The sequence below is a fragment of the Rhinichthys klamathensis genome, unplaced genomic scaffold (genome assembly GCF_029890125.1).
Source record: "Rhinichthys klamathensis goyatoka isolate OS25496 unplaced genomic scaffold, OSU_Roscu_1.1 h1tg000291l_1, whole genome shotgun sequence".
NCBI lineage: Eukaryota > Metazoa > Chordata > Actinopteri > Cypriniformes > Leuciscidae > Rhinichthys > Rhinichthys klamathensis.
Genome location: NW_026606810.1, coordinates 294,740 through 438,918, shown reverse-complemented (window position 1 = coordinate 438,918; position 144,179 = coordinate 294,740). Strand labels below are relative to the sequence as shown.

Below are 144,179 nucleotides of genomic sequence, written 5' to 3'. Positions count from 1 at the left end.
TCAGACACAGATGAGTTCATCAACATAAGTCTTAACGTTGAGGGATGGATGTACCTCTGCCCCGTCCCGTAGAGAAGCAGCGGAAGATGACCATCCTCATATCAAGTCCCTCCTGGATCCAGATCTTATTCATGATCCGAATGATCTGCAGTGTCAGCATGTCTTGCCGCAGGTCATCTCCAGCCTGAGTGAGAACACAACCATAAACGACCAAGACAACACCTGAAAAAGTGTTGCAATGCAGAACCGCTGATCCGTAATGCACACAGACACGTGAAGGTGGTACCTTAAAGATGACGTTAATGTGGTCTCCCAGAGGATCCTGGTTCTGGAACGAGAGCTTGAGGGGCACTGCATTAGAGTTGAAGTAGGAGCAAGACTACATGAAGAGAATGAAAGACATGTTTTGTTTCTTACATCTTGACAAGAACAATACAATGACTTAAAAATGCTTGATATAAAGACACATTCTGTAATTACCTGTATGTTGATGCCCTTGACGAGCAGGCCTGGGTTCAGAGGAAGTCGACAACTGTTGTTCAAACAGAAGAACTGTTTGACCTCATCTAGCCCCTCACGAAGGATAGTCTGAAAACCAGACAAACCGCGATTAGTGTGCTGACCAGACGATCTGGAGAATGTTAAAATGCCCCTTAGGGATCAAATATCACTCTTTGGCACAGACTTGTTCTTTAAAGCTAAAAATAGTGAATAACTAAATTGAGAAATTTAGAAGACGGCTCTTTTTAGCAAATTATTTTTGTAGGTCATAATTGTTCTCATTAGAAGAAGGCACTGATTGGACCTTGTGAAATAGATGTAAATACCAGGAGTAAATGAGGAACAGTGAAGCTAACCTGTCTGGATGAAGGGGAGGCGTCTCTGACCCGCTGGGCTAGTTTAGCCAGAATGTTGACCAGCCAGCCTTGTCGATCAAACTCTTCCCTTAAACCTCTACCGGAGCAGCAGAGAAGAGCCGCCAGCAAATACTGATACCTCACGCTAAACTGAGAGTCCTGAAGAGTATCTTTCAGCAACCTACAAAGAGAGACAAAAGAAGAGTAGTGTATTTTAACTGATGCTCCAAACACCCTTAGAGCAATTCATTTCCTTTTGAAGGCATTTTATATAGATTGCACAAACAGAGCAATTTCTGTCTAATGAAATGTTTAGATTTGAGCACAAAATATGATTTTCTTTAGCATAAAGAAATTTAAATTGACTATTAGGAAGCTTTAGAACATTTTACATTGTAACACTTTTTTAGAGCACTTAAGCACACAATTCTCTTTACAGTAATGCATTTGGTATTGTCCTAATATTTAAATGATGATTCTTTATTACTTTAATAAAAGAATCTTTTACTTTTTATTAGTAAAACTAGTAGTTTTTAAAAAATAATTTGACTATAAATTAAGTTATTATGATTAATATTTATATCATTGTAGCATGTTTCTGCTGCCTTTTAATTATTTATTTTAAAAAATTGTAATAAAAAAAGATAAGTAATGTTTTCCCCCTATTAGTAAAAAAAAATAATATATAAAATTTAATAAAAACACAATTATTTGAATTAAAAGGCAGTGCAACAAAATCTAAAATGTATACATATTTTATAAAGGGTTTATAAAATATATAAATTTTTAGATGTAAGGTAAGCTTATTCTGTAATAAAGCAACATACACATTCTTAGTTTAATTGTTCTGAAAAGAAGTCACATTGCAAAAGCCTTTTTTTATTAAACAAAAATATTTTATTTTAATTAAATTTATGGAGAAAAGTAATTTTTCCTTTTCATTTTAGGAGTAAAATTTTAACCGCATTCATAAAGGCTTTGACTGCTCCAAGAAAGAAAATGATTGCATTTGTACAGCAGGTGGAGCTGTTAGCTAATTTTATACACACTCATGCAATCAGTGTAATACAGTGATAATCTACATGTGCATGACTTTAGTGTATACAAAGTATCAAGCATTCAAGCTGCTGACAGGTCAAAGATTCAAATCTCATCACACAAGAGCATCAGTTTAAAGGGATAGTTCACCCAAAAATGAAATTTATATTATTAATTACTCACCCTCAGGTCGTTCCAAACCCGTAAGACCTTCGTTCATCTTCGGAACACAAATTAAGATATTTTGATGAAATCCGAGGTGTTCCTGACCCCCCATAGACTGCAACGTCATTACCAATTTCAAGGCCAAGAAAGGTAGTAAAGACATCATTGAAATATTACATTTATGAATACAGTGGTTCAACCTTAAATGTTATAAAGCGACAAGAATACTTTGTGTGCAAAAAAACAAAAAACAATTACGACTTGCGATCACACGCACACATAGTGGTGTTCACGTGAACAGCCTCGGGGACTGACATGGAAGAACGTTAAAGGGTTAGTTCACCCAAAAATGAAAATTCTGTCAGTATTTACTCACCCTCATGTTGTTCCAACCCCGTAAGACCTTCGTTCATCTTCGGAACACGAATTAAGATATTTTTTATTAAATCTGAGAGCTGGATCACTCCTCCATACTAGTCCATAGGCTTCTTCAGGGATTGAACTTTCCGGCCTCAAAGTTAGTAAAGACATTGTTAAAATAGTCCAAGTGACTACAGTGGCTCAATCTTAAGTTCATCAAGCGACGAGAATACTTTTTGTGCGCAAAAAAAACAAAAATAACGACTTTATTTCAACTATTCATGTCCTTCTCTTTGGGCCTCGAGTCAGTTCACTAGTTTAATAGCGTAAGCTTCTGTTGTTGTACGTCACACACATCACGCACATGACCAGCGTCGGCCAATAGTGAGCCTACGTGTGACGTAGCTCTACGGAATCACACTACGTTAACTGACTAGAGGCCCAAAGAGAAGGACATGAATAGTTGAAATAAAGTCATTATTTTTGTTTGTTTTTGCGCACAAAAAGTATTCTCGTCGCTTGATAAACTTAAGATTGAGCCACTGTAATCACTTGGACTATTTTAACGATGTCTTCAATAACTTTTCGAGGCCGGCAAGTTCAATCCCTGAAGAAGCCTATGGACTAGTATGGAGGAGTGATCCAGCTCTCAGATTTAATAAAAAATATCTTAATTCGTGTTCAGAAGATGAACGAAGGTCTTACGGGGTTGGAACAACATGAGGGTGAGTAAATACTGACAGAATTTTCATTTTTGGGTGAACTAACCCTTTAAAATTGTTGAATAAAGTCACTATTTTAGTTTTTTGAAAAAAGAAAAAGAAAAAAAAAATTAAAAATAATAATATATTATATATATACATATATATACACGTATGTATTCTTGTCGTTTCACAATATTAAGCTTCAATCACTGTAGTCACAGGCTATTTCAACAATCTTTACTACAATTCTGGGCCTTGAAAGTGATAACATTGCAGACTATGGGGGGTCAGAAAGCTCTCGGGATTAATCAAAAATATCTTCATTTAGGTTCCAAAGATGAACGAAGATCTTGTGCGTTTGGAACGACATGAGGCCGAGTAATTAATGACAGAAATTTCATTTTTGGGTGAACTAACCTTTTAATACTGACAAACCTGAATATGACAGAATGAAGCAGCATGACCCGATTTCTCAGTATATGTGCTCTATAATACATGCGCACCGAGTTTCTAAGTATAATCTGAGAGTAGAGGACACACCAGAAGAGGTAGTGAGCTATGCGCACATCCCCGATGGCCCTCCTCAGCAGAAAACGCACAAGGTGACTGTCCAGATAACACTCGTACTTTAGCGCCTGCACAAAGAGAAAGAGTTAGAGAGCAATTTGTTGGACAGGGAGGGAGAAATCAGAGGGTGAGAGAACAAAAAGAACGGAAGGTAAAAAGAACAACAGGTAGGATATAAACAGATCAAGGTCAATGGGAAAGGAGGGAATACAGCATGAAAGGAGGAAGTTGGATACAAAGCCTTTGTTACCTGCACTAACTGAGGAAGGAAGTCCAAAAGCTCAGGATCAGAGATGGAGTCCATCCACTGTACAGCCGTCCGCCTGCACTCCTGATCTGGAAACCTAGTTTAAAGGGGATGTTAAACCAAAAATGAAAATAAACTGCACTATAAAGCACTACAAAAGAACAAACTATGTATTAACATGAATAAAATAAACTGGATAATAACTATAATATGACTGATACATATATTGGATAAAATAATATATAGAGGTGCAGTCATTTACAGTCATTATCCAGACCAAGCTGGTTTAGGTGGTTGATCAGTTGGGCTACCAGCCGATTAGGTTAAAGTTAACCTGGTGAACCATCTTGGTCAACCTAGTTAGAGATGGTAGATCAAACCTGGTGGCTCTTGGTTGAGCCGATTTGATTTAACACTAATAAAGCCTTTAAATCATGTCAGTAAATGTCGAAAGATATCTGCGCTCCACATGTGCTCTGCTGGACAAATCTCAAAGGTCAATTCTTCATGGTCTACTCAAATCAGCCCGACTGCCAGCCGCTGAAGGACAGTCAAGCTCTGCTTAGCCTCCAGCTAAACAACGGAGCAAGCAGTTGCCATGGTTACCATAACACTCACGTGGCATTCAGCAGGCCTAGGGCGTCCAGGTGGTTCATGCATTCCCACTGGCGGAGCAGGGCGTAGATGTCAGGCAGGCATGCCCACTCCCAGCTGGGCGCGCTGGCCAGGACCAGGGGCAGACGACTGGCTTCCGCATGGCAGAAATAACGCTTCTCCCACAACAGCCGCCGGTCCTCCGGAGACAACCTAGATAAAAGAACCAAACAAGAGATTTAGCATGACTTTTTATGAAAACATCATTAAAATGTATTTGTTGATTTATTCCATGTCACCACAAACAGTAGACAAACTTGCACAGCACCTACAAACTTGTGTTACGTAAATATTTATAGATCATATAATACCACACATCATCCAAACCATCCATCCATATAAGAGCTTAAGTATACTCTAAAGTCTTCAAGCATAGCACTGTAATTTTTGATGTTGTTTCCAGACAAGCAGCCATAGTTTACACTTCACTTCTACACCTAATCTCAAAAAGGTTTGCAAACTGTCATCATACATGCTATGTCCAAAAACACGATAACTCAATCTGATAAAGATTAACAGTGAGCAAATAAATCACACTGCAGGGGCTTAATGCTCAATTCCGATTTTTGGAAAAAATTAGATTTTTTTGCAAGGCCGTTCACATTTCCAATTAAATGCGACTTTTTGTGATCTCCTGTGTGAACGTGAAATGACCCGCATGCGCAGAAGAGTACTCAACGTCAATTCCTGCCTACTTCAATCTGAACGGCCAGGTCACATGTATCATTGATATGCGACAAACGTCATAATTCTGCGTTGAAGTCGCATTTCAAAAGATCGGATACATATCGGATTCGGATACATATCGGATTTGGACCACCTACCCAAGTGGCCTGGGTCGCATTTGAAAAGATCGGAGTCGTTCAGACTGTCATGAAAAGATCAGATACAGGTCGCATAGGGGCAAAAAAATTGGGAATTGGGACGCTTCAGCCTGCAGTGTGAACGTAGCCTAGTGACTGAGCATAAAAGACTTTCGAAAACATTTGAAAAAAATTCTGACAACATGCCTTTGAAAGGTAGTTTAATTATGAGGGATTGGTTTTTTTCTTTTTGCCCCTTTCATAAAAATCAGAAGCACCTCAAAAAAGGTTTGCAACCCACCATCTACATGCTATCAGTCAAAACATGATTCGCCAGTCTGGTAGTGCAAATATGTGCAAACTTCCCATCTAGACAAAATTAAGATGCTGCTAATACAGCAATAAAGAGTAAAGCATCTCTGTGTGGGCTCTCACTGCAGTAAAGGATAGAAAATAACCACACTGAATCTCTTGGTAATTTATGATGCAGGCTTACTTCTACACTGATGTACCAAACCCTGAAGTCTAAGTCTGGAGGTAAACACTCCAAAAGGCTCTAGTTAAAGGTAAACAGAACTATTTTCATGAATAATATTTAAATACATAGAAGGGACTGACAACAACTAGCTATAGCCTGTACAAATAATAATCAGCACACAATCCATGCTTAAAAACACCTTTATAATGATCTGTCAAGGTCCTTCATGCTGCTTAGCTCATCTCTTGTTGGATGTAACATACCCACTTAATCGGCAATGTTTAGCTACCATGTTTTCCTGCTGGCTTATGAATTCATGTTGGGGAGTGGCTTCTCCCTCTAGGGATGACAGCCGTAGGGCAGGAACCCCGGATCAAATTACCTCTGCGCCTGCTGGGCCAGTCATCAGACAACTCAATATACTGGGGGAAGGGTTGTGAATGCTTCATACAGTCACACCCACGCTCTTCAACATGCAAGCATGACTGTCATTAGAAGACTACATAAACCACAATTCACAAGAGGCTTGAGGAGTATTGATTCCTGGCTGCAGCTGCCCAAAGCAACCCTGAGGGCCTTCTGCAAATCAATCGGTAAAGAAAAGGACAACCAAATGGCTGTGAACTAATGCTAAATTTAATAAACAGTCTTCCTCTGCTGGGACAAAACATTGTGCAGATCTAGATGCATAAGTCTTGTTGCACAGTTTCTGAAGAAACTGTGGGTTGTGCTTGCCTATTTCAGACATTCCACTATGAGGTTGTTTTGTTGTGAGTGGTTGTCAGGGTGTTCTGAATGTTCGAATGTAGCACGTTACTATGCAGTTGCTAAGCTGTTCTGGGTGGTTGTTTACAGAGAGCTGGTTGCTTACAAGATTCAATATATGCTCCCTATAGAAGTCTCAAGTCAGTCCTTCAAAGTACGTTCAAAAGTGTTTGTTTTTTTAAGAAATTAACCATTTTAAAACAGCAAGGATGCATTCAATTGATAAAGAGTGACAGAAATATTTTGTAACAATTTAAAAGTCTTTACAATTTCAAATAAATGCTGCTTTTTTATATTTCGATCCATCAAAGAATCCTGAAAAATCAGTTTCCACAAAAATGTTAAGTAGCACAACTGTTTTCAACATTGTTTCTTGAGCAGCAAATCAGTATTAGTATCAGTGTAACACGATCCTTCAGGAATCCTTAATCATAACAGTTAAGCTGAACTTTCAGCATCATTTCTCTATCACAGGAATAAATTACATTTTAAAATAGGTAACATTTATTGTAATATTTCACAATATTATGTTTTTTACTGTATTTTCGATCAAATAAATGCAGCCTTGGTGAGCATAAGAGACCTTTAAACATTTTTTGAATGTCTTACTGACCCCAAACATTTGAATGGTAGTTTAAGTTTCTGGGCGAGAAAGATGAACAATTTGAGGTATAATTCATATCTGTATAATAAAGGGTATTTTGAAAAACCCCAACCCAAAAAGGAGCATTAGTAATTGGAGCAAACACTTCTTTTTTCGGTTTCATGCAGTTTTATCAATTTTAGAAAAGTTGAAACATTAACTCTCTGCTAACAAGCCAGATCATAGAGAGTTTACACCCCGCTCAAACACACCTTTGAACCGAGAGCTGGAGACAGTTTATGACTGAATATTTCCAGGCTGGTGTGGCTCCATGTTTTAAACTGAAACATTTGCTGCAGAGACAGACTCTTCTCAACAGAGCTCCACAGAGGAAAAACAGCTGAGAGAGAAGGAGAGGAGGAACAGGGCCAACTGGGGAGGAGATCCACATCAGCGGTCTAAAGCTGACAGTAACAAAGTGAACACTGTAGAGCACCAAGCCCTGCTGAGCACCAGATATGTCCTCATATTCAATCATAGACAACAGAAATAAACAATGCCCGATCCATTAAAACAACTTTTACATGCATATTATAGACAATTTATATATATATTTTTTTTTATTAATAATTTTTATATTTTATAATTTTAATATATATTTTTTAAATTAAACAAACTATATAATATGATTTAAATACACTACCATTAAAAGGTTTGGAGTGGTAAAATCTTTCAATGTTTCTGGAAGATATCTCTTGCTGCATTAGGACTGCGTTACTTTATTAAAAAATACAGAAAAACTAATATTGTGAAATGTTACAATTGAAAATAACAGTTTCCCATTTTAATATTTAAAAAGGTCATTTATTCATATGATGGCATAGCTATATGATGCTGATTTGCAAAGGTTCTTGCAAACAGTTGTGCTGCTTAATATTTTTGTGGAAACTATGATCATTTTCAGGATTCTTTCAGCATTTATTTGAAAACTTTTGTAACATTGATCAAAAGTGACCGTAAATACATTTTTATAATTTGATGCATAAAACTATGAACAAAAGTATAAATTACTTAAAATGTATTTGCCCCAAACATTTGAACTGTATATTATATTATAAACTCATAATAAAATAGAAATTAAACTATATTTTAAACATGATCAGATTTATGCAAATAAATATTTAAAATACATTTAATTCTCCAGTCTTAACAGTGTGTGCTTGTTCCATTTCCTGTTCTCCTCACCCTCCCCACCCCCAGGCAACCGTTCTCACATCCAGATCTTTGAACTCCACATGAACGCCGCTATTCCTCCCACGGTCATTTGAACGAAGGGAAGAATGGGGGGGGGGGGGAATCAGACAGGGGCAAAAGGAACTAGGCAATGTTGTGTTTCATCCCTCCCAGAAACAAGGAACGATCTGACACTGACTGTTAACAGCAGTCTGCTTCATCCTTTCTCTTATGTCTGATCATCTCCTCAACATCCCTCTGAGCTTGTGTAACCTCGGTTCCAATGCAGACATGCCGCATAAAATCCCTTTTCTGCTCTCAAATGAGCGTGTCGCTAAAATATGAATGAGTAACGACAGCTGAATCTGAATTTGCATAAGTTGGTTACCGTATTTTCCGCACTATACGGCGCACCGGATTATAAGGCGCACCTTCAATGAATTACCTATTTTAGAACATTTTTCATATATAGGGCGCACCGGATTATAAGGCGCATAAGATACTGCATTCAAACGTTTGACTGGGTTTGCGTTATGCATCCACTAGATGTCAACAAAAAAGTCAGATAAAGTCAAACTTTATTAAGCTTTCTGACAACTCCGTTCACTCCCATGGTAACGTTGTTCAAACGTTAAAGGAAAACTCTGGTCAATTTTAACATTGAGCTCATTTTTTGTAAATTTGGAGTGCTGTCAGTACAGATAACAACGACAAAAACCGGTGTTGCCTACACCGTGTTATCCTCTTTTTAAAATTTGCACCCTGTTGACTTAAGAGGCTAAAAGCAGGTTTTAAACTTTTCCCGTTTAACAACCATAATGTGTCATTACAAGTGCACAGCCATGTGAGTGAACACGGTGAATCTGACTCCAGTAAATGTGAAAGATATGAATAAAAATTATGTTTATTCAGCCAGCTCACATACCCGTATTTTCTTCCTGTTTTCGGTCGAAGTCCATAGTAGGCGATTGTCGAGTGTGCGCGCGATCATTGGTAAGTAAGCAACAGTGGAGACTCAGCCTGTCAGCTGATGACGGTGCTGTGTGGTGTTCTGAGAATATCAGCTCAAATGGATAGTTCATCCGAATCAGATGTTGAACACACGGAGGAGGTTTGATCGCGCGCGAACTCGACAATCAACTACTGTGGACTTCGGCCAAAAACAGGAAGTAAATACGGGTATGTGAGCTGGCTGAATAAAGAGATTATTCCTGCCTTCGTGAAAGCTCGGATCACAGTTGAGACTGATATATCAGCCCAGGCATCCACGATCCATTGGCAGATAGTGGCGTAAGTCGCCCCGCCCCGTCTCCCCGTCTTGGTGAACGTGTGTTCACCATCCATATATAAGGCGCTCCGCATTATAAGGCGCACTGTCGTTTTTTGAGAAAATTAAAGGCTTTTAAGTGCACCTTATAGTGCTGAAAATACGGTATTTGTGGTTGCAGCTACACTTAAACCATCCTTGTCCTGTACCTTTATACATGTACATCAATCCACTGCATTCTCTTTTGTGGTTACCAACCTAAGCAGTTTAAATGTGTAAATGTGTTGCAGTCACATTACAAGACTGAGCTAGAATGATTAAATGAGATGTAAATGATGTTTAACTCACAGGCTCACAAAAACCTAAGAACCATGAAGCTTTCTAACGTCCTCTTTCACCAAAAATGTTGCTGGTTTTCAGGGAATGCCAAATCAGAACCAGCCCTATGCGAATAAAAGCCTCAACTCAATCTGTTCGTCACAAAGCAGAAACTATGGACTAAACTGCTTAATATGGATTAGTTTTACAATCTTTTTGAAGCATTAAAGTGGAAATCTCTCAGATTTCATTAAAAATGTCTCCATTTGTGTTCCGAAGACGAACGAAAGCCTTACAGGTTTGGAACGACATCAGGGTGAGTAAATGACAATTTTTGGGTGAACTGCCCCTTTAATTTAATAAATATTAAGTAGCTGGAGTAAATAACGTGGTGTCCGTCAAACAAATGTGTTGATCTGAGAACATTAGAGGTTTCCTTTTGGTTTCCGAGAGTGGTTTACGCTGGCGCAGAGTTTAGGTTTCCAGCCCAGAATTTATGGAACGTTACAAATTGGCTCGGACACCAGCATAGTGTTGGTAGAAAAGGGGCAATATTGTCAATCCAATAAGAGATACACAGTGCTAGTTAAGGTAAGTATTACAAGGTATATAGAGCCTTTGGGTGCTGAGAGAAATGGGGAAACAAAAAATAATTTTCCCTTAAAGGAAAAATCTGGAACAATGCAGTAAAACAAATAATTAGATCAGGATGCAGCATTTGCTTTAGGATTTTCAGAGAGCCATCTCACCAGAAAAGGGACTTCTTGTGCAAGACATCCTGTAGCTGCCTCTGGCTGACCTGGTCCAGGCGCGAGAACTCGTACTGGGGGCTGAACTCTGCAGGAGCGGGGGTGCTGAAGCGTACTTCGAAAGAAGAAGTGGGAAAGTCCACCTGAATAGACAAAGAGAGTTTTGTTGAAAATGAGCCAGTTTAACAATGGAGGGTGTAAAAGCACCCAGTAGAACGGTCAAAAGTAAAAATAAGTTATTAGCCTGACATGATGTAATAGCAAAACTACCTCTTCATTTGACTCTATACAGTATTCCTCAGACAAAACACATTAGGACTGGGCAAAAAACCTAAAACAAATATTTTTCAGCACTTTGGTAAAACAAAACAAAAAAACACAACTTTGGCAATATTCGGCATATCTTCATATTTAAGAGAAACCATCAAAAAATGGCCAATAAGATTCAAAAGTTTAGATTTGATTATTTTATTTCATGCATTTAAAGTAACATAGTAAAAATAAAGTTAAAACACTGTCTTAAAGTTACTAACAAAACAATATTTATTTTTTATTTAAATACACTAATACAAGTACTTATATATTTTTAGAAAACATTATTAGCATGCACTGTTTTATGAAAAATATCATGCAGGGACCGTGAACATTTTTGAACGGTGGCACAAATTTATTATTGAAATGAATCATGGAAACAGTCAGCATGAAGGGATTCACAGAAATGTGTTGGACTAACATATTTTTGCTTCTGGATCTATAGAAACAACTTCAAACTTGCAAGACAAAAGGTCTAAACGGTCTATTCTGACACAATTTTAGAAAGGCCCATTAAGATTATCACGATTTATCACAGAAAATTGATGCAAGTATTTCATAAATATTTGATATATAACAGCCCTAATAGATACCCATTATAATGTTCATGGAAGGGTTAGGGACAAAGAAAACAAACCGCAAATCACAGGTAAAATTCTCTCCAGCTGATGGTTATAAAGATGGGACAAGAGTGAAAGGTTTATGATCCAAAGCAAACGCTTAAATTCACAGTCACGGCTGGCATCAGTTAACAGGAGTGCTGAAAGCAATGATAACCGCACCATGAACAGCTGAGGCCTTCACCTTAAACATGCCAAGTTAAATACCACTAACACTAAATGTTAACAGAATAGATCCAACATACACTGGGTACATGTGGTTGTAGTTTCATTATGTCTTAAGCTCAGTGACCAAACCCGATTCGAAATCAAGAAAACCATAACAATGAAGAAAAAAAAAAAAAGAAAAAAAAAATTGTGGGCCCGTTTTCACACTTCTTCTATCACTCCGGGTTGAAATCAGTCCAATTATTATTGCCATATGCTTCTCAGCATCACACTGCAGAACAGAAAACAGCACAATAATGAATACCGAAGGTCTATTTCATGACCTTCACACCAAATGTTCCCCCCATAAGGCAAGTCAGTTCACTCGGCAGCCATCTTGGTCTTTATGCCATCTTGGTCTTGTTATATTAATTTAGCTAACTTAATACAACATCCTAAAAAAGTTAATAATTTAAATAATCATGTAAAATAAAAATAGTATATTACAATAAAAGTACCAGAGGTACTATCAGCTTCAAAATATCAGGCCTTCGATTATTGTCTTGGACAAAAGGGATCTTGACTTGGAGTCAAAAACCAATAGCATAAATAAATTTAAAAAAGCAAAACACTAAAAACCTGCCGATTATTATATAAACAAACGATTTTATCAGCAATTTTCCTCGTTGATATTACCACAAGTGGTCTGTCTCTTCCCCCTTATACTGTATAAATGGGCATAAACTGCAATACACATATTACAAACTCTTACAAGTAATTCATTATTGCAAGCTACTGACAAAGTCTTGTTCAATATATTTATGTCGAACCACTTCCTACTTTGTTCTTTGAAATTCTTAGAGGTTGTCAATGAATGGTGTGAATTGAATAGAAAGAATGTGAAAAATGGGGTCAGAGAAGAGAGCGAGTGAAAAGCATCAGCGGATAGGAAAGGAGAGAAGCTAAGGGGAGCGAGCGCACGTTAGGCAGTTTTAACGAGCCCCAGATGTGTCATCAGCTCCAGATGCATCTTGGCTGTGGGGCAGTTTAACGGGGCAGAATGCAGGGACTTACTGAGGGAAACCTGCCACCTCAAATGCACTGAATAACCCCAGCACCTTAATGAGGGGCAGAACCTACTGAATAGGCCCAGGACCAGGCTTCGCTCCCAGTTTAAACTGCACAGCCCACTGCCCTTACACAAAGCCATGCCATTCGGGCACAAAAGAGCCCTATTGGCACTGCTAAGGGCTGGCTTGGCACCCTGAGATTGCAGAAAGAAGAACAGGGATTGTATAGTTGGAGGCCTGTGCGGAGGGTGGGAATTTCACAGAGGCCCGGACAGAGTGAAGAGAAAAACTATGCGCACATGTGATTTACCACACAGATTCAGAACAATACCAGCGGGGAGTGCTGTTTACAGAGAGCGGTGGTGAAATGTCACGTCTGAACGTGTTAGAGGATATTAATGCATGTGGAGGAAGTGGTGACTCGAGGGCCGAGGGTTGTCTGGGATTGACACGTCTCAGGGTGTTTGTGATGATTGTCTGTATGTGTGTGCTTAATAAATTGTTTCCTGTACTGCTGCTTAAGCTACATTGCCATGTTGTATTGTCTACCCATCATTCAAAAGTCTGGGATTCGTGTGTTTTTTTTTTGGTGGAAAGAAATTAATCTTTTTATTCAGCAAATATGCATTCAATTGACAGAAATATTTTGTAACAATTTAATTGTCTTTCCATTTAAACAATATGAGGCAAGCCACCGGTTTTCAATATTGATTAAAAAAAGGTTTTGAGCACCAAATCATCATATTATAATGATTTCTAAGAAATTATGTTGAAAATTCAGCTTTGCCAAAGGAATAAGTTGCATTCTAAAATATATTCAAATAGAAAACCGTTACTTTAAATTGTAATATTTCACAATATTATGGTTTTTACTGTATTTTTGATCAAATGTAGACTTTCAAAAACATAAAAAAATGAGTACTGTGAATTTTGACATACTATTGTCAGCAATTTTCACCTACTAAATAGTAGGAAAGTATGCGATTTCAGATGTAGGAATTAAGTACTACGAACCGTAAAATTGGCTGCATTTCCACTAGCAGACTGGCCCAACCCTATTACTGCCAAAGTTATGGATCCTCCAAACAAAGTCTAATTCTTGGGAAGGTTCACATGTTTGCTTTAGGATATGTCAATAACTTATGTAACTTCCTGAAGATGGAAGTCAATAGCGTGAATGACATTAGTATGCATGACATTATCAATATTTAAGTTATTTGCATGTGACCATTAAATGTGTGTTCAATGAGTCTTGATTCATTCTACTTCTGCATTTACTCAGCTTTAGATAGTTATCTACTTTTCAATGCACCAATTCCGCTCAGGGACCACAATACACTTTTAAAAAAAAAGCACTTGTTTGAGTGTGTGTGGGGTTTATAGGCCATATTAGACTTGTAGAAATTGGCCTGTTCCAAACACCACATATGGTTTACTGTAGGAGGTGAGTATCAACAGAACTCTAGTGCTTAAAGAGCCTGTTTTCATGCCCTCCAATATTACATGGACTAATAAGTTTGAAGAAAAAAAAAAGTAATATGTAAATGGTTATTAACTGTGATATCTTGAATCTAGATCCATGTTATTTTGCAACAACAAAAATCATAAATGTCTAGTTGTGTTGTCAGACTATTTCCTGAGCATTTCATTTAGTCTGGGGCCATTTAGATGCATATAAAACATCTGTATCCATCTTTCCCTCCCTCTCTCTCTCTCTCTCTCTGCAGAGCTACCTGACCTACTTTTAAGACATTTTGCAAGGAGCGGGACAGTTCCTCTGTACATTTCCACAAGCACACTGGCCTGACCCTATTACTGCCAAAGTTATGAGCCAAGCACAGAATTGACCTTTATTATACCAATTTACATATAATCTAAGCTTACCTTCAAAAATGTACTGCTTGTCAATTATAAACATCTTAAACCTTAAAGTTGTCCATGAATGTGTCCTCAATAGTTAGCTTTTGAGAGTGTGCATGCATAAATGACCTTTGAAAAAAGCTGAAAATTAGATGGCGGGTTTGTTTTAAATAGGAAGCCTCATCCTTAAGGTCTGATTAAAGCCTATTAGGCACACTGCAACCTCCTGGATAAAAGGACAGATCAATAAAAACATAGGGGGAGAAAAACTATTGTATGGAAAGGGAGAGTGTTGGGAGTTTACCGAGAACGTGGGTGAGAGAGTCATCTGTAATGAAGCAGGACAAGCAGGAAACCGTTTACACATTGAATTGAGAATAAGGCCAAACCTGAAGGATGACACTGTCTGGCTGGCTGAAGTTGGGCGTACTGGAACGAGCATTTCCACTGCCGGGGGTTGAAGGCCAGAGACCCAGCAGCTTCCTCCCACACGTCAGAACACTGAGGAAGAGGGAAAATAGGGTGCAGGGTCAGAAAACACCTAACATCCGCTTATAGATGCACAAAACAAGCAACAACAGGATATGGACAAAGATGGAGTATATAAATACATACATACTTGACCTACCAAGTACATTCTTGTGTTTATATCTTAGAGGCAATGATAAAGATTTGTTTGCAGGGTCCATAGAACATTTACTAGCAAAAATCTTTAAGCAAACATGTGAACCTTCCTAAAAAAATTTTAGGCAACGTCAATAACTTCAAAGGTCCTGAAGATGGAAGTCAAAAGCACGAAAATGTTCAAGCATGACATGTAGATTTTAAGTTATTTAGTTGGACTTGCATGTGACCGTATAATGTGTGTTCAATGTGTCTTCAAATTAATTCTACTTCTGTTAAGGGTGTGTGCATTATCGATTTTTGATAGTGAACTAATTGCAGATCGTGGATTTTAATGGTTCACATTTTATTAAAGAAATCTCATAATATCGTGCTACAGTGCATTCTATCAGTTGCAGTTCTGGCGCCTCCATCCCAACATACATTTACCTCACGTTAACTCCGCGACAGGGATGCCAGTTAAAGCGCTGCCGGTTAAACCTTTTAGTCGCACGCTGTTCTGACATCTTTTCTTAGCGCATACACCCGAAGAGCGCACACTAAAACCTTGTCAAACAGTGCGGGAGTACTAAACAGATTTATCTTTCGCGTCTTATTGCATTTAAACAGTCAAATACATACGGTTTACACAAACACAGTCGGTTAGGTCTTAAATGAACGTAAACACTTGGGAGAAAACCTCATGCACGGATCTAATAAACAGACATGCATCCGGTCTTAAAGTGACAGCAGCCTAATAAACCTGCTGCCGTTTGCAATCAATGTAAACCACAAAAGACCAAGACAATAACTTTAATAAGAATGTATGTATGTATGTATGTATGTATGCATGTATGCATGTATGTATGTATGCATGTATGCATGCATATAAATAAATAAATGTATTCAGTGAAGTCTATGTAGCGTTACATTTTTTACGTTTGTTTATTCTATTTCTTACTTGAATGTTAGTGTTAAATACACCTACTGGAATGAAATAATCAGTGCTTTATTTTTTTTACATTGGCAAAAATATATCACTTCTTTTGGGGGATAGCGCCCACCCCTAACTGCATACTGTTATCTACTTCTAAATACACCATTTCTCAAGAACTGGAATACACACAAAAAAACACACAAAAAAAAAACACTTGTTTTAGTGTGTGTGGTGTTTGTAGGCCGCGTTAGACTTGCAGAAGTCGGTCTGTTCTGAACACCACAGCTGGATTGATGTAGGAGGTGAGTATCAACAGAACTCTAGTGCTTAAAGAGCCCGTTTTCATGCCCTCCAGTATAAAATGCAATCATTATTAATGACAAAAGCAAAAAAAAAAATTGACAGTCAGCCAGCAATAAAAATAAAGACAGGTTCATGCTTACTGTCTAAAGTTAAATAGAGGCATGGTAACCCAGCCCAGAGCTTCAATGCTGCGTTTCTGCTTGCTCTTCTCCTCCGCACTTCCAGGGGGCGGTAGAGGGGTGGCATATAGCATCACAGTCAGCTGTGACTCCCTTGGCAACTGGTTGATCTGGACGGGGAAGCAAACTCTATATATTGAAAAAGATAAATTAATAAATAATGCCAGTCACAACCATGTTTTTGAAATGGCAATACATTTTCGTAAAAACAATTAGAAATGTCTTAGTTTGCTCTTAAAACTAACAACAAGAACATAAATGCAACCTTTTATTTTAAACACCTACACCTGGAGTTATAATAGTACATGCACACCTACATACGTGTACCTAAATATATTTACTAGGATGGAGAAAATAAAATAACTGTCTACTGAAACATAACAGAACAATAACAAAATGAAGGGGGCAGAGTACAAAAACAGCCACAGGAAGCGGAGATGGACGAGCTATTTTCAAATTTTACATCTGAAGTACTAGGTAAACAAACTAAGATCTAACGTGTTCAAACATTAGGCCACTTGCTTTTTTTAACCTCAAAGAGATTGTATTCATGGGACTGTGTAGCATGTGTGGATTGGCGTCAGGCTCACCTCTGGTCCCACACTACCAGGTGGAAGAGATATTTGCTGACAGACTGTTTACTGGTGTGCTGGGGGGCACATAGTTCCACCCCACCGTGGGTGAGAGAACAGGACAGGAAGAAATTTTCATAGCTGTGGATGTTTGTGAAAGAAAGAGAAAGAGGGTGAGATCAGCAAATGGCAGCAAAAATCTAAAAGAAGCTAAAAAAAGTGGGCCATTAAATCACCCTTTCCAGAGAGCTGCTAACTTAACCACTGTGACCAAATTCAGCTGAACTCGGAAACCAGATCAGTGTGTATGATTCATTCAGCCTGGTTTTATGAACTAGATCAATAGATTCCTCATTCTTTTAAGTCCAATCTTTTTTAATTCACAAATCAGAAATTGCTACTACTCGGTTTTCCCAGAAAATCTTGACAATTCATCATTCAGACTAAAATTTCATTCTGTTGTAATATACCTTAGAATTCATGTGGACTATGGTCATTTTTGGCATGAGTTTTACTTTACGTAGGTAGTTAAGATATTAATGCCATGTCTCATGACAAGAGATTGTACGGAGTCGGTTTTATACCAATTATTTAAGAGTAAAACAAAAACAGGTGTTATACATGTACATATGACAAAAATTCAAAAACTTTTGCTGGTAAGATTTTATTAAACAAGTCCTTAATAGAGATTAAGGCAAGTAGATGACAATTTTGTTTAGTAAAGGTTTAGTTCACCTAAAAATGAAAATTGCCATGTACCCTCAAGTTGTTCCAAACCTGTATGAGTTTCTTACTTTGGAACACAAAAGGTGATATTTTGAAGAATATGATTAACCAAAAAGTTGATGGACCCAATTGCCTTCCATAGTATTTTAATTTTTTTCCATACTATGGAAGTCAATGGTGCCCTGTCAACTGTTTGGTTTCCGACATTCTTCAGTTCAAAATATCTTGTGTTCAGCAAAAGAAAGAAATTCATACAGGTTCAAAACAACTTGAGGGTGACGGACAGCTCTCAAAAATGAAAAATTCTCTTGAAAAGCAGAGAAGTCCAACAAGATATGGTTAATAGAATACACAAAAGTTGGATCTATGCATTTCTGCTGAATGTCCTAAACACTGAAGTCTGATTGATGCTTTAGTAAACAAGCCTTTACCAACAGACAGCTTTTATATGTGGGTTCTCAAGCGCAGTTAATGGTTGTGGAAACCTTGCCACCTTTTTCCAACTCCTCTCTCCTAATCCCAACATTATACAATGTTCTCCCATATCATTCAACTTCAATTTAAGCACATAGACTCCAAAATGGGAAATGAACTCTCCTGAGACAGATTTAAATAGAAGAAAAAAAAACATTCCCAAGCTAAATGGAATACCAAAGAGGGAAGAAAAACACATGAGTGAAACATTAATGTTACCAATCCTAAAACTGATTAGAGGATCCAGAAAAAAAACATTCCAGAGGAAAACCCACCATGGTTATTGCCTCCTAAAAATTATATTAACGATCTTCATGATAAAGTTTGGAATGAACATTTAACACTGATCTGAGATCAGATTTGAGCCCTGAAGGAACCATCTGATTGACTCGAATTGCCAAAAGCAGATGGGATGCAGGGGAATGTCAGCCCTCCATCACCACTGCACAGGTGCCTGGTGCCCAGCCTGCCCTCCGCCTGGCCTCAAAAGGTCAAAGTTTATGCCGAGTTCCCATACGTGCTTCTTTGTGATGGCTCGTTCCAGTCAGCATCAGTTTCAGAGGGAGACAAAGAGCACTAGTCCAGGTCAATGGGCGGGAGAGACCATTCCTGTGCTGTGAGGGGGAGGGGAAAGGGCTGTATTACTTTATCACTGAACGACTGGGCGAGGTGTAGTGACATTTAGGGTTGGCCAGCATCTGTCTCCATACTGGTGGGAGCGGTTGTCACGGTTCTAGGTTAGGACAGAGGGTGGAGAAGACCGAGAACTTTTAGAATTTCTTTTCTCAGTGCACCATAACGCCAAATAATCCTGCTGGATTACCAAAGGGGATCAGCAACGTGGACAGCTGGTGTCCAGCTGCGTCTCTGAATTCTGAGGACTCTGGAAATTAGACCACGGGAAAAGTTGACTATTGTGGAAGTAGAGGCATCAAATGCAACATTCAGGGGGTTTTTTTTTGTCACAAATGAGACCATGAATGTGATCAACAGATGGCGGTCATGCAATCTGGAAAGCTATTTGCTGGGGAAAAAAAAAGAAAAGAAAAAAAACTTCCTGTACAAATACAAACATGTGTATTTGAAAATGTTTAAAATGTCAATTATGTGAATAGTGAAACTTAACCAATAGGCCATGAGACGGGACCCCAAATTTGGGCTACCGGTACCATTTTGAGGGATTAAATTTATTTTTGATTTTCATGAAGGTACACATCTCTAGTGTTGGAAAATGTGTGATAGCATGCGATCCATGGTAGCGTTCATTAGAAATCAACACTTATATCATCCTACCTCAAGGTGAGGTGTTCAGTGACTACAAAAGAGAATTTATCCTTTTATCATTTTAAAAAATGTATAATTTTTTTTATTATAAAAATTTATAAAATTGTATAACATTTTTATAAAATTTAAAATTTATTTAAAGACAAATTCATTTATCCTTTTTCTTGACATATGTTTGAAAATCGTCCTCCGTAACCATAAACTACCTTGAATCTAATGCTATCACACGTTTTTCAAATACAGGGTCATATACCTACACAAATCACCATGCGGTTTAATCCCTCAAAATGGTACCAATCAACCCTCTGTCTCACGGCCTACAAGGCAAGAATTAGTTATTTTTCCTGATTAATCCATAAGGTCCATGTTATTTGCCTTAAATGTTTTGAATATTTCTACTTTCAGTTTTTGGTTCATAGAAATGGGGCGAATCGCAGCACGTAAAATGATACCATGGAAAGTCTTTTGCAAACGCCAACAGATTAGCAATCCGGAATGACAGGTTTTAATAACAAACAAGAACTTTCAAAACTGCAAATCTGAACTCGTTCAAACCGACAATCCAACCCACTTTCATATTCAACAACTACCCATTTTATAAAAGTGTTGTAGGGAAAGAGTCAGATATAATCTTTTCGCATTCCAATTTTTAGCAAAACCCACATTGTCACTTGTGCACTTGTTCATGTTACATAATGTAAACACAGAGGTGTTACAGTGTACACTAGCGTTTAAGTTTGGGGTAAGTAATCTATTTTTTTTTTTTTAAAGAAATCTCTTATGCTCGCCAAGACTTCATTCATTTGATCCACATAAAATGAAGAAGAAACAAAAAAACAGGTATTTAAAATTTTTACATTTCACAATAGTACTGTGTTGTAATTGAATACATTTTAAAATGTCAATTATTCCTGTGATGGCAAACTGAATTTTCAGCAGCTATTATTTCAGATCACTTACTAAAGGGATCCTTTAGAAATCATTCTAACATACTTATTTGGCGCTCCAGAAACATTTTGTATTATTATCCATGTTAAAAACAGTTGTGCTGCTTTATACTTTTGTATTATTATAATTTTGTACCAGTGTATAATGCATGCTAGGTTCACAGGCTGATATATACAAACCAAGAAAAGATAGCACTACCTGGCAGCCCATGTAATGGGAACGCGATGAGCCGCGTAAACACTGAAGGAAAGGACGTTGGTGACCATGCCAGCTTCCTGTATGGGGGCTGTGGATCTGCTGCTGTGTGGCATGGTGTGGAAATTAGCATTGAAAGTGCTACAGTACAACTCCACAAGATCCAAGATAGCTGCAGTCAACTTCTCCACAATTGCCACTGTAAAGGAAAAAAAGGTTCTGCTGTTTATATACAGATTATGATGCTAAAAATTATTCATAATTACACCACTCTGAAACATTTCATTTTTTTGCATGTTATGCTCCTAGAATGTTGGATGAAGCAGCAGCAGGAACGCACACCAAATGTTAAAGTTAAACATGTCATGCACAAGGGTGCATCCTTCCTGTTTATCCCTATCTGGGATCACAGACATCATTGTAGCAGGATGCTACATAAACACTCTTCCAACAAACATGAAACGCTTGCATACATCCTCAACCACGTCACCCCAAGAAGAGGCAAACACTACTTGTCCAGTATGGACACACTTGAGGTGACCGAACCTACAGTACATCTTTGGATATTTTAAATAAACTTTTTTTATAATATTTTTAGTTATGGATTGTTTTATCCTTGTTCCAGACCCAACTTACTACTTTAAACAATCAAATATATGTATAGAATGCATTTGTAAAGTAGCTAAATAAATTTAGGCACGGTGAAACAGTCACTAAATCTTAATATAAAAAAACAAAAACATTTTTTTTTTTGTCCCCAAAAATATACCTTTACTTTTATTCTAAAATGTCATATATATATATATATATATATATATATATATATATATACGTGTGTGTGTGTGTGTGTGTGTGTGTGTGTGTGTGTGTGTGTGTGTGTGTGTGTGTGTGTGTGTGTGTGTGTGTGTGTGTGTGTGTGTGTGTGTGTGTGTGTGTGTGTGTGTGTGTGTTTTGTAAAGGTTGGGTTTAAAAAAGCTAAATGCTTCAGTTTGACAAAGATCGAAGACCGCAGTATGACCCAGAAGCACAGTACCTCTGTTTTCTTTCTTCGCCAAGACACTGACATCCTATAAAAACAAACAGAAAAAGACATACATAAGCATGCATACCAGATAGAGCCACACTATTTCTGTAGTGAAAATGAAACTTGTAAAACACAAGAAGAAACACATGCATGGCATTTCTAGCTGTTTTAAAGGTTAGTGGTTTAAGCAATGCAGAGAATGGTCTAGTCATTTGAGGAACTAGAAGCAGCAAAAGCTGCAAGTTTGCAGCATGCATATCTGTGCTCAGTCTGCTCACATGAAAGTAGTCAGCAAAAAAAAGGCAGAATCCATATTATATGCTCATCAGATTTCTAAAATATTTCCCATGTAATGATTTGTGACTAACAGTTCAAAGGTACTACCTTCTGCACTTTAGGCTGTAGTCTGCAGGGGCAAGCTGGCAGCTGGTTTAGGGCAGCGGTGATGTCAGGTGTTTCAACAGCTGCTAGAGAAGTGCACAGGGCCTTCACCGACTGCACTAAACGCTCCACATGCAATGGTAACTCCACCTGCAAGTGAGAAAAAACAAAAACTCTGAAACATAGATGGATGAAGGCATTTCAAAAACCATATTGAGCATATGCGTTTAAAGGTAATTTGACATTCAAATACTTTAAAGTCATGAAATAAAAATGGACGATTCTTATTTTATGGAATATTGCAATATTATGAATGATTTTATTTGTTTTTTTAAATCATGTGCGCTCGTAACTTTAATCAAAATAACTTCCTCTTGCACTGACATCTCTTCTCTTGACTCTAGGCAGGAGGGCAGAACAACTCGTCACTCATATGAGCGACAGCAAGAGAAAAACCACAACGATCCAATCAGTTCCGATGGACAAAATTAATTCCAGTCCTGCATTTTATTCTTGTTTGAGAAGCAGTTTCACTCGTATATACATTGCAATTGGACAATTTTTTTTTTGCCAATTAGCCTTTTCTTCCCTATGACAGATGAAGGGAATGGTTAGGAAACGGTTTGGAAACCACAAATATCTTTGTGATTTGGATTGGCCATATATCACACCTCTCCACTTTAAAAGGAACTTAAAAAAAAAAAAAACAGCATGCATTGAGTAAGAACATCGTTTTTGTTTTGCTTTGGCTCTACGTGACTGTGCGGATGAATATGGTAAAAAAAACACAAATTAGAGATTACCCTTCTGCTCATTAAACATTCACGACTATGCTTAAGAGGTATAACAAACTAGTCAGCTTGAGATGCTTTCCATCTAAACTAAGACGTTACTGTAGCTTTACCCATTTATAGATACAATACTTCCTCAAATAAATTCCAGCACTGCATTACAACCATAATGAAATGACCCTTCACAATAATTAATGCTTTACTATGAACGCGGTTAGAGAGCTACACATGGCAATTTATCGGTTCAATAAAGTATGATCTTGCTCGCCTGTTAAGTACTAATGATTCCTTCTCCACATCGCTTTAGCAACATCTCAAATCCCTAAATTCTCACCATCTCCAAAAAGCCAAGCCAATGTCTTTTCTTGTTTTATTACGAGCTCGGTCGCATTCCCTTTCTCCCAGCAGACTCTCCTCTGTTAGTAGTTTTTGAAAGGGTGATTTAGAGTGCTCATGTCAACCTCTTGCTCGTTTGGACAGCTAGCCTATGCCTCAACATACACACGTCAATTTAGCTAGATCAACTTTTCTCTGTTTTCAGATGTGACGACAGAAGCACAGGCGAATGTACGTAATTTCCCGGGAAAACCATCCTGGTAAGTCTAAAATATAAACACTTGTAATAGGCTTACCATAGTGAATCAGGGTAAGAAAAAAAAAAACGTGTTTTGGACAAAGAACTAATGTGTTCCGACTCATTTAAATTTCATGATCAAACAATTTTCACATAAGCAATGTTTGTAACAAGCTTACCTCCGATAAAAGGAAAGACTCAGCCTCGTTGTGAAAGGTATCCAGGAGGAGAGTCAGTGCTTCCCTGTCACACAAATAAAAGAGTATGATTCAAACAGTGTGGAAGTTAAATCACTCATGCATACAACAGCCTAAACCTCCTCTTCATCACCATTACCTGGTCACAGTCTGTTTGATTGGCCTCTCTTGCAGTAGAATATTGTGGTTCATGGTGGATGGAGTATCATCATCCTCAAGCTGTTAACAACAACCACATTCATTAAATAATGCAAACATTTAAGAATTCAAACACCATTATCTTATACACTTATGAATAAAGATTCATAAATGGTGTTGGTTAAACAAAAGGTTCTTTAGAATATTAAAATATTCTTCACACTAAGCAAACAGTTCTTCAATGTCATTGCTGTGAAAATTGATACCTTTATTTGTAAGTGCAAGTGCATCATCTAGGTGTAAGGACACATACCAGATATGCATTCTACTCTAAAGGCAACATAAATGTAATCAGATGTAAAAAATGTTTTTTGAAATTTTCCAAATAAGCTTGAGGAATTGCATGGACAAACATGCCTGGCGCTATGTGGATTGCTTTTTTTAGTGTTCAACATTCAGTAGGGTTAATATTGATTGCACTCATTCAAACCTGTAACTCAAGGTTTTATACTTTCAAGAATTGAGTACACAAGGAGTGCAGAGTTGGTGTTAATCGGTCTAAAAAAAGGTTTCCTAAAAGGTGTTTCCTGCGGTTTCAACAGTTTAAACAAGACGTAAACATTTTGTTGGGTCACTAATCCATCTGCTGTCAGCTTTGGTCTTACCATTCGGGTGAGCTCCATGCTGACAGAGCTCCGTTTGGTAAGGAGGAGTCGAATGTCCCAGTCAAACTTCAGACATTGCTGGATGTACTCAAAGCTCGCCAGAGTCTCAGTGCTTAGCAGAAAGGAAAGAGGCAAAAGCAAAATTGAGATCTATTGGTCCATAATGTCTTTATAAACACATACAATATCGTTTTCAAGTTTGGGTCAGTAAGGGTGTATTCACACCAGGAAAGTCCGATAGTTCACTTGCTTTGGTCCGGACCAATTAAAAAAAACATTTTTTGGTACGGTTCGCTTTCACACTGCTCTTTTTGCAAGTGAACCAAAATTTGTAAACAAAACCACAAGTGTGCTAAGGTCGTCCATTCATTGGACAAGGATTCTCAAGTAGGGAAATCAGGAAGTGCAAAAAGGCTCAGCATGGAGATATTTCGTACTGCAATATTTGTTATTTGACTAATTTTGTGTTATTCTGTACAAACGCAATATGAAGAAACTGCGCAGAAGACGGATAAGGTATAAAGTTTTCATTCATAGAGAGGGGCTATGTTCACACATTCAAATAATGAGATTCTTATTGTATATACTGCTAACAAGTGCTGTCAATGTTAACGCTTGCGATTAAGTTTGTCCAGTTTAACGCATCATCCTTGTATTGTAACCATCGTTACATTAATCGCGCATAGATGCAAAAAAAGCTTTTGCAGTTCATATAGACTAAAGAGAACGCTCTGTATGTGAATGTCCTGATGCACACACTCATTCCATTCCAATGACGCACACACGACGCGCAGAAAGACGCGCAACAGTATCGTGTGGCCAGACACCGCGCCGGAATGGAATTCTCTTTCGCACTTGAACAACAAGAACACAAACCATTATGCCAAAATCTCCGACTACGGAAGCCTTTTAACTAAAAGGCGCAGTGCTTTCTTGCAATTGGGTCGGTTCATGTTCACACCGTAAACGAACCGTACCAGAGTTCGTTTGGAACCGTACCGAGACCACCTCTTCAGCTGGGTCTCGGTTCGGTTGTTTGGTCCGCACCCGAGTTCGATTGCTGTATTCACACCTGCCCAAAAGGTCCGCACCAAGGGGGGAAACGAACTAGAGTTCGATTCAATCGAACCAAACAAGGCAGATAAACAAGATAAGATTATTATCATTCTTTTTTTTTTAACTTCCACAAGGATGTATTAAATTGAGCACAGGTGAGAGTAAAAGACATTCATGTTAATAAAAAAAAAAAACCTATATAAATAAATGCTGTTCTTTTAACCTTTTCTATCCAGAGAATCCAATTTTTTATATATATATATATATAAAGCATTAGAAAGTCTTCAGTGTCACATGATCCTTCAGAAATCAGTCATGGCTGCTGAAAATTCAGCTTTGCCAAAGGAATAAAATCACATTTTAAAATAGCACAAGAGATTTTTCAAAAACACCCCTTTTGTCTCGTGATACAGCGCACAAACCATTTTGTGGCCGTTTTGTACATTTTATTTTAAAATAACCTTGGTCTAACAATTCAGTATGAAAATCCTACAAACTGCTCTTCTAAATGTCAATGAAACACTGTAACAAAAATAAGTGTGAGGACCCAGAAAAAGGCCTCCATGAGTGAAGTACGTTATTGTTCTGAAACTGATGCTTATTATTTTACAACAGTCATACACACAAAACGGCGCCTCCTCACGGCCCTGCACAAGCACATGGTTATCAGGAAAAGACACACTTCCTATCACACAGCTGCACCCACAGCAAAAACAACCAACACATTCAACCGAATCACACCTGCTGTTCTTGTCGCACATACACACTCAGTCTCAGCTCTGTCTTTTTTGCCTTTTAAAAGAAATACAACCAACTGGAACATCAAAAATGTCAAGTGGCCTTTAAAAAAAAAAGAAAAACAGGAAGAGCACATGTACAAGTGGTTATGTCTGCCTCAAAAGGTGGTCGTGTCATGGGGAAACCAAATGTGGTTACAGCAGTCCACAGACATAAGCACAGCTAGTTTTTATGAAACCACAATTGAGGGCCACATTTATACGACGAGGAACTTTTCAGACCACAAACCGCAGATCTTCAGTTCAGCTCATTTTTTTGGGAATCACCCCATTTCCACCCACAACTCAAATGTAGTTACAACAGAAATGCTTGTAACATGTAGTTCATTATGCTATTAGACGAGAATGTTTTAGCAACACAATGCCAACTAACAAGCAGCAGGGGGACGTTTTTTGGCCGTAATGCTTTGCACATATGAGTGAGCGGTTGGATTTTCTCCCCAATGTGAGGTGGACATGAATCCCCTGGAAGAAAAATGCAGATCTCCAAAAAAATCCTGTTGTCAACAGTATTTGCAAGAAGCCTGGAATATGAATTATTGCCAGACATGAACATCATAAAGACTAGTGATGCACCAATCATGATTTTTCATGGCAGATTCCAATCGTTACAAGCAAATTGACCGATTTCGATATTTTAAGCAAACTTATTTTTTTAGCAGACTTTATTTGCTCTGGCAAACTGGCCTTAAAAATATCTGTAGCCATTTAAAATTAGAGGCAAGTTAGGCAACCTCTAAATTATAATCACAATCCAAACAAAGATGCTACACACATGTAGCATGAGACGTTGTTTTTGAACTGGATAGTAAAATTTCAAGATTTAAAGTAAAACAGAATGGTCTGACTTTAGATTTGTGACATTATGCTACATAGACACCCTCAAAACAAAAACAGCAGATGGACTGAAAGAAAATGAAAATTCACTCTGACAGTAGGTGGCGCTTATGGAACAGCAGCGGTTTCTCTGGAGGTAAGAGGAAAATAAAACGTCATCAAAACTTTTCTGAAGACAGTCGGTTCTCTTCAGATACATTCATTAAACCCTCCCCCCAATTCAAGATTTATATTTTTCTTCCTATATTTCGAGCATCGCGTTAACGTCCTGTTTTCAAACTTTGTAATATTTCAATACAAATGAAATTTTGGGAAATGATTGCAATGCAGTTTGTGTGCAAATCCGGAATAAAGATCAGCCAAAATAAAATCAAAAATCTGTGTTTACAGCAAAAACCATCCGGTTCTGAGTTATGGTCGGTCGACCAGTGTATCTCTAATAAAGATTGTGGGAGAATGTGTTTGGAACACAATTAAAATGCAGTGGTTGCCTCTAATTTTACCTTAGAAAAAGCCAATAAAATGCTCAGAGTGAGTAGAAGTTTCAGAGTAAGCTTTCATCCCAAGGCTGCTAATTGCTCTGTTTTATGTAGGGTCATTTGGCAGGCTAAAGATGAAGGGTAAACTACTGTATGTAACTTTTGATTTATGTCTTTGTAAGTTCTATGCATTTAGATCGCAAGCAAACAAACAAAGCATCAAGAAGTGAGGTCAAGTCACTTTTTGGTGAAAACCCTTAGTTCTTACTTTTTGAGGAACTCTGCCTGGCCACAGATTTTCAGCAGGTAGTCGTCCACATCAATCATATCCAGGTCATCATGGGAATAGCAGAGGGTCTGATAGATCAACAGGTCTATGGTTGAAGATCCTTTGTGAAGAGAAGAAAAATACTAACATTACTTAACTTTACTTGCATGATGAGAAATAACTATCCAACAGTGTAAATAAGTCACTAAAATGTTTAGTAGTATATAGAGTGTAATTGCCATCTGGATTACATACGTTGTATGTATTGTATAGGCAATAACTTATTTTCCTAGAATGTCCTCTGTCATATACACTAGTACACTAAGAAAATCTGTCCCTAAACTTTTGAAAAGTAATGTTTTTGTAAGTCTCTTAAGCTTCCCAAGGTTGCATTTATTTGATCAAAAATACAGTACATTCAGATACATAAAACAGGTATATTGTGAAATATTACAATTTAAATAAAATGTTCCATTTTAATATATTTTGAAATGTAATTTTTAGCAGTCATTACTCCAGTATTCAGTGTCACATCTAATGCTCAAGAAACATTTCTTATTAATGTTAAAACAGCTGTGCTGCTTAATATTTTAGTGAAAACAATGATACAAAAGATTGATTTCAAAATAAATGCTGTTCTTTTAAACTTTCTATTTGATCAAAAATCCTGAAAAAAAAAGTTACGTTACAAATGTCTTTTACTCTCCCTATTTTTTGTATGGTTTATAGTTTTATTAGCTGCATTTTGTTGTAAATTAATCTTTTCAAATATAATACTGTCTGTCACACTGATACTCGTTTTTGCGCAGGAAAAATGTTGCGGACTGTAAAAATCAATTAAATATGGTAGTTATCTCTTAGATACTAATGCCTTAAAAAGCTTCAATAAATTTAGCTAATAAACTGCATTGTTTTTACATGGTTAGCTTGACTTAGTCAGAAACTGTTTAACTACTTTAAATCATGAAATCGCTTGAAGCTTGAGAAACTAGTTTCCAGGTAACTAAGCAAATGCTAGCTAACAAAAGACAGTGAGCACACAAAGAAAAAGAAAATAAGTGCCCAGTATGCCTCAAAAGGTATTGGTTTGTCTTGTAGCGAGATCAATAAGAGGTCATCAATTAGTGACAAGTCTGTGCATCCCTTCCTGGAAATGGACATGTGGCCAGATGCTCCCGATACAGTAAATTAGCACCTACTGATCTGAATACATTCAGTGGACAACAGACAAAGAAGATGGGAATTTTCCCTTGGTTCATAGCAATGTTCGTCACTTCAATGGGAGGATGTGGAAGAAAAGAATAAGAGCAGAGGTATGGATGAACCAGAAAAAGGTTAATCCACCCTTCCCACAAATTACACCCTAACTGGGCAGATGTACTGCACTGCGGTCACAGTGGGAGCACATTTTGGAGAAACGCCCCTGTCTCTCTCTCACACACACACACCTCAATTTCCTCCGTACTTTCTCAATAATGAATTGGTCACTTCTGTTTGAACATGAGTCTTGAGGCTACGCTTTTAATACATTTTTTTTTATGTGAATGGACCGGGATACACATTCCAATTAGACACTTGTAACCCACATTTGTTCTGCAAGGCACAATTTCCACATTTCTTGTTCTTACTGGTGATGCAATTCTTTATGTTAAAACCTTTCATTCCAGTTTACTATGCTGAGACAAGTAAACCCTTTTGTCAGTTGATTTCCACCTAAAAGTGTAAACATTGCCATTCTGTGTTTTTTTCTAACATTGCTCTGTTTGTTTGAGCACCTTGACATAGCAACGCTGACTCATGAATTGACCAATGGCGTGAGTTTGAGAGCAAGACTATACGTTTACATTCACTATAATCATTTTCATATTAAACTTCTGAATTTTGATATTTTATTTCATGACTTTTGGAAGGTCAGGCTTAGAAACTTTTACATTGCTAGTCATTTCCAGGTTTTCCATGAATGTGAGAATCTTGTCAAATCAAAGGGCAGATCATTCATTATTCAAACCCAATGACTATTTTTCGATGGTCCACTTTAGACATTCACTAACTGGGCAGTTGTGGCCTAATGGTTATAGTCAGACTTGTAACCCAAAGGTCGCAGGTTTGAGTCTCGAGTCTCTGTACAGGCAGGAAATGTAGGTGGGGGGGGTAAATGAACAGCACTCTCTTCTACTCTCATGCGTTCACTGTGTGTATGTGCTCAATACTCACTGCTGTGTGTATGTGCTCAATACTCACTGCTGTGTGTATGTGCTCAATACTCACTGCTGTGTGTATGTGCTCAATACTCACTGCTGTGTGTATGTGCTCAATACTCACTGCTGTGTGTATGTGCTCAATACTCACTGCTGTGTGTATGTGCTCAATACTCACTGCTGTGTGTATGTGCTCAATACTCACTGCTGTGTGTATGTGCTCAATACTCACTGCTGTGTGTATGTGCTCAATACTCACTGCTGTGTGTATGTGCTCAATACTCACTGCTGTGTGTATGTGCTCAATACTCACTGCTGTGTGTATGTGCTCAATACTCACTGCTGTGTGTATGTGCTCAATACTCACTGCTGTGTGTATGTGCTCAATACTCACTGCTGTGTGTATGTGCTCAATACTCACTGCTGTGTGTATGTGCTCAATACTCACTGCTGTGTGTATGTGCTCAATACTCACTGCTGTGTGTATGTGCTCAATACTCACTGCTGTGTGTATGTGCTCAATACTCACTGCTGTGTGTATGTGCTCAATACTCACTGCTGTGTGTATGTGCTCAATACTCACTGCTGTGTGTATGTGCTCAATACTCACTGCTGTGTGTATGTGCTCAATACTCACTGCTGTGTGTATGTGCTCAATACTCACTGCTGTGTGTATGTGCTCAATACTCACTGCTGTGTGTATGTGCTCAATACTCACTGCTGTGTGTATGTGCTCAATACTCACTGCTGTGTGTATGTGCTCAATACTCACTGCTGTGTGTATGTGCTCAATACTCACTGCTGTGTGTATGTGCTCAATACTCACTGCTGTGTGTATGTGCTCAATACTCACTGCTGTGTGTATGTGCTCAATACTCACTGCTGTGTGTATGTGCTCAATACTCACTGCTGTGTGTATGTGCTCAATACTCACTGCTGTGTGTATGTGCTCAATACTCACTGCTGTGTGTATGTGCTCAATACTCACTGCTGTGTGTATGTGCTCAATACTCACTGCTGTGTGTATGTGCTCAATACTCACTGCTGTGTGTATGTGCTCAATACTCACTGCTGTGTGTATGTGCTCAATACTCACTGCTGTGTGTATGTGCTCAATACTCACTGCTGTGTGTATGTGCTCAATACTCACTGCTGTGTGTATGTGCTCAATACTCACTGCTGTGTGTATGTGCTCAATACTCACTGCTGTGTGTATGTGCTCAATACTCACTGCTGTGTGTATGTGCTCAATACTCACTGCTGTGTGTATGTGCTCAATACTCACTGCTGTGTGTATGTGCTCAATACTCACTGCTGTGTGTATGTGCTCAATACTCACTGCTGTGTGTATGTGCTCAATACTCACTGCTGTGTGTATGTGCTCAATACTCACTGCTGTGTGTATGTGCTCAATACTCACTGCTGTGTGTATGTGCTCAATACTCACTGCTGTGTGTATGTGCTCAATACTCACTGCTGTGTGTATGTGCTCAATACTCACTGCTGTGTGTATGTGCTCAATACTCACTGCTGTGTGTATGTGCTCAATACTCACTGCTGTGTGTATGTGCTCAATACTCACTGCTGTGTGTATGTGCTCAATACTCACTGCTGTGTGTATGTGCTCAATACTCACTGCTGTGTGTATGTGCTCAATACTCACTGCTGTGTGTATGTGCTCAATACTCACTGCTGTGTGTATGTGCTCAATACTCACTGCTGTGTGTATGTGCTCAATACTCACTGCTGTGTGTATGTGCTCAATACTCACTGCTGTGTGTATGTGCTCAATACTCACTGCTGTGTGTATGTGCTCAATACTCACTGCTGTGTGTATGTGCTCAATACTCACTGCTGTGTGTATGTGCTCAATACTCACTGCTGTGTGTATGTGCTCAATACTCACTGCTGTGTGTATGTGCTCAATACTCACTGCTGTGTGTATGTGCTCAATACTCACTGCTGTGTGTATGTGCTCAATACTCACTGCTGTGTGTATGTGCTCAATACTCACTGCTGTGTGTATGTGCTCAATACTCACTGCTGTGTGTATGTGCTCAATACTCACTGCTGTGTGTATGTGCTCAATACTCACTGCTGTGTGTATGTGCTCAATACTCACTGCTGTGTGTATGTGCTCAATACTCACTGCTGTGTGTATGTGCTCAATACTCACTGCTGTGTGTATGTGCTCAATACTCACTGCTGTGTGTATGTGCTCAATACTCACTGCTGTGTGTATGTGCTCAATACTCACTGCTGTGTGTATGTGCTCAATACTCACTGCTGTGTGTATGTGCTCAATACTCACTGCTGTGTGTATGTGCTCAATACTCACTGCTGTGTGTATGTGCTCAATACTCACTGCTGTGTGTATGTGCTCAATACTCACTGCTGTGTGTATGTGCTCAATACTCACTGCTGTGTGTATGTGCTCAATACTCACTGCTGTGTGTATGTGCTCAATACTCACTGCTGTGTGTATGTGCTCAATACTCACTGCTGTGTGTATGTGCTCAATACTCACTGCTGTGTGTATGTGCTCAATACTCACTGCTGTGTGTATGTGCTCAATACTCACTGCTGTGTGTATGTGCTCAATACTCACTGCTGTGTGTATGTGCTCAATACTCACTGCTGTGTGTATGTGCTCAATACTCACTGCTGTGTGTATGTGCTCAATACTCACTGCTGTGTGTATGTGCTCAATACTCACTGCTGTGTGTATGTGCTCAATACTCACTGCTGTGTGTATGTGCTCAATACTCACTGCTGTGTGTATGTGCTCAATACTCACTGCTGTGTGTATGTGCTCAATACTCACTGCTGTGTGTATGTGCTCAATACTCACTGCTGTGTGTATGTGCTCAATACTCACTGCTGTGTGTATGTGCTCAATACTCACTGCTGTGTGTATGTGCTCAATACTCACTGCTGTGTGTATGTGCTCAATACTCACTGCTGTGTGTATGTGCTCAATACTCACTGCTGTGTGTATGTGCTCAATACTCACTGCTGTGTGTATGTGCTCAATACTCACTGCTGTGTGTATGTGCTCAATACTCACTGCTGTGTGTATGTGCTCAATACTCACTGCTGTGTGTATGTGCTCAATACTCACTGCTGTGTGTATGTGCTCAATACTCACTGCTGTGTGTATGTGCTCAATACTCACTGCTGTGTGTATGTGCTCAATACTCACTGCTGTGTGTATGTGCTCAATACTCACTGCTGTGTGTATGTGCTCAATACTCACTGCTGTGTGTATGTGCTCAATACTCACTGCTGTGTGTATGTGCTCAATACTCACTGCTGTGTGTATGTGCTCAATACTCACTGCTGTGTGTATGTGCTCAATACTCACTGCTGTGTGTATGTGCTCAATACTCACTGCTGTGTGTATGTGCTCAATACTCACTGCTGTGTGTGTGCACTTGGATGGGTGAAATGCAGAGCACAAACTCAAAGGATGGGACACCATACTTGGCTACACGTCACTTCACTATAAGTAACTTTGCAACTACATGTCAACTAACTCGGAGTTTGTAGTAGACTTAGGTTAGGTGTTAGGGTTTGTGTAAGTAGAATAAGTCAACATGTAGTTGTAAAATTACTTCTAGTCAGTCTGTACATTGGTAGCAGACACTTTATTTTGACAGTCTACTAATACTCAACTTAGAGTTACTTGACGTGGTTGCAAGGTTACTTATAGTAGTAGAATGTCTAAAGTGTTACACTTAATACGTGATTTAGATATATTTTATGATTCACTACGTTTTATTTTAATATTAAATTTGTATTAATTATTTTAATGACATAATTTAATAATAAAATTGTTCTACATTACTTTGCATTCATGTTTTTGTTGTATGCATCTTTTCTTCAAGCACCAAGGGAAGCATGTCCTAATTTTGTTGTACATGGTATAACGACAATAAAGGCAGTCTACTTTATTCAGCTTGTGGGCTGAGTAGTGATATTTACTCTATGCTTTCCAGACCCTATGCTTTACAGTAAACATTTCCATGCCCTATGAACCATTTTGAGTTGACCTGCATAATTTCAGTAACATTTAGCAGATTTCACAGCTGCTTATGACACAAAGGAAGACCCATGTGTAAATAGCACCACAGACAGCATTCATCACAAACTGGCAGGAAGCCATGATAAAGGGCATCTGTAAAGCAAATCATGCAAGATAAACAAGTGCAGTGAATAAGTGAGAGTGAAATAATGTTCGCGTCATATTTCTCGGGCCAGTCTCTAATCTCGCCACATGAGGCCATATTTGTTTGTCTCTCCCTCTCGGTGTGTGTGTGAGAGAGAAAGAGTTTGAGAGTGTTCCTCCAAGGCGGGGGAATGAAAAGCTGCCTCTTAATTGAGTACACAAAACAGATGGCTGGCAGAACACCCATTCAGTGTAATGCCATTAAGAGAATTTCGAGTTTAGAGCAGTCTTTCCAATGAGATCCTGTGGCCCTGTTCAAAAGTATCAGGACGCGGAAGAGAAAATACAGCTTTACTATTTTAACCAAGCTCAACAGAGTAGATGCAGAATATTTCAAAATTATGATCTGTATTGCTAGAATATAAATGAGGCCAAGAGTGACAACAACCTAAGTTCCCTTAAATTATTGTTCAGACAGAGTGTACGAAACCCGACTCCCAAACATTTCCGAAACTGCTATGGTTACCACGATGTCAAATCACAATGTTCTGGAATCTCACATGTTTGGTATCCACTTTTCTGACCAAAGAAATAGTGACATAAGTCTCATTGTGTTCAGCAATTTTAACTAAAGCACAGCTGAAGGAGGCGTTGTGTTTTGCTTATGATTGGAATATGTCATTAACAACTAGTTGTTCAGTTCGATTCCATACACACCAGAGGTGTAGTGGTAAAAAAAGAGGTGGGTAAACTATAAATTCTGGGTCACCCGGTAAGGTGGGGCACTGCCTACCGGTGTATGTGTATCCTGATGACATTGCTATAGGGAGGGCTCGACATTAAGCCTTTTCATACACTTGTCCTTAGGACAAGTAAATCTGTCATTCACTTGTCCGAGTAAAAAAGTTGCTCGTCCGGATTTTTTTTTTTTGTTAATTTATTCTGAAACAATATTCTCAGTGTTCAATCAGCTTTGATATTTAAATCGGCATATTGTAATATCTGCACCTTTAAAGGGCATCCCCTCCCCCAATATTATTAAATGTATGCTTCATCTTTCATTTTAAATTCCTAAATTTGATCAATAAATTCAATTATTTCGAATAATAAGACACTATAGGGCTGTTACCCTAGGGGCTGATCAAATTAAATCATTTACACTGAAAAATTACAATTGCATAAAATAATGTTATGAAATTGATTTAAATTTACATATAAGAAACATTGGAAAGAATGATACTACTTTTAAACATAACACTAAACCGCCAGTAGGTGGCAGCAGGCGGCCGTATTAATGAGTGAGTCATTGATTCATTCATTCAAACGATTTATTCAAACGGCTGATTCATTCAAGAACGACACAGATGTTCATGAATGGGTCATTGAATCTTTGACTCAACCGATTCGTTCAAAATGCTGAATCATTCAAAATGAAAACCGGTTGAGTGTTCCTGTGAGATGCGCCGTGGTTCTGCTGTGATTTTTGCTTGGAATTATTTTCGCTGCTGAAACAGAACATAAACAGGCAATATTGCTTCTAAAATGTAAGTGAGTTAATTTGAAGTGTTTGTTGAACTGTTGTAGAAAATCAATGTCACATTTTCAATCGGGGTTGCTTAACAATGTTAAAAATATAAAAACTCCACATTTAGATATTTTATAGGCAGTATGTTGTTAACTGAGTGTGTGTGTGCGCTCATTTGTGTAGATTTCTCCTCGAGAGGCTGCGCGAGCGTCAACAGCGCAACCTTAGCGTCCGTCAGTAATAGTCAACAACACTGACAGCAATGCAGCGCAATATGAAAGAGTTCGTCTTAGGTTTAACAACCTATGAAACTAATAATGAACAATATAAAACTAAAACGACATAAGCTTAAATTAAAATGTCTACAGGCTATTTAGAGGTGGATAAACGCACTTTGGAGGTGGGTAAACGCTATTTCCGAATATTGGGAGGTGCGTAAATGGCGTTTACGTGCGTTTAGCCTCCACTACATCCCTGATACACACTGCATAGAGTTTCTGTAAATGCAGTTATCACTACCTGCATTTTTCAGGAGTTAATGTGGTTGTAGAGTGCAGTTGTCACTCCCGTAAATGACTGAACTGTGTGTGAACAGAACAGGATTAAGCACTAAAAGGTGAACTGACAACCAAATTTAGTTGCAAATAAGGTTCTTACCATCACAAGAGAAAGTGTGCGGTTCTCTGAAGTGGTCACTGTAAACTGTGACCTTTATGCTGACCCCTAGGCCCTGCTGCAGTTCATCTTGAGCCACGCATGGGCTCCAAACAAAGCCAGCATTTTTTGAGTAGTCGTTGCACGGATATGCCAATCGTAGCCTGATGAAAAGAGTAAAGGATGTACATACAATTGAATTAATATCCTAAACAAACACTTATTAAACAAAATGATTGTATACAAAGCATTTTTTAAATAAAATTAATCTTTTTTTTAAAAATAGTTACAAAAGACAAATAGACCACGTAGTAACTCACAAGTCAAGTACATGACAGAAGCCCGCCACTTCTTCATCCCTCTCTTCAGACACCTGAAAGAGCTCGTAACCAAAGCCATTTGGTCTGGAACCCAGAGATACCTAAAAGGATTTAAAGTGGGTTTTTAAAAAAAATATTTAATCTGACAGTAAAGAATTACAACAAAACTGTAAAAAAAAAAAAAAAAAAAAAAAAAAGTGCATGAAAAAGATTCTATGAATGCTTACCGGATCGACTGATACTCTGCGCTGGCTTCTAGTGCTCTTCTGTCCCGGAAGATAGGTGCGGGGAGGAACTTGTGGAGGAAGGGTGTTACTGCGAGCTACTGCCTTCCCTGATTTGTCCCCGTTTACTCTCAGGCTTCTATTAGGTGACAGCCAATCCCCATTTAGCTTGCTCAGGGAGTCGTTGAGGTTGTCATAGTTCAGAGTGTCTCTGGAGGAAAGCTTGGGCTGGTCCACCTCAGGAATGAACAAGTTGACATCCCGTGGGGCTGAGCTTCGATGGACAATAAACGGATCGTTCTGGGGAAGAGGATTCCTGGGCGGTACCGGTGGCGGAGGCTCATCTAGGGATGGAAGCCCTTTCGACAGCGATTGCGATGTTCCTTCAAAGTCACTTTCCCATTCATCCAGGATGTAACGAGACGGAGGCTCCTTACTGAATCCGTGAGTCTCACCGCTGGACCGTGATAGGTTCGACACTCCGGGTTGAACGTGGTTGAGCATGGGGTCAGATCCGGACACACTTTGCTGCATATTATTCCAAGGGGGACTGGGAACGCGTCTAGGCAGGGTGGGCTCGCTCCTTGAGGGCGAGGACTTGGTGTCAGGGGGTAGTGTATTTGCTGGGCCCTTGTCCTGTCGATGGCGGGCGAGGGCATCATACTCCATCTGCAGGGCCTCTGCTAAGACCAGCTCCTTTTGGCTGAGGCCAAGAGATTCCAGACAACCCCAACGTTGTTCCTGGTCATTCTGAGTCTGCGCTGCAGACATGTTCCTGCAGTGCACACAAGGAACGCAGAAAGGAGCTTGACGGGACTACGAGTTGCACAACCAGTTCATTAGGCCCTGTTAGGAGATAAGAATGAAAGCAGCATGTTATTGATATTTGCCAATCATAAATATTGCATTATCTGGAGCCAGAATAAAATTTCTCATCAACCTTCCACGTAGAGATGTTGACATTCGTCAGAAAAAGGCTAGCAACTTAAACCTCCTGTAGACTCTCAAAAAACAATGATTATAAATGGCTGGGTATATAACCAGCAATATCACTCAAATGTCAGCCAAACAGAAAAACTTCCACACTGAACTAGAGGGGGAAAAAGCCAAATATCAGCCGTTATATCAGCCTAGGTGGTATATACTACAGTAGGTCAACCCCTAACCATAGAAAACATCAACTACAAGAACGAATTGAGATCATTTAGGGATGCACAAATATTAAAATTTAATTTAATTCTATACCGTTATGTCAAAGAGATTTCAAAGATACCGTTCATTTTGAGATTTGCTAAAGATTACATACGACTTTCAGTAAAAATCTATATGAACTTTAATATCGGCCAATATGTTACAGATATACTGTAGAAAACACCTGTAATATCTAAAGTAAATAATTAATTACATAAAGACAGAACCATTTAACTAACGAACCTCTTGAACCACATATGGATCAAAGTGCCACATGTTCAGTCACAGATGGGAGCTGTTTTTAGAGAAGCGCACATGTGTGACTCTGACTTTGATTGTCCTTGGCACTGATCATCTGGCTCTTATTGTCTTTGCTTGCTCAGCAAAAAACAGAGCCAAGCGGATCTCTCTCTTTCAGCAGAGTCATCAGTGTCGGTTGTTCTGCAGCACAACAGTTCCTCAAACTGGGGGAAGCCGTTCTCTCTCCTGCACAGAGACTGATGTGCCATATTAAGAGACCTGTTCCTGTGGAGTCACAGCTGGACAGATGCTAAGCTTTGAATTTAAATCGACCTGAAGACCTGCTGAGTGCCTCTAAAATGGATTTAGCGTTCACTCAGCCTTACAACATGTAGCGTGACACAGCTGCCGCCCCATAGAAACGCAGGACCATTGGGTTTAATGGTCATCTAGTCCTGCACAATGGTAAATGGGTTCAGCTGGGAAACTCTAAGGTCGAATGACTTTCCAAAAGGATGATAGTAACAACAACAAAATTGTAGAGTGATCCTAGACCCCAAAGTGATCAAAAGTATACCACTTTGTGTAAAGTGATATATGGGTTATGATGGCTCAACAAAAATGCCTAAAATTATGGTTCCCACAAAAATTAAACTTGTCATTTATGCTCCCAAATGTCAATCCAAACCTGTATGACTTTTTCTTTGGCAGAACACAAAAGATAATTTGAAGAATTCTCACGGTTGTGGTCCAAATGAAGTCCAAAACACCATTGGACCCCATTCATTTTCATAGACAAAAAAGGCTCCCCTGAAAGTGAGCAAATGAAGACAGAATTTTAATTTTTAGGTGAACTATCCCTTTAAGTGCATGACCATTTGTGACCTGTTGTTTCCTCCATAACATGACAACAGTGGCAGGGGGTCTGTTTCTCCGCCCACAAACACAACTGTAGGAAATTCACACCCTACACCAGAAGAGTGGCACCAGAACAAAAGACTGAAGAGGAAGCAGAAAGGCATCTGTTTGACAGAAATTCCTGGACCCTTCAATTGCTGCACATTTTGCATCCCGAAAAAGTAAAAAACCTGTGCCTCTGGTCACCTCTGGGGACGTTCATTTGAATGAATAAGGTAAAACAAACAAAATGATTTTCCAGATCAACAGAGGAGAGGGAAGCAGCAGCATGACTGTGGCGTGTTCTTCCATCAGCAAATCATCCAGTCACACGCTTAATTTCTGCTGAACTAAATCAGGGTAAACAGAGGACTCAGCTCATTACACCGTTTCAAACCAGGTGTGATGTGACAAGTTCTGTCCACAGTGAAAGTGAAACTTCTGCTTGACGCCGCACTTGATGCCGCAGAAATACAAACTAAGCGGACAACAAAACGGCCAGGACAAACCTTCAGATTAACATGGAAAACAAGTTCGGTTAGGACACCGTGTCAGTTAAGCACTTGTGCAAAATCACTTCCGAAATACCAGATGTGTTTGTAAACAGCATTCTCAGGCACCAACAGATGGACTGCACAAATATAAATATATCTCCTTCTAGATGGCCTTTATGGGGCTCTGCCTCATTCCCAGAAGCTCCGGCCTCCCGTGGGCTTCCTATGCAGTCTCATAACTGAGCTTTGGCCGGAGGGGTGCAGCCAAGACAGGAGGGGTGGCAAGGAGGGTGGATCTGCATTGTTCCACAGGGACCCCAGGCCAGCCAGATACAGGCCCCCGGAATCAATCCCCTGCTGGGATATAATCCCATTCAATCAGGGGTGGCTCCCAGATTGGTCGAACAAAGGACAGGGAGGAGTGAGGGCAGCCGCGTCACGTGAGGCAGGGCCAACTCAGACACGTTCACACGGCTCGGAGAGCCAAAGACAAAGAGACCGCTGTCATCGCTGTCCCCCCATATACACCCCTCCCCCAACACACCCACCCATCAACAAATATCACACGGCTCCCTTCATGCCTAGGGTGTTCGCTTATGGTAGTTCCAGCTGATCAGGGCTTGTGCGCCGTATGCCGAGGCCTTCTATCATCAATACGCCTCTCTTCCTGTGGCGTTCCCACCCTAATATTGGTTCAAAGACCTCTAGGGTAGCCGACTCGACTCTGATCTGACAGGCAGATGGTGGAGAGCTTGCCAATATTCAGCCAATGAAGTAACATTCAGCCTCTTTGGAAGTCAGAAGAAAAGCAGCATTGACGTTTGGCAAATACAAAACAAACTTACTTTATTTGAAAACTAACTCCCAATTTAGAAAAATAGAAACAGTGTTGATAAAAAGGCCAAACTCACAAACCGCAAATCCCACAGGAAGGTGATTCAACCAAACGCATGGCACGTGTAACCTGTTGCGTAGACGAAGCCTGGCCACGAACATCTTTAGCTCAGACATCACAGTTCTACATAGTTTAAACAGATTTTTGAGCTGATAAAATATGAATTGTTGCCTTTTTTATTTTAACCCCCGTCTGACAGGTTTTAGGTGCACGGGTGGTTTCAGAGATACAACACGTGATATTTTGCACACTGATAGCCTTGAAACAAGTAAATGTCTGAGACCAATTTCAGATTTCCATGTTCCAAGAATGCGATCAAGCAGAGGATATAGCCTAAACCTGGAAGAAAACATAAGTTCTTAATCAAAGATGAAGAACATCTCTCTTAGCCAAAAAGTATTACAAAACATCAATGCAATTCTTGTTCGGCCAACGTGCCATGGTGATTCAGAAACATGAGGAATCTTGAATCAGTTTTGCAGACTAAACCCAAATCGTGGTTACGGTGTCATCATATACATGTTCTTTTATGCATCTAAACACTGAAAGTCAGTGTAAACACCTTTCCTGTGTGCAGTTGCATAAACCTCCTTGTAAACATTTTGCATGAATCACTATAATTAACACAAATCTTTTGATGTAAAATACAGTTAAGACTTGAATAAATTAAAGCCTGAGCAGATACATCATAAAGCTTGTGAAGCTGACTGTATGCATTAAAAAAAAAAAGTATGCGAGTGCAAACGCACAGTCCCTTTTGGGAGATTGGAGTTCTTATTTTTCCTAACTTTTATAAATAATAGTTATTGAATGATAACCTATTACATCACTTACATAAATGTCAAAAATCTAATGCATTGACTTTAAATTACATGCATTCTAAATAAAATAAAAATTGTAAAATAATTGTTTTAGATTTTAAATTAGCCTACCTTTATTATATTTTATCTTTTTTTAATGACACTTTAACGATAACTTGATGTCATATGGAGTCAGGAGATTTTCTAGTTAAAAAAAAAGGCATTTATAAAATAAAAAACAGACATCATACTCTTTTCTGTTTAGAGCACCCTCATCCAATAGTTTACAAATTATTAAATCAATATTAAAAGATTTCCTTATAAGATAAAACAAACAATACAATAGTAATACCCAACTACACAGCGTTTCCTCTGTTTTGATACACATTTTATACATTAATGGCTCAGAGCGTTCTACTAAATAAACGTCTATTTCAAATATAGATCTATTTGAGGCTCAGACCCAAACTTGTCAAGTTGATAGTCATTTTTAAAACAGAAACAAGCGATAATAGGGGTAAAAACGCGGCGGTCATACGCCTCTGAAATTTTACATTTAAAGCAGCGTAAGAGTGTTTCGTTCTCAGGTCGGGAGAAGCTCATACCAACAAAGATTTTAGGAAAATTTACAACCACTGCGCAAAAACAGCTGGGTCGTATATAAATAAGAAGCGTTTGTAACAGCGCTCTCCGTGATAGTGAAGGAAAGAGCACATCACATACCGTGTGCTTGGCCTCTTGAGCGCCAGTGTCATAGTCCTCCTCGTCTATTATCAGGCTCAATCGTTGTTCTTTGATAGATCGTGATCAGGCGGTCGTTTCCGGTGTCCAGTGGCAAAAGATCGTGTATTGATCAGGGGCAAATCACGGGCTCGTCTCTGTTAATCCATATGAGACGCATGCTCTTTCCTTCCTCGCTCTCTCGGTTTGTCCGACCGGGTTATTTGATTGGAGACTTCGCACTGAGGATTCCAGAAGCTCACATCGCCCAGTGCTTGAGTGTAGAGACAGGAGATCTAGACTGAGAGGAACAATAGCAGACTCTAGTGGACAACAGGGGAACTGTGTGATGCCCGACTTCAAACACTGCAGTAGAACGTAAGAACTTTTTCTTTCTTCTGCTAATACCGAAAAGGTTGTAACAATACTTCAATGAAGAAATAAGTAGGCCTATTTCTATTATATAATATAAACATATATTCAATATAGTGCAAACCATTATCAAACCATACATACATACCGGCATACCGTATAGGCTAAATGGAAGCAATATGAGGTCTAGAGTTGCTTTTCCCCCATTTTGTTTATTATTGCGATAAATAATCCCTAAATGAATTTTTTTGTTGCAGGTAGGCTATATCTACAAACATCTCAAGTCAAGCACAAACGGAACTCTTTGATTGACAACACTACGAATAAAAGAAATAATCCTTCAAAACGCCTTAGCTATCTGATCAGCAAACTGCATTAAATAGCCTACCTAAATCAGGGGTTCTCAAGTCTGGCCATTGAGATCCACTTTCCAGAGTTTAACTCTGCCTATAACTTTATAGAAATCCCGAAGAACTTGATTAGCTTGCTCAGGTGTGCTTGATTAGAGTTGGAGCAAAACACTGCAGGAAAGTGGACCTTGAGGGCCAATGTTAAGTTACTTACAGAAATGCACTTTCTTGTAAAAATATAAAAATATCGAAAGACAAATGCAAGTCGTATTTTCTTTAGCAATGTAATTGTGTACGTTTTCTCAAATGAAGCTGTGGCGCCATCTTGTGGTAAGAGCCCTTTGTCAACACAAGATATTGCTGAGGTCACCATGAAATCAAAATTGAAAACTCTTTTTTTTAAATGGAATATTGCAGTATTTATAATAAAAGATTTATCCGTGCACATCATTATTTTTTTTAAATTCATGTACCATCATATTCTTTAGTCAAAATAGCTTCCCCTCCCTCTTGCAAACAGCTGTGTCCCAATTAAAAGGCTGCATCCCCGAGCGTTGTTAAATGGGACGGTCTAGCCTACAAAGGAATGTTTTTGTCGCCTAACAACTGTGACACTGACAGCTGCGGTTAATGAGTGGCAGGAACGTTTCTACTAGACTTTTTTGAAAGTTATATTAAACTCAAACTGTCTGAAAACAATACAGGGTTCACAAACTGTCTAAATATGTTCACCATGGTCCATTCCTGTATATAATAAAGAGTATAAACTATATGATTGCATCTTAGAAAGATATGTCAACATTTTAAGTGCTTTAAAGTTTTTTTTTTTTTTTTTTTTTACATTTGTATCATTAGATATTTGACTAAGTAGAACTCAATACTTACGTTTAAACATCTAAAAACTCTGACGTGCAATGAATTCTGGGGAAGGCAAGGCCGCGAAGGATCCATTTGTTGTATCCTTCATTTCATGGAAAACGAAGGATGTATTTGGAGGCCGCATTTGAAGGAGCCTTCGAATTGGGACAGCCTTCGTTGCGCTGCGGTGATGCAATCGGCCTTCGAGTGGCGTGAGGGGGAGATGACCTGTCACTCACATGAGATCTCAGCAGTAGCAAACTGCAACAATCCAATCAATTCCCGATGAACAACATCATATCCAAACAGGGAAGAAAAGACTATCGCAACTTCCATTTAAGTGTTTCAGTGCATCTTTCGAGTCATTATTGTTAACTAAAACTATTAGAAATTGTTTTTCCTAATTTAAATCAAAGTGGCATAAAATAAGTCGAAATAGGCTACTAAAACTAAAACTGGAATAAAAATAAAGCTAAAAAAAGAAATATTTGTAAAAAAAAAAAAAAAAAAAGGACAAATGCACTAAAATTTTAACTTAATTTAAAATAAAAACTGAAAACATTAAAATAAAAGGTAATTCATAATATTATTAGCCTAATACTATATCAATATCCTAAGATAACACAAAATATGTTTAGGCTGAAACAGCTGTATCAACATATTGATAATAGAGAAAATGATAATCCCCCCCCCCCCCCCCCAATACCAATAGTAATATGCCAATACCATGGTAAGTGTCCACAAAACATGGCATTGTACCAGGCCATACCATGATACCATGGTAGGCTACTAAACAAAATAAACATTACGTAATCAATTTTAGTCGTGCTGTAATGTTCTTTGTGACCACTAGAGGCAGCATATGCGCGCACACAAGAGCACTAGTGTGCAGTGCATGCACACCAGCAACTGCAGGGAAGTTGGACCTGTACATTGCGTGACCTTGGCATAAACTATGTCAAAACATTGACAGTCAGGGTACTGAGAGCTTTTACTTTGTATTCCGAACATCACAGTGAAGTTTGTCAGTGCCTGGCAGTATGTAATGTGAGAATAGCAGTGCAGGCCTTTGTCTTCAAGGTTTAGTATGCAGAATTGACTTTTGCAAGCTGAAGAGAACAAACTGCTGGCTGCATACGAGATTAGATTTACCAGCTTTCAGTATATTTGTCCACTGGACTTTAAACTCATCAGAGACATTTTGTGCATATTCTTTAAACAATATTGTTCTGTAAGCTGCATGTTTTTTTTTTGTTTTGTTTTTAAGTAGCCTAACGTTATACTGTTGTATTGTATTGCCTTTGAAATCTCCTCATCATGTAGCTGTATCTTAACATTTAAACTTGACATGAAACTGAAGTTGTGACAGTGTTTTCTTCCCTATTATGACGTAGCCTATATCCAAATGAAACGGCTTCTTAAACAATACTAGAGCCGCGTTTGTCCATCGTTCGTTGGATCGTTGTTATTTGCTATTGCTGTGATGTCATGTGAGTGACAGGTTGTCCCGCCCTCACGCCAGTCGACACCTCATCAGAGGCAAGGCAAGGCAAGTTTATTTGTATAGCACATTTCATACACAATGGTAATTCAAAGTGCTTTACATAGGAGAAAATAAAATAATCAAAACAAATAAGAATAATTTAAACAGAGAAGAGAAGAGATGTCGCTGCAACACTCAAAAAAAATGAACTAGGAAGGTTGTGCACTTTACATAATATATTTATATTTAGTTTACTTATAATAATTGTGTTTTTTGACTTGAAATGTTTTTTTTCTAGTAAGGTCCACGTAATTATGTCTCAACTTAACAGTACAAAATCCTAATGCGTTGCCTAAACACAAACCATTTATGTTAAGTGAAAAAATCTTACATCCAGAGGGTGGGAGTATAGTGCGAGCCAACTGCTATTTTGCCCGAACTTAATTTGATTGTGTTCAATCTGCTTAAATATATGTAACATTTAAGTTTACTTAATCCACTTGTGTTGGATTACATGATTGATTTGTGTTGCATTAACTAAAACTGGGCGGTGCTTGTTAGTGCCCAGCATGCTTTGCATATGGTTGAATTAAGAGAGAATAAATGTTAAAATTAAGTGTTATTTTATGTTTTTTTGAGAAAATGACAAAAGGGGAAGACTTGATAGTGTGTAATTGTGTTTAATCTTCAATTACATTTGAATTATTAGCACCATTTAAATTACAGTGGGTTACCATTGTGGAGAAGAGTGGAGCATTTTGTTTGGCTGTGGACTGATTTAATTATCTCAACTGTTTGGTTGACTGAGCATGTTAATCTTAGCATTTAAGATGCTAATATGTGCTACTGCTAGCAAATAGCTAGCTATAGTCTAACAATTTAATTATGTGTTACTAAAATAAATGAAATATTAATGAATGAATGAATATAAAAAATACCAAAATCATGTCATGAAGCCTTTAAAAAATCACATTGAGACTACTTTAATAGGGTTGCTTAAAATGACTTAATTCCATGATGTTGAAGTTACATGAACAAATTATGTTGAAGTTAAATGAACAAATTATGTTGAAGTTACATAACAAATTATGTTTGTTTAACATAACCTAGTTATGTGGAACCTGTTGACGAAATAAAATTAATTAAAGCCAACATATCATTTTTTTGAGTGAGAGGGAGGGGAAGCTATTTTGATTAAAGATTAGGGCACATGAATTTAAGGACAAAATGATGTGCACAGATAAATAATGTTACTATAAATAGGCTACTCCAATATTCCATAAAAAGGGATTGTCAATTTTGACTCTTTTTAATCATCTCTGTAACTAAAGCGTTTGTGTAAAAGTCCTAAGCAGATCATGTCTTGTCTGTTTATATTTGTACATTTATGATGCTTATAATACTCATAAATGGGGATATGCATTCAAGGGGATATTCTGTATGGCTCTGTTCATGTAGATTACATGTGTGTTGTTGAACTGGGCCAGTGTGACTATTGTAATGGATGATGTAAAGTTCCCAGTCAAAGAGCTGTGTGTTTGGAACAGAAGGCCATTGATGAAGAATGAGTGTGTCACAGCCTATAATGATACATTTTTCAGTGCACTAATGTCCAATATATAGGCTATTTCTTTCATTAAACAACAATAAAGTACACTATACCATTCAGACGTTTGGTGAGATGGTTTTGAAAGAAGTTTCTATTTTCACCACTGAAGGCTGCATTTGATTAAAAAAAAACATACACTAAAACAGTAATATTGTGACATTTTATTACAGTTTTCTAATTTAATATATTTTAAAATGTCATTTATTGCTGCAATGGCAAAGCTGAATTTTCAGCAGCCAGTCCAGACTTCAGTGTCATATGATCCTTCAGAAATGTTTGCTGATTTGAAACATCTGTTATTATTATTATTATCAATGTGGAAAACAGTTTAAAAACTATGTGATTAATCCTGTCAAAATATTGATATAAAAATAGAGCGGCCAGTTCACTACATTTTATATTGTTGTGATTAATATATGCATTAATCACGTGATATTAAACTGACTCTTCATCTGTATGAAGTTATTGTAGTGCAGCACGAATGCAGATGATCGGAACACCTGTCCGGCTGGAATCGGAGGCGCGCCCTCAGGAGCGAGCGTGGGAAGTGAGCGCGCGCTCTGCTGAAAGGGTCGCACAGACAGCGAGAAGCAAGGGAGGATATTACCCGCCTTTACCGCATTACAGTGCGTATGGGAGAAACACTACATCGAATGTGGCCAAACCGACAGCGATACAGGTAAGAAGGGCGATGTTATCACAGCGCGGTCAGGGTTAATGAATTACAAGCAACTGGCCTTGTTCAACAGAGGATAAAAGCAGACTGGATTTGTGTTTAATCCTCGCGCATCCCGCGTGCTTCAGCCTCTCTGCGCATCTCTGAGTGATGCGGTCTTATTTCTGCTGCTCTGCGCAAATGTTCACAGCCGCTGTGTTATGAAGTATCCGGCTATATTTTACGAAGCGTCAGATAAATATAAACACAGCTTCATTTAAAGTCATCAACAGCCATATTTAGAGTAATAAACTCGGGCGTTTCGTGGCTGCCAAGTTATGTAGTTGTTTTGAGGCCGAATGTTGGGCAAGGATGCTGTAGGGAGTGAAAGTGTCATCGCCCCATCCAGGGCGCTTCTTGGCTCAAGGATATTGTGCGAACAGGACAAACATTTGCTGCTCTGTTTCATTACATGAGGAGCCTTAAGGACAGTTTTGTTGGTAAATAACTTTGTAATATAATTTACTTTCTCTTAGGATGTTAGGTTGGCCTGTGTGGATAAAATAACTTTTGAAATAGGCCTACATATAACGTTTAGATTGTAAATCATCTTGATATCGTCAATAAACATTATAGCCTTGCTTACTTTTTTCTTTTTTTTCTTTTAATAAATTGTGTTTTATATTGGCATTGATGGCAGGATGAAAAGTTGTAGGCCTTAAATACATGTTGTCAGAACATCTTTCTGTCTGTCTGTCTGTCTGTCTGTCTGTCTGTCTGTCTGTCTATCTATCTATCTATAGATATTAACAGTAAGTTTCCTACTATACTGACATTCCCAAAATTCCATGCAGGCTCCATGACACTTAATTCACATTTGATGTATTTTCGTTAAAATAACTGTTTCTTTTAATTTTTTTCTTATCATTTATGTACATTAGGTTTTTATGTTACATTTTATGTTGTTAAATAATTGTTTAATGCAGTATTTTAGTGTCATGTGTGTTACCATGATGGTGTTTAGTATTTTAGTTAGTTTAGTTTAGTAGAATGAGACTGTGCGCCTTTTTATATTTTAGCATCTACCTTCTCAGTTTGTGAAGAGCTTTGATTTATGTGACTTTCTCATCACCACCTGTGTTTTTGGTGGTTGTCAGTGTATTACAATGGTACAAAACAGATATTAGTACTTTAATAGGTTGGTATATTAACGTTACCATATAAGTTAATGAAAGGTTTTTTTTTTTACTGTAACTATTTACTGTTCTGTCTGTCTGTCTGTCTGTCTGTCTATGATCTAAAGTATCAAGTATTCTGATATATCTGACTGAGTATCAATCTAGGACTCCTCTTGCATCTGTGATTGTTAACTATTCTGTTTGATCTTAGACTCTACAATTCTGTATATATGCAATCCAGCAGGGACAAAGTTTCCATTTATAATCTTTGATTGCAGCGTGGGGAAACTCAGAGCTGCTGAATTAGCCCACTAACCAAACTCATTTTTTTTTCCATCATGAATTAAAGATGCAAAGCTGTCCACATCAGATGATATCTCTGGCCATGTGACCCGGCCTGGGCTCATATACCCAGTGAGTTGGACCATGGTCTGAATGATCCAGAGATGTGCATGTCATCCCCCATTCAGCAGTCTTTGCCATATTGTTTTGCAATCATTCATGGAGGTATTTCATTGAGCTTTAGAAGTTAGAAGTGAAACACAACCATTGACAACCTGACAAAGTTAGTCTATCCTCATTAGGAATGTCTAAAGAGTAATTTAATGAGAACAGTGTCAGATTAAATCTTAGATTTTTAAGAGGAAATGGTACAGCCTGCATTTTAAATGGTAACATAATATAGTAGCCTACATATAAAAAAAGTGAATAGAGGTTGAATCAAAGTTGCATGCAAAATGTAACATAACAGCATGTAATATAAAAGTGTTTTAGAGTAAATATTAAAATGAATGGCTGTGCTATTTTTGCACTCTTTATAACAAACACATCAAACACAATTTCTCAAGTTGCAGTGACTTCAGCACACCACTAGATGCTGATATTCTACTCGATTTATATTGCTAGCTTTGATTCTAATGCAGTTTTACCTCCAGGAAACTGATATTTATAGTTTAACATGACACATTTTGAGATTTATTAAGCTATTTTTGTAAAATGTTGCTGTATTCAATTTTTTTGTATAGGAATAGCTTTGAGGATCATCCACAAAGGACCACATGCTTTTACCTGCACACCCCCATCCCCCCACCACCTATAGAGGTATTTTCTGCCATATGGCAAATTTTGAAGAAATCCCTTTACTTGGCAACATGTTAGTTGTGGCTCAAACCCTGTGGATATTCCCACTGAGCCTGCAATTAAAACAGCATTAGAGAAACCTGCTATTCTCAGCACCTTATGCCACTTAAAGATAACTTTACTCACATTTTTTGGTCAAATGCATGTAAATAACTCAACTTTGCTTTCAAATATGAATTAAAGATTAGTTAACAAAAGATTAATTAGGTTATTTGGAAAGATTGATTGACCTGCTGCATAATATGCAATGCATCTTTAATGACTGCATTGAAATAAGGTCAAGAGATGACGTACACTCTAAAAAATGATGTGTTGGATTTACTTAAAATATATATGCACCATTTTTGCATCATACTTTTTAAGTAATCCCAACTTGGAATAATTTTACTTAAAATTAACAAGAAAACCGTTGTTATATGTACTTAAATATTTGAGTTCACGCAACATTCTTTACTTAAAAATATATGCATCACGTTACATATATTTTTAAGTAAAGAATGTTATGTGAACTCAAATATTTAAGTACATATAACAAAGGTTTTCTTGTTTATTTTATGTAAAATAATTCCAAGTTGGGATTACTTAAAAAGTATGATGCAAAAATGGTGCATATATATTTTAAGTAAATCCAACACAGTGCAGGCCATGTGAGATCAAAACAAATCTTAGTTCTGTTAACTTAACATTTAAGCCCATTTGTATATAAAAATAAGACAATTAAATGAGTTGAACCAACCATTTTAACTTATTTTAGATCTTCAGCTATTGGTCTGCTAACTGCACTGCTCCAACCATTTTAACTTATTTTAGATCTTCAGCTATTGGTCTGCTAACTGCACTGCTCCAGTACATTCAATGTCTTAAAATAAATTAAACATGCAAATCACACACAATAAAGCATTTAACTTTATTATTTTTTATTTTTTGCCAAAGGCTTGAAAGCCTGAAACCACACATGAAATGTAACAAAATGTGGCAAATCGACAAATGGAAAATCACTTTTAAAAGGTCACTTTTTCACCTTTGCAACACTTCTCAAAAGATTTACATTTTTCCAATATTTACTTTTGGAACATACAAAAAACCTCTTAAAGGACAATTCCGGTGAAAAATGAACCTAGGGGTAATTAACACATGGTTACCGAGTTGATCGTTCTCTGGGATGCGTTTTCATGATAATCGAATGTACGTAGAGTTTTATCTCTAAAACTGTTTAGCTTATAACGCTAGTATATGGGGCATAGAATAAGCAAAAGTAAATCGCTAGTTTATACCACTAACAAGGCTCAAAATAGCCCCACACTAACATGGTAGCATAATGAGGGTCCCTACATGCAAACCGAAGCATTGAGGACTTTGCAAGTGTACAGACAGTTTAATAAGAAGATACTTTATAAAGACAGTACATTACACTTATACAGGCAGGAGCCATCTTGGAAAACAGTCTCGACCAGTAGAGCCACGAACGCCGTGCTAAGTGAGATGAACTGTGACTTGGAATCTCATAATATGGTCCGTTGTTTCCGGAAGAAACTATTTTAATAAACAGATATAATTCATGCATTTCCATGTAATTAGTTTCACAAACGTAATTCCTATCGACCAGCTCACTTAGCACAGCGTTCGTGACTCATCACCTCTATGCCTTCCAGCGTTACCCCAGTCTGTAAAGGATCATCTGCTGAGCCACCTTTCGTGATGATCCTCAATGTGAGATGTTCCAGTTCCTCTTCGTTCCTATGAGTATAAAAAAAATACATTAAAAAAAATAGGAAATCTGCATTTACTTGCAACATCACTTGTTATTGTTCAGACTGTTGCAAAAAATCAATTGCATTGAAACACAGAATGAGAAAGAAATGTACCTTTATATTTTAAAATAAAATAAAACTCTTACAGCCTCTTACATTTGCAACATTATAAATGTCTATACTGTCACGTTTTAATCAATTTAATGCATACTTGCTGAATAAAAGTATTAACTTATTTTATTTCTTTAAAAAAAAAAGTTCTAATTGACCCAAAACTTTTAAATTGCATCTTAAAATATATTCAAATAGAAAACAGTTGTTTTAAATTGTAAAAATAATAATAATAATAATAACAATATTACAGTTTTTGCTGTATTTTGGATCAAATAAATGAAGGCTTGGTGGACAGAAGAGACTTCTTTTAAAAACATTAAACAATCTTACTGGTTGTGTGTGTGTGTATATATATATATATACAAATTTTTTTCTGGTTATCAAAAATATATCTAAAAAGAAAAAAACAATAATTAAATGTTACAAATTAGTCCATTATTAAATGCCTATAAATATAAAAATGAGTCTATTAAATAATATCTATTAATTTAAACAAAACAAGTTAATTAATGAAGACTTTTGTCCAGAGGTTTTGAACGAATCTCTTCAAAACATTTTAACAGTCAGTCACTACTGGAATAGCCAAACAGTAAATAAAGATTTACAATCTTTGTTTGAAGCCAAACTTTTGCTTAAAAGGTATTTACTTATTTTGATAATAATTTTGAAGTTTTAATAGACAGGGTTGTAGCTGTCATTTAGGAATAATATTGTGTTTGAATCAAGATCGCCATTATTTAATGATAAATCGTGAACACGGAGCTGTAGCCAATGTGTTTTCGAATTTAATATTTGTATGTTAATGTTACAAATATTATGTTGTATCCGAAAACTCATAGCCTGCATATAATAAATGACAACTACATTTCGTTAATAAAGTAGGCCTACGAATTTATCCGTGGGGGAAAGCGCCGTCCGAATTGTCCTCTTATGGTGTGTTCAAACCGAACGCGAATAGAGCGTCAAGCGTCTATCGCGTCTAGTTAGACGCTTGAATCTGCTCGAGTTCAAATTTTTCAACTTGCGTGGAAGACGTTCGCGTCAAACGCGTCACCCAATTCGCGTCATTCGCGCCGATGCGTCTATTCGTGTCTTTGCATTGACTTTGTAATCTACTCGCGCAAATGATTAAATTCGCGTTCGGTGTGAACACACCATTAATGCATACGTGCCAACGTCATGGTCATATATTTCGAAAAACACAATAAATACTCTGACTACTATAAACACTTGACACTTGATAGCCTATTCAATGGAAGCACACTCGCTTAATAATTCAAATATACTCTCGTGCAAAGTCACTCATTTCATACATTAACTTGTAGACTACATAGGTGTTCGTAACACGTTTCTAATTGTTGATGCAAAATTCGTAGCAATTCTGAAATTCAGTTTAAAAGTTAGTTTCTTGACCAAAAATGCAATAATCGATTGAGTGTACCTTAAGTTAAAAAAAGTTAAGCTTACCTCTTTTCAGCGTCTTCACATATGTGCTTCACAAAATGGCTCCAATTTTTGGCTGGAAAGGCATCATGGGAAATTGCATATCACGTGGCTTGTATAGTTACTTAAAATGTTATGCTCGATTTACTTAATTTTGAAGCAATTGTTATAGTAGTTGACATGACTTATGTTTTTTCATTTTATTTATGCATACATTTAAGTTCACCTAGTTACTTATATTTTTGTGTTACACACACTAAATATGTTAAGTAGAGGTTGAAAAGTTATGAATACTTAATTTTTTGTGTTTAATCTAATTACTTTTATAAGTAATGGTTGTTCAGCCAACGAATCGTTTTTTAGAGTGTAGAGTACGTAATTTAATTTCTTCCTCCAGCATTCCCATCTTTCCTCTCCTCTGCAGCTCAGATTCACCTACTCTCAGGTTTCCCACACTGCAATGGGATGCTCACCTTTTACTTCTCAGGGTTTTGTTTCCAGAGGTGCTATTTTTAGCTGTGCAACAGCAGCTTTCTCCAGAGGGGGGTGAGAGAGGTGCGTCTGGAAGTGGAGTCTGGCGCGCCACCGATTTGAACTGTTGAAAAGAATCTCAATCTCTGTCCGTCTCTGTTTCTTCCTCAGAGAGGACAAGAAAATGCGAAAGACCGAAACAATGGGGTCAGCTGAAGCATTTGGTTGTTTTTTTAGAGCAGTATGTTTTAGGAGACGGCTCCAGGGCCTGTGCGCTTGGCTGGAGTGCTAATGGAAGATTGTTATAGCCCATAAAGTGCTCTTCATCTGGATTCAGCTGAGTCAAGGCAGTTGATAGTTATGGATTGCAGACTGGCCTAAAAGGAGGACAGATTACTAGCTGCATTTAAATTGGTTTTTATTTTATTTTTATTTTTTGCAGAGATGTACAAGAATAACTTTCAGCAATGAGTAAAGAGACTTTTCTGGGCACATTAGAGTACATTAAAGTCAGCATGACACGGAAGTTGCAATAGTCTTTTCTTTCCTATTTGTGACGTATATCAGAGTGGAATGGGTTCTGGAAAATGTAGGGCAGCAGCATTTGGTTTTGTACTTTGAGAATTGATTGGATTGTAGGAAGTTGGGCGTTCCTAACTAATGATGTTCATAGATAAATAACTTATAAGCACTGAAACATTTTGTAGAAAAAATCAGAATTGTCAAATTTGATTTGATGGTGACTTTAAACCTGGACTCATTTACACAAATTAGGGATATGAATTAATTGATGAAATGAATTGGTATTGGATATTATATATTGATTAATTAATTCAGTTAATAACAACAATATTTGCTGATCCCTAATATTAAGATAATTTAAGACATTACTTTGTCAGATGAAATCATTAAACTTTATGCTAAAGAGCTTTAGAAATCAACACGTTGTTTGTTTTATTTCCATGTCATTGAACATAAGCATCTCCAGGCTACAGTTCACAGTGAATCATTTTGGGATCAATTTGTCTGTTCAAGGTCCCATTATGCCACAGCAGAAATTCTCAGTTAATATCATTATAGAGAACATGAAGTAGCCCATGCATCTCACTGCATGACTCACTCTTGTTTCCATTTTAAAGCCCTTCCTGTCTGATGCACTCAGAATATTTTATCATGGCTCAGTAGGTAAATATCCAACAAAATCATTGAACGTGAGACATTGTCCATATTGTATTTGCCACACCTTCACAAGTGTTGTCTCAGACATACTCTTATGTTCTGTTTGATCTATAGTAGTGCTCACCTCTGCCTTTTCAAATGACCTCTGTGACTGTGACTTATGACTGTGTTTTTGATGTACAACATCAAAGCTTTTGCAGTGCATTGTATATCTGCATCCTTATTGTTCTTGTTTCAAAGCATTATAGGCACTTAGTGAACTATCTGTAACAGTCCTCCACTGGCTTTTTACTTCTCTCAGTGTCTGCGCTATATCTCTCTCTGTGACTTTTAGCAGGGCGCACATGGTGCCCTAGACCCGCAGGGAGCCCACTGGCTCTGTGAAGCCAGCAGCCCTGCACCTGCACAGGCTTCTGAAGCAATGGTTCATTCGTATGCATCAGGGTCAGAATTTTCCCAAAGGAACTGCTACTAATAGATTAAGCACATGAGTCAAGCATGGGAAATACAGAAAATATTGTCCATGTCAAAATTAGTGAGCACACTGTGATGAGACTAATGATGGTGTGTGTGTGTGTGTGTGTGTGGTGTGGGGCCTGTTAAACACTACATCATGGGTCAAAATGTCCTCCCGAATATGGTAATATCCGTAATTCTTGTCTTTTTTGGGATATTTTTTGGTCTCCATGAGGAAAACAGCTTATAAATCATACTAAATGATGTTTTTTGAAAATGTGAAAATGCAGAAAGTTTTCTGTGATGCATAGATTTAGTGTAAGGGCATAGAATATACAGTTTGTGCAGTATAAAAATCATTATGTCTATGGAAAGTCCTCATAAAACATGAAAACACAACATGTGCGTGCTTGTCTTTAGCTATAAGTGTAGTTATTATTATTATTATTATTATTATTATTAGGATTGTAGCCCTTCAGGTGTAACATATGTTGACATCAGGATTGATGCAGTTGACCTGTTTATTTTTTAATTAGTTTCATGTGTTTTTTTTTTTTCTCGTGTTTTTTTTTTTAAAATTAGTTGTGTGGACTAATTTAAAATAAAGTAGTTGGACCAATGCGGCAAAGTCTCCATTCATCACAAATATCAAAGCTGCACAATGAACCATAACCTGCTTCTTGAATCCTTAAAGAGTCAAAAGTCAATGCAGTCAAACCCTTTAAGCTGAGTTAAGTATAGTTCAGATGAACAGATTTGTTGAACAGAAGATTTGTGAAGTATAATGAATACAAAAAGAAAGAAGCCGTCCATTGATAAACATTCAAAATAAATCTTTTCAGTATAGAGTCGGATGCTGATTTCTTTAGCTATCAAACAAAACAGACATCAGAGAGGCTTTTTATTCACGTGTTGACACAGGTTTTACATTGTACATAATAAGTATGATGTTGAAAAGGGCTACAATATACCTTTTATGTGGCTTCTGGTTTGATTTACATTGTTTATGGCTGAAAGGAGGAAATCTTTTAACAGAAGACTTCTTCTCTTTAGTGCAGAACCATTGAACTCTTTGGGGATTTGTTTTGTTAAAAGTCATTGAATGACAGATGTTTGAGCTCCTGAAGTCAAATAATGCTGGAGATTGGATGGTGCACATTAGCTAAAAAAAAGGCTAACCATTAACTAGACCATGAGAGCAGTAGTAGGTATTTGTGAACCTTTGTTGATGACACTCATACAATGAAATAAAGCTGTTCTGTACTTGATTGGCTGGTAATAAATAAAATAGGTTAGTTAATTAGACAATAAACCTGTGAAAAAGAAGCCGTTAATGGTAGTCAGGGGCCTCTACACGTGTTTCTGTTTGATATGTCATTTTCTTCTAGCCAGTATGTTATTAAATATTTTTTAAAAGCATATTTAAATGCATTAAAGCATTTTGCTGTCATCAACAAAACCTCAGATCCCATAACCTTTAACGTTAATATTTCATCAGGATTGCTGCCGTTATGAGTGAAATTTGAGTCCATATTTGAATTAAATTGTGTTTGATTAAAACAAAAACTACACATGCCAAATTTAAAGCCATATGGTCGAGTCATTCTTTACCAGATTACAATCAGTTAAGTTAGCCTAGAAAATCAATAACCCCTCTGATCAAATTAGCAATGGAGTGATCTGATATGACACATTTTCACATTTCAGCTTGTTTAAGGGTGGTTGGGGGAGGGGGGTCTTCATTAGCTCCGTATATCCCTTGGGATCACAGACAGTCAGCAAGCCCTGGAATTTCCCCAACAAAACCTGCCCATGTGGAAACACCTGTCGCCGTAAACAATGAAGAAAACATGACACATGCCTTGTCTTGTTCTCTTGTGTGAATGGAAGTATGGACAATAACAAGCATCTTAGATGGCGATGGGATCGGAGGTCAAGGTGTGGGGCTTTGTTATTACTTCCAGGTGCACTTGATGTTGTTAGGAATGGAAAACCACATTTAGCCTAACTGACTGGCAGCTTCAAATTGGCCTCTGTGTTCTTATTAGTGTGGTCTCAGATGTGTTAAGACTGACGTTGAGTCACTTGGGACATATAGCTCAGGGATATTACAGATGATTCTTCATTTATGTCAGCGGTCTTGTACTGCCACCCTGCAATTACCGTGAGATTGGGCTTTCTGTATCTGTGTCATGCAGTCAGTCACAGAATAGGATGATGTGAAAAAATGAAGACTCATTCCTGTCAGGAAACCTGAGCCTCGGGCTTGAGGGGAGGGAGGTTTCGAGAGAGAGAAGAGAGGACTGTTTGTGTCCTCACATTGTTTGGGGTAGGGTGGACGCACAGTGCACTGTAAAAAAAAAAAGTTAATTTACAGGTAACGCCCTGTATTTTTTTACAGAATTTTGCCGTTTTTTCATTATACAGTGAATACCTGTTAATTTACAGATTTTTGTTGTAAATTAAAGGTCCACTATTATATTTACAGGTAATTGTTTGTATTTTGGTTTTACATCAATTTTACCGTTTTTTTTAAGGAAATTGTCTGTATTTTTACAGGGTTATGTGTAATTTTACATTAAATATTCAGTAATATTTTACAGATTATTTCTGTGAAATTAGAAAACAAAGAAAAGAAGGTATAACTGCAGAAATCAGCAGTCATTTAACATGTCCTTGAAGATCATTAAGCATGTGGATGTCAAAGTGAGTTTTAAGGTTAAATAATTGTATTTGTATACAGTAGGTATACAAACAGTCTTTTAAATGTTGTCTTGCAAATATAAAATCTTTATAGTCGTAAGCAATAAAGTCTTGCAAATCTTTCAGACCGTATTTTAATCTTGTCTGGCAAATGTGCTCATTTTGATAATCATTTGTATTATTCTCCCCTAATTTCATGTTATGTGTTTTATGAATATTTTTCCAAATCTGCGTTGCTGCACACATTGCGTGGCTTTGTGTGCGTGCGACTGTGTGTGTGTGTGTGCTCGCGCGGGCGCGCGCAATGACGCAGATTCAAATTATCGAGATTATCCGCCAATACTTTTCCGATGCTTAGTCCCGCCCACCACAACGGTTAGCTGTTTGGACCTGTGTCAACTAAGGGCAAGCAAGCGGGAGATTTGAATTTAGTCTACGGTTGTGAAGTGGATTGTTTGCGATCACAGTGGTTCAAAGCTATAATCGTATTCGTCAGGAGCAGCCGTAAGCAGGAGCACTGAACACATGAGTTATGTTAACGTTACAGTCCGGGTGTCAGTCAGTCCGTTCGGAAATAACGCGGCCTTTTTCAGTGAGCCTGGATCGTCACAGCGGACATCATCATGCCAAGCAACCGATCACCGGCTGAGGTAAGAGTCTCATACTATAATATGTAAACGATATTTTATATTACATTTGTGTTAATTGACAGTTTCCAAGGTAACGTTAGCATTAATGTTCAGTCATAACTGTTGCCGAGACCTGGAGGGCAAAACACTGCAGCATGCCTTTCAATTTGCCATCTGTTTTAAGAAAGATCAGTTAAACATCTCTAAAGACCTAAAACAAGCTTTAGTAGACTTGTTATGCGTATCAAAGTCCGTCCAATTTTGTATAAAATCTTCGTTATGATAACTTAGTCAATCAATCTCTTAAACGGCGGGACATTTTGAAACACTGTCTGGAAGCTGAAAACTCTTCTCTTAAAAAACATCCTTGATTTTATTATAGTAAAATTGTAGTAACCACGTTTTTGACAGATTTATTACCAATTTAATAACCACAGTTTTACTAAAAATGGACCTACCTTTTTTGTTTTTGTTTTCTCAGTAACGTTAGTTAAACCATGGCTAATTTTGAAATGGTTAACGTGACTAAGTTAACTCTATCAAGAATGTTAAGAAATCGAATTCAGTTCTGTAACGTTACTTGTTAATAATACAGCGAAGACTAGAGTATGAATATAACATAATGAACCCCTATGTATAACTGATGCAGCTAGGTCACGGTAAATCATATTCATTTTTAATTTATATGCCGCTAAAATCAGCTCAAAACATACTGGTAACCTTTCCTGCTCAGCTTCCAGATCATAGTCAGTTGAGTTTTTGCACTGTCCCAATGCAACTCATTCTGACATGTGTAAATGTAATACTGATTTTTAAAATAACTTATTTTTTTTGTGATTTCAGGTCCCGTGGAAAGCAGATGATCATGGCAAACAAGGTATGGGAAGAATTAACTTTAAAAAAATAGTAATGATGGGTCTTCTGATTTCATGTGATTGCACTAAAAGTGTGCACAAGTTTTGGTTTTGCTACAGTAAGACCACGATTGTGTTAGATTCCACCCATCTATTGTTTTTTTGTTTTGTTTTTTTGTAACTAGGCTCTGTCATTTAGATTTAGAAACATGGCTTTTCCTATCACTGCTATCTTAATGACACACATCTCTACCTTTCATTCCAGCCATATGATCTGACGGTTGCTGCTCGCATCTCGGCCTAGCTGATGGAACATCCTTGCTGGATGAATGACCTTCACCTTCAACTCAACCTTGCCAGGACAGAACTGCTTATGGTTTCAACCAAACCATACTTGCTGCGATCCTGCTGATTTTCCTTACACCATTAGGAGGATCAGGCCCTTCCTATCGGAGCTACACACCTCCTGGTCTAAGCTCTTGCTCTATCCAGACTGGATATTGTAATGCTCTCTGGACAGGCCTTCCAGCATCAGTCAAACCTCTGCAACTGATCCAGATGCTGCAGCAAGAGTGCTCTTTAAAGGTTGCCCTATACATAAACTTTAGATCTATGTGTCCTCCAGAAGCTTGTGTTCTGCAAATGAACGGCGCCTTGTGGTGCCATCATCCCAAAGAGACACAAAACCACTTTCACTGACCTTTACCTGGACTGTTTCCAGCTGGTGGAATGACCGGCGCAACTCAACACATTTTCAAGAAACTGCTAAAGATCCACCTTTTTCATAAACACTTGCCCCAATAATACTAAATCTTTGTTTAAAAAAAAATAAAAAAAAATTGCTATGTGTACTGTGCTAGACTAACTGGGACTTGTCTCTGCACTTGTTGCTTCTATCGTTATCTTAATTGGTAAATCACTTTGGATTATATGTAATTGTAAATGTTTAAAAAAAGTTATATTAGACTATAAAGGTATACAGCAATTGCCTTTTAATGTGGATAATTTTACATGTTCTAAATGATATACTAAGCTTCTATTTCCAATTAATCACTTATCTTGATGTTCAGTGTTTGTTAAATTGCTAATAGTGTAAATGTGCAGGTATTCTGTACTCATACATTTAGTTAATTAACAGAAAGTGACTGTAAATTTCCTATTATTAAGTACTTAAATAGAGATTGGTCAAAGTTGTGAAATTGGATCTGTACAAATAAAAAATAAAACTAAATTTACAAACATTTGTATTTTAATTTATTCATTTTTATACATCATTTCATTGTTATTTAACACAGAAAAACTATATATTAAAAGATAATTACTGTAGATAGACAGACAGCATTATTATATAAAATAACTTTATAAAACCCTAAATTTACAGTTTAACCTGAAAGTTAAATGTCTTTTTAATGTAATTTGACATCATTTATCCGTTTTTCCACGGTTTAATAAGCCATTATCAACAGTAATATACTGTAATTTAATCAATTTTGACTGTAAAGTAAATTCTGTATTTTTACGGTTTTTCCATGTAATTTTGTGAAACGGTTATTTGCTGTAATTTAACAGAAACCGTCTGGAAACTTTGCTGCCAGAGATTTGCCGTTTTTTTACGGGATTTTTTTTTACAGTGTGGATGAGGTGTCATTCTGTGAAACCGTTGCCTTTTACAGTTTGATAAGGGAATTTCTGTTGGATTTTAAACTTTCTAAAAGACAAATAATGTGTTTAAGTGTTAAATTGCATTGCGCCATTTTTGTGAAACCTTTTTTCAGGATTCTTGGATGAATAGAAAGTTCAAAATAACATTTATTTGAAACATTAATAGATGTCTTTACTGTCACTTTTGATCAATTGAATGTGTCCTTGCTGAATAGAATGAATATTTCACACAAAAAAATCTTCCCTCAAAATATTGAATGGTTGTGTACCTTCAGTAAGGAAACATGAATAATGCACAGGTTTGACAATTTTATAGTTTAATTTCACATTGTAAGCCTTGGTCTAAAGGTTGTGAAACTACGAGTTTCATCTATTCTTTATATGTTAATACATATATATATATATATATATATATATATATATATATATATGTGAACAATATTTTTAATATACTGTTTTTATTATATATATATATATTTTTTTATGTATTATTTATTATATTACTTTTTACTATATTATTTCTTAATATTTACTTACTACATAACATCATGGTAACAGGTTGGACCTTTTAAGATAGTCCTGTACTGACAATTGTAACGAAACATAAAATGAAATTATATTAAATAGAATTTTAACTTGTAGAGTTGGTCATAAGGACAAAGTTTCTCAGATGTATACTTTGAAAGGGAAACATTTGATGGTATGAGGAACTGCATAACCTAGGGACATGTAAACTAAATGTAAACTAAAATTTGTACTGTATTGAAATAGAAATCTGTTCATATTAATGATCCATTTTATAAGTTGCATCATCATCATTCAAGTAATTTTTTCCCAAAATATTCCCATTACCCAAATGGCGTAATTTAACTGCTGACAGCAGGCCCGGTTCTAGGCACCTATAGAAGGGTGGGCTGGCAGATATCCTGGGTGGGCTTGGGGGGGGGGGGGGGGGTATTTATATACAATGTTTTATTTTATATAAATATACAATGTTTATTTATAAAATTGTAGCCTATAACACACGTCTCCATGACATGACCATTTTTTTAATCTTATTTTCACTTTAAAGGCACACTGTGGAACTTTTCAACCTTTATAATATATTACCAAAACCCATTGAGATGGTACATCGACTTACAATAGGTTGAATGACACGTCTGCCGAAGCCTGAAGGTGTCTGTATCGCTTTTACTAGCACTATGTAACTTCGGGTTTCGGGTAGGAACCCGAGCACAAAAAGAACTACAAAATTCGACCGCTTTACGGCATACATCACTTCCCCCACCACCCTAACTTCCTCAAATTCTAACGTGAGAGCTCAACTCGCGTTTGATTGCCGGCGTCTGTATGTTGTCGTCATGGCTGAATCAACAACTACTCGGAAGAAAGCGAAGAAAGCAAAGATTTTGTCAGAGGAGACCAAAAAAAGAAAAAGGGAGAGTTTAAAATAAACATCGGCATAAAAGTGTATATATAATGTAATATTTACTGCGAATTCGTGTAACAAAACTGATATAAGTCACAACATACTGCCGTATACAAATGTAAATGTAATTTTTTTTTTTCCTTTCAGCTCATATATGTTTGTATTTGTGTAAAATGAAAAACAAACTGAAGACTACAAATAACGGAAATATGTAGTGAGTTATATCAGTTTTGTTACACGATTTCCCGACTACTCGATTTCATCTCCAACCCATTGCAAAGAGATCATGAAGACGTTGTTTGCTTCAGGTGTGTTTGATTAGGGTTGGAGATGAACTGTGCAGGACAGACGATCGGCAGGAGCAGGATTGGGCAACCCTTGTCAATGCGACTTACCTGATCAGACATTGTTTTCTGCGTATGCTACTTTTATTTACTTTATTACTTTTTATTTGTTTTCTTTATAGGATTTATATTATTAATCTTATATTTATATTATTATTTTGGTCAGTAGTGAATCGATTAACTTTCTCCAACATACAAATCAAATGCCGTCTGCACACACATAAAGACACGGGAGGTTGACCGGTTGACTGTTTGTTGACTTTTGCGACAATGCTGCGGCGCTTGTGGCCTCTAGGGGCACTAGACGTGAAAATTACAGGTCGAGCGCACCCTAGTGGCCAAAAATTCCACAGTGTGCCTTTAAAGGATAATTCCGGTATTTAACACCTTGAGTCTATTTTCTAGTTTGTTTTGGATGAACTAGAGTGGTGGACACAGAAATGTTGACGATGGGTCCTGTCTCGACTTTTTTAATATTTTAGAATCGCCTCTGAGCGCTTCAGAGTGGATGTCTATGGGCATGCTCAAACATGTCCTTAAAACAACCCTTAACGTTCGTTTTCAAAACTGTGCAACTCACCGAGTGGTTAGTGGTGTTCGTTGATGTTCCAAAACAAGTAGCGTAGCGAAATACAGTTTCTGTCGTGTTTTATTTGCCATTTTTTAAAATCGCATTGATGTCTGCTGGAGGACTCAGTGCTCGTTGATATTACTGCGCTACCGGAAAGGAAAGGGGTCTGTTTACATTTGGTTGTAGTCTTTTCACTCGGTTCTCCGTCTCTCAGAAGGCTAGCGTGAGCTGAGCAACTGCGGCAAAGTGGTTGTCGCCATCAAGTGGCCGGGAGTGTGCTAACGCTTCAGACTCAAATATCGAGCGGAAGTTTATACGTGGTTGTGAGGTATCTGAAAAAATAGTTCCACTATAGCAAATAACACGGATTGAAAGCATACATTGCGCCGATATATTTGTTTTTAATCATCAACGAACACCACTAATCACTCGGTGAGTTGCACAGTTTTGAAAACGAACGTTAAGGGTTGTTTTAAGGACATGTTTGAGCATGCCCATAGACATCCACTCTGAAGCGCTCAGAGGCGATTCTAAAATATTAAAAAAGTCGAGACAGGACCCATCGTCAAAATTTCTAAGTCCACCACTCTAGTTCATCCAAAACAAACTAAAAAATAGACTCAAAGTGTTAAATACCGGAATTATCCTTTAAGTATAATGCTAACATTTTCACTTTTCTACTGTACAGTGATAATTTGGAAAGAAAATGATCAATTATAGCAACTTTGATTGTATGGAAAGGGGCAATTCAATAACACACAGAATGTGTTTTTTTTTTTTTATTCCATTGCGCTACTTAAAGGGATAGTTCACCCAAAAATGAAAATTATGTCATTAATGACTCACCCTCATGTCGTTCCAAGCCAGTAAGACCTCTGTTCATCTTCGGAACACGGCTTAAGATATTTTAGATTTAGTCCGAGAGTTTTCTGTCCCTCCATTGAAAATGTATGTACGGTATACTGTCCTTGTCCAGAAAGGAAATAAAGACATTTATTCAGTTCAGTGACGCTGATGACGTGTTATCTGGTGCGTCCGACGTCCGTGTATTCGGGTTCAAATAAATATGGCTGGGCAAAAAAATGCACGTCTTCCTCTGTGTGGAAATCCTTAGACATGTTTGCGAAGATTGTTTTGTTTACAGCGTGTCTCCCTCAGACTGTAAACGAAGCTCGGGCGCACTGATAACACGTCAGCAGCGTCTTACGTCATCAGCGTCACTGAACACGGATTGACAACAGAACCGGAAGAGAATACAATGCTGGATAAAGTCGTAGTTTTTGTTATTTTTGGACCAAAATGTATTTTCGATGCTTCAAAAAATTCTAACTAACCTACTGATGTCACATGGACTACTTTGATGATGTCTTTATTATGGCTTGGAACGACATGAGGGTGAGTCATTAATGACATAATTTTCATTTTTGGGTGAACTAACCCTTTAATGTAAACATCACCCTAGACTTGATTGACAGTTGCACTCGCATCTTGCTTCCATAATTTTGCAGAGTAGTCTATCGTGCATGATCCAGTTTTCTAGAACGCAGCACTAAACTGCGTCTCGCGTTTTAACTGCGTTTCGCGTTTTAACCGCAAAAACGCGTCCTATGTATTGGCCCCATAACTGATTTAAAGATATTACAGTGCATGCACGCTTATTTCAGTGCTGCTATTTAAGATGACAGTTTGCCAGTTCGCTTTTCTGCTACAGGTTGAAGCGCATGCCGCACCGTTACTTTCAAGGAAAAATAGGCTACTGCAAATTTCTGGTGTTATTTTTGTGATTGTTTGTGGTATTCTACAGCCCTTCATCAAACCTTTCAACACAGAATCCATCTCAGTTTGCTTTTTATCAATGCACAAATCGTAAAAACAGATGAATCCTATCTGTTCCTAAATTCTGATTGGGTGGGCAAGGCAGACGTTTGGGTGGGCTTAGCCCAGCCCTGCCCATGCCTAGGACCGGCCCCGGCTGACAGGGAGAAGCACTACGGAGTTGTTTGAAACAATGAGAAAAAGGCGAGAAAGGAGCGAGAGACGAAAGTCTGTCACTGTGTCTCCTTTCTCACTATCTATCCTTCTTCCCTCATTTCTCCCGTTATAAGCAGATGGACAGTGGGGGCCAGGGAATGGAGCTCCTTGGAGTCTGGCGTGATGTCCATTGTGGGCTTTTGATATTTAAACTCGCTCTTCTCTGCCCTCAGGGGACGCCCGATTGTCTCCATTGTTCAGTAAAAAGTGGGCCAAGAAAGAGAGAAATAAAAGGGGGGGATCCGATTGACATAAAAGGGGAGGGGATGATTGGTAAGATAAAAACAGAAGAAAACAATCTTTGACTGACAGTTTTTTCTGGTTCGACCAGATTTGTACCGAAGTGTGTTTTGTGGAGTGCACCAAATATGTGACGTGATGGACAGGAGCACAGAGAAAGCACAGCAAGGGAGTTTTCCCCCATTGTGAGAGGATTTTTTTTTTTTTTTTGATGTCAGCAAATAAGGAAGATGAAAACAAGTGTGTGGGGCGAGTGGTCTGTCAGGTACTCAAATAACAAGCAAAGTAGACGAGCTGCTAGACAATAAATAAATATGCATCCAAGTAATCCTGTTTTATAAAAGAACAAATAGGTATTAATTTCCCGACACTTTGCTGATTTGCTTTTACCGTTTCGGGGATATAAATGCTCAGTTTGTACAAATCATTTCACATCTCACCTCACCTCACTGCTCCGTGACATGAACAGACAGCGCAGATGCATGGGAGAGAGAACGATTTTCTGTGCCAGATGTATGCTGTGGGGTTTTTAGGGAAAGACCAGCCAAATTGCACACGCTCCCATCTGTACCTCTTGCCGCTAACAAAATAGAGAGGGAACGCAGGCCACACAAAGGAGTATCAAATGCTATATTAGCCTCCTAACAGCTCCTGCTAAATTGGCTTCTAAAGGCTCAATAAATCTGCAGAGCCTGCATTTGTAATGAGTTTGTTTAATATAAACATGCCATTTTGGTTTGAAATAGTCAAAATGAGATTATGATGAATAAGAAATCTTATCTTAAAATGAATCAGCACTTTTAGGAAATTTGAATTCATAGGCCTACGGGTCTTATGAGATATTGAGAACCAGAATGGAGCAGCAACGAAATTATATATATATATATATACTGTGTATGTGTGTGTGTGTATATATATATATACACTCACCGGCCACTTTATTAGGTACCCCATGCTAGTAACGGGTTGGACCCCCTTTTGCCTTCAGAACTGCCTCAATTCTTCGTGGCATAGATTCAACAAGGTGCTGGAAGCATTCCTCAGGGAGTTTGGTCCATATTGACATGATGGCATCACACAGTTGCCGCAGATTTGTCGGCTGCACATCCATGATGCGAATCTCCCGTTCCACCACATCCCAAAGATGCTCTATTGGGTTGAGATCTGGTGACTGTGGAGGCCATTTTAGTACAGTGAACTCATTGTCATGTTCAAGAAACCAATTTGAAATGATTAGAGCTTTGTGACATGGTGGAAGTAGCCATCAGAGGATGGGTCCATGGTGGCCATAAAGGGATGGACATGGTCAGAAACAATGCTCAGGTAGGCCGTGGCATTTAAACGATTCCCAATTGGCACTAAGGGGCCTAAAGTGTGCCAGGAAAACATCCCCCACACCATTACACCACCACCACCAGCCTGCACAGTGGTAACAAGGCATGATGGTTCCATGTTCTCATTCTGTTTACGCCAAATTCTGACTCTAACATCTGAATGTCTCAACAGAAATCGAGACTCATCAGACCAGGCAACATTTTTCCAGTCTTCAACTGTTCAATTTTGGTGAGCTCTTGCAAATTGTAGCCTCTTTTTCCTATTTGTAGTGGAGATGAGTGGTACCCGGTGGAGTCTTCTGCTGTTGTAGCCCATCCGCCTCAAGGTTGTGCGTGTTGTGGCTTCACAAATGCTTTGCTGCATACCTCGGTTGTAACGAGTGGTTATTTCAGTCACTGTTGCCCTTCTATCAGCTCGAACCAGTCTGGCCATTCTCCTCTGACCTCTGGCATCAACAAGGCATTTCCGCCCACAGAACTGCCGCTCACTGGATGTTTTTTCTTTTTCGGACCATTCTCTGTAAACCCTAGAGATGGTTGTGCGTGAAAATCCCAGTAGATTAGCAGTTTCTGAAATACTCAGACCAGCCCTTCTGGCACCAACAATCATGCCACGTTCAAAGTCACTCAAATCACCTTTCTTCCCCATACTGATGCTCGGTTTGAACTGCAGGAGATTGTCTTGACCATGTCTACATGCCTAAATGCACTGAGTTGCCGCCATGTGATTGGCTGCTTAGAAATTAAGTGTTAACGAGCAGTTGGACAGGTGTACCTAATAAAGTGGCCGGTGAGTGTATATATATATATATATATATACATGGTTTAGGGGAACCTGGTTTGCTTTTTATATTTTTGCTTTTCATTTTTAATCAACCAGGGATTTGTTGCCATACACATACAAACCATTAGAGTGTAACCTGCATTGACATGAACTGAGATAAATGAAAACAGCAAGTCTTTAATTATTAATTTGTACATTTGCTGAATGAAATCATAGACCCGTTACCTTAGAATGAATAGGTGGTTGTAAGTATTTGGTGTCAAAATAGTGCCAGATATTACAAGAATAATATATTTTAAAGTGTGTGTGTGTGCAATTTAAACAGCTGTATTTTTTTGCAACTCACTAATAATGGTTGTTTGAAGGAATGAAATCATATTCATTTGTCCAGAATTGATGTCTTGGCAATTATTCAAATATTTCAGCAGCCTTCATTCTACATTGTAAATGACTCTAGCTCCATTGTTCCCCACAAAATACAGGTCATATTGACCTCAGGCAAAATAAGGTCTATTCAGTCATGTCATTTAAGTTGTTTAGACTCCTAGTTACATGCTGCAGCTCCTCATTTATGGTGTTTTAATTGGGTCACCATGGGCTAGTGGCTAATGTGTTCAGACAGTCCTATCCTGAGCATTGCTAAATGGCTAATCTCAGCAAAGGTCAGGAAATGAGGGTTTGTTAATGTTGGGATCTCCATCAACTATCAGTCTCAGCTTCTTCTTCATTGTATCACTCTTCCTCATCTCCAGCATCGCTGTTAATTAGACTAGCATCTCCTTTTAAGGCATGCGAATCGATCTGTTTGTCATTGTGACTGCTCGCAGATGACACAGATTGCTCTTTATCTCAGTGAGGTTACGACATGCAGTTTATTTTTCCTTCTCCAGGGCCGTAACCCAAAGGTCAGTGTCACCAATGCTGTTTTGAAGGTCATGACGGGCAGAAGTGTTTTGTCTTTTGGCTTTCATGTGGGTGAGTCATCCAGAAGGTGACTGTGTTTATAACTTAATGCATTGTTGCAGATCTGCTTCAAATGTCAGGGTTTAATTAAGATTGCAGAACATTAAATTAAGATTAGTTTCAATAGTTGCTTGCTGAGATGTAATAACCGAAGATGAAGGTGGTAGACGAGGGCAAACTAACATGGGGGAGGGGGATGCCATACAAGTTTTATTACAGAAGACATTAAAATGTATTTGTGTCAAATAGAGAGTAATTTTTCATTAATGGTGTTTTTAGGGGTCTATTTAAATTTCTGTTCTGCAAGTCTCTCCATCAAGCTCATTGTACCTGAAGTGTAGATGAAAATAGCTTCAACTCCAATAGTAGATGTATTGACTTTATGATTCTAACCAATTGCAGCATTAAGCATTATTAAATCACCTTTTTAAAGAAAATATGTGTTTATATTGACATGAGGGTCAGTAAATAATGACCAACATTTCTTTTTTGGGTGAACACGCACTGATTCTAGAAATAAAACTGCCACAAGGATTCTCGGCTGCTACATGTAGGTCAGATTCAGAGCTTCACGTAATGTTCACAAAAACACAGTGGCCTTCTTGTTGTATCAGATAGTCGCAACTAATTTCATTAATTACTGCTTCTGTAAATTAGCTAAAAATCTGTGTTCGTAAGTGTTACGGAAATATTTTTAAGATTCATGGGTATCTTTTCCCGTATTCGTTCCATCTAATTAGCTGAGATGTGATAACCTTGGTTTGGCACAAGCGTTTTGTCCCTGGAAATAATAACCATGCCTGCAGGTGTTTCTCAGAGGGGGGTGTCTGTAATTTGATGCATCTAAAATAACCTTATGGTAAGCAGTGACACTTTTGTCCCTGTCTTTTCCCACGGCTCTAAGGAGGATGAGACTGCAGTCGTGATGGCACTCTTTTTGTCTTTTTGTAATATTTTGTTAGCATTAAAAACTGGATGGATGGATGAATATGAATGCTAAAATGTAATTTGTCTGTTTGTTTGTTTTTTATGCTCCAAAAAAGGTGCTACCACTGGGGTCATTAAGATTTTTTTAAAAGAAATTAATACTTTTATTAAGCAAGGGTGCATTAAATTGATCGAAAGTGACAGTAAAGACATTAATGTTACAAACGTTTTTTTTTTAATTCTAAATAAATGCTGTTATTTTGAACTTTTATAGTCATCATATAATCCGGAAAGAAATCGATCAAGGTTTCGACAAAAATATTAAGCAGCACAGTTGTTTTCAACATTGATGATAATAATAAGAAATGTTTCTTTAGCATAAAATCAGCATAATAGAATGATTTCTGAACTGAAGACTGGATTAATGGCTGCTGAAAATTCAGCTTTGCCATCACAGGAATAAATTACAATTAAAAAAAAAAAAAAAAAAATCTAAAATTAAAACAGTTGAAATTATAGTCCTGATCAAATAAAAAAAAACATTAAATTGACCTGACCTTTCTTGGTCTGTTCTCAGTCCGAAGGATAATACAATTAGTTAATTTCCTGTAATTAGTGTCATGAATCTGTATAGTATCTATAGACGCACGTCCTTGCAGTTGTATTGTCTTTTCTTGATCCTTTAAAGATGCTGAATTTGTTTTGCAACCGGCTTCAAATCTGAATAAAACCATGAACATTTATTTAGTCTTTTTGAAGGCCCCTCAGCAGACCTTCTGAGACCTGTATAGGGTTACAAGTCGCTATCAATGTTTTCATACAGAACAGGTGTCCATTTTGTCCCCCTGGGAAATTACATCATTTTCAAGGCCTATTGTATTAATTCATAGGCTTAAACTGTGTGTTATGTCATACTGTAGAAAGGAAGCTTTGAATTGATGTAGGATATCTTTTGAATGAAAAGAAATCCACTTCCTTTATCTGTGCAAGTTATTGATCTAAAGCAGATGTTATGATCTCTTTGGCACAGATGGCTTGTCTTGGTTTTGTAATTAAGTATGCAGGACTGTCTTGTGGTTCTGCAGTCCAGCTGCTTTGCCCTATTGTATTCTTAGACATTGGTGTGTGTGCGTTTGGGGGATACGCACGCGCTCTGGCAGGAGACCAAAGCTTTCCCTCCCTTGTCCAGACTTCTTGAGGGCAGATCGGGGCTCCGCCAGCAATTAACTGAAGAAATGACAACACCTCCTGTTGATATAGGCTCCTGAAGAACCGAGGGGGAAGGGTCAACGTGCCTACACGCGACAGTTTGACCGACAAGCAAGGAAGGGCTTTTTGTTAACACTCTCTGATTCAGCCTTCTGTCAGTGTAGATGTAAAGTAGGTCTGGAGACTAAACTGAACCGCGACCCCAGGGCTTAACACACTGGATGTCAGACCCGGGGTTGACTCTTCAACTGACACAGTTAAACGCTCAGAGCCCTGATCGGTGGCGCGTTTCGTCCTGGTCCATATGTTTTCCATGCATCTAGCCCACAAAAGTTTGCTTTATAGGTCACATGTACGTATGCACATGTGCTTTTTCTCAAACTGCTTTACTTGATTAAAACGGATCTGGAATCTCACATCAATCTCACACTTATACGCTGCAAATTTAGCAGAATTATTTTTTTCCTGACAGGAGAAATTGTGTGGAAGTCATTTATATTCATGCAGACATCCCACACTTCGCTTTATTTATTTATTTAATAGTAGCCTATTCATGCGTTTCTTTTTAGTTTTGACCCTGACAGGAATTCGCCATTGGCCAATCAGCATCCAGGAACGGTTTCATAATCATGGATAGATAGCATAATTTATATTGAGGTAATTTCCTTTCTTGACCAGCTGCTTCCTTAGTCCTTCCTTATCCTTTCCTCTCACTCTGTGATTCGCTCTCTCTATCTTTATGTGATCTGTTGATTCGCACTTCTGAGAAACCATCTACATCACCTAGAACATTCTGATCCAAACACTCTGAAATTGTACACCTCTAATAGCCCTGTTCAGGGTCTTTATTGAATCACAGTCTGCCCATGTTCCTGCTTCATCTAACCCCTGTGCTAGCGCCTTATTGGGTGAAACTCACACAGCCGATCGGGGTCCCCTGCTGTTAGAGATATTGTGTTTGTGTCAAGGCTGTGGCCTACCTGACATCTGCTCTGTGGTTGAAGAAGGGACATGTGCTTAACCTGCAGTATGACCCTTCAACTATTCAATGGTTTGCATAGCTGATGATGTCACAAGCCTGTTCATGAGACACTTTCTATTAATGAAGACACTGAATCAAGCTGGATTGTAGCTGTTTTAGCTGTATCTAGTGTGGTCACATTTACCATTGCTCAGTAAAATTTTGCGGATGAAATTCATTTCGGTAGAAAGCTGCACATTCACAAATTCGAAAAAGTGCAGATTTCGCTAATGGTCAGGTTGCTCATGTGAATTCACTGACCAACAAACGCTGCTTGGTTTGAAAGTGACTTCTGTGAGCTGTGCTTCATACATTCCTACACTATTGTGGACAGTGGACAATGGGCCTTTTGTCAGCAATACTTTGCTGAAATATCACTAATGTAACCACACCTTGAATGTAAATCTTTCCATTTTTGTGTTAAAAATATTTGGATCTGAGTTAAAGCAAGGAACATAGGAACTGTTACTGAAGGAGAGATTTTCACTTTGAATTGCCCAAAGGAAGAGCTTCAGGATATATGGAAGCAAATCAATATAATTGATCCGAATAGAATTTATGTTGTTTCGGGTCATAAAAAGTCTTTTTTCTTTCTTTTGATTTTTTTTTGCTCTTTGTGTGGCTGTTAAATAAATGTAAGAAGAGAGTGAATTGCATTATGGAAGAAAGGAAGGACTGTCTCAAGAGTCACAAGGCTAATGCGGATGTATCTTTTTCGCCTTCGGCAGCAGCTGTTCTGAAGGACCGCCATTAATATGACCCACTGACCGGCTCTGTACACAGCAGGCTGAGTGAAGTGAAGGGTCTTCAGATCAATGGAGTGTGGGACAGAGAAGGACAGAATGTGTGTGAAGAGGTATGGACCTGATAAACGAAAGACCAGCTGTCCCCAAAGTGCTCCCAGACCTCATCAAGAGGATCAGAGAGAACTTGAAACACACTTTTCATCATATTTGTACTTCTTACATGTCTTTTGGGGTTTGCATTAGGTATCAATCTTAAAGGGGTCGTTTTAAGTCATTTACTCGCTCTCGTCATTCCAAATCTGTATGACTTTCTGTATGACGTCCAAACAACGTGTCAATGGAGTCTAAAACAATATTTAAAAACTAAATAAATAAAACATTTCAAAAAAGAAATACAGTCGTACTGGTTCTGAACAACATGAGGGTGAGTTAATAATGACCATCACTTTAAAAAAATGTTTAGCAGGCCTTAAATGGACAAATCAGAATGGGTAACATTTATTCAAAGTGATCTCATTCTAGATTATGGGGTTAGTATAGCAAAGGTATAACATTTATTTTGTATGGTGTTGATGTAGAGAAAATTGGCTCATTTGTGATGTATAATGCCTCTCATTGGCTGAGGAAGTGATATATCACATAAACAGATGGGAGGCGTGACAACTACATACACTATACACCTGGAAACTACGTACTTCATCAAGATGACTTTAACACTTTGTTGACCTGACCAACCACTGAGATCAAGATCATTGCCAAGTGCCATTAGCTAACGTGCAGCACGCATCTTACTTGGGCGTACTGTCTTTGAACAAGACAAAGGATGTCCTTAAAGTGTTGTTCATCATAAAATCTCGGTAACGCTTCCTTTTACAGTCATGTTACCCATGTACATACTATGTACTTATTATAGTAATTATAATTACTGGGTAATAACTAGGTACTAACCCTGAACCTACCCCTAAACCTACCCCTAACCCATGTACTTACCTTATATTAGCCAGTACTTTCTAGGTAAGTACACTGTAAGTACAAGTAAGTACTGTACTGTAAAAGGAAGCGTTACCATGTCATTGTATACTGTTCAAAAGTTTAGGGTCGGTAATATAAGGGAGGGAAATGTATCGCTGTTTCCAGGAAAATAGTAATTGTTTTCAACATTGATAATAATAAGAAATGTTTCCTGAGCATCAAATCAGCATATTAGAATGATTTTTGAAGGATCTTTGCATCGAAGGAACAAATTACAGTTTGTTTTTTTTCATTCTGCTTTTACAGTATTTTTTGGGAGGAAAAAGATGTAGCCTTGGTGAGCATTAGATAAATCTTACCTACCCCAAACAAATGGTAGTGAACTATTCCTTTAACTGAGAATAAATATCAGTAAAACTGCCATTATGTTGATCTGGCTATGCAAGTTGTTTTATGGTGTTTTGATGCACAAACAAGTGCTCAAAAGCCACTGGTTTACACAACCGAACATGTCAGAGTGGGATTCACTCCAGTGGGACTCACATGGACCCGTTTCAGCTCATTACTGACAGCTTTTGTACATGGCCTCTCTCATAAACTTGGCAGCTCCCTGCCTTCCCAAGTGTGCTCTTCAGACCTCTCGTTAGTCTCTAATGAGCCGCCCCGTTGATTGCTGGGAAAGGAGAAAAACAAAAAAGCAGAGGAACATCCAGTTTGTCTCATTCCACCTTTTATTTCCCCCCTGACACAGACAAAGGAGGCCTCACTTTGCTCAAACAGCCATAATGCTCCACTGTTGTTTCCCTTTGTTTTGTTCATGTCCTGTCCTGGAGTTCCACAAACAACAAGAGCCTTTCTATCTTTCGCAAATACATCCATATTCCTCTCCCCTTTCTTCTCCTGTCATCTCTTTCTCTTCTTCCACCCCCTCTCCCGCTCTTGCTCTTTTTTTTAACCCGTGCCCCTCCCTATCCCTCTCCTTTTGTGTCCCTCAAGCTGGTTTAAATATTTAAACAATGCAATTAGCGTTACACCTGATGCAATTGAAAGACGGGCCCTCTGTGACCGTATGCTTTGGCACGGCAACACAGCAGGAATGTCTTTGCTCATAGCCTTTAATGTCAGCGTCAGATGAATACAGGTTTCTTAACCTCAGAACTAGTCATTGAATTCAAATCTCTGGAAGTGACTGCAGATCTGTTATAGAATGTTCATTTGCTGTACATGTTGTTTAGCACCCAGTTTAATTTCTGATTTGTTAGAATAGAATAGATCAAATTTAGTTATGCGCTGAAATATGTTTTTTCTTCCATTAAAGTCCCCGTGAACCGGAAGTTGCAAACGACTTTTTTCCAGTGTTGTGACGTATTTCCGAGAGAAACGGAATACTAAATGAGGCAAAATGGTGGGCGTGGCTTTTTTCCCAACTAGCACCTGATTGGATCTAGAAAAGTAGGTGTTTTCATTCAGCCTGTCTACTGTCAGTTGGAGGGGCGTGATTACGGATGTTAAGAAGACGCCCAAACCGTGAAACCTACGTCATCAGGCAAGGTCCTCCAACGCAGAGGGGAGGGGAAATTTCAGATTTTGATTAAAGATTACGAAGCCAAAAAATTTTTTTGTGTGGATTGACTTGCATGGATGAATTGTTCACCACAAAACGATCAATTTAGGCAAACAAAGTAAGTATGGTCAATTTTGAATTCATGGGGACTTTAAGCCGAAAATCTAAATCTTAAATAAAGTAATTAAACTATCCTGTTCATGCTGTCATGACATTGACATAATCAAAACATGTTATCGGAGACGTGCTGATAATTGAAACATCACTGTTTCGGCCAAATATTTCCTGTTGCAGAAATTTTTATTCAACAATAACTCAATTATATGTATTGCCACACAACTGGGCAGTTAATAAATGTTGTAGGTACAACTTTAAGACATACATAGGCTGTAATGTTGCAATCACATTATCAGTCAAATAATATACTTTTATCTTGTTAACCCCCATATTATTGGACTTTCCAGTTGTGAAATAAATTTGTCAGGGGTAGTGTTGGGAAACATATTTTGTCTTGTTGCTTTTTAAAAAAAATACCAGAACTGAATGATTTGCATTTTGTTAATGGTTTTCAAACATTTACCTCTTCCCAGCGGTGCCACAATGGCACTACTGAATCTATAGCTCTACCACTGATGTACGAAAAAATTACTCGTATGCGCTTGTTCTTCTTAGTGAATCAGAAACATACAGTGCAACCAGTGTAGACCAATTGTCGAAAAAAATTAGCCTTATGAGCTAGTCTGAATCAGAAAAAATGCAGCACAACCAGTGTACGGTAGTCTGATTACCGTATGACTCTTTTTAGCTGGCTCTTTGTAGTGAATCAGAAACATCCAGTGTGAGACAATTGAATGAATGAATCAATTAAAGAGTGAATCAATACATTAATTAAATATGTTAACACATTTTGTTAGTTTAGTATTTTTCTTTGATATGTAGTTAGGAGAAGGTAATATGGCGCTTTTCCACTACACAGTACCAGCTCGCCTCGGCTCGGCTCGGCTCGACTCGACTCGCCTTTGTTTGGTTTTCCACTGTGTAAAAGTTGTACCTGTACCTGCTTTCGGGTACTTTTTTTCGTACCACCTCCGGCGAGGTTCCAAGCGAGCTGAGGCGAGCTAAGCCGATACTAAAATGTGACGTGAAAACAATGCCGACTGCTGATTGGTCACAGAGAATCTGCGTCATCATTGCACGCGCCAGATGGAGTATTTTAAATAGTTTGGCCAGAGATAGTTACTAAACTTACTACTATTATTATGGCAACTCGGAAGAATACGCCGTGGTCAAACGAGGAGGTGCAGACATTCCTTTGTTTGGTTGCCGAAGAGAGGATCCAGCGAGAGCTTGATGGGGCAACGAGGAACGAAATGCGTCGCTATGACGACCGGGTACTATTTGTGGCGGTACTTTCTGCAATGGAAAACGGAGCGAAAAGCGAGCCGAGTCGAGGCGAGCCAAGGCGAGTCGAGTCGAGTCGAGCTGGTACTGGTAATGGAAAAGCGCCATAAGATTACATTTGTTATCTTTTGTAAAGTATGTGAAAAGTCTGTTTTTGAAAGAATTATACATTTATTTCTGATTTGTTTTACAGATTCTATTGTCAACATATTGCTGATGAAAAAAAAGAGAGAATCAAAAGTACTAAAATAATTTTTCATATAACCATTGATTGTTCAAGTCATTAAGAGGAGTCCGAATCAGAACCAGAATTGTTCAGTTCATCATGATTCCCATCCCTATCACATGCATGAAGTTGTGTCAGGGAGTTTTGGCTCTGATTTAAAGTTCTTTTCTCCGTCTCACTGCTTCCCCAGAGGGATCTAGATCAGCTCCTTGTAATTTCTGTGCCAATCCTGAAGAACTGAAACAAACCTTTTATTTAGTCTTACTCCCTCTGTTTTGCATCTGCCAACACAACAGACGTCAGTGGAAAGGAAAAAATGTGAAATATTTCTCATAATAAGGGAAACCCATTCTGTGCTTGGACTGTACATGATTGAGGTCACAAGCACATACAACAAACTGTTTAATCTTAATATTTCTTGATTTTTGTTGCAAACTGGGGAATAGATAAGTTGCTGCAGTGTATAATCTCGCTTTGCATTGAAATGAGGGATTGAGCTGTTATCTTTGCATTTGTGCTCGCTGTTAAACTCCTGCTGATAGATACGCAGTCACAGAGGAAACCCCTTATCATAATGCTTACCATAGAACTAAATACCTCCAAATTGCAAATCCACCTTGGAGACACAGGATCAAGGGTCCTACTTGGAGTTAAACTGTCAATCACTTGCAGTCCTTGGCTTGAAGATGGTCTATGGTAAGCTATAGTAATTTGACTCGACCTGTCCTTCATTTAGACAGTAAGGTTGAAAACTTTCTGATTCACTTCTGCTTCCATCCATATACTTGTGCAAAACGATGATAAAAATGGTGGCAAATACCTTGTAAATATACCGTTTGGAGCAATGTTTTATCAGGTCCTGTGACAAGGGAATCTCAAAAAGGTTCTTTATGCTTTAGCATTATCATTTTGGCCCATAATTTCCGACATTTCTGTCCCAAGCCCCCCGTAAATTTGAGCGACTACCCTGTATGATAGTACAAAATGGTACAAAACTGGTACCTTGTGACATATGCCATGGTACTGCATGATTACCATTAGTGTTGTCAAAAAACTCTGTACTTCGGTACCAAGTCGGTACTAAAAAAAAAAGAACGGTTACGGTACCAGCTTTTCTAGGTACCGAGTACCGGGTTAATCCGGTTCTTGTCCGAAAGGTGCAGAGTTGCGTCCTCTTCATAAAAACACTGAGACATGGTGACCGGCGGCGCTGCTAATGCGTTGGCTCTGAATCCAATTGTTGACAAGAAAGGAGGAAAGAGCCACATATGGAAATATGTTGAATTAGGCTATTGTCACGTTGCCATAAAGGGCCGTTCACACGTTCACATAGCACGTTTTTTGCGCGTGCAAATTTCAAATGTAGGCGCGCGGGAAGCGCGCTCATAATAGAAGCGACGTGCGAGCTTGTTTTTCCAGGCGCGTCACTGTTTATGGTTGCATAGCGGGGACACGCGAGAGCGAGTGCTTGTGGAGAGAAGGAGAAAGCGGTGCAAACTGCTCTCTCCGTGATGACGAGGAAGTATCAGCAAATAATTAATTGATTTCTAGCCCTTGCATTAGACATCAGCTACAGCGTTCTCAAGTTTTGAAGACAGGCAAGAGTGACATTTATGGCAGTTTTGGATTAAATAAAAGTAGGCTACAGTTAAGTCAAATAAAACATGTTTTATCTCCTGTATAGTTTGGTAACACTACAATAAGATACCATTCATTAACATTACTTGATGTGTTAACATCAACACATTGAGTGAACAATATATTTTTACAACATTAATTAATGTTTGTGAATGTTATTTAATACAAACACTTGATTGTTCATTCATGTTTGTTCACTTCATTCATTGTGCATTAAATAATGTTAACAGATACAACTTTTGATTTAAAAAATGTATTTAGTATATTTTTAAATTAACCCCAAGGAGAATAATTGCTATGTATATAACTATGGTTTATTGTTAGGTCATTTTATCTAATGTTATCTAACAAATATAATCTTATTGTAAAGTGTTTTTAATACTACAGTTTCCATCTTTGTAACTGTGATATACACTTTAATATATGTAAATTTGATCTAAATTAAGCTTTGGTACCGAAATTGGTACCGAGAACCGTGGATTTTCACTAGTATTGGTACCGAATACTAACATTTTGGTACCGTGACAACACTAATTACCATATTCATATACCATGGTATACATTAAAAAGTTTGGAGTCTGTAAGATTTTTTTTTTTTAAATAAATGAATACAATCAAATTGATCAAAAGTGAAGTAAGACATAATAAATGTTACAAACGTTTTTTTTTTAAATAAATGCTGTTCTTTTAAACTTTGTTTTCATCAAGTAATCCTGAAAAAAATATTAAGCAGCACAGCTGTTTTCAACATTGATAGTAAGTAAAGTTTCTTTAGCACCAAACCAGCATATTAGAATGAAAATGCAGCTTTGCCATCACAGGAATATATTACATTTTAAAAATCTATCAATGCAACTCTAAATACTTTTCTTTTTAAATATATTTAAATATTACGGTTTTTACTGTTTTTTTTTTTTTTATCAAATAAATGGAGCCTTCTTGGTAAGCAAGCATAAGAGACTTCTTTCATAAATATAAAAACGTTCCAATCCCAAGCTTTTGAACCGTGCCATTATCATGGTATTGCCATGACAAAAAACAACAACAACACCCACGTTTTAGAAAAAATGGTATTCCATTGTACTTTTTGGTATACTTTTGTCAGTGTACATTTATAATGCAGTAATTTTTCTTTGCAATCCTATTTGATTATAATAATGACAAACCACTAGATTGGAATAACATTCATGGCATACTGGCAATTATTGCTGTTGTCAGATTTCCCATCACCTCATTTTAATTAGACTAACCTCAGAAGGCGTTTACATTATTAGATTGTTCTTAATGATGTTACTATGAAAGTGTTTGACCTTGCTAGTAGTATGTCCCACACTGGTGCAGTAGATGTCAACATGCACTGAGCAATTATTATCTTAAATGAAGGTAGAATTAGTTTTTATTCTTTTAATTAACCCTTTGTTTGAGTTGACTAGAAGCAAGGGGTTAAATATCTTTATCATTCAACTCTCACTGTCGCTGCCCGGCTGGCACTGGCATCTATCGATCTCTATCCATATTAGGCTTCTCTAATCATATACAGCGAGCATTTGCATGTTGTTGGCATCGTATTGATTTGTCAGTAGGTGACATGAGGACAGGCGAGGAGTGAAAAGGGGTCCAGACGTACACGAGATTGAGACACGGGTCGTAATGGAGAGGTCAAGCTCAGAGGGAAAGCCCTGGAGGAGGGGAGAGTCTTCCATCCCAGCTTGAGAAACGCTAAATTCCCCCCAGCTGAGAGGGGGGAGGGCAGCGCACCCGGCTGTCTCGATTTTACATGTCATGTGTTTGTGTTTTTCCTCATCTTGTGTATGCGTTTTTGTTGTGTGAGCACGCGTGTGTGTGTGGATCTTTTTCAAAGGGGGGAGGGGTCTACCCACATGGCGATTAATTATTCATAAGGTGGGCGGGGAGAAGTCAAAGTAGGAGGCGACAGACGGGGTTTGCGATGTGTGAGGGAGGCAGAAAGAGAGAGGGAACATCAGAGACAGTTAGTGAGGGTTTGAGGAAAGGATGCACAGAGACATAAGAAGACACGTCATTAAGGAACTACACACATGCTTTACTTCTTGATGGCACAGATTGTAAGCCACAGTGACCTACTCCTCTAGTCAAAGGATTTTAAACCAAGCACAACCAAGCTGGCACAAATGAAAGAGGAATCTACAGTAATAGAGATGACAGGCCAGCTCACTCATACCAGATACGGAGACCTTTTTGCCTGAAAGGTAAATTTGATTTGTTTTCTTACATATTCATTGGTGTGTCTCTGTCTGGATTCAAAAGCAGACACTGACTACAGCGGGCTGATAATTGGCCCTTTTTGTTCCTGCCTGTATGTCTCTGTTCTCTTTCATTCATTCTTGTGTGTATTTCATCCCACATGCTGACCGCATTACGCTGGGCTTTGTTGGTCTGACACGTTTAGACTTGTGGCTTATTCTAATAGTTATATTAAGCTTTTAATTCATGTAAAATATAAAATGTAAATATTTAAATAAGCAGATCAATTAAATACATTAGAGATTAGATCAAATAAATATTTGACAGATTAAATTAAATATGTATTTGAGAGATTATGTTAAGTAAATATTTGCGAGATTGGCAAACTAGGCCATTTTCCAGCAGTCTTATTAGTCAAACTGCAGTGTTATTGTCTCACTGACAATAATTGTGTGCCTTTGATCTGTGATTTTGGTTGGTCACTGTGGCTGCACCTTATTCTAATAAAGGGCCTTTGAGCACAATGCATGTGATTTTATGAGTTAGTCATTTCCTAAATCAGTCAGGTGCTTATTGATGAGTGGTCTGCTCCAGATGAGGACATATTGATCTCTGAGTTTGTTCTGGGCGACATGTTGCGCGATCGGGGTCTCGTAAACTTCACTGGCTCTGGCGATGACCTTTGTGAACTCTGTTGCATTGCCCTCTCGCACTCGTTCTAAAGTCTTCTGTCGCTCTGCGTGTCTCACTGCTACCACATCACTTAATGTCCTCTTAGTTCTTGTCAGTCTGAAGAGGAGTCTTTGTTTTACCCTAAAATTAGACCAGGGCTGTCAGTCAGATGCATGTTGCGTTTAGCTGAGGATGTATGGAGCATGTGCCTCACGCTCAGAAGAAAATACTCATTTACTGAAGCACATACACACAACACACGCCAGCTACCCTTGACAACCTCAAGCACACCTTGATTTCATTGTATGAGCTGTCATTGTCTGTTCTGTGTACATTGATACTCTGCAGGGCTGTGTTGTCTCAGTGTAAGTTCTGAGAGATTGTAACCGTTTAACAAGATCTAATTTAGAATACTTACTATTTATTTTCACAGACCATTAAACAGCAATTAGAGCACTTCAATGAAACTGTTTAGGGTGTTTCTTATCTTTTTTTGGTTCGTTTATTTGCTTTCATTCTCAAGCCCCGTTCACACTACACGCGACCAAGCGACGTGATACCATTCATTTCAATGGTGAGCAGGCGACTTCCGGTGACACGCGCGACAGCGACCGTTGGCGACTAGATGGGGCGTGTCTGGCGACGCGACAAAGTTGAGAAATGTTTAACTTTATGCAAATGAAGAGCGATTTTCGCGAGCGACAACCAATAGGAGTGGAGCGCACGTGATCCTTCTCCTCAGCCCCTGAAGTACTGCTGGAACCGGACTTCATCCAGCCGCAGTTCCTGCACCAGCCGGTGGTACTCGCCGTGCTGTCTCCGAGCCCGAATGGTCTCGTGAACCCAGATAGACCGGCGTTTGCGCTTATGCCGTAGATAAACGGCCGCAACGAGAAAAATCGACTTCTGTGTCTCGTTCATCTTCATGCTTCACTACAGACGTTTTTATGTACGGAGTATATTTATATTTAGTATTTTCCCTCCAGAAATTGTGTTTTTTAGCGGCAAGAAAGCTGATTCGCTGTCTTTTGGATGTCATACTAGTCAACCAGTAGTGGGAACGCCCACTAGCGACCTCATCGCCAGTGACTGGCGACTTGCAGCGACAAAGTCGCATGTAGTGTGAACGGGGCTTCAGTATAATTTTCACTTTCTCTTCATCTTGCTTTTCTTTGATTACACAATAGGGCTGCACTGCACCGATATATAAATTTTGCCTGATGCCGATAACCGATAATTCTTTATATTTGAAAGCCGATAACCGATATATTGGCCGATAAATCTAAATCCACATTTTTATATAATTTTTGAGAGCCTGATTACAAAACAAAAGTCTCGCCATTAAAAGCTATGTCCCAAGAACACAATTATAATCTTCTCAATATAATTTGATGTAGCCGATGACAGACTTGCACTGCACATGTTGCACGTAACTGTATTTTTGAGTTATTCCGATCATATTTCAAGCAATTCAAAACCATCATGGAAAACGGTGCACATCTGGAGTGTCTCAGCTGAAGGAAATAATACATTATTTATCGGCTTTAATATATCGGCCACATTTTCTTATCAGGCCGATAACGATAACATTAAAAATGAACTTATATCGGCCATTACTGATATGGTGGCCGATATATTGTGCTTCCCTATTACACAATGATTTTGTCGGTTTTGCATTTTTTAACAGTTTAAAGTTCTCAACTATTAGTGTATTCAATGTTTACTAGGGAGCATTTTATGGTGTTTTTGTCATTTTAAAACTATAAATATAAAGGTGAAGTTTTTTTTATACAAATCTTTCATGAAACCACTTTAGTTTATTCATTTCAATGCAACAATTTATGTAAAAATAGATTTATACGCGAATTATACCAAATTTTGTTCTGCAATGTTTGTACAGGTAGTCCCGCCTCCAAAATCTTGCGATTGGTTAAACCAGAATTTGCCAGATGTTGGAACCCACAGATATTTTTTTATATTTTGAAAGTGCCACAGTATTTAGTATTTTGGAGAAGTCAAATGTTCACGTGTTGTCTGTCTATTTATTTCAGGGGTAAAATTACGCAATTCCGTCAAACATTCTCATTTCATTATTGCAATATGCGCTGTGGTGAAAGCAGCTGTTTAATATTTACAACATAGCAGTCACATGTGCAATCAGAAAACGGCCATTTGGCTGTCCAGACTTTGATGTCTTCCAGGAAACATCAGCTTTCATTGAGCCGATACGCAGCATTCACATGTGGCTGATGGAGACATGTCAGGATTTGTTCTGCCATGTGTATCTCTGCGACACACATGGGAATAAATAGGCCAGTGTCATTTTACAAAACAGCTTCTGTCACACCTTATTGTAAATATTGTAAGCGGACTAGACCAGAACTAGATACATGTCGAGCGAAGTTCTGGATGAATACACCTGAAAAGGAGCAAAAACATCTCAGGCTTGTGACAATGACATTATGACGTTGTGTAATATCATCAGCGCTGTTGAATCAGCCATACAACCGGACATGCAATACAAGGGGCTGATTGTGTAGATCTGTGTGTATACTTTATGTATGTGTTTCTGTGTATGGGGGGCTGAAAAGCCCATCCTTTTGTGTGGGCTGAACAGGAGGAGGTTAATGTGCTCACAGATAATGCACAGAGATACGCTTTCACTGTAAATATTTAGACTGAAGGCTCAAAGACCCGTCAATTCCTACCAGGAACATTAAAGTCCCTGTAAAGGCAATTTTAAAAGAAAATTCTAAACACATTATAAATGTTAGAAATGTATTGCTAAAACATATTACAAAGACTGTGAACTGTGAAGTACTGAATTGTGGAGTTAGACCGTTAAACAGTTTTTCACCATTGATATTTTACGGATTTTTTGGGCGGGGCTAAAACGGGGCTCGATGACGCACTGGAGCCCCTGAGCTCCTGGACACGCCCCTACTTGATGACGCACTGGAGCCACTGAGGCTGTCCGCTCCCCTAACAATTCACATCAGTTTTGCCGCTCAATCGTGAGTTACGGTCAGTAGCCTACTATTAGTTACTACAGCAGCCTACAGATTGCTAGCTAGCTATGCCTTCGTCACAGAAAAGCGTAGGCCTACTACCTGGATGCGATCACCGGATCACATACAAAACAGATCGGTGTCCTTATTTAAATTTCCGAAAAACGATTAGCTACATCAAGAAGAAGTGGATTAATTTTGTGAAGAGCCAACCTTGATGGAGAGCTGAGGATCACTGCCAAAACCCGCCTCTGTAAGTGATCATTTTACACGGGATAGTTTTATAAACTTTCGTCGGAGACAACTGAGACATTCACTGATAATCCGTTGTTACTGGTGAATGGGGCCGAACCGACTACCTTCCGCCTCGGCATTCATCCTCCCGTCGCGCCGACAACTGGTGCCATCATCGGCAGTGCGTGCCCACTGCCCACCGTGCGAGCATCCATTCCGGCTGTAGAGTTGAGTGTGGCGACGGCAGCTTTCCCGCGACTGGGCGTGGTTTCAGCACAGCCAGCGGACATGCCCCCAGCGTTTGAGAGCAGAGACTACTGCTCATTTTTTCAAGATTTTGATAGCATATTTTATTTACTTGCTGGCTTTTTTTATCATTCAAATTTGGCAGGGTGGCTAATAACACATTTTTCTGTGGTGTGACAAACTCAGAACACATACAAAATTTTGACTTTACAGGGACTTTAAAAAAAAAATCTCAGTGGCACATTCATACTCATTCCAGCTTCAGCACACACCTTCAGAATTTCTGAATTATAACTAGTTTTAGAAGAAATACTAGCATGCTGCTTAATGCATACTGTGCAGTGTTCATAAATATCCAATAAAAAAGAAGATTCAAGATATATACACTCACCGGCCACTTTATTAGGTACACCTGTCCAACTGCTCGTTAACACTTAATTTCTAAGCAGCCAATCACATGGCGGCAACTCAGTGCATTTAGGCATGTAGACATGGTCAAGACAATCTCCTGCAGTTCAAACCGAGCATCAGTATGGGGAAGAAAGTTTATTTGAGTGACTTTGAACGTGGCATGATTGTTGGTGCCAGAAGGGCTGGTCTGAGTATTTCAGAAACTGCTAATCTACTGGGATTTTCACGCACAACCATCTCTAGGGTTTACAGAGAATGGTCCGAAAAAGAAAAAACATCCAGTGAGCGGCAGTTCTGTGGGCGGAAATGCCTTGTTGATGCCAGAGGTCAGAGGAGAATGCCCAGACTGGTTCGAGCTGATAGAAGGGCAACAGTGACTGAAATAACCACTCGTTACAACCGAGGTATGCAGCAAAGCATTTGTGAAGCCACAACACGCACAACCTTGAGGCGGATGGGCTACAACAGCAGAAGACTCCACCGGGTACCACTCATCTCCACTACAAATAGGAAAAAGAGGCTACAATTTGCAAGAGCTCACCAAAATTGAACAGTTGAAGACTGGAAAAATGTTGCCTGGTCTGATGAGTCTCGATTTCTGTTGAGACATTCAGATGTTAGAGTCAGAATTTGGCGTAAACAGAATGAGAACATGGAACCATCATGCCTTGTTACCACTGTGCAGGCTGGTGGTGGTGGTGTAATGGTGTGGGGGATGTTTTCCTGGCACACTTTAGGCCCCTTAGTGCCAATTGGGCATCGTTTAAATGCCACGGCCTACCTGAGCATTGTTTCTGACCATGTCCATCCCTTTATGGCCACCATGTACCCATCCTCTGATGGCTACTTCCACCATGTCACAAAGCTCTAATCATTTCAAATTGGTTTCTTGAACATGACAATGAGTTCACTGTACTAAAATGGCCTCCACAGTCACCAGATCTCAACCCAATAGAGCATCTTTGGGATGTGGTGGAACGGGAGATTCGCATCATGGATGTGCAGCCGACAAATCTGCGGCAACTGTGTGATGCCATCATGTCAATATGGACCAAACTCCCTGAGGAATGCTTCCAGCACCTTGTTGAATCTATGCCACGAAGAATTGAGGCAGTTCTGAAGGCAAAAGGGGGTCCAACCCGTTACTAGCATGGGGTACCTAATAAAGTGGCCGGTGAGTGTATATATATATATATATATATATATTTTAGGTCAGGTGCATTGCATTATGGGATACAGTTTTCCATGCAGTTTTCCATACATGCATTGCTGTATAATAGGTCAAATGTAGTCAGTCATCCCGGTATTCTATGTTGAAAATTTGGATACTGTTTATATATATATATATATACACTACCGTTCAAAAGTTTGGGGTCAGTGAGAATTTTTTTTTTTTTGGAGGAAAGAAATCAATACTTTTATTTATCAAGGACAGTAAAGACCTTTATAATGTTACAAAAGATTCTATTTCAAACAAATGCTGTTCTTTTGAACTTCCTATTCATCAAAGAATCCTAAAAAAAAAAAAAAAACTGTACTACTGACAGACCAACAACTGTTTCAACATTGATAATAATAATAAATGTTTCTTGAGCATCAAATCCTCATATTATACTGATTTGTGAAGGATCATTTGACACTGAAGACACTGACACTGGTGATGCTGAAAATTCAGCTTTGATCACAGGAATAAATTACACTTTACTATATATTCACACAGAAAACAGCTGATTTACACTGGAATAATATTTAATACTATAACTGATTTTTGTTGTATTTTTAATCAAATAAGCACAGCCATGGTTAGCAGAAGAGAATTCTTTTAAAAGTATTTAAAATCGTACCGACCCCAAACTTTTGAACGGTAGTGTGTATATATATATATATATATGCTGTATATACCGCAAAAAATAGTAAGCTTATGCTAATATGCTATTCTGAACATAGTCCTGGTCTCCTCGCCAAAGTAGTATCAAGCCTGATTTTCTACCAATTGAATGCGCTCTGATTGCACACAAAAAATTAATTACTTTGTAAAGTCACTGTCTGAATTCTGTAATATACTTCAATAGAATTTATGCTGGCTTTCAGAGTGGATAAATACCCTGTTATAAAATTAAAAAGCCATTTACATCCTGAGTTTGGGGCAGACGTAGATGGATTGCTCCAAAACGTCTCCAATTAGCCCAGGTCTGTGTCCTTTAAAAAGCCTTCTGCTTTCCATAATGAGAGATTTAGCTCTGGTGTGTGACACTGGCGATGCTCTTCTGGAGTATTAATCGTTTCCCTTGTGTTCGTGTCAACTCTAGCTAAGCGCTTCTGCCACCTGTGTGGTGCTGAGTGAATCTATAGTCTTGTGTTGTGGCAATCTCAGCAGAATTACCATCAAATGCAGCATAATTACACCCACAGCATTATTCAGCTGTTTGTCAGCACTTCCAGACATTTACTTCTGTTTTGAAATTGAATGTAATAGTCTTACAACTAGGCTGGAGTAAGATCATACTGTAAGAACTGATATTGTGATGAGAATATGGAGCCAGATGCTCGAATCCCAGATGGGGAACAGTTGTTGGACCCTTGAGCATTGCACTTGGACTGCGTGATTTATTATTATATATTTTTTTCTGCTGAAACTGTGTGAGTGAATGAGTAACATAATGTGATGTAATTTAATATCAAGCACATTGCCCTGGTTTTATTCAAAAACATACTGAGGAACACGGAAAAGCTATAAATGTTCTTGTTTTGCCAAGATCACCAGAAGACCAAGGCTAATCTAAAGAGACTTGGCTGTGGGATTAGAGGAAAAGTCTACGGTATTAGCACACCATCAAAAGCTTGAATATATTTCTGCTTTCCTCGATTTTTGATCCGTTCATACCCATTATTGTAGCTCGAAGCTGTCAGGGCCTGTTTTATGGATGTTGCGTGATGGACGACGACAGATAAAAGTGTTGCTATAGCATGTAGAAATTATCCACACGCATTTCCTGTGACTGTAAGAGAGAGGCTGTATTACATGCCTATGAAATCCACCAAAATTGAGAGGAATAAATTCAGAGGTACGATTTATATGTCTCTAAAAAGCACTGACCTGAATTATGACCTCGTGTTGCCTCATGCACACATTCACAGCGCCTGGGGCAATAGTACGAGCTGAAGCAGACATGAAGTTCAACAGAGGCTGGCATGGAATACTGATTCATCAGAAGTCAGCTCACTATGATTTGCTGGTGTCTTTAGATCTGACTGAAGGGTGAATCTTGAGGCTTTAGGTTTTAGCATAAACTACAGAATTAAGAAAGCACCCTAAATAGCATGCGCATATATTATCATCGGTGCCTGAATGCACCAACTGCATTGACCCTGTGGCGTTTGGAACAGGTTCAATCGGAATGGTTTAGGACAGGGATGGTCCTCCACAAAGCTGGTCTTCTCTCTGCTTCAGGGGCTTGAAAAACATCTCATGAACCCTTTATGTCCTCTGAGGTGAAGCACAAAGTAATTAGCAGTATTTTTGTGGGATTGTCTCTTTGTTTGAATATGATTAGCAAAGAGTGTTTGTGTGAAACGTGTTTCAAGTGTGATGGGTTTCTTAGCAGCATGCTTTAAAGCTGTGTTTTCTTTGAGGAGCCTTTGTTGAAGCATTTGTACCACAAATATCCACAACACCAAACTAAAAATGGGTTAACTTTGACCATTTGTTAAATATTTAACATATAGTTTATTTTAAATAACTGTGATTATTATCAGCCCAAATTATTGTACAATTCGAACTAATTTACTAATCTTAATAGGGATGCCCGATATATCGACCACCATATATTAATTTGGCCGATATATTAAAGCTGATAAAAAATGTATTATTTCCTTCAGCTGAGACACTTCTGTTCGCCATGATGCTTTTGAATGGCTTGAAATATGATTGAAATCACTTTAAAAAAAAAATCTTTTATGTTCAACGTGCATCGCAAGTCTGTCAAATAGGCTGCATAAAATGAACTTATCTTAACTATATAATTGCAATATGCATATTTAATCATTTATTATACAGAACATGCTTTTAATTACTTTAAAATAATTTGTGATTTTTTTTAAATGTAATTAATTTTTTAAAGGTTTAACCATTATAAAATTATAAATTTTGGAACCTGCTGAATTGGGGATAAACCCTGATTGTGAATCACTTTTCTATGTAAATACCACTACAAAATTTGAGGTGCATTATTTTTTTCTCAATGAGGTTAAAACATCATGTCTGCTCTTTGTCTGTATGAGGAGGGACATATTCTCCATTTTCATCTCATTCGTTGGTTGGCTTTCTCTATTACGAGAGCTTTAATGGCAGCGTGTGTCCAGAATAATCACAAAAGAATGAAAAGCCCACCCTCCTAAATTAGCTCCAGGGGCGTTTCTTGTAGTTGTTGTTTTGCGGTGGATAGATTTCTGAGGTTTAATTAATGAATTTGTCAGCAGCTCGTCTCTCGGACCCCCCTCTTCTGTCACACACTCATTCACACATAGACTCAAACACACATGCAAATTCAATCAAACGCACACGTATGCATGCACGCATACTAACAGCCGTTTCTTATCTAGTGAGCGAGAGTCTCTCGAGACTATATTCACACCTATCACACTAGATCCACCAATCCCTCCTTATGATAAGTGCGAACGGAGGAGGAGCAAAAGACACGGGGAGGAGTGGGGGACCCATGTCCCAGGAGGTGGGATGGCACAGCTACGACCATTAAGAGAACCAGAATGTATTTAATCACCACGGTAACCCCAGGCAGATGGACCCATCCAGGAAATGAGTCCCAGCAGCTATTTTTGTAACCCATCACTCCTAACCACTGCATCTTCACTGCAAAAACATTGTGTGCTTTTGTCTGTTTTTTTCCCTTTAAAAATATCTATACATTCTTGAGAGTGAGCAGCAAAATTGTATTAATGTTAATGTAAAATGTATTCTTATAAAAAATAAATATTTTTTCCAATTGTACCTTTATTTTTAAGAAAGATGATATTAGATTGAATGAGTTTTATGATACATCAAGTCAGTTCATCAGCAGGAAAAAATGTTTTCCATCCATGACCTTATTAAGGTATTTCCTTAATGCTGTGAATAGAATAGGGTTTATGGTGAGCTTCACAGGAATCATCATGCATTAAATATTTATGACTGGCCTGTATGTGACCTCTCAATCTATATGTATAAAACATACAGAATACAGTGTCTAAGGCTAGTTTATGGCGTCAATTTGTTTTGAATTCACTAAAGCTGTTCCAAAAATGCTTAAAAAGGGAAGTCATTCAGAAACATATTGTCTGGAAATATATTGTCTGAATCACTAAAGCTGTTCCAAAAATGCTTAAAAGGGAAGTCATTCAGAAACATATTGTCTGGAAATATATATTGTCTGAATCACTAAAGCTGTTCCAAAAATGCTTAAAAAGGGAAGTCATTCAGAAACATATTGTCTGGAAATATATATTGTCTGAATCACTAAAGCTGTTCTAAAAATGCTTAAAAAGGGAAGTCATTCAGAAACTGGAACTTTTTTAGCGGGGGTGGGGGGTTTGACCAGAATCCTGTTCTGTGCAGTAACACACATCTGCTGCACATCTAATGAACCCTTATTACTTAGTATCGCGGCAACGGCACACAGGTGCGTTTTACACCGTTTTCCTTTTTATGCCTGCGTAAGCCTGTCGTTCGAGTCTGATTTAACCACATGGTGCCTAACAGACCTGATAATGTAAATAAAAGGGCTGTACATTTTGTACCTTCCCTTATTGACTTAAAAAACAACAACCAACCCTTAACGCACACGCACACGCTGGCTTGGTAATGGGCGTAGTACACATATCCTCTGGGACGAGCTTTACACTCAAACATATACACACAAACACCCCTCACCCGATGCTGTTGCTATGGAGCCCTGGCGACCAGGTCATCTACCATTGGCCACGGCAGGAACTTGGGTTTGGATAATAAGCTATTAGGTTGCGTTTGTGGTCAGATGAGGGAAGGAAGAAAGTGAGAAAGAAAAGAAAGATAGCAAGAAAGAAATGAAGTAACTTAGAAGCATATAATAGTTTGTGTGAATTGGTTACTGGGTCATTAACAGTGTTTTACAGGAGAGCTGGGTTTGGGTGTGTGCTTGGTAGGATTCGTTCTATCGCTGTCTCTCCCAAGGCACAAACTCATCTCATCTTATTGAGTTACAGGACATCCACACAGAAAAACAGATTTTTATAATACACTTAAACAGAAGAAATTAGATCAAATATAAAATCAATACAAAAACACATTAAAGAAGGTTTTCTATTGGCCTGTTTACTTGAATGTGTGACCTTTTTTGCGATTGGAAAAATACTGAATTAAACAGTGCAGGAGGAAATGAGAGGAAACCGAATGTGCTGGAGGAGATTAGACAGAATCCAATTTCACTTTAGAAGGGAAGAGACTAAAGCTGTGCTGAAAGGGTGTAGGAGGGTGGTCTACTTTAAGGGTTATAGGAGAGGAAGGGGGGTCTTAAATATTTCAGATGTGGCACAGCGTGTTTTGGACATCAAGTAGGCAGATAAAAAACACTGCTCTCATGTGATGAACAGTGAACAAACTAAGAAACATCTCCCTTTATATATCCGATTCAGAGAATGTAATGGTGTGCAAAAAATGGCTATTCTTTGGGAAGCCCTGAATTATTTGGCTTGTTTCGGGTTCTCCTCCTGAAATCAGACACATTTCTTTGGTGGCGTTCACATAGGGAAGAAAATATAAAGCACTCTTAATAACAGATCTCTCAGATAGTGATTAGATTTGATGATTAGCTAGGGTTATATAAAAGAGTTTGTGTATGTGTTGTGAAAGTCTCTTCAAGGCACGTCAGACTTCTTCCATAAACATTTGAGCAGTATAGTATAAGTCGATATTGTCAATTTAAAAGAACAGCGTTGTTGGCCTGTTTTGGATATTGAACAGCCAAGGCCAACAACGCTGTTCATTTAAATTGACAATATCGACTTATACACTACCGCTCAACGGTTTGGGGTCGGTATGATTTTAAAAAAATAATAATAATAATGTAATTGTTCTCTTATTCGCATCAAGGCTGAATTTATTATTTATTTGATCAAACTTTTATATTTCAATATATTTTTTTATGTGTAATTCATTTCTGTGAAGGCAAAGATGCATTTTCAGCAACCATTACTCCAGTTTTGATCTTGGATCTTTCAGAAATCATTCTAATATGCTAATTTGATGCTCAAGAAACATTTCTTATTATTATCAATGTTGAAAACAGTTTAATATTTTTGTGGATTTTTCCCCAGGATTTTATGATGAATTGAAGCATCAGAAGAACAGCATTTATTTGGAATAAAAAAACCTTTGTAACATGAATGTCTTTACTTTCACTTTTGGTCAATTTAATGCATCCTTGCTAAATAAAAAAAAATATATATTTCTGCCAAATAAAATCTTACCGACTCCAAACAGTAATCAACAATCTTTCAAGTAAGTAAAAGTATTTAAGTCTTTGACTTTCATGCGGTTAAGCCTTCAGGTCATTTAAAACCAGTGCTGTCAAAAATGTGTTTTTACATTTTTTTTTTTATTTGTCACCACAAGCTCTTCAGAGCATTATGACCTAGATCTTCTCCTTGCCGCAAGGATCCTCCTCGTGCCACCTTCAGTAGAGTAGGTCAGCATCTGGCAGCTTCCGGTAAAAACATCCACACAGTAAAACATCCACACTGCTCTTCCCTCTTCTGCTCATGAAATGGCGTATGTATGACACGCCAATTCGTATTTCCATTTTTGGCGTGCTATCAACACGCATAATCGCTTTTCAGCGTGTTTATCAACGCCTTTGACTTAACGTTATATTACTGTATTATGCATATATAAATATATGACCTACCCCAACCCCGTCCCTAAACCTACCCGTCACTGGGGTTAATACCATTTATGAGTCTTCTCCTACCATCCTAGGAAAAGAAATATCGCTCCACAGATGTAGATATAGATTTTGCTTCGTTTCGCTCGGACATTTAACGGCGTAGACATACACGCGGAATCACTCGGACATTTAATGGCGTAGACATACACGCAAAAGATTTCGGCGTGGACATACACGCGGATATTTCAAAATGCGTATAGATAACACGCCACTTGAATTGAAAGTGGCGTGTATGTTTACGCAAAGTCATGATGTCATGTTGTTGTATGAATCCACAGAAAACCGTTTATGTCTCCAGATTTTTGAAGGTGTACATTATTTCTGGATTTACATCAGGTAATAATTTACAGCAGTGAGTGGGAGGAAGAGGCAGAGGAGGAAGAGTTTCTGCTCTAATCAGGAAGAGGCGGGATTGATTTATCGATCCCCTAGGGCTGGAGATTTGCCTCTTTCGCTCCATTCCTTTTCCACCGTCTTAATCCCTCCCTCCTCTCATCCTCTTCCTCCTACTTGCTCTCGCTTTCCACCAAACTCCTTCTCATTCTGTTCCTCCATGGTCCCCCTTTTCTCCGTCCCCTCCCTTCCCTCTCCCTGCCACCCCCTCCCCACATCTATTCCCTCCATCCTCTCTCCTTGTATAACTAGGTCATTCTGCAACATTGAACCATCGCTCCTGCCAACCATGAGATCCATACAGCTCTACTCCCTTCTTTCTTACCTTCCCTGAAGTCTTCATAACATATCTAATTTATTTGTCCCTTTTTTTTTCTTTTTTTTTGTGCATCTTTAGTGCAAGTTTTGGTTTCATTTAAAGCATAGGCCTAAGTGTGTCAATATTTATAAAAGTAATCATGTGCACATCCCACCTTCTGGCAGGTGCAAGACAAAAGGAACTTACTAAAGTGAAAAAATGTAATGTCCGCAACACTTAGGCAACCTAAGTGTGTCCATAACCATCCACAACCAAGCTTTAGTAGGATGACGTTGCATATTTTTTTCTATAAATCTCTGGACTGTTTGTCTATCTGTGTAGGCTGTAATTACTGTGGCCCTCTGACCTGTAAAGGCTAAAAAGATCCACTAATGGATGATGTCAGAGGTCAGACAGGAAGTGTATTCCATAAGGAGCAGATGTTACCAGACAATATGAGATATTTGGGTGACAAACAGACAATAGATGTAAAACTAAAGTATGTAAACAGTGCTTCAAGAGAGGCAGGGAAAACCTTTTGTGACCTCCTGGCAATAGCGGCTCCTGACCGTAAATTTAGTTAGCTAGTTAACTAGGTCTTAGCGCCAGTTTATGATAAACATTTTGTAAGCTTTACATTTAATCGCTGAACACATGACACAATAACGCAACTTTTGGCTGAGGTTGCGTTATTTAGCATAACGTTCTATCTGACACATGCATAGAACGCTATCTTCGATTCAGTGTTGCAAAGTCTGTGGTTTTCCCTTGGAATTGAGCTACTTTTGCACTGTTGCTGCGGTTGTTTATTTTTTGTCCTTGGATTTATGCGACTCCCAATCGGAACTCGATTTTTATCTCCCGGAACTAGTTTAGGCTAGTTTTGGCCGTTATTGGGTGGGTTTTGAATATCAATTGGCCTGGTTTTGTTACGAAAACCTGGCAACCATGAATTTCCTTGAATTGTCACTGTTATACGTTAGGGTGCGCTATTACACATATTCTGAAATATTACTGATTCTCCTGGTCAAAACATGTGTGAGGAAGATGCAGAAACAAGGGATGTCATATGTAATCATAATATGCATATATAAATATAAATAACGCAATCATCAACATTAAACATGTCTGGTCTCTGAATGTTGTTTTAAAATATTACAAGTTGTAGAGGAATTCCAGTTAGGAAAAGAAAGTCATGTCTGTTCTCAAACATTAACAAAAACAACTGAACTTTATAAAGGATATTCACCTGAGCACTTTAAACTTAAGTATTTATACTTTCATTCATTTGATGCGCTACTCCACATAGGAAGATCAGACCTGCCAACTAGTAACTGACCTGATGCAGACTAATAAACACATAGCTGAAGTGGATTGATATCGTCTTGGTCTGGAGCGAGGTTTATGTAAGGTATCGTGAAAATAAGCGGGGCAGCTTGAAATCTGTTTCATAATACACACCTGGCCAAGCCATGCACAAAATTTTAATATATCCTGCTTACTGCACGACTTAAAATAGTCTAGAGAATCTGAAAAATATTTGTTGCAAAATGCTAAACACATTGACAATGTATTATTGATTCAGTTTATATGTAGGTCTATGTTTTGGATGAATATTTTGCCCAACCTGCCCTTACAGATGAGCCACCGCTGCCTCCTGGGAAAAGGTCTAGTGAAGTGTGAGCAAGACTGTATGATTGCATGACTGACTGCTTGTCTGGTTGTCAGTAAAAGCAGAAGTTCAAACCACCTTCCTCCCGGCTTTTGTGGGTTGTTTTTGGTTTGACATGTCCTCATGCCTGTCCTTTACGTCAGCACTGTCCACATTTGACACACAAAGCTACACTGGTATCTTCACCATTTCAGATCTGACTTTCCTGAATTGCCAGCTGTAGAGAGTCGTTTTCAGCACAATATATCATTCAAAAAGATGGATTGGATAACATTAAAGGGAACAACATTAAACATTAAATGTCGTTCCAAACCCTTAAGACACAGAACACAGATTGATGAAATCTGAGAGCTTCCTGTCCCTCCATTGACAGTCTACGCAACAAACACTTTGACGCTTCAAAAAGTTCATAACGAGATCATAAAACGAATCCATAAGAATTTAGCAGTTTAGTCCAACATTTTTTGAAGAGACACAATCGCTTTACAGTATATGATGAACAGATTGAATTTAGCCTTTTATGCAGTAGTTGTTTGGGGGGTTGCCAGGTGGTTGCTAGGGTGTTCTTAGTGTTTATATTGACATGCAGCTATGCATGGGTTACTATAGTAGGTGGTTGATAGGATGTTCTGGGTGTTTTCTAGGGTGTTCTGACTGTTTTTGGGCATGTTGCTATGCAGTTACTATAGTGTTCTGGTTGGTTTCTTACTGGCTGAAGTAAAAAATAGCCCACATGCAAGTCTGTCTGATATTTTGGCCACTAGAAATAGCTTGAGTCACTCCCTCAATATAAATCTGTGGGATTATTTTGCCCATTTTATTGTCTACCAGACAAAAAAAAGTAATGGCACACCTCTCCTCAGCAAGCTATATGATATATCATTCATATTAATAGCACAAAGTGTTAGCAATTGTGTTTGGTGTTAGGTCAAATGTTATGAGGCAAAGTATTGTAGACATCTCAGAATTGTGCAACTGAGAAATGTAATGGACACAGACAAGCTGTCCCCATGTCGCACATTTCTAGCATGTCTTGAGCATGCACACATCCACACAGTGTATTTCCTTCCCCTGCTCAGCGCCTTTAATGTCCGTAGAGATCAGTCTGTGCAGCGTGCATGCCACAGGAGAACGAGACGTCAGCAGGATTCACTCTCTATCAGCACTTTATCCATCGCTCTATATTGTTCACGTCTCTCTCTCACTTCTTTTTCACCGTTCTTTCCTCTCTCAATATTATGTCAAGTCAGGAAAGGCCTTATAGTCCCTCTGTTTGACAGAGGTCAAGCTCCCATGCCTTAGAGGTCAAGATTACACAGCGCCTGTCCAGTACTCTGTAATCTCAGCTGACTTCAGGACCACAGATTTTAATGGTACACTTAAGTGAAGTGGAATGCCTCGTGTTACAGTAAAGCCTCATGTCTGCAGGCAGAGGACAAGACGTTTTGCTTCTATGTTACTTTCTCTATTAAGAACCAGTGGTATGTAGGTACCAACTAAAATTAGAGCAATAATAATAAACAAATGCAGGTGAACAGAAAAAAATATCATGAACCCCCTTTTTTGTCTTCACAGGTCTTAGAAGTCTCTGCCATCATCGACCTCGACATTGACCAAATTTCCAACACCTTTGTGTAAGTTTATACCTATTATCTTGATTGCTCTGCAGCTACGTATTTTCTTTTATGGTCGATTACACTATTTATTGATCATTGGCCATTAAAAAAGTATTTCATTGCAGATTGCTGTGATTGATTGATTTTATTTTACTTTATTTATATTTAATCACAGAATTCTGTGATTGACCAGTCATAATCAACTCTCGAGAGCCGTAGTATAATACACATATTTCATATAATATTAACAATATTTATCAACTGTGTTTATTCATTTAAATGTTGCTTAAAGTAGCTTAAATTTTTTAATATCAGATGGCCCTGTTATGTCGCTGTGAATGCTCATGTGTGTATGTTATCACATATAAATACATATTCTAGTGTCAACAGTGTCTGTGGGACAATTAAGTATGGAAAATCTCCTCCGTGCCCTCAGGTAAAACGAGTGTAAAGTTTGTCATGTCTATTGAAAATGGAGTGTTAAAACGTGCATATGGTGTGTGTAAGTGACAGCTGTAGGGGCCATCTAGTCCAGCATCCTTAGACTCTGTCTCAGTGAGGAACAGTGCTGAAGGGGGCCCGAGGAGGAGTGAGTGGGGCGTCTGGGGCGGAGAGGCACGGCTCCACTAAGGGTAATTGGCTGTGATGGGCATGTGAGTATTTATAGAACGGTAGTATGGGTAATGTGTGTGCGTGTGTTTGGATGAGAAGACTGCCTGGGGCTGTACTACCATCAGCACACTAGGGACATGAAGAGAGAGAGACAGAGAGATGAAACCCCAGACTGTTAGACCTTCAACCTACAGTGGCACCAAGGACATTTGCCCTCACAGTGCCATTTAGTTTTCAGTTGGTTTTTTTTGTTGTTGTTTTTTTTTACAGATATGCATCAAGTTGTTTTAATGTTCATTTACATTGCATTTAGACTCGAAAGTAATTAGAATGAGATTTTTTTTAAGTTTATTAATATTAACAAAATGTGTGCAATTAAAAATTAAATTGAAAACAGAGCAACTGTATTGACTAACCTTGTGTAACGGACATAGGCCAGTAAGAGCTGTGCTGTAAACCTCACTCCCCTGGCCTCAAGAGATGCGCTAGCGACTGACGCTAGCGGCTGTGGTCTTTAGAGCGCCCGCCTACCGCGCTGGAGACCCCGGTTCAAATCCCGCTTGGAGCGGGTCGAGTGGGAGTGGTTACACACATGCATTACAAAAGACTTTAGTCCAATCAGATGCGAATCCCCTCCCACTAATACCACCTACAGCCGACTACCAAGTACTTTATAATAAAGCCTGTTAGCTTTTTAATAAAAATGGGACAAGCCCTTCGATATTTCCCACCCAAAATTCCTGCTTCTTTTTTATAATTTTAGTTATGGGCTTTAATTATTTATCATTTTAGTTTTCGTGTCTGCTCTGATCGGATTTCTTTTTTTCTTAAGGCATTATTCCATGAACACCCCCAAATATTACATTATTTTCTGTGTGTCCTTAGAAACCGTGACATCAAATGTAGGCACTTGAATTTAATAAACATTTCTTAAAAATATTGTTGTGGGTATTAAAAATAAATTAATTAATTTTTATTCTGCACCCGATATTCGCTTCTGGAAATATTCACCATTTATTACGCTGCATTTGACTAATTCAGAAAAGTCATTTAATGGAATTTTAATGTCCTTCACATTATGTTAAGATATGTGCGTCTTAGGTTTATCGTAATGAGACAGAGGGACTGTGATTTCAACCATTTGCATACTGATTTATGCCATTTTCTTTTAATGTTTGGAATAATTGTGAAATAAGAGAAGAATCAGATACAAATGTTTAGACTCAGGTCAGATGACCAGAAATTTTATATGTTTAGATTTAGAACCGCATATGAAAGTGGCCCAAATCAATACACAAAAAAATTATGATTTATATATATTTTTTACTGCTTACTCGCATTCAAAAACCACCACATATATTAAAAGTCATATTTGGCTGAAAGTAAACAGTAAATGCGGGCATGTTCATTCTCTTTTCCAGGCTACTAGATGTCTTGGTGAAGTTTTAGTGCAGCCATGAAGTGCATCAAAACTATTTCAAAATGCATCACTTTTCTCACTGAATGAGGTTTTCCAGCGGGTGCTGTTGCCATCATGCATTAATAAGCTGTGATAACCGTGACCATTAACGAGTGAAGAGTCAGACACTATGCCCACTCACCTGCTCTGATGGAGCCCAAGTGGGTTTCAGGACTATTATGTTGTTAATCACTGTTTCAGTTCCAGTAGTTCATTTCACACTTTGAACTGACAGATAATACAGTTTGTAATATCTGATTAATCAAACAACAAGAGCAGAATGCTGGAATATCATTGTTCCAGATTTAATGTGTTCAGTTGAGCGAAGAGAGAAAGGAGGCAGCGAGGTATATGGCATTCTTCAACCCCCAATCTTGTTCCTGAATTATTTATTTATTTATTTATTTATTTTTTCACACTGTATAATAAATGGTCTTGCTACCCAGACCACCTTCCGCGTGTGAATTATAGGGCCATGGCTGCTCATTTGCATAATTACGCTAAGATCAACTATAAGTAGATGGTCTCTGCAGGGAAGGGTTTGTCACTGACCTGCAGACTGTGTGTGTGCTGTTATTCAAAGAGCGTAGAGGAAAGTCTGGAGAGAATGTCAGGTTTATAAAAGCAGGATTTGACAGATGTACTAGTGCAGAGAAACAGAGCTGCCAGAGCATACAGCTAAAGCCAGATGAGTTAACATCTGCCATCAGACCTCAGTGGTTTGTATATTAGCCCTGTCCTCCATCTTGGGATTCGGTGACCCTGTCAAGGGAACCGATTGACCAGCAAGAGTCATTTTCTTCCTGCTTTGGAGGTTTGTATGGTGATGTGTAGGTGTGATGCGCTGATGCCGCATTCATCTGTAAGAGGGCCAATGGCTCCAGGGAATGCTTGTGTCAACTGCAAATGTAGGCCAGCTGAAAACCTCCACGTATGCACAGCCCAAGCCTGCAGTACACAACCACAACTGTGTATTTTAGCGTTTAAGGGTGTCCCTGCAAAATCTGAATAAATAGGCCTCTATGAGAAGTCTGTTTTTGTTTGCTTGGAAGGCCAGTGGCACCTCCTAAATGTCACTGTAATGTCAAAAGGATTATTCAGTGAAGTTCCTTAACAAGCAGTTTTTCTTTTCACAGATAACACAACACAGCTAAAAGTGTACAATTAAATCAGTAGAGAGCTGGGACGGGACGGGTCAGCCAATTGGAGGAGAGAGATGTGGACGCAGGGGCGGTGGGCGGCACTGGCGGTGTTGTCAATAATCTTGCTGCTGTCAAAGGAAGCGGCTCCAATTGAAGTCCCACTGGACCGTAAGTCATCCACATTTATATATATATATATATATGACATACTTTGTTGATCCTGGAACAACATTCATGTTTGAAAATTTAGTCCTAACCCTATCCCTACCCCTAAATCTAACCCCATCCATAACTTATCCCTAAAGCCAGAGGTAAATGTTATTGCTGAATAACACTGATGTAGAAGCACCTAACCCTGGTTGTAAGCCAAATCTGATTGGTTGATTGGAATGTTATTCCAGGATCACGTTCATCATAAGGATAGAGAATCACATGCAGTCCCATCCCCCATCATATACGAACACGCACTCATATTTAGACCTCCACAGTGTGCCACTTCAACTCGCAACATAAATTATATACTCTGCACTAAGTGTGTATTTGATGAGGTTTTCTAACCTCTCTTTGAGGCTTAATGGGGTTATTGTTCTGCCATTATGCATTAAATAAATAATAGACGTGACATCCATTTACCAACTTTGCCATTTATTTTTATGCAAGAAACAAGCTTTCATAACCCGACTAAACCAATATTATTGGGATGTTTTCTCAGATAAAAACACAGCACTACACTAAATTATAATGGTGGTTCTCAACTGGTTTTGCTTCAGGATTCAGATTTTACAGTGGACAATGCTCTGCCACAATAATTGATTGCACAAAATATTATCTCAGTGGTGTCATGCTCTCTTAGCAGTTCCACTTAAGAATGATTAGTCAGCTAAGCAAATTTGAAAATATGTAGCTTTGCAAATTTATAGCGCCCTGCGAGACACTGGCGTATATCATGGTCATACCATTTATGAAACATAATAAATTAGTTAAATCCATTATATCCGCACTGCATCTGCAACAAATAAACCAATAAATCCACTCCGCCTTCTATTGTCTGTTCTACCCCTCAATTTTTTTCAGTTTCTTTCTAATAATAGCAGTCCAGGTTTGTCTTTATCTCTTATGAAAAATTATTTGAAAGCTCATACAGAGCGAGACAACCCCAGCGGCGCTCAGTGCTCACTAGCTTCAACAATAGAGGGAGCTTCAGTCTGACCAGGGGCTGTCAGCACCTCCCCTTCTCCGCCTGTATTCCCAAAGCGCCATCATTCGCTTTCCTTTCTCTTTTTCTCATTTGGCCTTTTTTCTCATTCCGTCTTTGGCAACTACTCTCCCCCCTCTATATCTAGCTTTCACTACAGTCTCTGGCCCCGTCTGTGTGAATCTCTATTGATCTGTGTAGATGGAGAAGATTGGAGCACTGATCCTGTCTCTGAGCACTTCATAATACCCCTCTGACCTCTTGACCTCTCTGAATGTATGCAGCAGCAGGGCTACTGGGAAATGACAGGCATCTGATCTCGCTATTAGTGACTGTGTTGTGTTTTCATTTGTACGCTTATACTCCATATTACACGCACCATAAGCAGGACTCGTAATTTTCAGACCAAGACCTAGTTTGGATAGAGAAACAAACATGAAAAGATGAAATTGAGTTTACAATACCATATTAATGATTTGTATACTTTATGATGCTTAAAATACAAATACATTACTGGTCAAAAGTTTGGAGACAGTTGGATTATTTAATGTTTTTTAAAGAAGTATTTTATATCCCTGCACAGTCTGCATTTATTTGATCAAAAATACAGTAATACTAAAACGGTAATATTGTGAAAATGACTGTTTTTCTATTTTAATATATTTTAAAATGTAATTTATTGATGGCAAAGCTGAATTTTCAGCATCATTACTCCAGTCTTCAGTGTACATGATCCTTCAGAAATAATTATAATATGCTGATTTGATGCTTAAGAAACATTTCTTATTATTATCAATGTTGAAAAGAAAACCATGTAACAATGTAACAGTCTTTACTGTCACTTTTAATGAATGTAATGCCCACTCCCCAACTTTTGAACTGCACTGTATACTGTATGGATTCTTAACTTTGGCTTAGTTTACCCAAAGGCCAGTCATACTGTGCGAGTAACTGTTTCATTTTAAAGTGGACTTTTTTTTAAGACTTTAGTTTAGTTTAGACTTTAGTTTTTTAAGACTTAAGTATTTGTTTTGATATTAGTTCAAACAATAATTGTCAGACCCTCTTCAGAAGACCCCTGATCTAAAAGATTGAACTTGAGATGTGACTTTAAGCATCTCTCCGTTATTTTCCTAATGTTCCTTCACTCCTAACACTTCCCCCGAAATGTGATTTCTATTGACGAGGGTTGTCATCGTGTCCCAGCTGACCTTACACATGCGCTCACACACACTAACACATATGTTGCCCAAGAGATCCCATCCCCCGTGACCTTGCTTATGTGCTATGATTGATGTCAGATGATGAATGGCACAGAGCCAGAGATGCACCTGTCGCTATCCCATGAAAACCACCACAGACACATGGATGCTTTCTGATACTATAACCTGAGGATGAAGGTCATATTCCGTTAATTAGCAAAGCACAATCGCAAAAGCAATTCTTGACTCTTCTGATAACATACATCATAGTGATCGAACACCCCCATCCCCTCCCCCCGTCCGTCCGTAGGGGCTGTCGCTTTAACCGTCTGACAAAGAAAGACAGTCGAAGATTAAATATGCTGCCATATGGGGAAGAAAAATGCACTGATTATGATTTGCTAATGTGGCAGTGATGTATTTTTGGTATGATGTTCTGTTTTTTTCAGAATAGTCTTATTAATATGCCCTCTCTGTTTATTTGCAATTGTCTCTCCGCTTCATTCATCTGGCGGCCCATTAACAGGTAGGTTCATTTGTTTGGTTTCTTTTTTTGGTATTAATATGTTAAAGTAGACATCGTGTTGTGTGTATAATAACTAGTAATTCAGTTTAGCGGAAATTAACTAAAATAAATGTTTGTCTTAGAACTGTATTAAATGTTTTAATTATTGTCTTCTCTATAGTCATTATTTAACATCTCCCATGTTTCCTCAGTCTCTCTTTTAACTATTCCCACAATTAATGTTTTTCTCTTCGTCCGCCCCTCCTTGGAACTAACAGCAAAGATCCAGCAAGAGCGTAAGTGCTTCATTAACACGGATTAACTTGTTCATTTAATCAGCGGCTGGTTTTAATACAGCTTACAGCAAAACTTATCTCATCAGAAATCTAAAGAACAGAATTATTGCTGTTGGACATTGCCCAATCTCTTTTTACAATTAGAGCAAATACAGTCCCCAAAAACTATTGAAAAGACCCTCAAACACAGTCTCAAGAGAGCTTGCATAAGTTCACTGTGCTACTCCCGATAAATTACAAAGTCTATCATTTATTAAATCTGATTAATATTATAATGTAAGCCCAAGAGCATGTCTGTTTGGCAGGCCATGTCTTTGAGAGGAAGGATTACTTCAGGGGTTTGTTAGCCGTGCCAGAATACCCACAGTTCTCAGCCAGCTAGAAGTAGAGCAAAGCAGTCAAGAATCTTGTGAATCTAATCATGTATCACATTCAATGAGTATAATACAGTAACAGTGACTAATAGGTACAATTTGGTGTAATGCAATAGAGTGCAACAGTGCCCGCCCACTTTTTCACCGGCCTTTGTTTCACCCAATCTCTTGATTTAAATATGTTAATTATGTATTTATAACAATATATTTAATGCTTATTGCAAAAAAATGCATATTCAGTATATACAGATATTTAAGTAGTTTGAGAGAGCGTAGGGAAACTGACACCACAGCTGCATCCGAAATCACATACTTCCTTTCTATATAGTTGGTGAAAAACTGTATTTGACAAAAGAAGTATGTCAGAATTCACAGTACTCATAAAAGTAAACCCGGATATCCTATTACTTCACGCCAGATTCTGAAGTGTGCATACAATGGACACTTTATTCCATGAGGCCAGTTTTAATGTTAAACAAAAAATGTGAACCCGGCTGATAGCTTCAACAAAAGCATATATACCTGCCATTAATTAACAACCTCGTAGCTAACAGTATGTCTTTAAAGGTTCATAGGTTATCGTTTAATAATCAATTCCGCTATGGAGAAAGTGAATGATTTTTTCTTCCGGAACCTGACTGTTGCACTCTAAAGTCCATTGACGAAATTTGTGTTACATAATGGCCAAGTAGCATAGTAGCTACTTGTGTCCACTGAATCTTACATCTTACAATCTCTCACACCTTTTTGTGAGGCCCACACTGATTCTACACCATTTTTTAACAATTGTGGGTAAATTGTGATAAACGAAGCTGGTACAATAAACTTATCAAATTAGCCAGTATATTTAGTAAACAAACACACAAGCGGCAGGGAATTTGAATGTTATGAATGATGAATAAGCAATGTTTTTCCATCAAAACTTTATCTTTCTATACCAATTGTATCTCTATTTTGTTACTAAGAGTGAATAGAACAACCTTTTGTTTAGTTTGTACTGTAGACAGCAGCGAGAAATGCAACGCTTGCATATGTATTCATGACATTGAGTTGAGTGTTCTTCTACAGTGCTGTTGAGATAAGACTCTCTCTCTTTGTCCCTCCCTCCGCAGTGAAACAGCCCCCCACCATTGTGAAGCAGTCACTAAAGGACTACATTGTGGACCCCAGAGATAACATCATCATTGAATGCGAGGCCAAGGGGAACCCCGTGCCAACGTGAGAATGGATGAAACCTTTTTTTCTTTGTGCCATCTCTTCCTCTCTATCTTTTTGTCACCGGTTTGTCAGCAACCTCTTACTGTATACCTCCATTTCCACCTTACATCATCCTGTCCTTCTCTCTCTCATTCTTTCACTTCTGTCGCCGTCTAATTAAACCCGACGGCCATTAGTCTCGGCATGACAAAGACCAGCACATTTTTGTGAGAGTGACACCCAATGCCCCAACCTGACAGTGGCACTGCCAGTTTTGTCCTCCCTCCCTCCCTCCCACTTGTACCCTTCTTATGCCATCAGATATGCAGGGGCGCTCACTCTGGCTCTTGTTACTTGTGCTTGTTTGTGAAAAGCAGGCCTGACCAGCTCAACACAGTGTGGCCATTCAGACGGCCTTTTTGTTTGGTGGTATGTTGGGCTTTACAAAACCTTCCACTCAGCCTGGTCCGCAAAACAATTGTGGTCTAATAATACGCTCAGTTTAGTGTTCACGCTCACAGAATATTCAGTAGGTTAGTAAATGGCACCCAGTCAACTCCAGGCACGCAATCCTACCCTTTTTCAAAGTCGCAATGAAACGGAAGATCTTTTTTTTTCCATATTGTGACATACATCCAAGTAGTGAAACGGATTATCGAAAAAGAAAAAGGAAGACTTGGTTCTATCCATCGGTTGTTGATTGGATGGATGCAGATCTGAATGCAAACTAGCAATTGTAAGAAAGAGAAAGTTTATGAGGACGAAATGAGAAGTCTGTCTTTTTACTGGAAGATTGAGTTGTGAATTTTTTGTTAAAATTACAAATAAAAAATAAATAAACATATGCACCAATGAATTGCTCACATTAAGGGAAATAGAGTAAATTTCCATTTCATGTCAACTTTGGTTTGGTATTCATGTTGTTGGTTTGATGTGTGTGTAAATCCCCTTATTAAAAAGCTCCAACAATGGACCTATTACATAAACAGCGTCAAGTTGGCACAAATCCTGTTTGTGACCGGTCTGTGCAGGTTTCAGTGGCGGCGGAATGGGAAGTTCTTTAACGTGGGGAAGGACCCGCGGGTGACCATGCGGACTCGTTCCGGAACTCTGGAGTTCAGGAGCAGTGGGAAACCGGAAGATTATGAAGGAGAGTACCAGTGCTTTGCTTCCAACGACTTTGGCACAGCAATTTCCAACAAAATCCTGCTTCGAGTGTCAAGTGAGGGCTGGTTTACTGTAATGTCAAAGCTCAACATGTACTGTACACAACATGCACTTCATGCAAAATGACTGTAAAGGGATTGTATATTCTGTCATCATTTATCTATCACCGTCAAGTTGTTTCAAACCCATATGACTTTTGTTGTGGTTGTGGTTTACAATAAACCCTATGTAAGTATACTTGACATAATATATGAGGTTGTATGTGGGATTATGTATATTGTAGTTCTACTTTTTTAAAGCAAGCAAATGCATTTGTGGAACTCAAAAGTAGAAGATTTTGTCATATCGTGGAAAATGTCCACATGATGCTATATTTTAGTCTTCTGAAGTGATACAGCATTGGCTTATACCAATAATCTTCCCCTCAGCCTTAGCTCTCATATTTTATCTCAGTTTCAGTTTCAATTGGTTACAAAACATACAGATACTAGTGTCATTTAAAGGGGTAAACTTTGTTCCTTATCTATCCCTAAAAGGTTTGAGTATGTTAGATTAGTAATATGTAATAATATGTAGAATATTTAGAGGTAAATAAAGTACAGTTATCCCTTTAAGGGTGCAGTGACAAGCTGTACAATTCTTGCAGATTTTTTCAGACCGTGTACGGACTACTTTTATGATACATCATTTTTGGAGCTCGACATCGTTGCCCTCGCATTGTAAGGAAAAAGCTAAAATTTCTCCCTTTGTGTTCCAAAAAAGCAAGTCATACAGGTTTCGAACAACATGAGGGTGACAACATTTATGGGTGAACTATCCCTTTAAAAGTAATATGCACACCACTTGCAATAGAGTGATGTCATTATGTTATATTCCCTGATCTGGTGAACCTGTCTCCATTGCTCAGAGTCTCCGCTGTGGCCGAAAGAGGTTCTGGAGCCAGTAACTGTGCGTGAGGGGGTACCACTCGTCCTGCCCTGCAACCCTCCCCCTGGTCTCCCCCCTCCTGAAACCTTCTGGATGGACAGCTGTGAGTTTTGCTCATCACTTCCTGTGATTGATTGTGTCTAATTTCTTAACCTTACCCCTCCTCTCCTTCACCTTCACGCTCTGTTTTACCTCTTCCTCAAACCTCCCTCTCACTTCCTCTTACTTTCAGTCTCTCAGTCTGTGTCCTCTGCACCGCAGTGTCCGTTACTGCATTAGTGCTGAGCTAGTGCATGTATGCGAATCTGCACTACCTGATAAAAAAGCTGAGAGAGCAGAAGCAAGCATGGCACTGAAACATTTCAACAGACCTAGAATCAAGAAACATAGACAGACACATACCCTGCACTGCTTTGATCACACATCTTGACTGTTTGTCATCATTAGTACAGTGATAAATGGCTCTTTTGAAATGTGTCAGTGAAAATTAGAAGTATTAATCATAAGGATCTTTTAGATAGAGTAACTTCTAGCTTGAATTTCCATACTTCCATCGTTGAGTATAGTCCTAAATTCGATAAAGAACTTTCTAGAACACTCCATTTTCATTGGTCACACTGATAACCTTGTCTCAAACTAACACTATTGGTTAAGCCAGTGATTCTGTGTTATATTGATGCCCATTTCTGCCATATAAAAAAAAAAAAAACATGTTTTGGTAAATCACAATTATAACATTTAAAGTTTTTTTTTTTTTTTATGTCACTTTTTATGTCACAATTTAAACTTGTACCTCATAGTCATGACTTAGTATCTTATCATTTAAACTTTTTATGTTATAATTATGATTTTCCAAAGCATCAAATCTTTTTTTTCTTCCATAAATGTTGGGCTCGAACAAACAAAGAAATGTTTTGATAGTGCCACCATTTTTTGGCTAAATTAATTTATTCTGCACATATAATGTAGTTATCTTTGCATATTAAACTGGCATAAGATAAAGATTTTAAAAAGGATGAACAAATATTAAAATTGTGGCCATAATTAGTAAGTCGATAACCTATAAAAGATGATGACGTATAAACGATGATCGATAAAATTCTATATTTTGTATTAAAAATAAAACACTGAAACCTCAACCTGGGTGAATGGAGAACATTCCAGGGAACTGCATTCTTCAGTGGGCTGTCCCCGGGGTTGTATCCTTTCACCGTTATTATTTGTTTTATATACAGATAGGTGCAGAAGTCAATATCCAGACAGACATATTATTAAATATGCTGATGATACAGTGGTGCTGAGTCTGTTAAAGCAAGGTGACACAGAGCATGGGCCCATTTTGAAATATTTTTTGGATTGGTGTGAGACTTCTCATTTACATATTAACGTATCCAAAACTAAGGATATGACTATAGAATTTTATAATTCTGTCGGAACTCCATCTAAAGTAGTTATTGCGGGTAAAGAGGTTGAGAAGGTCGGTTCATATAAGTATTTGGGTACATTAATTGATGACAAACTTAGGTGGGTGGAAAACACAAATCTTATTATTTCGAAAGCACAAAAACGGTTATATTTACTGAGGAAGCATAAGTCCTTTGAAGTGGATATAATGTTTTATAGATCTTTCATTGAAAGTGTTTTAACCTTTGCTATGATCTGTTGGTTTTATGGATTAAATGTTAAAAGTAGATCCCAGCTTCAGCACATTATTAATTTAGGGTCAAAGATTACAGGATCTGTACAGTTGGGTTTGTCTGCTTTGTGTGAGAGAAATGTTCTTAGGAAGTCTTTGACTATCCTAGAGGATACATACATCCCACATTTTGTTTTTAGAATTTGAATTGCTTCCTTCAGGAAAGCGATATAGAGTGCCCAAGTGGAGGACCGTTAAAGCTTCTAGGTCTTTTGTTTCAAACGCAGTTATGAGTGTAAATACTTATTTGAAACAAAGATAAAGGTACCGTGAATTTTAATTAGTAGTTATATGAAGAATTATTATAAATGCCCGGGGTTTGTGATGTTTTTGTGATGTTTTTCTGATGTTTTTCTGATGTTTTTCTGTTTTATAAAAATGTGTATGTTTGTGAGGTTGAAGCTACTTAAATTGCCCTGTAAAGGGACAAATAAAGATTTTACTACTACTACTACTACTACTACTACCTCAGTGTTTTAAGTACTACATAATGTACAGTATTAAAATGTTTATTTATTCTTCAGATTTGCTAAAGATTACATTTAACAGTAATTAAATATTTCATTGTTTTTAAATTATTAGTGTTAATTATTAGATTAACTTTCGCAAAGGTAATCTAAATGTAAAAATAGGGGAAATGAGCATGCATAATTAAATATGCAACTGATACAATACATTAGAAACATCTCTAATATCATCTGGTATCGATATACTGTGCATTACTTCACCTTTAAGATACTGTCTAACTTCTTTGCACGTGAGATAATATCCATCACTAGAATGTCATTTGATCACTACACTCTTTGATCCACAAGGCCGGAGACATCATTATTAAATCCAGACTCAGTGTTGATTAGTGCAGAACGTCTTGTCTTCATCTCGTACTCCTTTCCCTTGAGTGTCACATTTGCTGAGCCTTGTGATGTTCCAGGCCAGAAGAAGATAATCATGCTTGTGATTTCTTCTGTTGCCTGTCGGCTATTGCACATCAAATGAAGTTGAACAAATGAGTCTGGATTCTCTTTTCTTTTTGTCTTTCTCCACAGCCATTATGCCTATACCACAGGACAAGAGGGTGTCAATGGGTCTGAATGGTGACTTGTTCTTCTCCAATGTTCTGGCTAAAGACGCCAACCCTGACTACAGCTGCAACGCTCGCTTCGAGTTCACACACACCATTCAGCAGAAGAACCCCTACACCCTTAAAGTGCAAACAAGTGAGTAGAGATTTCTGATGATTCAGGATTGTGTGTTATCTTTTATTTGATGTTGTTACTCTGAAAAGGTGCTGCTGTCTAAGGTGAATATTGTGGTCCATCTAGTGGTGAGGAGGTAGTATTGCAGTATCTTAATGGACATTTACCTTTAATGGTTGTCTTTGCGTTTTATTTGGATTGCCTTAATTTATTGCTATCACAGTTTCAGTGATGTTTGAGGGACTATGCATCTTCCATTTGATTCAGTATTGTTCTGTTCTTCCTGGTTGCAATTAAGTGTATTTTTTTTCCTCTGTATTTGTCTGTATGTTGATTAAACTGCAAATTTATTCACAGAGGAACCTTATAATGACACCTTTCTCAACTCCACTGATCTGTATGGTGGTGAGTTCCACACACTGCTAGTTTGTTTTCTGTGCTTCTGTAAAAGAACACTAACGGAGTTAGCAATGCTGTTTCTAACCACATACAGCAGAGGAAATGCTAAGATAGTGTGTCTGTTATGTAATACACAATGTAAAGAAAGATGTTCCACATTAAATTTATTGACCGTAGAACTTACCACTCAGTGCTTATGTTACTTAAAAAAAATGTAATACATCAGTCTAAGCAGTTTTTGGGGTCAGCTATTCAGTCATATTTTGAAAGACCAGTATTCAAATTTATCTGGTAATTGCTTTCATTATCCTAATCACGTTGCTCATTATGGATATATGGATATGAAAGTAAGGAGATTAGGCAAGAGGTGCTCATTAATATTTCAGCAACATTAATCCAATGATAACCATGTGCAAAACCGCACATATGTATCCAAGGATATGGCCTAAGGGTGGCACTGAATATATGAAGAAAATGGGTAAATCGCAAACCCTGTCAAAAACAGGCATAGATCCTATTTCACCCCAAAATCAAATGGAATATATTTGCATAATTCCCCCAAAATCTGGATTTTTATCTTATTCGATTTTTTTTACAGTTGTTCGGGGGGGTTAAGATATTTTTTAAATGTTTCTACAGAATGATTTTCATTGGGTTTTTTTTTTACTTTTTTTTTTTATTACTACCATGATGTATACATACTTTAATATTTAATATTCATTAAATTAAATATTCATAATCTTTCAGTTTCTTGAATGAATGTTCAAATAAAACATAAATTTAGTATATATAAAATGTATAATAGAATCAATTTTATATAATAAATAAAATATATTATTTTAAATACTTTTAGTTTATTTATTTTTTGGTTTAAATGATTGATTTTGGGGTTAATTATGACCCAGACTTGTTCTTGATAGGCTTTTTGAGAGTCACCCATATATGACAATGTTGTCAGAACCTTGGTTCACTGACAGACACAAGCTTTTTAAAGCTATCTTGGTTCTTGTCTCAAATGTATAGTCTCCACCAGGGCATTGTGGGGTCGCACTGACAGAGAACTGGCACCGCTGTCACCACAGACACACGTGACCGTGGCGTGAAACATGTGTTCCTGGCAGCTTCATAGTCTAATCTCCCAGGGGTTGTCCTCCCACTTAATGACACCAACAAAGGCTGTTGTCACTCCCTCTTCAAGAGCACTGTTCGCAATGCTAATAGCTGAGAGCTAATCTTACTGCTAGATATACATTACAATAGAGACTAATACTGCCATGCTCATCAAGTCTTCCTCAGGGAGAAGATTGTCTGTGTCTTCTCATAACCAGGGTTTTATGTCCACAACTAACCATCTGTCTGTCGTCACAGCTCTTGATTCTTTTTTCATGCTTATGTAATTTTTGCATAAAGATTTCAAATGATTTTACAGAAACAATGATGATACAACAACAACAGTGTATTATGATGCCTTTTTTATACTTGTTTGAAATAAAATATAACGTTCAAAAGTTTGGGGTCGGTAAGATTTGTTTTTAAAGAAATTAATACTTTTATTCAGCAAGGACTGTCACTGTTTTCACAAATATTTAAGCAGCATAACTGTTTTTTAACATTGCTAAAAATAAGAAATATTTCTTGAGCACTAAATCAGCATATTAGAATGATTTATTAAGATCATGTGACACTCTGTTTATTACATTTATTAAAATAGAAAACCGTAATAATATTGCTAAATATTACTGTTTGTACTTTACTTTTGATCAAATAAATGCAGCCTTGATGAGCATAAGAGACTTACCGACCCTACATTTTTTAACTGTAGTGTAAATTTGTTTGAAAAAAACCCCAGTTATGTACCTTTTGATACTTATATGCTGGTGTGACATTGTTTTGCTTGAATTCTTTAAAGTTTAAAAATAAAAATATCACTGATAAAAAATATATATATATTTCCTGTATGCAAATGTAACATCTTCTTTATGTGAGAAACGGAAGTATTGGAACCATGTTTCCACCTTAGAGTAAAAAAAGAAGCAGCTAATTCTGTCTTTGTTTCTCAAAACTGTGACTTTATATCTCACAATGTGACTATTTCTTGGTTTAAACTTTCTCTCACAATTATCTTTATATTTTTTACTTTGAGGTGTGGAAACAGGCTCCTATAACTACCAACACATTACTGATGATGATGATGATGATTAATTAAAGCATTAATAAAAGAGTATATTGTTCATTTGCAAGTTGAATCTAACATTAATCCATAACAGCGCAACATTATATTATAGCTTATAATAATTGTGTGTAGTTGCTCCTAACTCAAACCTTCTTTTCCACAGTGCGAAATGTACCAGAAACCCAGCCTACCTTTCTGTCTCCAAAGGGCTTGTCCAGCTCCAAGATTGTGCTCCGAGGGGAACAGCTTCTTCTGGAGTGTATAGCAGCTGGAGTGTGAGTGTATACCAGTCTTATTTTAGTATTATTTATATACTTTTATAGTATTTCATAATATTTAGAAGTAGCTTTTATTTAGAAGTACATTTCTAATTAGATGTAATTTTAACATTTCAAATTTTAGGTAGGCCGCATATTCAGTTCCCACAAAATACTTCAGTGTTAGCATGTTCTTAGATTTATCAGTTACAATTAAGTAACGTCCTGTTCTTTTTCATCCCCCCCCAGCCCAACTCCTTCCATTAATTGGTTCAAAAGAGGAGGAGACTTGCCAGCAAAAAAAGTCAAGCTTGAGAACTTCAATAAAACTTTACGCATCCTCAATGTGTCCGAAGAAGACTCTGGCGGCTACACCTGCATGGCCAGCAACAAGCTCGGCAGCATTCGCCATTCTGTTGAAGTCCAGGTCAAAGGTGGGCCTTAGAGAAAAAGCAACTGATGCTTCTTGTTCATGACATGTATGCTCCTTTCTTTTACTGACTTCTATGATTTCTTTATTGGCTTGAAAAGCTGCACCCTATTGGCTAGATAAGCCCACCAATCTGGTGCTTGCCCCTGATGAGAATGGACGGTTAGTGTGTCGTGCCAATGGGAACCCTAAACCCACCATCCAATGGCTGGTGAATGGGGAACCTATTGAAAGTGAGTCAACTGTTTTTCCTGTTCTAACAGTTGGAATCATTGTCCACAAAGCAGTAATGCATACTTTTTCCTGCTCTTTGTGTAACAGGTTCACTACCAAACCTAAACCAGCAAGTTCTTGGGGATACCATCATGTTCCATTCGGTCCAGATCGGAAGCAGCGCAGTGTACCAATGTAACGCCTCCAATGAGCACGGTTATCTACTGGCTAATGCTTTTGTCAGCATCCTGGGTAAAAACAATGGAGTTAATCGTTCAAAATGTTCAGAGAGGGCATATAATGCACTGATTGTGAGATGTTAGTGTTGTTTTCTTCCCAGACATGGCACCGCGAATGCTAGGCCCAAAGAATCAGCTGATCAAAGTCATTGAAAACAACAGAACCTTCCTCGACTGCCCTTTCTTTGGCTCACCGTTCCCTTTACTGCGCTGGTGAGCTTACGTTTGATTGTTTGAACAGATACTGTTCAAAAGTTTGGGTTCGGTAAGATTTTTTAATGATTTTAAAAGAAGTCTTTTGCTTACCAAGGCTGCATTTATTTGATAAAAAATACAGTAAAACATTAATATTGTAAAATATTATTACACTTTATTACAAAAATATTATCACACTGTTTTCTATTTTCATATATTTTAAAATGTAATTTATTCCTGGAATATTCAGTATCATTACTCCAGTCTTCAGTGTCACATAATCCTTCAGAAATCATTCTAATATGCTGATTTGGAAACATTTCTGAATATTATCAATGTTAAAACCTGTTGTGCTGCTTAATGTTTTTTTGTGGAAACTGACACGTTCAACACAACAGCATTTCTTTGAAATTTGAGATTATAACTGTCTTTACTGTCACTTTTTATTAAAGGCTTAGTTCACCCAAAAATGAAAATTCTGTCATTAATTACTAACCCTCATGTCGTTCCAAACCCATAAGACTTATGTAACACAAATGAAGATCTTTTTGATGAAGATCTGTGATTTCTGTCTCTTCAGAAAATGTGGACTAAACCGCTCGATTCATATGGATTCGTTTTGCGATCTCTTTTACGATCTACGTTTTGAAGCGTCAAAGTGGTAGTTGCATAGACTGTCAATAGAGAGACTGCAAACTTTTGAACAGTAGTGAATTAGAATAAAAATTTGATTTAAAAAAATCTAAGATACATGTGTGTGTTCAGGTTTAAGAATGGCCTAGGCAGTGGTCTGGATGGTGGTCAGTACAAGCTGTACCCAAACGGTACTTTGGAGATCAATCAAGCCCGGCCAGAAGACCAAGGCACCTACACCTGTGTCGCCAGCAACATCCTGGGCAAGATGGAGAATCAGGTGCGCCTGGAGGTTAAAGGTGAGATCGGAAGCATTAATCATTAAGTCAGACTTGTACATTCGTGTACACACTAACTGTGACTTTTTAATCAAGAAAAAATAACATTATTGCCCATATGTGAACCTATGAATGCCTTCATTTACTCCGTGTTGTGCTTCATTTCAGAGCCCACAAGGATAGTGCGGGCACCCGAGCATGTCACAGAACCCAGAGGGAGCACGGTTCGCTTTGACTGTCGAGTTAAACGCGATTCTTCCCTTCCTGTTACGGTCACATGGCTGAAAGATGACAAACCTCTAAGCTTCAGCTGGACGTAATGTCACATAACTTTACACTTGTACAATATAATCATATTTAGACTGAACACTATTTTTCACTCTTATATACCAAATTCACTTTCAGCAGAAAGAAGACTCTTATGCTCACCAAGGCTTCATTTGTTTATTTAATCAACAATAAATAATAATTTAATTTGAATATATTTTAAAATGTAATTTATTCCTGTGATGGCAAAGCTGAATTTTCTGTACGTAACATCTAATTTGTCATCTAGTTTTGGTGGCCGGTTGAGAAAGGATGAAGAGTCCTTGACTATTCAGAATGTCAATCCAGAAGATGGAGGAACCTACACATGCACTGCCAAAACTGAGATAGATGAGGACTCTGCCTCAGCTCGCCTTACAGTTATAGGTACACACACTGGTACACACACTTTCACACACACCTTACAATCAATGTAGGTCCTCTTTTATGCACTTTTCTCATGTTCCTAATGGCTAGTAACTTACTTCATAATAGATACGGAAATAGGCATGTGGAACAGTCACATGTCACATATCCAGAGGATAATAAACTTCCCTAAAAAAAAAATGTTTTAACTTTTGTAACTTATAGATCTGTCCCTCTTAAAATAACTCCACAAATAACTTAAAATAACTTCTGTTATGGAAAATAAAGCATGTTTTCCTAATAGTTTGCTTGAAGATTACTACTGTTGTGCCTTCTTCATTAGCTATAGTGTTTGACTGCATCCAAAATCGCATGCTTCCCTACTATATAGTATAGTACTCATAAAAGTAAACCCGGATGACCTTTTATTTCCGGCGAGATTCTGAAGTGTGCATTCGATGGACACTTTACTATCCCACGAGGCCACGGGAGAGGATTTGTGAATGGAGTTGAAGCGACGCAACTGATGCTTGTAGGTCACCCGATAATGACAACATGGCAAATGTAGTGTGTCCGATTACATTCATACTACAAACATTGATGCTACATAGAACATACTTTTTTAGAGGGCGTGAAGTAATTTTGCGATTTCGGATGCAGCCATCGTTTCTCATTATATTTATCTACTAATAGTCACACTAACCCTTGACCTGACCTTTGACCTTTACCTCATAGAGGATGACATCTCTTCTGCCTCAAATCGTAGTGCCTCTGCAGGTAACATATCAAAGACAGTTATGTCTAATGTCCTATTAAAGCCTCTAACAATCACCCCTTTTTTAACTTAGAATAATTAGTGGTTGTGTAAGTTTACATGGTTAATTAGTATACTGTTCTCTTCCAGGTCGACCTGACCCCCCTCAGGATCTTGAGCTCTCGGACCCTTTAGCACGTAGTGTCAGGCTCACCTGGGTGCCTGGGAATGAAAACAACAGTCCTGTTACACGTAAGTTCAGAGTTCAGATCAAGTCTCATGTCTTTAAAGGCTTTTAAAGTCAAACGAGTGAACTTAACCAACACCTCTTTCACTGCTTTTAATAGTGCTCTTGTGTTTACTTACCTCTTGTTTTAAAAACACAAATCAGGTTTATCAGTCAAGTAAATATGACCTATTAAAACAAGCATTTACAATTTGTGCTGTTGTGATGTTTCCATTGCAAACAACTCTGAATGTCTCTTTTAAGTGATAGATTCAAGATTTGCACATAATCAGTGTTGCCAACTTTTTTCAAGGGAAAGTAGCTAAAGCCTGCTCGAAAAGTCACAAAATTTCACTAGATGATAGCATTCAATTAGCATATTTGTGATGTCAATGTGTTCATTCTGCCTAATCCTGTGTTCTGTGTTCTTTGCCAGATCACACACAGAACTTTCCACTCCCATTGGTGCTTTTTTTTTAAATTGCGCTCTCACACTAATTTGCCCTGTTTAGCAAATCTGGCCCATAGTTGCTAATTGGCAACACTGCTCATAATACCCAAAAAATTAAAAAACAGTAATCACCATGGCGCCATCTAGTGGTATATAGATTCAAATGATTCAAATAAATAATTTGTTTCTTTTTGAGATTGACTCTCAGCTTTAAGTATATGAGTTTTACCTGAATCAAAATATTATTTCATCTTTAATATAATCGCTGTTTTTAAAAATGAATAGTCTACCATTCAAATACTCAGACTTGAGTTTCCCACTCTGTGTAGGACTGATATCTCTACCTCTTACTTTTTAATGACTAATAGCAGGAATTTAAACTATCAAACTGTTTCCTTTTCCGGGGCGGCAGTGGCTCAGTGGTTCATGTGGGTTGTCTACAAACCGGAAGGTTGGTGGTTCAATCCTCGGTTCCACCTGACCAAGTGTCGAGGTGTCCATGAGCAAGACACCTAACCCCAGCTGCTCCCGACGAGCGAATGTGTGAATGGGTGAATGTGAGGCAAATTGTAAAGCGCTTTGGTGGCCATTGGGTCTGTGAAAGCGCTATATAAATGCAGTCCATTTACCATTTACCATTCCTTACTACAGAATTCTTCGTCCAGTTTGAAGAGGACAGGTGGGAGCCGGGCAAGTGGCAGAACCTGTCTATATATGATGGCAACCTAAACTCAGTTAACCTGCAGCTGTCACCCTTTGTCAACTACCAGTTCAGAGTGATTGCGATCAATGCTGTGGGCCAGAGTCAACCCAGCCACCCTTCTGCACGCTATCAGACCAGCGGAGCCCGTAAGTGATCACTTATATCGCCCTGATAGGAATGTGTTCAAAAAATTACATTTTTGCTTTTTTTATGCACCCATAAAAGTTTGGCAAAATTATAAGTTGAGACATTTACTGACATATAATGATTTGTTTTAGCTCCTGATGTTATCCCTGGTGGTCTTAAAGGCTGGGGAAACAAGAAGAATAACATGGAGATCACATGGCAGGTAAATGGACTGGGTTTATTGTAATACCTTGAAAAAGCAGACAGATGTGACTGTTAGTGAGCTAATGTATCTGTACATGTCACAGGCCCTTCAGAACACAGAAAGGAATGGGCCAAACCTGCGATATGTGGTCTCCTGGAGAAGGAAAGACACAGAGGAGGAGTGGTTTAACATAACTACAACCAGAGCAAAGCACATTATCCATAATACAGACACCTATGTCCCATACGAGATCAAAATACAGGCCATTAATGACTTTGGACACAGCCCAGAGTCAAACGTAGTCATCGGTTACACTGGGGAAGACAGTAAGGACTAACATTTCATATTTAATGACACTTTTATAGTCATTCACAGATAGTGGTGCATCTTTGTTGGTCTATTTTGTACTAATACTATTTTTCCCATCAGAACCGTCCGCTGCACCAACAGAACTCAAGGTGTCGAAGATCAACAGCACCAAAGTTAATGTTCACTGGGTGCCTGTGGACCCCAGCACTGTGAACGGAGAGTTTAAAGAGTACAAGGTGTCTGCCCACACATCTGCTTGACACAAAAACATACAGGATGTCCTACATTAACCATGCATTTGCACTTACTGAATGTGCTAACGTGGCTCATTCACATCTCTTTTATTATATTCTCAGTTGTACTACTGGCGGGAGGCCAGCCTCATCAAAGGCCTGAAAGTAAATAAGACAAAGTTGCATAAAGGTTTCTTCACCACTGCCGAACATCCCTCTGGCATCCTGACAGAGCTTTTTCCATTCAGCAAATATAAGATATACATGGTGGTGGCTAATAGAGAGTATGAGGGACCACAAAGTAACACTGTGGAGTTTTACACCAAGGAGGGAGGTAGGATTCACCATGCTCTGCTTTTAGTGGTGTAGCATTATCCATGACGAAGCATCAAATATGTGATGTTTGTAACAAAAAGCAGAATACTGATGGCTTTCATATTCCTTTCATAGAGCCAGGAGCGCCAAAGTACTTTAGGATTCAGAGGCACACAGACGTGGTTCACCTGAAGTGGGACAAGCCACTGGAGCCGAACGGTATCCTGATTGGATACACACTCCAATACCACACAGGTGAGCTCACCTTGCACCAAAGGAAGCCTCAAAAATGAGTGAATAAACATTCAGAGAGCAAAGAGTTTCATGCCTAGTTTATCTTAAAAGGTTAGTTCTCCCAAAAAAGTAATTCTGTCATTAATTACTCACCCTCATGTCGTTCCAAACCCGTAAGACCTTTATTCATCTTCAGAACACAAATAGTGAAAGTGATAATAACATTGCAGTCTATGGGGGGTCAGAAAGCTCTCGTATTTCATCAAAAATATCTTAATTTGTGTTCCAAAGATGAACGAAGGTCTTTTGGGTTTGGAACGACATGAGGGTGAGTAATTAATAGTCATTTTGGATGATCTAACCCTTTAAGGCTGGAATGCACTGCACAACTTTTGCCCAGATGTTTGTTATAATTTTTTCAAAAAGCGCATTTGTTCAATCTATTCTATTTGTTCTGCTCTAGTGAACGGGACGCAGGCGGGAGAGAGGAAGGTCCAGAGTTTTCTACCCAATGTTACGGAGTACGTCATGAATCTGCCTCACCGCTTAACACGGTTCAAGTTCTACCTAGCAGCTCGCACACAGGTCGGCGCAGGAGAAGTGTACGCCGTGGAGTCGCCACATTTCGCGAATGAAGGTCAGCAAGGAAGTCGTGTCGCTTTGTCGTGTCACTGAGCTGTTAGTGAATCTGAGAGCAGAATCATTGGGTGTTCTTGTCTGTGCTCCACCCTGTCGTTCTTTTTCCTTCTAATAATACTTTTCTGTCTCATTGTTTCCTGATGCTTTGTGGTGTCTTTAACTCGATCTGTTTCTCTCTTAACTGCTCGATTTCTTCTTTGTCTTCTTTGACTTGCTCTCACCTCTTCTCCTCCTGTCTTTCCTGTGGTGTTGACTGAAGGCACCCCAGATACTGACTCTACAGTTGTAGGTAATGGGGGAATGGACTGTCTGCCTGCCCGTCTATCTCTTGCCCTGCAATCTGTCTCTGCTTCAGCCTCTGTCTGCCTTTCCCTCAAATACTGTCTATCTACTTTTTAAAAATATGACAGTGCAGCTGAGTGCTTAGACTCACAACCACAGTTGAGATTGCTAGCCAAACACAGATACTCTCTTAAACAGTTTTACCAACACTAGGAAGTTATACATATGTTTAATTAAAGGTGAAGTGGGTAAGTTGAGAAAAATCAGCACCAAAATGGAATTGCAATCTTTGTTTCTTTTCTTTTTTTGAGGGGCCTGCCAGGATCACTTTTTATAAAGATTATATATATATTAAAAAAAAAATCTTAATCAGTAATTTGTTTTTCAGTAAAGACATGATCAAATTGTATCAACAAAGCAAATTGCATAAGATATAACTTTTTCAGAAGTTTATTGAATTTTATTTGAATGAGAATCGGGATGCATGATTAATTGAAATAAAACTAAAATTATGTTATGGATTAGTGCGATTATCAAATTGCAAAGGCTGCAATTTAATGAAATGAATATGCACTGCCTGTTTCAGAGTGAAGCGCGGCAGTGTTCAAATGTCAGACTAAAAGTTCAATAGTTTAACATTTAGAAATAATTTAAGAATCGGTATTAGAATTGTAATTTTACTCTTGTACTGTAAAATAAAATGATATTATTTTTCCTAAATACTCAAAATCACAAGAATATTACAAAAGATTCACAATAATAATAACTATTAAAAAATGAGTATTTGAAATTTATTTGAAAAGTTATTTTTTTTTTGCTTTGTGCCTCAAGTGCAGGAGTTGCACACTTCACCTTTAACTGTTAAATTTCCCTTGATGAAAAACACAGCTCAACTGCACTGTCTATTAATGCCTGTCCCGATCCGTCTAATTGTCCGTCTGCCTTCATCCATCTCACTGTGTGCTTTCAGGGATGGGCTACACTCTTGCACTTTTGTGAAGTCACTGAATCTGCTCTCAGTGTAGATGATTTAGGTTGTATCTCTTTATGCTGCTGGTAAAATGCTTCTAAGTGCCACAGAAATAAGGTTAAAGTCATGTGTGGCTCTGATGTAATTTTTGATTGACCCCCTAATCCCTGATGGCACTTCGCTACTTTAGCCTTGACATCACTTCCTACCACATGCCTTGCTTGGCATATCCCAGCATGCTCTTCTCATCATTTTGGTTTAAAATCTACCCAGAAGCCAGAATGAAGCACTTTGTTGTTCTAGTTTGGGAAACAGAGACCTCTAGTGGTGATACTTTGATACAGTCATTGTGTTAGGGAAAGGGAAATTAATATTCAAGTGATGTTTTTGAAGACATTTATGAAGAGAACGCTGTAATAGAAGCTAATCACAATGGCAAGCCAATTTTGTTTGTGTAGTTGATACCAATTTCTCTAACAATTGTCACTGTAGAAACAGATAACCTGACGACTAGTTAAATGCTTTGGGAGAAAATTGTATCCATTGACCATGCACTTTGTGTTGATAGTACTGAAATATCAATTTTCTCTTTCTCTGGTGGAAATACAGGGCAAATTGTCATGAATACTGAATATAATGTGGTATTCGAGGATAGCAGTCATTCAAAAAACCTATTGCATTGTACCTGTTGAACCATTAGCCATTTTTCTTTATTAAATCATATTTGCAGATTTAGCACGTGTGTTGTAGACAGTCAGAGAGGGAAACATCGTGTTTTTTATTTATGTAAATGAATACTTTCCTGTGCCAATTGCTCTTTCAAAGTGGATGCAAATGATGAAAAATGATGATGAATACCCCAGAATGTCAAATCTATCAGTATTTTCCTAGTTAATTAATGCTGTGAACATGCAAGACTAAGCTCTACAAAACAGCCTGCATAGTTTAAATGCAGTTATGTTAATATATGGATGAGGTGCATCTGCTTATAGAACAGTGTTAATGGAGTGATGATGTTTGGCTGTGAATCCATCCATGATGAAAATGGCAGAATAGTAAATAAGTGTTTTAGTAAAGCAATTATGGTCTGTTTTCTAGTGTGTCTAAATGTCAAGCAATGATACACGAAAGTCAGAATTAGATAAGACAAAGCGGCAGGTAGTGAGTGTCGTGCTGCTGAATCAATAAAAAGAATAAATGTTAAATCAGCTCGCCATTAGTCCGTTGCTTTTGCAATGCACGTCACCGCTTCTGCTTGTGCCACCTTTATTTCTCTTTTACTGAGCATTTCTTTATATTGTGTCAGACGGAGACATACAGGTAAGAGTGCACTGAATTGTTGGCTGATTGGCTGTGTTGATCTGAAACCACACCCCTGTGCAAAAGATTCACATCCATTAGCATGTCTTGGTCTGGCGAATCTTAATGTCACCAAGCACTCCGGGGCTCTCTGACATGGCTTTACCTTCCCAGCATAGTACGGATTGCTCTTACTTTTTAGTTGAGTTTGGAAACTGCTTATAGTTGTTTGTTATGGAGTTGGTGATTGGTACTCAAATAATCATTGTTTCCAAGGTAAAAGCTTCAATAAGCAAAGATGTACAATAATTCATATTTTTTCATTATGAATTACTATCTACCACGGGAATGATTCTATCCACTGTGCGTTCTAATTGATTTCCACACATCTTCTCTCAACGGGATAGTTCACCCAAAAATGGAAATGATGTCATCATTTACTCGCCCTCAAGTTGTTCTGTATGAGTTTCTTTCTTCTGCTGAACACAAAAGAAGATATTTTGAAGCATGTCGGTACCCAAACAGTTGAAGGGGCCCATTGACTTCCATAGTATTTATTTTCCATAGTATGGGAGTCAATGGGGCATTGGGGCCCATCAACTGTGTGGTTACCCATATTCTTTAAAATGTCTTTTTTTGTGATGACAGAATTTTCATTTTTGGGTGAAATGTACATTTAATGTGCTGACAGCACTGCAAGTTAATAAGTATAAGTCTTAGCAGATATGATTTTATATTTCATAGTTTCAAAATGCCAAGATCTGAGAACACTGCAGCATTTTGCAGTTGTCCCTATAGTATTGCACAGCTTTAGCACAGAGGTTTGTAGTGACCCTATATTTCCCCTTGGTGGTGCACAACAATCAATTTTTAGATACCCTCTGTGCAACCTCTGCAGTATTTTTCGGCGGCATGACGTGCCAACATTCATGCTCACAAATATCACAAAGTTGTTGCACCATTTCTGTATATGTACTACAAGCTAATATTTGAGAATGTACTACACAAGCTAAACAATCAATGTAAGCATTACAAAATAATGGTGTCTTAAAGATGCTAATATTCTTGGCAATATGCATGGTATTTAGATGTCTGCCATGACCAAAATATTTTTATACTGGCTATTTTCAGAATAGCATACTATTATGCCACATACACTATTTTCACTGGAATACCTAGATCTAGTAATTCTTAGATATGTTTGTACATACTGTTAACACTACCGTGTAAACGTTTGGGGATGGTAAGTTTTTTCAAATGTTTTTGAAAAAGTCGCTTATGCTTGCCACGGCTACATTTCTTTGACCAAAATACGTGAGTGTGTGTGAGTGTGTGTCAGTGTGTGTGTCACAGAGTTCAAATTACAGTAGATAATAATAATAGCAGGTAGAATACAATAGATCATACTGAATGCAGTAAGAAGCAGTATGCCAGTATTCCATTCGGAACATAGCCTCTGTTTCACAAAAATTGTTTTGGAAAAGGGAATTGTGGAAATTCCATTTGATTAACTCATTCTTGTTTGTCTTTTCTCACATCTCTTTGTCTTTCTTGTGCTGAACCCTGGGACCTCCACATAACGTCTCTCTCTGTTCTTCCTCTCAGCCGTTAACTTTACAGATGCCTTGATGTTCGAAACTCCTCCTCCTCCCCCTCCCCTCTCCACTGATCCAATCCCAGCAATACTTACCCCAGAACCAGCCACACCAGCCCCTACAACTGCTGCTCCGCCCAAACCTACTACCACTTCCACCACTACTACCACTACAACAACTACTACTACAACCACAACTACTACAACTACTACCACCACCACTACAACAGCTTCCACCACACTTCTTCCTGTTCGGCCCATGTCTCCTAAAACAGTGGATTGGAAAATGCTGGGTATCTGATAATGACACAGTGTGCATTGGAAAAGCCCACAGTACAGACAAAGTAGATGAAATTAGTGTGTCCTCTTGTTTAGATGACATTTATTATGTATGTTTGACTCAGTTAGCAGACCATTTAGGACAGGGGCATGATTGATGTTCACCCTGTGCTCTCACAGACACACAACACTCAGATTACTCAGAATTAGTATTGACATTTGCTTTACAAATAGTCTAGTTGCATTAGAAAATTAAATGCATGATGTTGATCACTAAGCTATGAGATATTTAGTAAAATCATATCACACGTATTAGCAAACGTTTTCTAGCTACGGTATTCAGCTGTTTTAAAGACCCCATGAAAGTTTTCTTTGCTGTGTGAGGTATTAAGTGACAGTAATTTACAGAAAATTTAGGTGGGATATAGCTATATTTATTTATTTAGATAAAGGCCTGATATACTCAAGGCAAAGTTCTTTTTCATTCTGCACTCAGGGGTAAAAAGTTTGAAATGGCTGAGCAACGATATACAGTTTTGAACCTTCTGACGCCACCCACGCTGCTGGAAGCGGTGTTTAGATAAATATTCAAATATGTGCCTCTGTAAGGTGTGGGTGAAGGGATGAGGCGAAAACACACAGTCTATAAAAAACACAAAACGCTGCCACTAAACCAAGAATAAACCAGATCGAAGTGACAGAACCCTGACAGCTGCGCGCTACAACGGAAAACACAACAAAAAATTACGGTAAAAAAAAAAAAAAAAAAAAAAGTTATATATAGTGCTTTATAGAATACAGATTGCTTCAAAGCAGCTTATAATAAACTGAAGAAACTGCAAAAGTGTTTCAGAGTTCTTCTGTTTCAGGAATCAGAATTTCGATTATAATTAAAACGTCAATTCCAACTAAAGCAGCTCTCCGGTGAAGGAATGAATGAGAAGGTGGAACCCTAGAACACACTATTATCAGTATTATGCCATCTCCATGAACCAACCGAAGGTCAAAGTTGTTTACCAGACGGTGTAAACTTTTCCAGAAAGTTTTGAACAGTTGAAACAAACTCAAAACGATTTTCTTCGAAATAACACCTGTGAAAAAAACCTATACCAAAATGTATTTAAAATACATTTATTTCATAATAAGCATGATTAAGCTTTATTTGGAGCACTTCTTTATTGTACAATGCACATTTCTTAATATTAAGCCTAAAATGTGTTTAATATCACTATTAGTAAGGATAGGATGACCACTGTATAATGCAAGACATTTAAAGTGTACCTAAAGCACACTTGCAATAGTTCCACATTAGCACAATCAAATATACTTAAGTATATCTTTAGTTGGACCTCAGCAATATTTCCGGATAACTAAAATACATTTAGTACAAAATTAGTTGTTCCAGTTAATAGATTTTTTTAAGTATATCAGTTTAGTATACCAAAAGTACAATTGTAGGGTATTTATATTACCTTTTTTTTTGGTATATTTGTAGTATACTTAGCATAAAATAAATGTATTTCAAATGCATTTTGGTATATTTATTTTTCACTATAGGGACGTACCAACAGTTCATTCTCCAATTTCCCTTGAAGTATATCGGGGCCTTAAGTGTTATTCCGTATGTGGTACTTTACGCATCGCTACTCTATTGATAATTGGAAGTCCAAGTTTTGCTAATGTGATTGCGCCGTAAGAGGGAATTCTACAAACATTTGTACAGGATGTACAATGTACAGGATGATAACCATATGTTTAGTCCGTTTTCTCAGAGGATCTAGAAAGTCTGTACACTTTAAATGTGTATATATACTGTATCTGCTAAATGTTTTGTCAACTATACTTGCATATACAGTAGATGACCTCAAAGCTAAGTAATCAACATGAACAAAAAGATACAAGAAGTCTAATTTAGGTTTCATGGGGTCTTTAAGATTAAGCATATGTAACCTAACCAGTGTCTGTATCTGACAATATCTAAGTGTACTCCTCTCCTACCTGTTCTGCATAGCCCCGAATGTAAAGATCTGGAATCTGACCGTGGATGCTAACAATGACTATGCTAACGTCAGCTGGAAGCACAACTTCTCCGTTGACAGCAGCAAGTTTGTGCTAGAGTACACACTGGACAGTAAGAGCCAGATACACCTACCGAGAGCTTATAAAGGGAACGCTAGATTTTATTGAGCCTACTGGTGACCCAAATCATCTTCTTATAATGTTTAATTGGGCCTCATTTTATGGCGAATTTACAGAACGTCGCAATAAACATTACAGGGAGCTCAGGTTTATTTGAAAGGGAGGTATTGTAAATGTTATTTGAATTGTTCAACATTTATGATATCTTTCTTGCTGTGAATCTCTGTAATGTTCTTTTCCCACAGTACTTATAGCTTGTTAACTTCAAATGTGTTTTAACACCGAACTGAAGCAGTCCTCCAACATGTTACTGAATAATATCATGTCTGCAATACTGCATCCTGCTTTGTGTCATCAGCAGTCATGCATGTTCCCTTTAGAAAGCTCTTTTTCTCTCTGGTGGCTAAGAACAGGGAGAGATTTGACTAAATCTATGAGGGGGAGAGATGCCCTGAGACTTAAAAAGAGACAACCAAGACCTGTTTATTTGACTCTAATTGGGCCACAGAGAGTTTTGGTCAGTAAACTGGTGACTTTGAGGCACCCTACAGTCCACTCTTATTATCACTGCAATATTTTAGCAGTTATGTCTTTTTTACCAGTAAATATTTATATATTTTTAAATTAGGTGTAAAGTTATTTGATTTATGCTTCAATAAAAGGAAAAAATTGTCAATATAGTAAGAAAAAAAATCTGTTCAATATAGTATACTTTATTATAATTTTATCATTTATATTATATTATTAATTAATTTTTAATATTAATGATTAATTATTTCATTTTTTTAGATATTTTTACTGAAAACGTTTACTGAAAACGTTTACTGAAAACCAAGACAAATATTTTTTTCTTTTTTTTATTCAGTGCCTAGACTCTCTTGAGCCGTTTTAATTTTCAGTTTTTTTAATTACGCAGGTGAATGTAAATTAAAAAAAAACATGATTTCTTCACACTACATCACTGTTCTGTTGTGCCTGTGCATGTTTAAGCCGGAAAGAGACATGCAATACGTAACTAGTGTTTGACTAGTGTATATTCCTCTACAAAAGTCTCTCTCTCTCACTCATTTTCTTGCTCTCTCTCTCGCTTGCTCTTTCGTCCTTGAGCTATCTGTTTGCCTCATCAGATGTGATTGCTCATTCCACCCTTACCTCAACTATTGGCTTCCCAGCAGCGCTTGTTGTCTGGCTGCCCAAAACTGCTTGGCTTATTGTTCATATTGGCCACCATTGCCCCATCCCATGATTATGCCAGCAAGCCTGCCATATCTGATTGATGCCCCTTCGGCCTCTTTGTTTTTATTCTTTGGTGGAAAGGTTTCAGAGATGAGGTTAATGTTTCCAACCTAAGGTCTCCTCAAGGGGAGAGTCAGAGTAACATATTTAACCTTGAAACATGTTGTGCAGTACGTGCTGGTGCAATACCCCACCCAGCAGGTGTAAATGTAATTGAAGCAAACTGGGTTTCATCCAAGAGGTGCATCACAGCTTTGGACTCATTTTTTACACCAAGGAATACTTCATTATTATGGGATTAAATTACACCAGGACCAAAGCACACACATTCTCCAAAAGTGCTTCCCATGTAGACTCACCATACCATTATATAACACTCCCTCTTCTTTCTTCCTCTTTCTCATCATCTCACCATGTCCTGTCAAGATTGTGGCAGCTGCATGCAGTCAGTGTGAGGCATGGTGTCTGATGATGTCTTAAAGTCTAAGACGAGCTGTAGCAGCTTCTCAGCCCATATGAGATGTTTTGTTGATCTCAAAGCAGGACATCGTGACATTGAAGAGTTATCAGCCAATTTTGTGCATGTAATATGGGAATAAATATAATTTAAATCCACGTAGCTTCTTTTACAGAGGTAGGGAATAACTTGCCTTTGAAAGACAATCGGCACCTTTATCAAGCTATTGAAGAACTAGATAAACATTTGAAGGAAATATGAGTTCTTGCAAGGCTACATGATATAGTACCACATACCTTCTCTTATCTATTGGTATTGGTCAATATTGGATATTTAATTGTCCATTCTGAATTTTCTATTTTTACAATTAGATTACATTTATCATCATCTAATGCTATTTTGATTTTTAAAAACACTCATTTAAATGTTAAATGTCATCTTTAGCATTATCTCAGAATAAATATTTATTTTTCATACTGAAATACTGTATACAGTTTTATTGTCGGCCATTTATAGATTATTGGCCATAACATAATTAAAAATAATTATTTTCATATTGTTATTAGTCAGAATTGTTAACTGTATCCCTAGTGTAAATTCAAATTATTTTACTTTACTTAAATTCAATTCTGTTTCAGAGTTGTTTTGCTGTTTTTTTGCAGCTTTTCATGGTTAAATATATGCAAGTTGGCCAGTCAAAATTCAGCATGTACTGTTTCTACAAAACATAGTTTTACATTAATTGCAGAGCAAACCCTAACCAGAATGTTGGTGTAATACACACAGCTTTGCAAGCATTGAAATGAAAAATAAAGCTACAAAACAAATGTCTAAAAGCTTTTTCTTTTTTATTATGGATGAATAGATGGGAATTGTCTCAAATGGATAAGTACTTTCTTTCCAGCTAGTAGCTCTTGCACCTCCAGGTCTGCACTTTCAGACACTATAATTTAATTTTGCTATGCAGATATGATCCAATGGCTGCTTGCTTTAAAGGCTGTTGTATATGGCCACATTTTGGATATGCAGGGTTTTGCATCAAACTCATGCCAACCCATGAGTTACACAGTGCCTGATGGTTCCTTATGAACATCGTGGAACCTCATTGGAACATCACATCCACCTCTTGACAATTCCATTGGGATTTGTCCCTCCACTTCTCAGCTTCCTCAGTGATGAGATGGTCTATATAGATAATTGAGACAAGGTGCACCTCCCTCCACTCTAGACCGGAGTTCATTATAGCAATCCAGTGTGAGATATTAAATAGCAACTTCACATCAAAGCTTTTAACAGGCATCACTAAAGCAAATTATGCCCCTAATACACCAGTGCCAGACTTTGATGTGTGCTGAGCCAAGATATTCCAGTATTTTTGCTCCCAGCATGCTTAAAATATTATTTGTATACATTCTCTCTTAAGAGTGGAAGGGATGCAGCACATTTCCTCAGTTAACGAACATGACCTGCTATCTTGTGGAAGAGGCCAGTGTTGTGTGCTTAGTTTTGGCCATTAATCTTGATAGGCTCGGTTTTATGGACACCTCTCTTGTGTCTCTCCTTGAAGGTAATGGGTCGATGAAAAGCATACAAGTAAACCAGCAGCCTTTCATTAAGCTGGCTGGGCTGGTGGCCGGGGCCAAGTATCGGTTGCGGGTGTATTCCCATGAGCACCACTCCATCAGCAGCGACTTTGTCACGTTCGAGACAGGCAGAGGTGAGGGGTAGCCAAGACACAAGGGAGGAAGAAGAGAGGCTTCAACATGTTACCTTCTGAAGTAGATAAAACTACAACAAACTGTATTTTGTCATGTTTACCAATGGGTCACTGTAACTGGTAACTTGTAGAGCACAAGAAGGGCATGGGTAAAGTGGGTAAAGGGCACGGCGCAAGCGCACTAAGAATCCACTTTTGCTAGTTTAACGACAGGAAAAATGGTCGGTGCGCCCAGCGCATGGTATAAAAGGGTTGTCTCTATTCTATTAATGAGTAATGGGTGTGTTTTTTTTGGGCGTAACGTGCAATAAACCAATCAGAGTCTCATCTCCCATTTCCTTTAAAAGCCAGTTGTGCTCGCGCCATGGTGGATTCGCTATATATGGCGGAATTTGCAAGTGGAAAAACTGAACGCTTCTCTAGCAAGGAAACAGATCTGCTCGTGCGCAAGGTTAAAGCGCGCGAGCAGACCATCTACGGGACAAAGTGTATGCGCGTCGTGGACCCGCCTATAGCCGCATATTACTAACGCGCTCTTTAAATAACAAAAAAATATTGCGCCATTGACTTTAGACCAGGTTTCAGTTGGTCAATGGCTCAGTAATTTCAGTTGCCTCAAAATAGCAACGCGCCAACAATGCGCCTGAACACACCTCGTTTTCAGACCAGCACGCCCATGGGCGCAAATGCATTTGCTATTTAAACAACGTGGCGCAGAACGTGAAAATGATAACTGCGTCAGGCTGAAACTAGTAAAAATGAACTTGCGTCGCGCCTGGCGCCGCATTGCTCCAGATGTGTTAGGGCCCTAAATGTTATCAACATAGTTAATGCTCGGTAAGTCATTTTGTGAGTTTATCTTTGCAGATTATTTTTCGAAGCTTCAGAAGCACTAGCAAACGTATGTGCCTCAGGTGGTGTGAGCGAGACGAAATCTCTCTGCATTTTCTGTAGGAGCAAGCTCAATAATATATTGATCATCATGATGATAAGGATCCTTGAGCCGTGTAAATACTTTAGGTGGGATGTTTGCTCCATGTTTTTCGGATATAGAAGATTGAGCTCATAATAATCCATCAGCTTTATTGTTTGTTCCTCTCACTGTTAGATCCCTCTGTGGTTTTCCACACAAAAAATGGCACTATTATCAAGCCATTTTAGGTGTTTTTTTTATATATTTATTATATTATATTAATTATAGCACTCTCTATTAATGCCCTTGGTTTTAAAAGGAAGTGTTCGAGAAGCACATACCGTAAGATGTATAGGGTACGCTATAGTTCAAAAGTTTGGGGTCAGAATGATTTTTTTTTTAGAGAGAGAATTTAATCATTTCATTCCGGAAAGAGGAATAATATTGATCAAAAGTGACATTAAAGATATTTATAATGTTACAAGACATGTCTATTTCAAATAAATGCTGCTCTTTTGTACTTTGTATTCATTAAAAAATCATGAAAAATTATGGTTTCCACAAAAATATTAAGCATTACTGTTTTCAACATTGATAATTATAATACATGTTTCTTGAGCACCAAATCAGCAATTAGAATGATTTCTGAAGGATCATGTGACTCTGATGCTGAAAATTCAGCTTTGCCATCACAAAAATAAATAATAAAAATATTTAATATATATTAAAATAGAAAACGGATAATTTTAATTGTATTAATACGTCACAATAATACAATCTTTACTGTATTTTTGATCAAATAAGTGCAGCATTGGAAATCTTACCCCAACCCCCAAACCTTTGAACGGTAGTGTATATCGAAAAACCTTTCAATAGAGAACAGGAAAAACACATGCAGTTAGTCCACCCTCTAGAATCACTCTCTAAAATGTTCCACAAGATGCAGATTTTAAAAAGAGGGTTTTTTGAAAAGGAGAGTATTTGATGATGTGGTTAAACCAAGCTCCTGGCTTTACTGGGTTTCCGTTTTCATCAGATAACTCTTTATGGAGAGCGCCCTGTGCTCTGATGTTATTATCAGGATGGGTAATTCAAATCCAGATCCACTCACCGCTAATGTGTTTTTGATAAAGAATGGCTGTCAACTGACTCCTACCATGTTGCTGAAAGTCAGTGAGATTTATTAGGGTCTCCATTTGGTGTTACTGTGTTCAGTTTTTCTCCTGACTCGATAAATCATACAGGAAGAGAACAATGTTCTTAATGTGTAAGATGATCTGTGAGAGTTGATTTCTGCCATTCTTGCTAATGGGTATAATGTTACGAAACTTAAACATTTTATTCTGTACCTCTTTTTCTTCTGCCCTCCTCTGTGTGTTTGCTTGTTAACAGCCTACATGGAGCAGGAAGACATCGCTACTCAGGGCTGGTTCATTGGGCTGATGTGTGCCGTCGCTTTATTGGTTCTCATTCTGCTCATTGTTTGTTTCATCAAGAGGAGTCGTGGAGGAAAATACCCAGGTAAAATCCAGCATATACACAACACACTTGTGATCACTTTCCATAAACCATTGTAATATATTAAACCAGGGTTTGCTGGTGGGTGGGTAGGTTATTTATTTATTTTATTTTATTTTGGATGATGATCAAAAACTCAAAATAGAACCATCCAATATTTATGCTGTTGTAGTTTTTGTAAACTAAGTGCATTTCTGTTAACATTAATTACATTTAACCACAATATAAGTATATGCTACATGGTAACACTTTACAATAAAGTTTCATTAGTTAGGGTTAAGTACTTTAGCTAACATGAACTAGATTAACAATAATTCTACAGCATTTATTAATCTTAGTTCATGTTAATTTCAATGTTTACTAATACATTATTAAAATCAAAAGCTCTATTTGTTTACATTAGTTAATGCAATGTGAACTAACATGAAGGTCTGTATTTTTATTAACTAATATTAACAGATTAGTAAATACTGTAACAAATGGTACTGCTCATTGTTAGTTCATGTCAATGTCAACAAATGAAACCTTATTGTAAAGTGTTACCTGCTATGTAAATGATCTATCTACTGTTGGTTTTAATGTACTGCTGTTTTTGTTTTTATCAGTGAGAGAGAAGAAAGACCTCCCCTTAGATCCTGTTGACCATAAAGACCAAGATGGATCATTTGACTATCAGTAAGTTTTCACTTTCTATCACTTTTTCCATAAATAAAAACATCTATTCAGGTTCTGCTATTTATAATGTTGAACCTGTTGATGAAACACTTTGTTTTACATGTTACAGGTCCTGAACATAGCTCTCACCCTGCAGAGGGGGAAATGTCTCTCATTTTAAACAAATATAACAACTAACCACTTAAACCCAACAAATACTAAATAACATTATTACATAAACACCCCCAGAACATTTGTTAATGAGGCTTTTGCTTTACTTAAACAGAAAATAAGCTCGCTGATGTGTAATGTGTCTGTTCACTGACCAGCAGCTGAAAACCAATGCACCAGATTCACAGGAAACTGTGGTTGCCATGAAGTTCTCTCTAGTGTGCTTTTGTATCACCATCCACACCAACATACTATAAATGAGTCCTTCCTGTACAGTTCTACCTCTACTCTCTAAACCACACAGATCTCATAACTTCACACCCTGCAATCCCATCGTGGCAGGAAAAAAATCAGTGTGCTACTCTGAAGAGGAGTTCACACTGCCCCAACAGACACCAACATCCAACTGTACTTTAGTATTATTTATATATCTATTTACCATTATTTTTTATTTTATTTTTTCATTTCTATTTACCTTTATTTCAGTTTTAGAACTGAATTTTATTTCAGTTAATTGCTTAAAATGTATATTTATTTGATTTCAGCAGCATTTTAATTAATGAAAACTATTTAACTATTTAATCGTTTTAGATTTTGTTTGGATCAGCTGGCATTTAAGGCGGTGTGAACCCTTAACAAACAAACAAACATTTTTCTATCTGTCATGCTTAGTTTGTTTTGAAGGTTTTGTTGTATAAGCCTACATCTGTCAAGTTGGTGTGGTGTGGATATTACAACCTGGGTACAGAGAGTAAAGGGAAGTGTCAGTGAGGGTCTCAGGCAACACATTAAATGTCTGAAGAACTAATATCTCAAGCTCGATAAGCTAATAATTGTCATGTTACTTATGCAGTGTTGGGAAAGTACTGTATAGCAAGCAACACTTCAAACTTAACATTTTTCATTTGGATAACAATATAAATAGCTCTAACATTGTAGTTAGCTACTTTTTGTTAGTGATTTTTAACTTTTGTTAGCTCCTTTTCGAAAAAAGTAGCTTGATTAGCTTAGCAAGCTAAACATAGCTTCTCCAACACTGCACCAAAGCTGAATACAGACATATCTGTAGACGTGTACCATGGATTAATAGGTTGATTCAGTGTAATCCTCTAAACCACTAAGTGAAAGACATGTTCCAACATTTTGGGCTATATCATTTTTAATAAAAACCACTCGCGTCTCAGCAGTTTCATGACTAACAGCTAGTTACGTGATATTAAATGGTTTGCCTTTTCTCAAAGCTAATTCTTTTTAAGGAGATCAGAGACCAGCGATCTAACTGATTAGCTTAGTGATGCTAAGATCTAAGTTATGCTAAGCCTTACGCAGCGGCAGTACTAACTTCTCTCTCCATCTAACGTGTGAATGATCAACCCTTTTCTTCCCCCTCCTCTTTCAAATTGGCGGCTGGGTTGTTAAGGAACGAGAACAGGTATTTGGTTTCAGCACATCATCTCAGCCTGAGCATGTCATTGGTTAGCCTACATGTGGATGGCAGAACAGGGACTAAAGCTGCTGTCTGATCAGTGTTTGAGCTCTTCAAAGGTGTTAAATTCCTTGGTCCCTCTATTTTGGACGTAATCCAGCAATTTTTTGAAAGTTAATACACCGTGTCCTAACCAAACACAATGTGATAAAGCAACTAGTGCTAAAAGCCAGCTGCTAGCAGCTTAGTTTTTCAGCTAGGTGCGGCTAGTGACAGGATGTTTTTGGATTGGCTGTGATTCTGACTTAATAACTCACAATTGCTAGTTTATATCTCAAAATTCTGAGAAAAAGGTATTTCTAAAACTAGAATTTTATAAAAATAGACTTTAATATTTATAAACTCAAGTTTATATCTCGCAATCCTGACTTTTTGCTCAGGATTGTTTTATTTATTTATTTATTTTCTTTATTCGGGACAGTGCACATTTATGAACAATCTTAACATTTCTGTACAGACTGTAAATGAGCCAGGTTATAGCATAAATGCTAATTTTCGCACTTTCTGACTTTATAACTCACAATTGCAAGTTTATATCTCACAGTTCTGAGACAAAAGTCAGATTGCGAGATAAACTCGAGTTTATAAATATTAAACACTAGTTTTATTAACTCACAATTCTGAGATTTTTTTTTGAAGAATTGTGAGATACAAACTCGCAATTGCAAGAAACATTTTCATAATTCTGAGATAAAAAGTTGCAATTACCTTTTTTTTTCTTTTTTTTCTTCTCCATGCTGGAAACTAGCTTCCATATCTTGCGGCATTTTCGCTTTTAAAGGACAGCAAACTTGTCACATTGTGCCTGGTTAGGACACGTCACCTTGCACCACTTACAACAGTGCACTTATTGAATGCTTCATATAAAGCTGTTCATCTCAGAGAGTGAATTGGAATATGTATTAAAAGCTTTGGCCTGAAATAAAATGTCAAGTACTGAAGCATTTTATTCCCTCTTAAAATAATTTAGTCTCTTTATTATAAAAATAATAATCACGATTCATTGGTTTTTATTGTAAAGTTTTTACAAGTAAAGTTTTAAACCGTAAGTTTTGAAGTAAATATTTTAAAAGCCAGTACTGCAATATCAAGGTTAAATTAATTTGTCAGAAGGGAACCAAGGTACTTTCTTCAATATTTTAACACCCTTGAAATGTCGTTCAGTGGAAAGCGCAGTACACAAAATTCAGTGACAGGGTGACCATGATCAGATGCACAGAAACATGCATGAAACATGAAAATGATTCTGCTTTGTTCAGAGGGAACTCGGTTTAATGTAAATTTGCATGCAAGGCTAGCAAAATGTATGATTTTTCAGTTCATTGAGCCTATTCCGAATTTATAATGCATTTCCTACAGTCTGAGAGGAGAGTCTGCTGGAGATCAGAGACCTTGGGTTTTGTCAGTAATCTGCATTCAGTGGGATGCCACATCTAGAAAATGAATCAAAAGCTAACAACAGATTATTTGCTGAAGGCTGTTTATAATTATTATGTTCACTGCATCGTTTTCTTTTTCCTCTTATTTTTCTTTTTAAGTGCCTCTTTGATGACACAAATGTTTTGTTTTATTCATTATTTTTTTCTCTCTTAATCATTTTTTATTCTTGGGTGTTTTCCATCCTGTTGGTCCAATGAAGGTCTCTTGAAAAGGAAAGGTATGGAAAGAGCTGCACTAATTTCACCTGCATTTGGACCTTGGTCATGAACTAAAGCATTTCTTGCCTTGTGTTTTTGATTTTAATCGATTAATACATGTCCTTCTCCTTTAGTATTGATAAATGAACGAAAGCATTAGACGCGTAATGTTTTTTATACTAACTCATATTCTTCCATGATTTTCCTGTCATTCTATCATAATTCATGATTTTGTGTCCCAGTTAATTTTTTTTTTACTTTATTTATTGGGCTTTCAATTGAATATGTTAATTTAGTGCACTTAAAAATGTTGCAAAATACAGAAACATTTTATTTACGGCCAAAAATATAGAGATATATTATGTTATTAATTTGATTAATCTCCATGTCATGTAATTCATTGACTAATAGTCCTATTTATTTGTTTATTAATCCATTAGTTTTCTACATATTCTTCAAATTCCTGATTCATGCCAAATTTTTCACATATTCTGTCTAAAGTGATGTACAATGTGAAATTTGGGTTCTTTTTCCCACTCTTGGAGGTGAAAAGCTGGTGAAACTGTGAGTGTGAGGGCTGATCGATTAAATCAAAAACCCATTCTCATTATTCCCTGAACTCTTGCTGGTGCAGAGAGAGTGTTTGGTTGGGAAAAGCAAGATATCCTGAATGCGCCTTATTGAATCTAAAGATAAATAACTAAACGACCATGATTTTCCAGTTGTCACGCTGCATGCACAGAACCGTGTCATCTGGTAATATCATACTACTTAAAAAAAAAATTATGAATCATCAATGCTTCTTTTTTATAGAGAGGATATATGCTGTTGGTAAAAGCATTTTTATGACCTATGAAAATGGATAGTATCATGGAGCCTGGTTGTAAAACATGTTTTGTGTGGGGACAAAGTAGTTTATTTACAATATTTCGATTTAACAGCCCATCTGTAAAACAGTTTACAACAAGGTCCATGGATATTACATGAGATTAAAGATGGACCTCTGTGCTAAGTTAATGTTTTTTAAGATCTGATTGGTGTTTCTTTGTTGTTGTCTGTTTTCCTGGTGCATCTCGGTTGATGTAGGTCTCAGCTCTTAATGCATGACACTATTACCCCCCAGCAGAGGTCTGTTTTAATATATGAGTTGCATGTGTTTAGGCATGCACAGGACAGGGGATAAAAGATCTACCTGTGATAATGTAGTGCAATGAATCATTTATAGCCATGACATCATTTATACAAGAATACAGAGAGCTGAGAGTTTGTCTTTGTCTAGTAATACATATGTGGTTATTTTACCTTGAGAGTTTTCGTTTCTCCTTGAGGTTTCTCAAAAGTGAGATGCTAAATGTTTTTTTTTTCTCAGCGTGATCTAGTTGGAATCATTTTTACATAGAAGAAAAAGCCAAACCATAAAATATTCTAATAGGGATGCACCGATATGAAAATTTTGGCTGATACAGATAACCGATAATTCTTTATATTTGAAAGCCGATAACCGATATATTGGCCAATATTTTTATATAATTTCTGAGAGCCTGATTACAAAAACAAAAGTCTCACCATTAAAAGCCAAGCACAAAATTATAATGTTCTCATTACAATTTTATGTAGTCTATATGACTTATGCTGTGCATGTTGCACTTAACTGTATTTTCCTTTTATGAAGTGATTCCAATCATATTTCAAGCAATTCAAAGCCATCATGGCGAACAGTGCACATCTGAAGTGTCTCAGCTGAAGGAAAAATACATTATTTATCTGCTTTAATATATTGGCCAAATTTTCTTATTAGGCAGATAACGATAACATCAAAAAAGAACATGTATGGGCCGATACCGATATGGTGACCGTTATATCGTGCATCCCTATATTCTAATAATCAAGCAGTCAGATTTAGTTGCCACATATCTGGGAAACAGGATTTTGAGGTTTAAATATTCCTTGCTGCGTTTCTTCTTTATTCAGATGGCCAAAAGCATCAAAAACCTTGAGGGAATTTCAAAACTCCTGAGTTCTTGGTTCACAGCCCCCATTATTGACAGCGTTTACAGCAATGATTTTTATTTTGCTCAGATCTGCGGTCATTGTTGAGCCAATCATCTGCGCAGTAAATGCCATGTGATGGGATGAATATAATACATAAATATGTGTAAATATTTAGGTATTTATAATATAGAGAGAGATATATAATACTGATCAAAAGTTTGGGGTCAGTAAAAAGAAGTAACTTTTATTCATCAAGGACACATCAAACGGGTCAAAAGGGACAGTAAAGACATTTATAATTTTACTATTTACAATTTTTTGTCTTTTTGTTGTTTGATTTACATTAAAATGCAGACAGCAGAGCAGCAGGAATATTAGGCTGTTGTCACTTTAAGAGCTGCACGGATCCATTTAGACTGTGTTACACAAGCGTTTTATTTCAGATTTCAGTTTTGCTTTAGCAAGTATTTCATTATTTTACCCAGAGAAAAACGTTGGATTATGCAACAGACATTATACAGCTTACTGCAGTTGTATAAAACATCGGTTTGTTATATCTGCCTTTTTCATGCTATAGGCGATACGCCGATGATTGTAAATTGATCAAAAAAATCGGCCAATACATCAGTGCATCTCTAAATGGAAGGATTTGTGAGTTGCTTGTATTTATTTGATCTTAATACAGGCCTACTTTTGAATGGTTGCCTATGGAAAAATATGCAACACGCCAAATGGTGTAGTTATGATATCAACCAGCAGGGCTAACAGGTCTATGCTAACCAGCCGAACCGTCATCCCTTGTTATGTTCTAACTCTTCTTTTCTTTCTTCCTACAGCAGTGACGAAGACAACAAGCCATTGCAGGGCAGCCAAACATCCCTGGACGGGAACGTAAAAGAGAGCGATGACAGTCTTGTGGACTATGGTGAAGGAGGGGACGGCCAGTTCAACGAGGACGGCTCCTTCATTGGCCAGTACACAGTTAAGAAGGACAAAGAGGAGACTGAAGGAAACGAGAGCTCAGAAGCCACGTCACCCGTCAATGCCATCTACTCTCTGGCATAGCAATCCGAAAGGGGCACGGCGCCCCCAGCAGGTCGGAGGGTGCCACTACACGCATAAAAATAAATATATATATATATATATATACACAGAGAGAATTACCAGTATTCACATACAACGCACTGGAGTGCATGATCCTTCTGAGCAAGGGATGGGGAGCCAGCCGGTGTTCGGAAACCTTCGTTTGAGGTGTCCCCATGCTCCACACAGACTTTAGTGTGCCTTTAGGGCGACGGGGCGGACTTTCAAGCTTTTCGTGTGGCTTACGCTCTTCTTTTTTTATTTTGGAAATCTTTAATTGCCCCTTCCTCCTCCTATTGTAGCTAGCATCAAAGAAACGGAGATACAAGCACCAGACCTGTGACATATCAACTGTGTGTCGACTCAACTGCAGAACGTCGGCAAATACGTTTATCATATTGATATTTCTGCAGTGAATGATCCTTTTTTTTTCACCGCAGATAGATGCGTCCAAAAACATGAAATCTGTATACAGTGCTGGCACGGTTCGCTGTGCTTTATAAAACTATGCACTATGTATTATCATTATCGTGCTTTTGGGTTAATATTGGACGTTAGAATCTCATGTTTCCTTTTTTTATGTGGATTTTTGCAAAGAAAAAAAACATCTAGTCCTGGCTATATTCTTATATACGCCACTGGACTGATCTTGCTTTCATTTGCTGTTGCTCGGTTAATATATTTTCACTGGCTGCAACTATAAAATGCCACCAATATTTATAGGCAGAGGTTAGATGGCATCACATGTAAATGAAGAAAAAACATTATTTTGAAGCATGGTAGTATTTTAGTGCAAAGGACAATGGAGAGGTTGTAATACGAAGAGTTAAATACACAATGATATATTCTTTTTTTTTTTTTTACAAGACTTGCTTTATATAGTCCTCAAAAGAGAATAATGATGATGAAATTGATCACATTTGTTTTTCATTCTTTTTTTAATAAGCTTGGTGATGAGTTTGGTGCCTGAATAAGTTTATTCAAGGAGTCTAAAAGAAATTTGGGGTGCATCAATACATCAGAGGCTTGTCGTTTGAGGATTTCTCGAAATGAATAAGTCAACATAGACATAGGCAGTGAGTACAGTAAAGAGAAGTGTACATATTGTTTGGGGTTGATCCAGTGTTTGTTCGCGGCTGAAACACTGCCCTGAAGACATGCCACTGTAATTCTAGTGCCACTCGCGGTGGTTAGTTTCTTTCTCTGTGCTCTCACACTACTACCATTCATTTATATTCTGCACTATTATGTACTTACAGTAGGGTTCAAAAGTCTGAGGCCACATTGAAAATCACCTGGAAATGAACAACATTTTAAGATTTTGAAAAATGTAAACTAAAAATGTATGTAGTTAAAGTCAACATGAAATCAAAATTCATATTTTGAATGGAATATAGCAGTGTTTATTATAAATGATTTATCTGTGCACAATTTTTTAAGTCATGTGCCTTTTTGTAATCAATCACAAAATCAAGTCTTGCTCTACCTTTTTTTTCTTTAAGTCTCTTGAGCATCATCAAGCTTTACTTGATAAAAAATACAGAAATATTGTGAAATATTATTGCAATTTATAATAATGGTTTTCTATTTTAATATAGTTTAAAATATATATTAATTTCTGTGATGGCAAAGCTGAATGTTCATCATCATGTTCGTGATCCTTCAGAAATCATTCTAATATGCTGATTTGATACTCAGTTATTATCAATGTTGGAAACAATTGTGCTGCTTTTTTGCAACCTGTGATACTTTTTTTCAGGATTCGTTGATTAATAAAAAGTTCAAAAGAACAGCATTTATTAAAAAAAGAAATATTTTCTAACAATATAAATATTTACTATCCCTTTTATAAATGTAACACTATTAAATAAAATAATACAAGTATTTATTTATTTCAACAACAAAACAAACAAACATTTGAACAGTATATTGTTACAAAACATTTCTATTTTTAATAAATACTATTTTATTTTTTATTTTTTTTATTAATCAAAGAGTCCTGAAAAAAAGTATCACAGGTTATACAAAAAATATTAAACAGCAAAACTGTTTACAACAATGATAATAAATCAGCATATTAGAATGATTTCTGAAGGATCATGTGACACTGAAGACTGGAGTAATGACATCACTGAAATAAAGTATATTCAAATGGAAAACCATTATTTTAAATTGTAACAATATTTCACAATATTACTGTTTCTTTCTGTATTTGTGATCAAATAAATGCAGGCTTGATGAGCATAAGATACTTCTTTCAAAAACATGAAAAATAGTAATGTTGCCAAACTTTTAACGATCGCAACTTTCATGCTGACTTTAAGATTGAATTAAATAAGAAAACATAAATGGATTTGAAATGTTGAGTGAGTCTCTTGTGACTCTTTAACAGAAGGAAGATCTGCTTCCGGATTCAGAGCGTCTAGTCTCTTTGGAGAATCTCAAATCAGGCTGGAGAACACGATCATCATGGTTTTACACAAACTTGAGTTCATTCAGCTGTAATTAAAGCAAAAGCGCGACAAACCAAATATTAAGATATTCTAAAACTTAAAATGTTTTGCTGATAATATCAAAATAGTGCTAATGCATTTCCACGATAGTGATCTCAAACTTTTGGACCCCTCTACGTATTTATCTTGCTTTTATTTATAAAAAAAAAATAGGGACTAATATATGAATAATTTATTGCTGACTGCACAACAGCTATTTGGAGTCTGAGCTGTGATTTAGCACATTGTGAAAGCTTCTCTGTGTAATGTAGGATGAAAACATACTTCAAAGATCAAGGATCATGTTTGTGGCAATGTAAAATAATGAAATGTGATGTCACCATTAAAGGGAGTATGTCTTATTTGTTAATTGTGCTGCTCTTTTTAGTATTAATGTCATTTCACTGCTATTGTGTTAATATATTCGAACAATTTTATTTCATGTAATTTCTACATAACATAAAATGGAAATATTGTGTATTTATTTTTCTCCAAAAGAAAATGCCTTGATCATCATGTAAATATCAACTTTTTTGAGCAGGTTTACCGTGTTACAGTAAGTTAATGATTCATAATAAAAAAAAAAGCTTTTTGGTGCATCCCAAAATGGAAGACTCCATGCACAGATTTGGATTGGGTTCAGCCAGTGGCCTTGGGTATTCGATTAAGATGTTGTCTCTTCTAATTTTAATTGTATTTAGGTGACATAGTTTGTCACTCATTGCGTCTCAAATTTGCCTGGCTGACACCGTTAATAACGATGTAAATAGCAAATGCTGTAGAGTTGTACCATTGTAGCATTCTGCACTGAGGATGACCTTTTTTGTAAACAACATTTGAATTGTGTTATGCAAGAGAAAATGGTTTGTCATTTCTTGTTCATGTATCACTGCACCACAGGCTCCCATAATGCCTTTCACCTGTGACACGGCCCAGGGCTGAATATCAGGTCGTAAAGTCTTGATCGGGATGTGATGTCCTATACGATGCCTTCGCAGCAAAGAAATACGTGTTAATGACATGAATTGGATTCTCTCCAGTATACCTCAAAGCAATACTCTCCTGGTTTGTCTTTCGCTGTTGTTTAGTCTACCAGCTTTTGTTCCAGCAAGTAGTGACTTACATGCACAGATAACTGTTTAGACGACACGTTGCGGTGTGTTCGCTGTAGACACAGTTCAACATCGAAGCAATTCAAAGTCAGCTTGAACCTATTTTGTCCAACCTTGCCTTGAACTTCTGCAGACACTTTTATCGTCTTTGCAGATTGTTCCCCATGTCCATGAGTTGTAGGGGACTGGCGATGTTCATAAAATATATACAATTATATATTTGTTGGTATGTTGCTTATTCTGTCTTTCTCCCTATGTCAGATCATTTGTGTAGTTATTAACTGGTAACATGCTTAATCTAGTATCCATAAAACAAAGAGGACGATAATTGCCACAGCTGTTCCCGTGACACATTTGATTTAACCCATACATATGGTTATTATTGTATTTTTAGAGATTTGTGCATCGGATCAGCTTTTTTAAATTGCTTATCATGCAGGTTAACTGTGTTTTTGTTCTGTAAATCTGGCCATAGGAATGGTCAATCATTATTGTTCACCACGTATGCGTGTATGACGAGATGCTGCAACTTAATCTGCTCGAGATTCCTTTCTTTATAGTAAAGCTGTGTCATTTTCTCAACCTTCTGATCTGTCCTTGCCTCTGATTACTAAAGAGTTCATCCACTTTTTAACACCTACTAATTTGGTTTTGTAAACTTTATACATTCCCACTGATTCATAAGAATCACTTAATCTTTTGATGGGATGACATCTGAGTTTTGATGATTTTATAAAAGGAAAGTGGAAGTGTAAACTTTTCACTGTTTGAATTGACAATACTTTTTAAATTCCAGTTTTTACTTGACAAACTTGAATTAACGTAGGAAATAGGATGCAGACTTACAAAATTGTAAATTAGTACAAAATTGTACAATTAGAACTGACGT

The 144,179-nt window shown here is 37.8% G+C and overlaps 2 protein-coding genes across 20 annotated transcripts in view; one reads left to right on the top strand and one right to left on the bottom strand.

The window, feature by feature from the left end:
• Positions 1 to 42,852, bottom strand: part of pik3c2b (phosphatidylinositol-4-phosphate 3-kinase, catalytic subunit type 2 beta) — a 50,092-nt gene extending 7,240 nt beyond the window's left edge. Inside the window, exons 1-22 of the mRNA XM_056269859.1 lie at positions 42,555 to 42,852; positions 37,318 to 38,160; positions 37,091 to 37,191; positions 36,774 to 36,934; positions 28,226 to 28,346; positions 24,789 to 24,900; positions 24,125 to 24,204; positions 23,968 to 24,031; positions 22,427 to 22,573; positions 22,052 to 22,085; positions 21,022 to 21,217; positions 17,410 to 17,532; positions 16,781 to 16,948; positions 15,187 to 15,298; positions 10,789 to 10,931; positions 4,557 to 4,745; positions 3,942 to 4,035; positions 3,665 to 3,759; positions 858 to 1,038; positions 481 to 588; positions 287 to 379; positions 55 to 184 (exon numbers count right to left, since the gene is read on the bottom strand). Coding sequence (XP_056125834.1) covers positions 55 to 184; positions 287 to 379; positions 481 to 588; positions 858 to 1,038; positions 3,665 to 3,759; positions 3,942 to 4,035; positions 4,557 to 4,745; positions 10,789 to 10,931; positions 15,187 to 15,298; positions 16,781 to 16,948; positions 17,410 to 17,532; positions 21,022 to 21,217; positions 22,052 to 22,085; positions 22,427 to 22,573; positions 23,968 to 24,031; positions 24,125 to 24,204; positions 24,789 to 24,900; positions 28,226 to 28,346; positions 36,774 to 36,934; positions 37,091 to 37,191; positions 37,318 to 38,085 — 3,220 coding nt within the window. The 5' untranslated portion in view covers positions 38,086 to 38,160; positions 42,555 to 42,852. The remainder of the gene's footprint in view (positions 1 to 54; positions 185 to 286; positions 380 to 480; positions 589 to 857; positions 1,039 to 3,664; positions 3,760 to 3,941; positions 4,036 to 4,556; positions 4,746 to 10,788; positions 10,932 to 15,186; positions 15,299 to 16,780; positions 16,949 to 17,409; positions 17,533 to 21,021; positions 21,218 to 22,051; positions 22,086 to 22,426; positions 22,574 to 23,967; positions 24,032 to 24,124; positions 24,205 to 24,788; positions 24,901 to 28,225; positions 28,347 to 36,773; positions 36,935 to 37,090; positions 37,192 to 37,317; positions 38,161 to 42,554) is intronic.
• Positions 42,853 to 47,751: 4,899 nt separating this feature from the next.
• nfasca (neurofascin homolog (chicken) a) lies at positions 47,752 to 140,544 on the top strand. 19 transcript variants are annotated; one of them, XM_056269861.1, is made up of 33 exons: positions 47,752 to 47,902; positions 97,567 to 97,625; positions 100,815 to 100,988; positions 104,001 to 104,018; positions 105,505 to 105,610; positions 106,621 to 106,811; positions 107,664 to 107,786; positions 110,426 to 110,596; positions 110,933 to 110,980; positions 113,311 to 113,422; positions 113,654 to 113,838; positions 113,936 to 114,067; positions 114,156 to 114,299; positions 114,388 to 114,499; positions 115,247 to 115,413; positions 115,561 to 115,708; positions 115,949 to 116,085; positions 116,800 to 116,841; positions 116,969 to 117,070; positions 118,147 to 118,344; positions 118,477 to 118,547; positions 118,633 to 118,855; positions 118,959 to 119,074; positions 119,195 to 119,405; positions 119,522 to 119,641; positions 120,084 to 120,257; positions 120,519 to 120,548; positions 124,416 to 124,697; positions 126,695 to 126,814; positions 130,083 to 130,232; positions 132,538 to 132,666; positions 133,269 to 133,338; positions 139,440 to 140,544. In XM_056269861.1, the coding sequence occupies exons 3-33, from the start codon at positions 100,895 to 100,897 to the stop codon at positions 139,666 to 139,668; spliced, it is 4,155 nt and encodes a 1,384-aa protein (XP_056125836.1). In that variant the 5' UTR covers positions 47,752 to 47,902; positions 97,567 to 97,625; positions 100,815 to 100,894; the 3' UTR covers positions 139,669 to 140,544. The 19 variants fall into 19 exon arrangements, with proteins under 19 accessions (XP_056125836.1, XP_056125838.1, XP_056125837.1 ...); XM_056269862.1 differs by lacking the exon at positions 47,752 to 47,902 and adding an exon at positions 73,133 to 73,167; XM_056269871.1 differs by lacking the exons at positions 47,752 to 47,902; positions 139,440 to 140,544 and adding exons at positions 80,826 to 81,086; positions 133,448 to 133,699.
• Positions 140,545 to 144,179: the final 3,635 nt, after the last annotated feature.

Excerpts from the sequence above, each read along its gene's own strand:
- nfasca (XM_056269863.1), top strand. The coding sequence starts at position 100,895 with ATGTGGACGCAGGGGCGGTGGGCGGCACTGGCGGTGTTGTCAATAATC. Across the intron at positions 114,500-115,246 it reads CCGTTCCCTTTACTGCGCTG|GTTTAAGAATGGCCTAGGCA; the intron begins GTGAGCTTACGT and ends GTGTGTGTTCAG. Across the intron at positions 116,842-116,968 it reads AAATCGTAGTGCCTCTGCAG|GTCGACCTGACCCCCCTCAG; the intron begins GTAACATATCAA and ends GTTCTCTTCCAG.